Source organism: Astatotilapia calliptera, chromosome 7 (assembly GCF_964374335.1).
Source record: "Astatotilapia calliptera chromosome 7, fAstCal68.1, whole genome shotgun sequence".
Classification (NCBI taxonomy): domain Eukaryota; kingdom Metazoa; phylum Chordata; class Actinopteri; order Cichliformes; family Cichlidae; genus Astatotilapia; species Astatotilapia calliptera.
In genome coordinates this window covers 41,446,745-41,579,168 of record NC_137428.1, presented here as the reverse complement: position 1 = coordinate 41,579,168, position 132,424 = coordinate 41,446,745, and the positions used below count along the sequence as shown (strand labels likewise).

General features: G+C 42.9%; 9 protein-coding genes and 1 long non-coding RNA gene across 12 annotated transcripts in view; 3 read left to right on the top strand and 7 right to left on the bottom strand.

The window, feature by feature from the left end:
• Positions 1-5,015: 5,015 nt before the first annotated feature.
• LOC113026326 (cytochrome c oxidase subunit 5B, mitochondrial-like) lies at positions 5,016-7,733 on the bottom strand. Its single transcript, XM_026174984.2, has 4 exons — positions 7,561-7,733; positions 6,201-6,271; positions 5,548-5,647; positions 5,016-5,373 (listed from the first exon to the last, which is right to left on the bottom strand). Exons 1-4 carry the CDS (start codon positions 7,655-7,657, stop codon positions 5,261-5,263), a joined length of 381 nt encoding a protein of 126 aa, XP_026030769.2. The 5' UTR covers positions 7,658-7,733; the 3' UTR covers positions 5,016-5,260.
• Positions 7,734-18,030: 10,297 nt separating this feature from the next.
• Positions 18,031-20,525, bottom strand: cox5ba (cytochrome c oxidase subunit 5Ba). The gene is made up of 4 exons (XM_026174990.2): positions 20,288-20,525; positions 19,413-19,483; positions 18,696-18,795; positions 18,031-18,519 (listed from the first exon to the last, which is right to left on the bottom strand). Exons 1-4 carry the CDS (start codon positions 20,382-20,384, stop codon positions 18,407-18,409), a joined length of 381 nt encoding a protein of 126 aa, XP_026030775.1. The 5' UTR covers positions 20,385-20,525; the 3' UTR covers positions 18,031-18,406.
• Positions 20,526-21,245: 720 nt separating this feature from the next.
• Positions 21,246-34,101, bottom strand: LOC113026324 (drebrin-like protein B). Its single transcript, XM_026174980.2, has 15 exons — positions 33,894-34,101; positions 33,764-33,819; positions 32,533-32,645; positions 31,911-31,985; positions 31,698-31,841; positions 31,383-31,460; positions 31,139-31,290; positions 31,015-31,069; positions 30,327-30,392; positions 29,774-29,879; positions 29,499-29,699; positions 29,006-29,068; positions 27,818-27,912; positions 22,410-22,479; positions 21,246-21,530 (listed from the first exon to the last, which is right to left on the bottom strand). Exons 1-15 carry the CDS (start codon positions 33,974-33,976, stop codon positions 21,394-21,396), a joined length of 1,494 nt encoding a protein of 497 aa, XP_026030765.2. The 5' UTR covers positions 33,977-34,101; the 3' UTR covers positions 21,246-21,393.
• A 600-nt stretch (positions 34,102-34,701) lies between these two features.
• On the bottom strand, positions 34,702-44,075 carry dusp11 (dual specificity phosphatase 11 (RNA/RNP complex 1-interacting)). Of its 2 annotated transcripts, none has more exons than XM_080303673.1 (9): positions 43,781-44,075; positions 43,114-43,189; positions 42,892-43,023; positions 42,473-42,596; positions 41,957-42,011; positions 41,826-41,878; positions 37,895-37,970; positions 36,568-36,699; positions 34,702-35,391 (listed from the first exon to the last, which is right to left on the bottom strand). In XM_080303673.1, exons 1-9 carry the CDS (start codon positions 43,816-43,818, stop codon positions 35,040-35,042), a joined length of 1,038 nt encoding a protein of 345 aa, XP_080159799.1. In that variant the 5' UTR covers positions 43,819-44,075; the 3' UTR covers positions 34,702-35,039. The 2 variants fall into 2 exon arrangements, with proteins under 2 accessions (XP_080159799.1, XP_080159800.1); XM_080303674.1 differs by having other exon boundaries at positions 43,584-44,039.
• Positions 44,076-45,776: 1,701 nt separating this feature from the next.
• Positions 45,777-51,432, top strand: LOC145429722 (uncharacterized). Its single transcript, XR_013910006.1, has 3 exons — positions 45,777-45,809; positions 46,661-46,723; positions 51,293-51,432. It is a non-coding gene; the product is annotated as an uncharacterized LOC145429722 (long non-coding RNA).
• Positions 51,433-51,490: 58 nt separating this feature from the next.
• Positions 51,491-53,945, top strand: LOC113027423 (caspase-3-like). The gene is made up of 4 exons (XM_026177038.2): positions 51,491-51,779; positions 52,414-52,577; positions 52,688-52,814; positions 53,475-53,945. Exons 1-4 carry the CDS (start codon positions 51,563-51,565, stop codon positions 53,786-53,788), a joined length of 822 nt encoding a protein of 273 aa, XP_026032823.1. The 5' UTR covers positions 51,491-51,562; the 3' UTR covers positions 53,789-53,945.
• Positions 53,946-55,441: 1,496 nt separating this feature from the next.
• Positions 55,442-63,914, bottom strand: LOC113027424 (caspase-3-like). The gene is made up of 4 exons (XM_026177040.2): positions 63,471-63,914; positions 59,188-59,351; positions 58,957-59,077; positions 55,442-55,817 (listed from the first exon to the last, which is right to left on the bottom strand). Exons 1-4 carry the CDS (start codon positions 63,664-63,666, stop codon positions 55,573-55,575), a joined length of 726 nt encoding a protein of 241 aa, XP_026032825.2. The 5' UTR covers positions 63,667-63,914; the 3' UTR covers positions 55,442-55,572.
• A 4,269-nt stretch (positions 63,915-68,183) lies between these two features.
• On the bottom strand, positions 68,184-80,679 carry LOC113026196 (transcription factor 7-like 1-A). 2 transcript variants are annotated; one of them, XM_026174698.2, is made up of 12 exons: positions 79,820-80,679; positions 79,660-79,729; positions 78,382-78,521; positions 72,809-72,886; positions 72,028-72,145; positions 71,862-71,943; positions 71,150-71,224; positions 70,290-70,433; positions 70,023-70,188; positions 69,205-69,312; positions 69,082-69,130; positions 68,184-69,001 (listed from the first exon to the last, which is right to left on the bottom strand). In XM_026174698.2, the coding sequence occupies exons 1-12, from the start codon at positions 79,994-79,996 to the stop codon at positions 68,469-68,471; spliced, it is 1,740 nt and encodes a 579-aa protein (XP_026030483.1). In that variant the 5' UTR covers positions 79,997-80,679; the 3' UTR covers positions 68,184-68,468. The 2 variants fall into 2 exon arrangements, with proteins under 2 accessions (XP_026030483.1, XP_026030481.1); XM_026174696.2 differs by having other exon boundaries at positions 71,862-71,946; positions 79,820-80,137.
• Positions 80,680-101,857: 21,178 nt separating this feature from the next.
• On the top strand, positions 101,858-109,265 carry atp6v1b2 (ATPase H+ transporting V1 subunit B2). The gene is made up of 14 exons (XM_026174695.2): positions 101,858-102,066; positions 102,801-102,856; positions 103,064-103,162; positions 103,246-103,339; positions 103,452-103,529; positions 104,572-104,711; positions 104,824-104,925; positions 105,063-105,160; positions 105,563-105,686; positions 105,768-105,918; positions 106,011-106,093; positions 106,246-106,350; positions 106,430-106,559; positions 108,516-109,265. Exons 1-14 carry the CDS (start codon positions 101,901-101,903, stop codon positions 108,650-108,652), a joined length of 1,563 nt encoding a protein of 520 aa, XP_026030480.1. The 5' UTR covers positions 101,858-101,900; the 3' UTR covers positions 108,653-109,265.
• A 20,114-nt stretch (positions 109,266-129,379) lies between these two features.
• The window catches only part of LOC145430112 (uncharacterized), a 6,649-nt gene continuing 3,604 nt past the window's right edge, over positions 129,380-132,424 (bottom strand). The window contains exons 10-11 of the mRNA XM_080304515.1: positions 132,381-132,424; positions 129,380-132,294 (exon numbers count right to left, since the gene is read on the bottom strand). The exon at positions 132,381-132,424 is cut by the window's right edge and continues 84 nt beyond it. Of these exons, the coding sequence (XP_080160641.1) occupies positions 131,977-132,294; positions 132,381-132,424 (362 nt within the window). The 3' untranslated portion in view covers positions 129,380-131,976. The remainder of the gene's footprint in view (positions 132,295-132,380) is intronic.

Here is a 132,424-nt window from a genome sequence, read left to right as displayed (position 1 = left end):
TTTACAGGTGAAAATAGAGCAAAAGGACCGCTGAGTGTTTGACTTTATTTATTTTCTGCTGTGATTTACTTGCATCTATTTGAAAGAGTGACTGTAAACACACACACACACACACAAAAATGTATTTTATGTGCTGGAATGTGCAGAAAATAGGTTTAAATATTAAACAAATTTCTTCCAGTCAGGGAATGGTGCATATAATTAAATTTTTGCTTGATGCATAAAGTTAAAAGATTAAAACTAATAAAACAAGTTTTAAAAAGAGACTTTTCCATTTGATTACATTTTGTATGATGGATTATGCAGAAAAAGTAGAATTGGGCTGAAAGATCTATCACTTTATCACCTCTTCAGGTTGTAAATCGTGTTTTTAAAAAGTAACTAAGTAATTAATTACTTTACTCAGTAAAGTAACAGGATTACTTTTTTGGGAAGTAATCAGTAATTTGTTACTGATTAGTTTTTTCAAGTAACTTGACCAACACTGGAGAGTACAGATGGTTTGAAAGAGGAGTGAAAGAAGCCATCTATGTCCACTGTGAGCGACCATCTTTGAACAGAGGCGCTGGTTTACGACACCAACTCTCTGCCATCTATAATCCAGTTTTGAGATCCCTTCCCAGACCCCTTAACACCCACTCACACCCTGGGCCATCTGACCTCAGGAAATCACATGATAGGGTGGGGCCAGGTTTCACAATGAGCTCACCAGAAACCCTGGCTGATTGTGACCCACACCAGTTTTCACGCCTTGGCTCATGTGACTAGGTAGAGGATCAATCAGGGGGTCCTTTTGTCCCTCTTTGGGGGGTTACTCCCACAGGGACTCTCCACCATTTGACCCTCGAACTGAAGAAGCTTCTCGGATGAGAGGTGAAACGTCTTCAAGCAACTTAAAGAAGTCCAGACGCTTTTCTCTCCAAGCTCCTTAGATTAAAGCGCACAGTGCCTCAGAGTCTCACATGTGTGGTATGGTGAGGTAGAACTCATTAAAAAAAATCTTGGAGGCAGCCTTTGAAGTAGCTGACCAAGTGTCACAAGCTGTAAAAGACAAAGAGAGACAAACAGAAATTTTGTCTTGTTTTATAGACATCACTCTTTACCTGGCAAGACAGGGTATGCCTTTCAGGGGAGATGATGAGACCTTGTCAAGTCAAAATCAAGGAAATTTCTCAGAGTTAGTTGAGTTGTTCAGCAAGTATGGCAGTGTAATTAAATTACACCTTAATGCCATAAAAGAGCGACAGGGAGCTGGAAAAAGACCTCTCGTTTCGCTTCTCTCTAACAGAAGTCAGAACAAAGTCAGAATCAAAGTTTTGGCCACATCAGTAAGACGTGTCATCCAAGCAGAAATGCAATAATCTGAAGATTGACAACATCTGGGGTCAAGGTTATGATGGGGCTGTCAGACACTAGGTGAGCCTGCAGAGAAGCTGCCCTCAAGACAATGAGGAAGATCCTCCCAGCTGAAATACTACAGCAAGATCCTCCAGACTCTTCAGCAGGTGATGCAATGATCCTTCTCAAAAGCATCAGTTTTGAATTCATCCTGTGTCTGGAGATCACCTGTCCCATCTTCCAAGTGACTGCTACTGCATCTGATGCATTGCAGAAGAAAGACTTTGACCTGGCTGCAGCATACAAGATTGTTGATGATGTTTTGCAGAGCCTGGAACACAGTAAAACAGAGGAAGAGTTTGAGAAAATTTATGAACAGGCTAGAGAGAAGACGGCATCAGTGGGTCTGGACACTCCATCTGAGGTCCCTGGACAAGCTCGGAGGAGGAAAGTGCCAGCAAAGTTTAAGTTTGCTGCCACAACAGCTACTGCTGATGACCATGCTTTCACAACTCCCCAAGCATACTACTGTTTTAAAGAGTTCTGTGTTTTTGTTGACACAATGACACAGGAGCTTCTGAGACATGTTAGGAGGAGGAGATAATTCCACATGGGAAATCTTGAATGCCTTGCATACCCTGACAGTCCCAGAGAACTGGAAAAAAAACACCAGTCAGTGTGGCATCCATTCTTTCAGTGGTCAAAGAAAACAATGACATCTGATCTTCCCCAACATGACTGAGCTGCTGAAGACATATGGAACACTCCTGGTGTCCACAGCAACTGGGGAGCATTCTTTCTCAAAACTAAAACTAGTTAAAAACAAACTGCACCCTTTGCTCAGAGGAGAGGTTGTCAGACCTTCTTTCATTGGCAGTTGAGAAGGATGTTCCAGTCAACCACAGTGATGTCATTGACATTTTTTGGGACATGGCAAACAGAAAGTTACTGTTATCATTTGGGACAGGACATGAAAAGCATCTTATTTCTTCCTGCTCTTTCCAAAACATACCCTGTGTTTGTTTTTGTTTTCTGATTAATAAAATGTTTGATTTATCCTCCTGTTGGTTTATTTTCTTTACTGTTGTATTGTTAATTTTAATATTTGAAAGAAAGAAAGAAAGAAAGAAAGAAAGAAAGAAAGAAAGAAAGAAAGAAAGAAAGAAAGAAAGAAAGAAAGAAAGAAAGAAAGAAAGAAAGAAAGAAAGAAGATTTTACGGTTCTACAATCTAATCCTTCCCATGGTAAAGTTGATGGTGTGATGTTCTGTGCTCTGTGATGTTTAGAAGGTGTTAACAGGACTCACACACTGTATGTATATATTTTTTTAAATACATGTTCATCCTACCATGACCACCCCTGTCTTTTGTACTACTAATATTCTGGTTTCAGTTTATTTCCCAGTTTTTAAAAAAAAAATCTGTTGCCTTATGGTTCCAAGCATTGTCATCAGAATCAGAATCAGAAAGGGTTTTATTGCCAAATGTCATCAATCTTTTTACATTTTATTTTTTATCTCAAAGCACTTGTTTACTTAACTACCTATGGACCTTTTAATGTCTAGTTTCCTGTGAACTTTAAAGCTTCACCTGAAATCTGCCTGAGCTCTCAGGAGCCAACATGGAGGACGAGATCTCCTGAACTGAGCTCCTCACTGTGGAACTGCTGTATTACCAACATTTATGCCTGCTCTACCACATCAGGCATTTAATGTGTTCCTCCACATTCATCCCACAGCTCCAGGTGTTACCTGTATGCTCTTCTTGACCTCATCTCACTTGTATCATCCTCTCAGACTCGAGTCAGGAGGCTGACACGCCTCTGATCCATTAATCAATTAGGAAATGAAATGAAAACTCATTGAAAAGTAAAATACCCAGAATCACTGAGCGAGGGAGCACAGCATCGAGGGCAGAGGGACACTCACAGCAGATATACGTGCACCGAAAAAGAGGACCAGGACGACAGTTGACATGAATCCAGGAAAGAAACACAGGAAGTAAAAGAAAAACTTGTCACCAAAATAAAAGGGGAAGAGCTGACACACACCAACACAGCAGCTTTGCTCTTACAGAAATGGAGATCATCGTTAACAAAGTTCTGAGTGAGCTCCTTGGGCTCTTTCAGTCCCTTTCAGCTCCTTTTCTTATTCGTGTGCAGCTCTGAGCGGAAACTAAAGGAAGCAAAGCAGGGGTCACATGATGCGTGCTTTAAAAAGCTGTGATGCCAGTTTTAAGAAACTGTGTGAACCATTTCACGGCATCTATCTATGAAGCTACACTACTGTCACAGGAAGCTGCAGACAGCTGTTTCCTCCTGTGGTGGCGGGGTGACTTCACCTGTGACAAGACTCGCCAGTGACTGCGCTGACGTCTCAGACCAAACAGACCTTTCACCTCCTCGCCTCACGCCAGCAGGCTCCTTAATCCACTTCATCACTACTGTGAACTGGTCTCAGTGTCTTCATCGCATCATGTACGAAACACTTTAGATTCTATTAGCAAGAAGCGCCCCCTGCTGCCAGAGGCTCAGCAGTGACTACAGACTTTTGAGATTACATTTCAATTACATTTAATCAATCTATAAACTATATTTAATCTATAATCCATCTATAATCTGTACTTTATCCATCTACAATGCATATCACCTGTAAGAAAATGATCAGCAACACAGTAAATCAGATGATCAACACAAACTGTAAATAATCTATAATTTCAAAGTTCATCCTAAACTTCATTAATCCCACTGAGCAGTTTTGAATGATTCTGATAAAATTGTTTGTGATCTGGCTTCCATCATCTGAGGTCTCCAGTTCATGTGACATAAATAAGTCATATTACCTCTGACCTCTCTGTCAGGTTCAACAGATTGATCTGAAGGTCAGAGTGATGCTGATGCTGTTTAAAACGGTTTCTTGATGGATGCCTTGTCAACATTTAGGAAATTATATACTGGTATAAGGGGATTATGAATGTCTGATTATGGTGATGTCGTATCTGACCTCTCTTTTACATTTCACATCTGCCTCTCTGGCAAGTTGTCCCCAGCATGCACGACATCTTTCAGAAGTCTTTTTCAGAAATACACTGCAGATTGATCTAATCATCATCCATGTTGTCATTACACATCACCGTGTGATCAAACATTTCTGATTCCTACTTCACTACAAACCTTCTACACTACATTTCGATAAGATAATAATAGAGCGAGCTGAACACTGAAGGTTTATGCTCTCACTGCTTCATGTTCACTCAGTTTTTCATTTTCAAGTTAACCCTTTATTTAAAAGACTCATTTACTAATCCCAGCTGAGCTGGAATAAACTAAATTCAAATTTTGATGTAAACAGTCTGATGTATTCTAGTTTTATGTACATCATATTTAGCACCAATAACTTTCATTTTCTTCATTTCTTGATATATTCAGGAGCTGTGGTCCAAAAATAAAACGCTAACACTGTAATTAACCTGTGTGTAATATGACACATTCATTAATGTGATAACACAGAAACAACCAGAGACGTCTGTTAATATTTCAATTGTATAAATAAACTAGGAGCTGACAGTGAATACAGATACACTTCATTCTTTCATCCTCAGTTTGCTATTCTGATGCTGGGTGAGAACTTCACAGCTACACTTCCACGTTCAGGTGGAACAGATGACACAGACAGCGTGTTGACAGGAAGTTAAAGTTTATTGCTGCTCCTGGGAGGTGGGAGGAGTGTAACGTGTGCAGTACAATTGTGTGTGTAAACTGACTGAATGGAAATGTCTGAAGAAACTCTTTGTTCCCCGAACGTGTCTGATCCCGAGTACATGTAACGTGTAAGCAACGACTGATGAGGTCAGCAGGTATGTCAAGTAGAAGAAGGTGGGAAGCAGACAGCGCCGCTTCCTCTGCAGGAGGAAGAGGAGGCAGGTCAGTGGGGGAGCTCATGGGGAACCAGCTTGTAGTGGGCGCCGCAGGACGGGCAGCGCTGGGCCTCACCCTCATGGAGCCAGAACCAGACCACGGCTGTGTTGTCCTCCTCACCTGCACACAGGAAACTGGGTGAGAACCCTAACCTGCAGCTCACATGCATGCTCAGGTTTCCCAGTGAAGAATAAGCCCCACCCCCTTTAAGCCCGGTGGCGAGTTTAACCCTCGTCTGAGAAAGCTGCCGCTGCTCACATACGCGCTTTCACACAGGAAACAACAACAACTCACACACGCATCCCACAATCCTCTTGTTCGTGATGGAGGGAACCAGGTGGGGGTCGGCCTTGGAGCCTGCATAGTGCTTTGGCTTCATCATGTTGAAGGGGTCCTACAGGAGGGGGAGGAGTCAGATGAGTCAGGGCGTGACAGTATTCAACATCACCTCAAAGTTTATCTTTCATCATCTTCATGTGCAGGAGGAGGACAGCTTAGGCTACGTTCACACTGCAGGTCTTAATGCTCAATTCTGTTTTTTTGGTCAAATCCGATTTTTTTGGCTGCTCGTTCACACTACAAATAAAATGTGACAGCAAACGCGCTCTAGTGTGAACCCTCAAAGCGGCCCACATGCGCAAAAGAAGAGGTCACACACAACGCGCTCTGTATAGACCCAGACCCAACAGTACTGTTTGACTGATGGCCGTTAATATAAAGACCTGTTTCGGACTTTACGTTTCCCAAATTTTCTTTAAGTCATACAGTTGTTTTGTTATTTACATATGGCCTAATAATTATCCTTATTGCTGTTTAAGAGAGGAGCTGTACTTCAAAGGATAGCTGCAGATTTCTGTCAGAATCTGATGCCTGCAGTGTGAACGTAGCCTGAGATACCCCAGAGACCCGTCAGGTCAAACGGGGCTGAATGAACTCAACGATCTTACCTCGCCATGCTTCATGGCCTTCATGATGACTTTCTCCAGCCCTGTGGCCTGCTCTTCATCAGTGGGAATCCCTGTGAACACAAAATCAGCTTTCATCTTCACCTCATCTTCATTCATACACATAAACCAATACTTTGTTTAAAAGAAAAACAGGATTTTTTTTTTTTTAAAAATGTTTACATTTACGTCGTTTCACAAGATACTGACAAAAATGAGAAAGAAAGCATCAAACGTTCCTCACAGCGTGCCAAGAAAACCATTAATGGCTGGTGGAGAAAATTCAGATTATACTTTACTTATGAGGAAAAATTCAAAGTTTAAATGTTTCTGTTTTATTTTATTTAGAAAATAATAACATACTTTATTGTTCATTTTGATCTGAGTTTACAGTAAGCTCATGCTGCTGCATACACACAGCTGGGAAAACACATGGCTGTCTGCAGACTTCATGCTCTGAAACACAATGACTTCTTTAAACATCTTGATGCATGCTCAATCATCCAGTTAAGTAAATTCCCAAAGTTTGATTCTGTTCATCTGGACGTAGCGTTTTCAGTGGGAGAAACGTTTAGTCACTCATCCAAGTGCATTTGCATAATGACCGTTTCAGTCATTATGCAAATGCACTGTTTATAAGACTGGGGAAACCTGCACTCAGCTGAGACTGAAGAAGTCACTTGGACGAGTGACGAAGCGTTTCTCCCACTGACAACGCTACGTCCAGATGAACAGAATCAAACTTTGGGGACTTCTTTAAACATTTAATTTAAGCCAGTCTGAGCTCTTCTCGTCCTGTTCATGTCTTCTTTACATTTCATATTTAGAGATTCTGTCTTCGGTGAAAGTTTACTTTGTTTTTTGGTCATTTATTAAAATCATCACAGAGCAGATTTTTTCCGAATAAAAGATCAATCAATAATCAACCAGATTAGATAATTATAACCAGAGAAAATATTCATTACTATCCGAAAGCAGTAATGTAATCGATTAACCGAGCGTTTTGTGTAATTGAATAACTGACTAATAATTAACTGTTAAATTGAACTCTGACCTCCCGAAGCTAACAAACTGCTAACGCTGCTAAGCTATTAACAGCCAATTGTCTTATTTCCGGTGTTCCGTCCTTTAAAGTGTGCCGATCTGAACATGGGTTTATTAAAATCTACTGATTGGACCGTTTAATCGTTTTAAAATGAGCCGATCCATCATTTATATTTGTTCTGAATGAAATCTTGTCTAAGCGGCGCTGTCACCGGGACAGGAAGCGATTGGCGTTCTCAGTCTTCCCCGCGGATTAAACCCTCTCTAAGCCGCCTGTTCCCGCCGAGTTCCAGGTGTTCTGTGCCGGCTTGGAGCTCACCTCCTGCTGCCATGCTGCGGCTCAGAGCGGGGGTCCGGACGGAGCGGCAAGCCGCCGCGGCTCTGACGGCGGAGCGGAGCAGTAACCTTGCAGCCATTTCTCCTTCTTCAGCGATTACTTAGGTCGATCGGTGATGACGTCATATTTGTGGACAGGTTCTTCTTCTTCTTTGTTTATTGGCAGCTTTGAGGTGCACTAGCGCCAACTGTGGATCTCCAGATTCAGGAGGTTACAATATGTGACATCAGCATCAGTTCATAATGTGACGTGTGAATGAAAACAAACGCTGTTGTGACAGTGATGTACACAGTCTTGTTGGTATATATGTATGATTTCTATACATTTTACATCAGATGAAAACTTTAGTTGTAAGATCCAGATTATTTATTAAAAGCTAGACATTTTAAATGAGAATAAGAAAGAAAAGTATTTCTTGTGCCCCCCTTTCCCTGTTAATATCCTACCTGGCCCCCCTGGGAAAACTTTGCTAGACCCGCCCCTGCACAGTTACCAGCTGTCAGCTACTTAGAAAAGGATCCTGGTGTTATTTGTTTCTCAGAAACAGTTCATAACTTCCCTTCAACTCATTCATGTCACCTCAAAGGTAAACCTGTTTGTCCATCACCTGTTCAACTCTGATGATCCAGTAAGGACATCTCCGGGTTTCATCTTCATGTTTCCCTCTCACCACATATCCAAACCGATATCATGACCAGCAGTTTTACAGCTGTGGCTCCAGCAAACATCAGTTGATACTAGAAATTAATATTAAATAACTTCTAACAACAGCTGATCAAGCTTAAACGTATCGGATTGCAATACCCTACAATGGATAGTAAGAACTGCTGAGAAGATGAACGGAACCACTGTTCCCTCCATCACAGACACTTATTGCACCCGCTGCATCCGCAAACGGTTGATCTGATATCCTCGTGTTGGTGTTGTTCCCAGATCATCATACTAAATGTTGTTCCAGGATCAACATTGCAAGTGACCAATCAGATGTTGTGACGTCATACTTTTGCGACTTCGGGAAAAACCGGCGTAAAACAAAAAACTGTACTTAAGCTGCGTGAAACCGCCTCTGTCCGCCGATCAACGGACCCTGACCCTAACCCTAACCGTAACCCTTTAATAAACAGTAAGCAGAATTGATGTTGTCCTTGCAACATTGGAATTTCATAAATGCACGAATGGCTTGGCGCGCAAAAGAATAACGTCACAACAATGTGATTGGTCACTTGCAATGTTGAACCTGGAACAACATTTTCATGATGGTCTGGGAACAACACCAACACGAGGATATCAGATCATCCATCCGCAAACCCACCAGCATTGTGGAGGACCCCACGCACTCCTCACACACACTCTTCAGGCAGCAGGGCAGTCGGGCCCTCACTGCCAGACTGCAAAACAGTGTCTTCTACCAAGCCGCCAGACTTGGTAGACAGAGGCAGAGCCAGACATTTGAAACACCCGGGGCTTAGCCCTAAAGGGTAGTATGCATGTGGGATTTTTTTTTTTTTTGGGCGGGGGGGGGGGGGGGGGGGGGTGGGTTAGAAATGACTGAGATCAATAGGCTCTGTTTTGAGTTTTGTTCAAAGAAGAATGACTTCATATAGGAAAGAAATATATCACATATGCAGGACACCTTAAACTAGGTTTTTAATTAAGCAGCAAGGCAGAACAAAGTTGGGCTGTATCAAGACACGAGGACTAAACCCCAATTCAACCAGACCCAGAACTGATCTGGAATTAAAACAGGACTACAACAGTTCAAACTCAGGACTACTGAGGACTTAACCAAGACAGAACCAGAATCAGAACTAGATGATAGCACTAAAAATCATCATAGACCTGCACTACACTTATTGTTTAATTCTACCAAAGTCCACTATTTAGATTCAGAAAAGTTTATATAATTATTTAGCCTTGTTGTGCAAACAAGCCTGCATAACTTAATAAATATAGAATTTGAAAAATAACAAACCTAAAAAGAAACACTAGGTACCAGATACATGAGGACCTATGATACGGTGATACTTTTGGTAAACAACCATTTGACTAACATGTGTGTCTCACCTGCTCTTGTTCCATCTCTACTAACCTATCAGAAGCTTCTTCAGCTCAGAATGGAATCATCCGGAGTTTTCTTATTAATTAACAATAAACTTAGTGTATATGTGATCCTAAATTTGATGAAAGTGATAATAAATAGACAGCTCTCTCTTTATTCTGACATTTAACTAATTCAAAAGATATTTCAATATTTATTTAACCAAAACAAAACAAGTTTACTCTAAATTGATGTTGTACAGTAAAAAAATGTTCTTGTGTTTTCCATAAAGTGTGTGTAAATATCTGGTTTAAACTTTGAATATACTGCTGTGTAAATGCTGTTAAAATGTTCTGTGTAGATTTCATGATGTAGATGACTGATTTATAATAAGTTAGTTACATAATTTCATGAATATATATAGTTTGTGTTGAAATGTCTTTATTTGAAATGTACATGTGTAAAGTGTAAGAGCTAGTGTCTCGTGAGAATACCCTTAACGAGAGTACACGAGACTCTTCATGGACTGCGAGGGAGCAGATGTCTCTCATGAAGCGATTTTAAGCTAAAAGTTTGCTAAAAGAAAAGGCAATACAAGGACTTAAGGACGTCTTTTCAGGACAAGCAGCCAACGAGGTATTTGTCATTTGAGAAATGTTTTTTATTTGTGTTTGGACTTAATATGTGTACTGTAAAGTTGCTAATTGGTTTGTACTGTTCGCTCGTGACCAGTTCTCACGGCGTATCGGCGTACTGGTGATGGTGAAGCTGAGGAGAGAAGGTCCAAGTAATAAACGCCCATTTCAAAGAACCGACCTGTGTCTGTGTTGTCATGAAGAGAGCTACATGCTGTGTATTGAACTTCCTCTTGTTTTGCATAGAAATATACTGAACAACATACAAAGCACAATATATAAAATACTACCAGAGTTTTTTCTTTGAAAGAAGCTCCTTATGTCCATTCTTGTATATCAGTGCATTACTGAAACCGATTTATTTAGCCGTGGAGGGAAACAACTGAAAATATGAAATAAACACACGTAAGCTAAGACTCTCTAAAGAAACAGCATTGTTGTTGTTCGGCTTTTCATTTCGCCATTTGTTGATTCACTCGAAGAGCAAGTAATGTAATATGGGTCAAGTGATCAGTTTGACATCAATCTTTCGTGATACACCGTCATATTTACATTATTTCTACAGTACGAATGACTTGCTTTGGTACCTGCTCGAACTTCAGTTCTCCTCTGTCTGCCTGGCTGCGCTTCTCCAACAGCGCACTCGCAGGCAGCAGCTGCCCCGCCCCGTCTGAGCTCAGATCATACCAATATTAGGGGGGATTTACGCACAGTTGTAAATTCCCACAGTGTGCTCTATGTGCTTTTTTCAGGTCGGGTTGTTGAACTGCATAAGCAGGGTCTCTCGCAGCACGCCATCGCTGCTGAGGTGATACACAGTAAGACAGTCATTTGGAATTTCTTAAATGATCCTGAGTGTTACTGAACAAAAAAGTCAAGTGGAAGACCAAAATAATTTCACCAGCACTGAGCTCCAGTTGGCTGTCAGTCAAGAAACTGGGTGATCCTCGACTCAAATTAAGGCCGTTACTGGTGCCAACTGCAGCCCCATAACCACCAGACAGCAAGCTAAGACCGAAGAGCTTGAAAAACAAAAATCGTCTTCAAGACCTCTTCTCCAAGAGAGGACCAAACATTGGACAATATAAGTGTGATGATCTGGGGTGCTTTTACCTTCAGTGGAACAATGGAGCAGGGAGGTGCAGGGCCGTCAAATGGCCGCTGGCTATGTCCAAGTGTTGCAGAGAGCATCCCTCATGACTGAGGGTCTGAGGGATCCAGTCGTCATCTGTGTGGTGACGACTGGATTTTTCAACAGGACAACACTACAGTCTACAATGCCTGCAGGACAAGGGACTTCTGCCAGGTGAATAATATCACTCTTTTGGACCATCCTGCATGTTCTAAATCCAATTGAGAACTTTTGTGGATGGATAGGGAAGGGAAGTTTACAAAAATGGACAACAGTTCCAGATAGTAGGTACCCCTCGTGCGACCGTCTTCACCACCTCATAAAAACTTTTGTATCAAGCATGCCGCAACAAATTTTTGAAGTGATCAACAATAATGGTGGAGCTACTCATTACTGAGTTGATGTTTGGAACGTTGAATTGTATTTTGGGGGGTTTACAGGTTTCTTTGGAGGTGTGGTCTTAAAAATTTGATCAGCTGTAAAACAGCCTGTTTCAATTTATTTCAATAAACTGTATGCTGAAAAAAATGTTTTGTCTCACTCCCATTTCTTCTTGTTGCATGTTGAAGTTCTACTTGAAACCTTGTTAAGATCCAACAGGTGTCCCTGCAGGTTTTAGATCTCACCCTGGGTCAACGCACCTGAATCACATGATTAGTTCTTTACCAGGTCTCTGGAGAACTTCAAGACATGTTAGCTGTGTCCCAATTCAGGGTCTGCACGCTTGAAGTACTGATTTCAAGTCACCGCCACGCGACGACGGCTGTCCCAATTCGAAGTGTACTTCAAATGCATACTCCAAATGCGCCGTCGATTTCCCTCAAATTGAGTTTTGAAATTTACATTTATGTATGTGGAATTTCCCTAATAAGATGGTGCGGCCGAAGAGTGAACTGTGAAACGTACTGAATATGACGTCACTTATTTATGTGCGAAGGTTTAATAATTAAAGTCAGTCATATATCCACAAACACAACAAGCTGAAAGTCAGTGATATATGTATATGTGTGTGTATATATGGTTGATCTGATATCCTTGTGTTGATGTTGTTCCCAGATCATCACACTAAATGTTGTTCCAGGATCAACATTGCAAGTGACCAATCAGAATGTTGTGACGTCATACTTTTGCAACTTTGGGAAAAAGCGGCATAAACTGTTCTAAAGCTGCGTGAAACCGCCTCTGTCCACCGATCAACGGACCCTGACCCTAACCCTAACCGTAACCCTTTAATAAACAGTAAGCAGAATTGATATTGTCCTTGCAACATTGGAATTTCATAAATGCACGAATGGCTTGGCGCGCAAAAGAATAACGTCACAACAATGTGATTGGTCACTTGCAATGTTGATCCTGGAACAACATTTTCATGATGGTCTGGGAACAACACCAACACGAGGATATCAGATCATCCGTGTATATATATATATATATACACTCTAAACCAAGGCACAATGTACATTTCAATTCCTTTAATTTTAAATATGTTTATATTGTCTATCCTGTAAAATAGTCAGATATCTATTCATATTAATGTACAGAATTCACCTGCTTGCTGCTACTACTGCACATTCACCCAGTGTATATACTGTATGTATGTATATATATATATCTATAATGTTCTTCCTCTACACCCCCCCCAATTTTTGCACATGTCGAGGAGCGTGTCAGGCTACATTTCACTGTGTGTCATACTTGTATGACTATGCATGTGACAAATAAAGAACCTTGAACCTTGAACCTTGAACCTTGAGCAGGGTATCTGATCACGGGCAGGGTGTACGTGTTGATGGCCCGGATCTTGTTCTTACCATTCAGCTGACTCCTCAGGACTTGCCTGACCCTCTGCAGGTACTTGGTGGTTGCAGCTTTTCTAGTGGCCTCTTCATTGTTCCCATTCGCCTGCGGGATCCCCAGGTACTTGTAACTGTCCTCTATGTCTGCAATGTTGCCTTCTGGTAGTTCAATCCCCTCAGTTCTGACTACCTTCCCTCTCTTTGTTACCATCCGACTACACTTCTCCAGTCCAAACGACATTCCAGGGTTCAGGCCTATGCAGAACAGCAGTGGGGACAGAGCATCTCCTTGGTAGATCCCGCACTTGATGGTGACTTGATGGTGACTTGTGCAGCTGGATATATATATATATATATATATATATATATATATATCATAATAATCTGACAATACTATGATATTGGCCATATTATATTTACATTATCAAAGTGAGATGATTTTAGTCTCATGAACAACGTTAACTAATTGTTATTTACTAACTAATCTTAAATGACTGTTCAGCACAGAAATGAAGCCCAACAATCATGTTTACAGTCCCGTGGTCTCAGCCTCAGATACTCAACTAATCAAAGTGATGTCATGAATGACCAATAAAACATTTTTCTCCTTCATTTCTGTCAAACAAAGCTGTATGTAACGTGTCTCGCGGTTAGTATCATGGTTGCTAGGCAACCTGAACAGCGCGACGAAGCGTATACTGTCCCATTTCACAAGCCTCTCACTTCCGCACTTCTCGTACTTATAGTACGTAGTACGCGTAGTGCGCGTACTTCAAGCGTGCAGACCCTGAATTGGGACACAGCCGTTGAGAAGGTAATTTATCCATTTAAATCAGCTGTGATGGATCAAGGACACATCTAAAACCAAATATCAGAGAATAAATGTCAAAAAGCTTTTCTGTTCACTGAAAACTGATAAGACAGGATAATATTCAAAGAACTTTGTAAATATTCATACATCCATGTTCTTCACCTCTTCTCCAGCTGAGCTCTTCAGAGTTTCCACTATGGAAATAAGATGACTGTTATGAATTCTCTATGATGCTCACTGCATGTCCAGCATCATGCTCTTCATTTTTACATGTTTAACCTGTGATATGTGATGGGATGAAATAAATCATACACACACCTGTTGTTTTCTCCTCTCTCCCTCCTGCCTCTGTTCCTTTTATTTGCTGAAAAAATGTAAAAGAATTCAGGCTAAACAGAAATATTTAATTCACTTTTATTTATATATCACAAAACCACAACAACAGTCACCTCAAGGTGCTTTATACTGTAAGGTAAAGACTGTACAATAATACACAGAAAACCCAACAATCATATGACCCCCTATGAGCAAGCACTTGAACAGCTACAGTGGGAAGTCCCTATTAACAGGAATAAACCTCCAGCAGAACCAAGTGCAGCTGCGACTGGTTGGTAGTGAGGGGAGGAAGACAGGACAAAGACATGCTCTGGAAGGGAGCCAGAGATTAATAATAACTAATGATTAAATGCAGAGAGGTGTCTAAACAACAGTGAGTGAAGAACAAACACTCCCAGTGCATTATGGGAATCACCCAGCAGCCTACACCTATTGCAGCATAACTAAGGGAGGATTCAGGGTCACCTGGTCCAGCCCTAACTATATGCTTTATGAAAAAGTAAAGTTTGAAGTCTAATCTTAAAAGTAGAGATAGTGTCTGTCTCCTGAATCCAAACTGGAAGCTGGTTCCACAGAAGAGGGGCCTGAAAACTGAAGGCTCTGCCTCCCATTCTACTTTTAAATACTCTAGGAACAACAAGTAAGGCTGCAGTCTGAGAGTGAAGTGCTCTAATGGGGCAATGTGGTACTATAAGGTCTGTGTTTAAACGTTAAACCCCTCACACTAAAAGGTCAAAGGTCATCAGTGTGTTCAGGCAGGCCTGATGAAGAGCTCATGAACATCACTGATCAGTTTTCTGACCTGTCAGTCAGCTGCATTTTAGAGAACCAGTGTGAACCTCAGTCACCACTCGCAACAAGTGTGCTTGTTAACCGCTTTAACTGTTGATCAGTACAGCTTTCCAACTGTCTCCATATCACACAGCACAGGAAAGGCGTGAAGAAGCTGCAGCTGGCATGCCAGCCTCCCTGGAATTGCCCCTCAAGACTGCTGATCCAGACTACACCTCCACCACCGCCAGACATGTTTGCATCAGTAGCTCTGAACATCCACCATCAGTGACATCATCCACACAGGTGGAGCTTCAGTTTTTAATATTTCCGTGTTTTAATCCGTGTTGTATGAAGCACATGGGTGGGGGGGACACACAGAATTTCAGTGTGTTTTGAAATTACAGTGTGATGATGTCACATCATTAGGGGCAGGGATAGCTCAGTAGGTAAAGTGGTCGCCCCATGATCGGAAGGTCGGCGGTTCGAATCCACTTAACGGCTACCCTGAGGTACCCCTGAGCAAGGTACCGTCCCTACACACTGCTCCCCGGGCGCCTGCTTAGTGGGCTGCCCACTGCTTCACTGAGTGAATGGGTCAAATGCAGAGAAAAACAAGTAATTTCCCCATGGGGATCAATAAAGTATCCATTATTATTATTATTAAAGATAGACTCGCAGGAATAACATGGCCACATTTTTACAGGAAGAAAAGAAATAATTATGTAAGTGCAGGGCGTATGTGAGGTTATAATGATGGAGGCAAGTCTGACTGAATCTTCCACAATCACCATCACTGTTACCTTTCAAAAGGCATGTACAGCAAAGTAAAGCACCTGGAAGTTGGGCCAGGTTAATCCACTGATATGGCCCACACCCTGAAAAACACAGCTTACTTATGAAGTAATATCTAAAAGCTGTGTTTCTGTAAACATGCTGAAACTATGCACTGCTTAAATATACTTAGTGTAATGATGAATTTCCTGTGTAACCTGACTGCTCACCTCCTTATTCTAGTATTAAGTATTTGTAGGTAAATATGATTACACAGTTACTTAATATAAAATAAGTTTCTTATTTAATCAGAGGAATTAGGCCTTCAGTCATGTGCTGCATTATATAGTGTGACCTTGTTTTTCAGGCTCAGTGGGACGTACCGGACGTACACTGCAGTCCCGTCATCTCAGCGTCATCACTGCCACACGCTGCCGTTCTGGTCATTATTATGACAGCATGTCGATTACAAACAGCTGCTGCTACTGTATCCGTGACATCATAAATATGGTAACACGTAGACATTGAGGGCTAGCAGGAGGGACTATGTGCTTACCTGCTGCTCTCTGGCAGGTAGCTCCATGCCCTCCTGGGTTTTAAATGCACCTTAGAACACACATGCATCAACACTACAATGAGCGGGTGGAGGGAGGTTTGGAGTCTTCTCTCACCCCCGTTCTCTGCGGCCTGCTGGAGCGGGGGGGCTAGGAGGAGGAGTTGGCCGTCCGACTGCGGTCTGGAGTGTGGAGCCTTCCTGCTGCTGCGGAGTCGGGGCGGTCTGCCTCTCCCCAGCGCAGGGAAAAGGGTAACACCACCTGGGTCTGGGTGCAGTTCCCCCCTCCAGGGGCAAGGGTACCTAGACCCGGTTTGTAGAGTACGCTTGGAGAGTGTGATCGTGTGTACAGCGTCTCTTTATGTCTGTCTCCACGTTGGTTGAGTGTGCATAAGTGCATATGAGAGCATGAGGGTGGGAATGGATGTTTGTATCTGTGTGTGCCTGTATGTCTGTGTCTATATGTCAGGTTGGGTGTCAGGCGCCACCTCTCTGGGGACATCTCAGGCCCTCCAAGGTTTGGAGGCCTATCTCCCCCTACCACCACTTCCCCTGCCAGTGGCGGACCCCCTCAGACATCGGTGCGTTGGTGGTTCTTTGTGTCCTGGGATGGGCCTCCGGGTACACACCGGCTCACTCCTTGACGGCCGCTTATCAGGGCCTGGAGCCTGGGGCTCGCTCGGGCCACTTCGGAGGTGGGGTGCCCCCGGCCTCTCGGCCTGGGGCTCGGCCACTCAGGCACGGCTGGCTGCCGGCGGAGCTCACGGGCGCGTCACTGCAACTCCCCCTGGCTTCTGCTCCGCGGCTGCTGAGTGAGCCCTCATCTGGGACTCTCCTCAGCTCTTTCTGGGACAGTGGCGCAGCTGCCCCTCTGTTGGTCTTCCTTGGTCTCTTGTGTTCTGGGGGCCTCTGGATGTCTGGAGTTTTGATCTCCTCCATACCTGCTTCATGCCCTGGAGGACGGGGCTGTGGCCCCCCCACACCCTCTAGCAGATCATTACATGAAGGAACCTTTTAAAAACAAAAAACAAGCACGTCCATGCTCACAGGTGTACACACGGGTGATCACACCCACAAACTACACCCTTTTTGGCTCCTACCTCAAAGCCCACTGTGTTCTGTTGATCTTATGTGCTGCACAATAATGTTTAATATTTAGTATTTACTGTCATATTCCCATATATCATTGTGATGTTGTTTATTCTATTACTCTTGTTTTCTTCTGCTTGTTTTCTTTTTTCTTTCTCAGCAGGTGATCCAGGTGATCGATATATGCATTTTTTTCTCTGCCCGTTCTGTTGGTTTTTGTCTTTTGCCCCTCTCCCCCGTCCCTCTTCTCAGCTGTTTCTCTTTCCCTCTTTCTTTCTCCCCTTCTTTCTTCCATTCAAGTCTGTCCCGTATTCAGCAAGTGAAAATAAAATAAACAATAAAAGGTGAATCAAATGGACCATTATGGCAAGGCTGGGCTGGTCAATTTGGTAAAGTAAATCCGTTGGGCATCTTTCTTTGCCTTTAGACAACAATTCTGATGGCAAAAGAGCCAAACGGGACAGGCGCAAAATAAATAAATAAATAAATATGGTAATAAAAAGACTGAGTCAGCTGATTCAGGATAAACAGATCTTTATTGTTAAAGGAACAGTTCACTCAAACTACAAGAACAAGTCTAGAAGTTCGATGTAAAACACATTAATCATGGTTAACTATGAAAAACAGGAAGAAGACTCAGAGACGCACACAAACAGGAAGTTACGTTTATTGCTGCTCCTGGGAGGTGGGAGGAGTGTAACGTGTGCAGTACAATTGTGTGTGTAAACTGACTGAATGGAAATGTCTGAAGAAACTCTTTGTTCCCCGAACGTGTTTGATCCCGAGTACATGTAACGTGTAAGCAATGACTGATGAGGTCAGCAGGTATGTCAAGTAGGAGACAGCGAGAAGCGGACAGTGCCGCTTGCTCCGCAGGAGGAGGTGGTGGTGAGTCAATGGGGGAGTTCGTGGGGAACCAGTTTGTAGTGGGAGCCGCAAGATGGACAGCGCTGGGCCTCACCCTCGTGGAGCCAGAACCAGACCACGGCCGTGTTGTCCTCCTCACCTGCACACAGGAAACTGGGTGAGAGCGGTGCCACCTGTACGTCACACGCACGCTCAGGTTTCCCCAGTGAGGATTATGCCCCGCCCATCTTTGAGCCTGGGGCAAAGTTTAACCCTCGCCTGAGAAAGCCGTGGCCGACACTCACACACGCTTACAAACAGGAAACAACAACTCACACACGCATCCCACAATCCTTTTGTTCGTGATGGAGGGAACCAGGTGGGGGTCAGCCTTGGAGCCTGCATAGTGCTTTGGCTTCATCATGTTGAAGGGGTCCTACAGGAGGGGGAGGAGTCAGGTGAGTCGGGGCGTGACAGTATTCAACATCAGTTTCATTTCAAAATTCATTGTTCATCAAGAACGATTCACACGACTCAGAGGCTGACCTCAGATCAGCTGAGGCTGAGCTGCAGACAGAATAATTTATATTAATATTTGAAAATGAGCCGAGCAGCGAATATACCACAAAATAATTATTAATCATTAATAAAAAGGCAAAACATAGAAAACTAATGTTAATCAAATAACTGCTATATGAAAATAAACAAATAATCGAGAATACATTAACAAATATTAATACAAACTTAAACAAGCCCAAAAATACTAAAAATAAATATTATGAGTAACAAAATCAGTAACTACTCAAAATAAAAATGTTTTATAGTTTTGCTGAAATATGTCGACACACCGACAGCTTGAGTCTTCTCGTTTCTCCTCAGATTTGATGTTTAATGATTTTAATCTTGATTTAATTTCTGGTCTGTGTGAAATAGTGTTAAGATGAATCCACATCACGCTCTTCTTTTTCTACTGCTGTTTTTTTTTTTTAAAAACACTATGTTTTTCATGTTTCTGGAGCACATGATGTCAGAATTCCTGTGTGTCGGTCTTACCTCGCCCTGTTTCATGGCCTTCATGATGACCTTTTCCAGCCCGGTGGCCTGCTCCTCATCAGTGGGAATCCCTGTGAACAGCACAGTGTGATTAAGAGCTTCAAAGCAAACACTGTTCATCAGAACTGGCTAATGTGTGGACTCCCTGTGGGTCACATGACTACAGTACACGTTATTACAGGTTCTTATGACCTCAGTGAGTTGCTGAGTTTGTGAAACCTAAAGCAGCACGGGTTTCTCTCACAGACATGAAAACATCTCAGTGTAAAACTGAAATGTTTGATCTGATGTTTTCATTCACGTCACTCTGATTCACTTCATTGATCATCGTCAGTCATGGTCACACACAGCAACTTAAAAATGCATTGATCACTGCCTTTAGCTGTTCCAGACTACATACAAATTATTCAGGTTTCTGGGAAACTCTGCAAGTTAAAATGCTATGTTTATCGATACCATTACAATCTTACTGATCACTTCGATCGGCAAACCAGACCAATGACAACTTCCGTTACTCTCTCATGTGTTTAATCTTCATACCGACGAGACGTTCAAGGACCTTCATGGAGAAGGTTAAAATATGACACGTTAATTGTTTCAGATATAAAATATATTTTAGGTTTTAAATCTCACCGTATTGACCGTCGTGATTACTAAATTCTGATATATTAAGACTTTTTAAATCTACAAGTCAAACAATCAGCCAACACACGGTTTTTAATAAATCGCAGGATATTAACATGAAGTCTGATCCGAGAGGAGCCGTCACCAGGACAGGAAGCGCTCGGCGTCCTCCGACCTCCCCGCGGATTAGACCCTCTCTAAGCCGCCTGTTCCGGTGGGTTCCGGGTGTTCTGTGCCGGCTCGTGGCTCACCTCCTGCCGCCATGCCGCGGCTCAGAGCGGGGGTCCGGGCGGAGCGGCAGGCTGCCGCGGCTCTAACGGCGGAGCGGAGCAGTAACCTTGCAGCCATTTCTCCTTCTTCACTGTCAGGGAGGCCGGGCGCACGGAAATGACGTCAGAGCAGCAGCGTGCTGCTTTAAAAAACAAACAAACAAACTTTATTCAGCACAAATAAAGTAACAAGGAAACAGCTGGTCGTGGACAGATGGCAAACATGGCAGTTTGTCTTGAAACAACAATGATCATCTCCACATTTCAACTTTATTCTCAAAACACTTGACTTTTCTTTTCTTAATGTGGCCCTGATACTCCTTCCTACAGTACAGTCTGCTCAAATCAGGTAATAAAACACAAGACAGATATTATGAAACATGACAACATTAAAACTAAGGACGGACATTAAAAAAACAATACATGAATATTGTAATAAATATAAAATAATATAATAAACTTAATTAACATTGACATAGATATTTAAAAGAGGTACGGAAATAAAATAATTAAAAAACCAGGGAACTGAAGAACTTTTCTGACAAAGACAGTTTTTATATTTGAAACTCTGCTGACTGGAGAGCAGTTTTTCCCCACATTTTCAGAGACTCCAAACTATCTGGACAAATTAACTTTTTTTTTTTTTTTTTTTTTTAATATAAGAACTGTTTTGTAAGAAAGTCAGTGACTGCCTGAAGAACACAGGAGCATCACCATATGCTGTGTGTCCTCCTTGAGATGCTCTGCAGGCCCCCTCTGAGGTCCATAGTCCCAGTCTCGGCTGAAATGCCACCTGTTCACTGAGGCATTTGAGTTTTGTGCGTAAAGCAACCTTGAGTTTATTAAAAGGCTCTATATGAACCTAATTTATACTTCTTATTAATTACGGTAGTAAGACTGGCCAAATAGGACAAAAGAAAAATAAGAGCAATATCCAAACTGCACTTGAAAATGACTGTATTTATTGTTTACTGGTTTTTACAAAGGTTTATTAATTCAGTGATACTGAACAAGTTAATGTGAGTAAAATATCCATCTGAAACACCCACAGCTTTATTAAAATTAACAGGACAATGAGCCAATGACAACTAGATAAGCTCCACATAGTTAGCCGGGAACATGCCGTATTCCCCATCAGGTCCAACACCTCTCCACCAACCCTCATCCAGCATTTCTATCTGAGTAATAATGTCATCGGGGTCAAAGGTGATCTCAGTGTCATCCGCTGTGAGGAAGAGAGAAAACTCAGTTAAACTAAAGGTTTATCTAGAAACACCTTTCAAGAGTTTCAAGTTTAAAATTACAAGCATTTAAAAAAAAGAAATGAAAGAAACTGTTCTGTATACTCGACTTTAGATCTGTATGTAAAACAACAACATTTCAGTGTTTCATCAGGTAAATGTGATAAATAATAACCAAACTGGATGGCTTACTGCACTGTTGAGGTACAACAGCTCTTTCCAAATGTAAGACCACTGCAAGCTTATTTTACAGCCAATAAAAAGCATTATCCTGTTTTTACAGATTTGATTTACAGATTTGATCTTCTTGATTCATTTATTGAGATTCATCCTTCTTTAACAGCTTTTCCCCTGTGACAGTCAATGGTTCATTTAAACACTTTTCCTCAATTGAAGAATACAGAATACATTTTGGTCAAATATTTGCAGGTAAATTTATAAAAAAATGTGGAAACTCAACTAGTTAAGCATTTAATCATTAATATTCAATAACTGATAATTATTTGATAATCAAACCAAATAAATGGATAAATAAAAACATGTCATTTACTGTGAATGATCTGCTGTACCTTCACAGGCCACTAGAGGCCCCAGTGCAAACTCAATTACAATAATGTTGTTGTGATATCACAGAAGTCTTATTTTCATGATATCAGTATGGTGAACAACACTCTGGACTCTTTCCAATTTCATTCAGACATGTTAGACCACAAGACACGATGGTCCTCAGTAGTCACAGAGAAGATGGCAGACCCCACAACTACCAAAAACATGAGTGAGTGTGTGTGTGTGTGTGTGTGTGTGTGTGTGTGTGTGTGTGTGTGTGTGTGTGTGTGTGTGTGCGCGCGCGCGCGCGTACGTACCGGCCTGGTAGTCGTACAGAGCTCTGGCACAGATACCTTGTCCACTGCCATCCCAATTAATACCATCAGCCTGAAATTCAAAAACAGCTAATTAACATTTAAACAGTATTTTAAATCATTTCATTCAATAACTTTTTACTCAAACACTGGAGGACCAAATCTGCCAGAAGAGATTAAATAAATACATGAATCACCTCAATAAATACACTCAACAAAAATATAAACGCAACACCTTTGTTACTGCTCCCATTCCCCATGGGATGGACGTAGAGACCTAAAATTCATTCCAGATACACAATATAACCATCCCTCCCAAACAGTGGTCACAAATCAGTCCAAATGTGTGGTAGTGGGCACATCTGCTATATTGAGATAATCCATCCCACCTCACAGGTGTGCCACATCAGGATGCTGATCTGACATCATGAGTAGTGCACAGGTGTACCTCAGACTGCCCACAACAAAAGGCCACCCTGGAATGTGCAGTTTTGTCTCACAGCAAAATGCCACAGATGCCACAAGCAATGAGGGAGCGTGCAATTGGCATGCTGACAGCAGGAATGTCAACCAGATCTGTCGCCCGTGCATTGAATGTTCATTTCTCAACCATAAGCCGTCTCCACAGGCGTTTCAGAGAATATGGCAGCACATCCAACCGGCCTCACAACCGCAGACCTCGTGTAACCACACCAGCCCAGGACCTCCACATCCAGCAGGTTCACCTCCAAGATCGTCTGAGACCAGCCACCCAGACAGCTGCTGGAACAATTGGTTTGCACAACAAAACAATTTCTGCACAAACTGTCAGAAACCGTCTCAGGGACGCTCAACTGCATGCCCGTCGTCCTCATCGGGGTCTTGACCTGACTCCAGCTCGTCGCCGTAACAGACTTGTGTGGGCAAATGCTCACATTCGATGGCGTCTGGCACGTTGGAGAGGTGTGCGCTTCACGGATGAATCATGGTTCACATTGTTCAGGGCAGATGGCAGCTGAGAATGTCCCAGTTCTTGCATGGCCAGCATACTCACCGGACATGTCACCCATTGAGCATGTTCGGGATGTGCTTGACCGGCGTATACGACAGTGTGTACCAGTTCCCACGAATATCCAACAACCTCGCACAGCCATTGAAGTGGAGTGGACCAACATTCCACAGGCCACAATTGACAATCTGATAGACTCCATGCGACGATGTGTTGCACTGCATGAGGCAAATGGTGGTCACACCAGATACTGACCGGTTCTGGGTCCCCAGACCCCCAATAGCGCAAAAAACTGCACATTCCAGGGTGGCCTTTTGTTGTGGGCAGTCTGAGGTACACCTGTGCACTACTCATGATGTCAGATCAGCATCCTGATGTGGCACACCTGTGAGGTGGGATGGATTATCTCAATATAGCAGATGTGCCCACTACCACACATTTGGACTGATTTGTGACCACTGTTTGGGAGGGATGGTTATATTGTGTATCTGGAATGAATTTTAGGTCTCTACGTCCATCCCATGGGGAATGGGAGCAGTAACAAAGGTGTTGCGTTTATATTTTTGTTGAGTGTAGGTCTACAAATATAGGTATTCATTAACTTAGAAGCCAAGAACTTACAGTGGTTTGCAAAAGTATTCGACCCCCTTGAACTTTTCCACATTTTGTCACATTACAGCCACAAACATGAATCAATTTTATTGGAATTCCACGTGAAAGACCAACACAAAGTGGTGTACACGTGAGAAGTGGAACAAAAATCATACATGATTCCAAACATCTTTTACAAATAAATAACTGCAAAGTGGGGTGTGCGTAATTATTCAGCCCCCTGAGTCGATACTTTGTAGAACCACCTTTTGCTACAATTACAGCTGCCAGTCTCTACCAGCTGGTAGAGCTGGTATGTCTCTACCAGCTTTGCACATCTACAGACTGAAATCCTTGCCCATTCTTCTTTGCAAAACAGCTCCAGCTCAGTCAGATTAGATGGACAGCGTTTGTGAACAGCAGTTTTCAGATCTTGCCACAGGTTCTCGATTGGATTTAGATCTGGACTTTGACTGGGCCATTCTAACACATGGATATGTTTTGTTTTAAACCATTCCATTGTTGCCCTGGCTTTATGTTTAGGGTCGTTGTCCTGCTGGAAGGTGAACCTCTGCCCCAGTCTCAAGTCTTTTGCAGACAGGTTTTCTTCCAAGATTGCCCTGTATTTGGCTCCATCCATCTTCCCATCAACTCTGACCAGCTTCCCTGTCCCTGCTGAAGAGAAGCACCCCCAGAGCATGATGCTGCCACCACCATATTTGACAGTGGGGATGGTGTGTTCAGAGTGATGTGCAGTGTTAGTTTTCTGGCACACATAGCGTTTTGTATTTTGGGCAAAAAGTTCCATTTTGGTCTCATCTGACCAGAGCACCTTCTTCCACATGTTTGCTGTGTCCCCCACATGGCTTGTGGCAAACTGCAAACGGGACTTCTTATGGTTTTCTGTTAACAATGGCTTTCTTCTTGCCACTCTTCCATAAAGGCCAACTTTGTGCAGTGCACGACTAATAGTTGTCCTATGGACAGATTCCCCCACCTGAGCTGTAGATCTCTGCAGCTCGTCCAGAGTCACCATGGGCCTCTTGGCTGCATTTCTGATCAGCGCTCTCCTTGTTCGGCCTGTGAGTTTAGGTGGACGGCCTTGTCTTGGTAGGTTTACAGTTGTGCCGTACTCCTTCCATTTCTGAACGATTGCTTGAACAGTGCTCCGTGGGATGTTCAAGGCTTGGGAAATCTTTCTGTAGCCTAAGCCTGCTTTACATTTCTCAATAACTTTATCCCTGACCTGTCTGGTGTGTTCTTTGGACTTCATGGTGTTGTTGCTCCCAATATTCTCTTAGACAACCTCTGAGGCCGTCACAGAGCAGTTGTATTTGTACTGACATTAGATCACACACAGGTGCACTCTATTTAGTCATTAGCACTCATCAGGCAATGTCTATGGGCAACTGACTGCACTCAGACCAAAGGGGGCTGAATAATTACGCACACCCCACTTTTCAGTTATTTATTTGTAAGAAATGTTTAGAATCATGTAGAGATGGCACGATACCACTTTTTTATGTCCGATACCGATACCGATATCATAAATTTGGATATCTGCCGATACCGATATGAATCCGATATAGTGTTTTTTAATCAACAAAACTGTTTTTTAAAATATCTTGCTGCATTTTGCAAGTCTGCAAGTTCATACTCAAGTTTAAAACAACAACTACACTAAAGCTATTCTGTTATACCTGTATACAAAAAAAATATTTCATAGTTCAGCAATACTGATCAATCTAATAAACTTAAACCTACACCATCCTCCCTATTCTGGTATTTTAAAGAGTACTTAGCGTAAATATTAAGCAACCTAACTAATAGGGTTCCAACTCCCAGCAACAACAAAAATAAATAAATAAAAAATAGGGAACCACCCCTCACGCGCCACCTCATGATGCTTAATCGACGTAATCAACCTTAATTTGATGCAGTGTGAAAAAAAATGCACAGAAATCAATTATTTTTCAAGAAATATTAAATAGATTCAACATCTTTCTTCAACAAAATTGCAGACTGCACAGATGGTACTTTCCCAAAGGAAAAAGTACTATAGCTTACTAGGGTATATATATTAGACTTAATAGTTACTATATACAGTAATTGACTTCTATTCATTTTACATCAAATTAAAACTTTGTGTGTCAGATAATTATTTATTAAAAGCTAGACATTTTAAATGAGAATAAGAAAGAAAAGTATGTCTTTGTGCCCCCTTTTCCCTGTTCATGCCCTATCGGCCCCCCTGGCTAAACTTTGCTAGATCCGCCCCTGCACAGTTACCAGCGTCAGCTACGTAGAAAAAGATCCTGGTGTAGAAAGTAATATTAAATAAATTCTAACAACAGCTTATCAAGCTTAAACGTTCTGCTGTTGTTCAGCCGCTGGTTTCCTCTTTCTGGTGCAAAGTGGGCCAAAAAACAAAGACGGACTCGCGACAGAAAAGCCGATCAGCTGATCATTTAAGCAGTTTCACGATTGAAGTAGCAGCCGGAGAGCGAGAGGCAGTCGCTCGTTAAGCTTAACGCAGGAATGCTTTACAAACATTCAGAGATGGACTTACACACTTGCTTTACTTCTCTCGGGGATAACTTTGTTGGAGATGAAATGCCAGGTTGCTAGCGAAGCTCCAAATGCTATCCAGACCACCGACAGGTCCCGCATGCCACAGCCGCTCTATCACGTGATGCATACTGCTCCGACATGCTAACGTTCTGAGGTGAGTTACGGCGTGTTGCAAGTTTTGTGAGGTGCTTTCGTGATATTTAATGGATCGGATTACATTTTTTATTTTTCTCCGATATCCGATCCAGTCATTTAGGTCAGTATCGGACCGATACCGATACGTAATATCGGATCGGTCCATCTCTAGAATCATGTATAATTTTCATTCCACTTCTCACGTGTACACCACTTTGTATTGGTCTTTCACGTGGAATTCCAATAAAATTGATTCAGGTTTGTGGCTGTAATGTGACAAAATGTGGAAAAGTTCAAGGGGGCCAAATACTTTTGCAAGCCACTGTATGTGTATTTTATTTCATGACAAATATGAGCTCATTCTGAATCTAATGGTACCAATATATCTGAAAAAAGTTGGAATGAGAAAACAAACGTCTGGAAAAGTAAACAGAAACAGCTGGAAGAGTATTTATTTAAACAGTGCTTCACTGGAAATTCAGAATTATTTCTTATGCTAAATGAAACATTTTCTGATTGAGGCATGGTCACAGTATGTTTCCCATTTCAAGGTTCTTTTTTTGCCATTTGTGCATAAAACTAGCAGTCAAGGCACACTGGAATTCTTGTGCAGAGCACTTTCAGTCATAGTAAGCAAATTTTAGGGATTTTGCATTATTTTACAAAACACAATCCTGTTTATGATTTCTTTGGTTGAGGTGGGACACATTAAAAGGAATGACTGAAGGTTCAATCTTGGTGTCAGGGTTAAACATAGAATTAGATGCTGTGGTTTAGGTTAGTGTTTTGCTATGATTAAACTTGGGTATAACATCTTCAGAAAATGATCAGAACAAACACGCCTCCCCCTGTATCAGTTTATTCTAACAGAGAACAAATTTTAGCCAAAGTCTGAGATCTAGTCATCCAAACAACCTCAAACTCAGCACTGCACTTACTCGAGACCACAGAGATACACCCACTAAGTCTCAGGTCTATTGGTCAGTTTTTGAGTCAGACACATTTCTCAAACTGTTAGTAAGACGTTAAGGGAGGAATCAGAATCAAAATACGTTGTTAATTTCTAAGGAAAATATTTACTGGGAGTGTTGTACATGTAAATGTACTTATGATGAAGAGGACTTACTGCTGGTGCATGCTGGGAAACGTTTTGATACAGGTCCTCGTTACCCCAGGCTGAATGCGGTGCCATGTATGGATCATCTTGAGCTGGACTTCCCTCTGCACATTATAAAAATCACAAGTTTTAAATACCAGAGATGAAAAAGTGTTCTTTGTTTTCCAGGACAGCGAGAAAAGACACAAAAGTACCAACAGGATAAAGTATTAATACTCCAATTCCAGGAAAAGTACTAAGTATCACCACACTACAACCCTCAAAAAACAGAAGTTACAGAAATGTTACTATGAATTATGTTACATAGTCTGAGATTCTGATATAGCCAGTGAACAAATCTATCTATCTAACCAGCGCTGTGCTACAATCGTGGTGTAACAGCTTTACAAACATGAAGGCCAACGAAACAAAAACCAAGCTGTGAGCTGTAAACATGATGGAGCAAACACAGAATAACCACAAATTATTTCAGCTAACGTCCATCATTTGCTGCTGCAAACTCAAAAATTCACTGACTCGCCAACTCTGACAGTGACTCTTACTCAATATGTAAAATAGTTCAAATTAATTAATTTTATTAACCAAAAAATTTGAAAATATAGCAAAGTTTAAACTTTAAACTGCTAAGTTTCCAGTATTTAACATATTTAATTACTTTTGTTTTTTCGTCTTTAATGTTTCAAACGTAAAAGCACCACTGAGGAAAAATTCATTAGTATTCACTTCACAGTGTTATAGATTTAATTTAAAATGGATAAAAGTGACATTTTCAACTCTAATGTTTTCTAATGTGGTTTCAGATTGTTTTAGGTTTATTTTGTTTGCTTTATTATTATTGAGATGTCTGTTATTTTTAAATTTACTGAACATTAGATTCATTGACTAATTAATTGAATTAAATTGATATGGTGTTGTTCTGCAGCTATTTGTAATTCATGTGTTTAAATCTCAGCTGCAGTTATAAGACTAAGAAAACTCTGAAATGTAGCATACTAGAAGTATAAAGTATTGTGTAAATGTACTCGGAGTGATTTTTGTGGGTGTTGATGTTAGTGACAAACTGATCATCATATAAAATATGGTCTTATAGGAAGAAAAAGATTAAAAAAAAACCTAATTCAAACGACTCTGATTATTGATAAATGATCAAAATTGCACAAAACAAAAGTTTAAATGAAATGACGTTAAAGTTCACACCTTGTGCAGCTTCATCTTCATCAAAATCATCTGACCACTCGTCTTCGTCACCATAACCAGCGTCTGTGTTTGCAGGAGGGACGTCTTACTTCATGTCATACACACAACACGCGGGTATTTCACAGTTCAGGTCACTAATCAGTTAAATTAATACATAAAAAAAGGTTTCCAGACTCAACTTTTTCAGCTGATTCAGCATATCCAAAGAAAATATCAGTGTTATGTGAACACAAGTTTTCTACTCATCACACAAATCCACTCCTAAATTTGAAAGTATTTTTAACAAAGCTTAACATTTAAAAATAAAAAGCCACCTTGGTTCTGACTGGCTAACTTCTGGACGCCTGCTGAAGGCCAGCAGTTTTGTGAGAACTGTGAGAACAACAGTTACTCCACAAAACTTACTTTATTTTTTATTTCTGTTCTACACCAAAGAACTGTGGTTCCTTCTGGGAACCTCCTGCAGTTGAAAAGCTGCCTCAATATGTCTCACCTGCAGGCTGCACAGGTGAGTGTGACCTCTCTGGTGCTGTAGTGGAGGCAGGTGCAGCATGTGAGACAGGCAGCACAGGTGAAGCAGATGTAATCAGAGACAGGGGGGTCACTGCTGGAGGAGAGGATGGTGGAAACCGAGGCTGAACCGGGACGTCTCGCTCAAACGATTTCTGCGATAGAAACGGACTCTGCAGCCTCCCTGCAGGGGGAAACTTTAAGGTGAACCACCATCATCATCATCATCCTCATCATTATCATCATCGTGTTTCTTACCGGGTCTGGAGGCAGCAGGTGTGTCGCCAGCATCAAAGCTCTGCTCCTTCTGCTTGAAGATGTCTCTGGGATTAAACGCTCTCTGAGAAATCAGAGATTTCGCCTCCTGTGAATAAAACTGGGTGACATTAAAGTAAAGAGGCAGGATCCTACACTTCTCTCAATGCAACTCTTCAGCCTTTGTAATTCAGCTCTTCCTGTTCATTTCAATTTGGCTTACAGTAAAAAAATGTAAAGGCTTACAGGCTGTAGAACTAAACATGTGAAGCAGACTACAGTTCCCATGATACGTCTTGGTGGGCAACATCCAATCACAGAGCCAAACAAATGTGAACAAATCACCAAGAAAATCCTCATTTCTCTAGTTTTAACATCTGCTCAGAGCCATCCACCCAGCTGATCAAAAATGAAACTGGAATAACAAAAAAGTTAAACCTGTGTGATCATTTTTTTTATGTTTCTGATGCTGTGTGAAAATAAATAATGAACATTTAGAGGGAGAAACAGGAGCAGATATTACGTTACAAGAATTTATGGTCAAAATTGCGCTCACGTTAGCTTTCTGCACCGAGGCAGCAGCGGAAATTCCCGTCATCTTCATGTTCTCCAGCTGCTCATTCTGAAACACAGAAATTATTCATACATGACGTTAAATATAATTTTAACATCACACAACACAGACTTCCCTGCCTCAGTGATTTGCCAAAAGGATTTAAAATCAAGTTTCAATAAAGAAATGACTCATAATCCAGTATTTTTTACTTTCTTAATATGTTTTTTTATTTATTTATGAATTAAATACACAAGTTAGCTCATCCTTTAAAAGTTAAAAACATCTTTCTCTTACCCTCAAAATCAATTAATTAACTAATATCTATGTCATTATTATTGGGTAATTTAAAACATGTTACCCTTTCCATTATTTCCTGTTTATTTACTTTTCATTATCTGAAATAGTTTTCAGTTTAATAACTTCTTTTATGTTTGCTTTTATGTTTGAATTTATTCATGTGTACTTCAGGATTTTTGCCCCTTTATATTTCTGTTTATTTATGTTTATAACTTTTTTTAAAAGGGGTTAAATAGTAATGTTGAATATTGTTTTTTATATTGTTTGTGATCAAATAAACTGTTGTTTTCCAAATTTGATTTATTTTTAATCTATCAGGAGCAGTAATGTGATGCTGGCTGGGCTCATAAACTCAACCGAATCAGGATCAGTGAGCTGAAGCTGAGCTCACCCGACGCTGCTGTTCCTGCTCTCGCTCCTCGTCCTCCCGCTGCTTCTGCCGGAGCCTGAAACACAAAATACTTGAAGTGTCTTCATGAGTTTCTGTGATTTTGTGTTTTGTGTGTCTGACTCACTTCTCCTGTTCGATCTGCTGAGCTCTCTCTCTCGCTATCCTCTCCCTCTCCTTCGACTGTCTCTCCTCCATGTCCCTCCTCTCCCTCTCCGCCTCCTGCCTCTCCTGTTCCACTCGAATGCTTTCCTCCTTTTGACGCATTTCTTCATCCCGCTGAAGGAGAAGAAGAAGAAATAGAGAGTCGTGTGACTTTGCTGACTGAAACCTGTGGTACAATCTTGGAGGACTCGGAGTTGAAACCGAACCTGAGCTTTGACCCAGAAGTCGTCCTTGTTGATTTGTTGGATTTCCTCGACAGCATTGACTTTGCGGTACACAGAACCCTGACGAGAGAAAAGGCTCAGGGATTATAACAGAAATGTCCTGTTTTTCTTCTTTGTGCGCAACCCTGATTATTTATTCTTTATTTCAGCATTCTCTCTCTGTAGACAGAAGTGTTTGAGCTGAAGAAGATCTACATTAATGTTCATGCAGGGGTAGGAGTGCACTGTGAGATGAAATATTGGCTTATTGGATGGTAAAACGAGGCTGTGCTGCCGATTCAGGCGGCGTGATCTCACCACGGGTCCTCTGGGAACGTCTCTGTACTCCTGCGTTTGCTTGTGGAAGTTAAAGTTAGCGCCGGACGCTTTGGCCACTTTGGCCAAGATGGTCTCTGGGTCCACGTCGTCCTCCGCACGGGCGTTTACAGTCACATGGGCTCCCTGTGATGTCACACATGTTAATGATGCAGCTCTTCACACACATTAACAGGAAAAAGAGGCCAGACTCACCTTCAGGAAACCTGCTATGGTGCTCACGTGATTGGCACACTGTCCTTTCCGAGAGTCCTTCACACCTTCACCTGTCTTAGAAAACAAAAATCATCCATTCAATCCTGTGAATATGGCATCCTTCTATCACTCGACACTCATAGAAAGTAAAGTCTGCAGAGCTCTCTACAGGATCTCAGAACTGGATATGGACTGTTTAGCCTCGCAGACTCTGCCAGACTTTAGGAGGAAGTCGGAGGGCTAGTTTCCATCTAACGATGACATGCCATGTTCTGACTGTAGGATCGAAGATGGAGTGAAGTGGGCATATAACGATGACCTACTCGGTGGCTAGGCTAATATGAACACATCAGCAGGCTGAAGATGGAGGATGGGGGTTTAAAAAAAGTACATGTTGAGGGGCTTCCTGTCATGTGACTGGAAGATGCTGAAACCAGCCAAACTTCACTCCAGAGGTCTGAGATGATCCGTCCACAGCATGAGATCACTTATTAATGGTCTGGATTACTCACTGTGAAAAAGTCCTGAGCTTCACATCCACACTGAAATCTTCAGATATTTGTGGTTTTCAGAAAAAAGAAAAACTTCAGGAAAAAAAGCTTTGAGTTAAAGTTGGTCTTACCCAGTTTATGAGGATGTATTTGGGCAGTCCAGAGTTCGGGTCCCTGACTCGACAGAAAGCGTACATCACCTTCCCGCTGTTCAGCTCCTCCACCATCTCCTCCAACCCTCCATCTACACAAAACACAAAGGAGAACATGATCTCATTTAGATCAGACCGCAGACACCTGAAGGCCAGACTGGAGATCAGAAGGTTATGAGGGTGGCTTACGCTGGTGTTTCTGCGCGCACGTCCTGTGTAACACATAAAGAGGTCAAGTGCTGCACGAAAAACCCTCCACAGCTTGTTTGAGACGTTCCTCTGACACTCTTAATGCCGGTGATGTCATTGCATCATTTCTCAGCTGCACAAACCAGTTTGGAGCGCTGAGCAACTTTTTCTTTCTTTCCCACCTGAGAGCAGCACATTCTTATCTGTGTGCTTCAACACACCAGCTGTACCAGCGTTCACAGACCTGAGCCCAGTGGTTTTCTTTGCTTTCACTTGCAGCCTCTGCTCCATTCTGCTGAAACTTATTGGTACATCACAAGATGTAGCCGTGGCTCAGCTGTGGAAGCTGAATGCTTGTAATAACCACGCTGTTAATGTTTGCTTCATATTTAATAATAAGTTTTAAGTGTATTAGGGCAAACACCACTCTGCATGTGGTCGGTATGCTCCTGGATTTTAACATGAAACCCTCAGAAACAGAAAACACTCTGGGAGCAGACCAGAGGAGTCAAACATAAGGCCTGGGGGCCAGAATCAGCCCAGTAAAGCCTTCATTCCGGCCCCCAGGAGGAGATAAATGTTTTTTGCTGCTGACGCTAGAAATGTCTGTTTTTACAGTTGGTCCAAACAAAAGGACATTTTCTGTGATGAACACAACTTTGTTTTATACTTTCGGACAGTCTGGATGAGTGTATTTCTTACAGTCATGATGATCATCACGTGGAAAAAGCTGAACTTGGTTGTCTTACATTAGGAAGTCTTAGGGTTTACATGTGCACAGAGGGACAGACTGCAGCACTGCTGAAAAAAGTCAACCTGAGGTCAAGAAACAGGGTGGAGTGCAAGAACACCTCAAACATCTCCTCAGGTCCAAAAACAGCAGGAAACCAGCAGAGAGAAGAGTCAGAGAGGAAGGACAGCAAAGAACACAGGACCTGACCTTCAAAATAAAACAGGAAGTGAGGGGAAATCCACAGGAAATAAATTCGGAGGGATCAAAAGTTTGGATCCAAGTACTTACCTCCTTTCTGTGCCACTCGGAGGTTGTTGGTGTTTCCTTCGTAGGTGAACAGTGCCCTGAAACAGACAGACAGGTGTGGGTGTGCAGCAGATGTAGGTGTGGACAGACACACAGGTGAACTTTATCTCACCAGTCTGTGTTAGACTTGCCGCTCACCACCTCCTCGTAGGCGGCCATCAGCGCGGCTCCATTCTTGCTCAGATTAACAGACATGTTCCTCCACAGCACGGCAGCAACGACCCAGCAGTACTGTGGCAAACCTCCCACAGGCACCAACTCAGCTCAGGTCTGAGGAGACTAACCGGGCGGGTCGAAGGACCCAAACCTGACTGACCGCATTCTCCCCAGGTGACTCCTCCCACCTACACACCTGTGCTCAGCAGCAACAGGACACAGGTGAGTGTATCATGTGACCCTCTGCAGCAGGGAGTGTGTGTGTGTGTGTTACAGTGAACAGGGTGTGATCTGTGTTATTGTTGGCTTATTAGGGGCGGAGCTTGCCATACCTGCTCACCTGAGTTTCTGTTTTGTTTTTTTACAGAAAGGAAAAAAACTTGAAAACCTTCAAAAAGCACAAAAACAAGTGAAACCAGAAGGAACGTGATAAATGTTCTTCAAAAAAACCCAAACAAACCCACTGCTCCGTCTTTCTGTTTCTATAGCCTCACCCGTACGACCCCTCCCACCTCAGAGGCAGACAGCAGGTTAACGAGACTATGAAAGCCACGATCAATGGAGCTCTGACACCAGTATTCACCATGGCAACAGGTAAACACCGAGCAGCTCCTCGTTTGAATCGGGTGGCATTTATCTCACAAACAGGAGACTGAAGACAGAAACGTGGACGACTGTCCACAGTTCAGTGAGCTCACAGACGCCCGACAGAGCGCTCAAGTCACACCACTTCATACCAGTTTATAATTTACTGACACACAACATTTTCAGCTTTCATTTAATAAAACAAGCACACAAACAACATGTTTCATTTTCTTCTTATTCACTCATGAAAACATGAAACTTTAAATCACTCTCCACTCTTCACCTTGAACTCTGACCTTCAGACATGTGGCACACACACACGCACATCAAATGTCAGTCTTGGAAGCTAGAGCGAGGTTATCAAAGTAATAATGACGACATTTGAACTGCGCTGTGATTGGCTGAAGTGGACTTCAGCAGCGTTAATTTTAATTCCTGTTTAAATATTCTCATTCAAACACTAACATCCTTAAAAGGCCACATCACCTCAGTCCATTCTTCTTCTATCAAATAAAATCTAGTGGTCGTATCCGCTTGCTCTGCCTCCCCGTATGTGTCTGCTGTCGCTGTGTCTCATTTGTGGCCCCGCCCACTCTTCCTCAGGCACTCCATAGCCTTCAGCAGTCCAGCGTGGTGAGTAGCGAGGGAGGATCGGAGGAGGAGGAGTTCTCCACGTGTCCAGCGTTGTGGCGCCTGGCCTCCACTGAGGGTTCCCCACACGGCTATCCTCCAAGTGTGGCGGTCTCCTCCACTGATTATCCGCCTGAGGACGTGTCCATCGATACGGGTTGAGCGATGGTGGAGGAGGGGGGAGAAAGTCACCCTGAGGAGGGCGGTGATGAAGGTGGACGTTCCCTTGTCGTGGAGGTCTTTTTTCATTTGAAAAAAAAAGAAAATATTTTTATTCATATTTTTAAATATATGGAAAATTGATAATTTTTTTGTTTTATTTAAGAATACACACACACACACACACACACACACACACACACACAAGATTATATTTCAATCATTTAACCCTTTAAGACCTACCATAGAACCAAGTCCGCCAGAGCTAATATTATATTTTTACATGTTGTAGTGCCATTTTTGGGAACATTTCAAGTTGATATACATCAATACAACCATTATAGCCCAAATTTCAATAATATGTATGCATTAAGTGCATAGTAATTACATAAATTGCAGAAAAGTGCAATAAACTACAAAAAAATTAAAATCGTTTTTGTTTTTTTAACATATATTTCTAGTTAGAGAAATTTAAGAGGCTTATCCCTCAAAACTGTAAATACAAAAAAGTTGCACAAAATAGTTTCCACCACAGGAAATTTATTTTAAGTGTCTTCATAGTTTTATTTTTGAAATACACCAATTTTTATATACTGCAGGAAAAACGAAAATAAATATTATAGTGTAAATTTGCAAAAAAAACAAAACACCATATGCATCAAAATAAACTATTTCCAGCAGTGTAATATGAGTCCTAAGCATCCCAGAAACGATACAGAAAGTCATAAAGTCAAACACAACTTTTAAAAACACCAGTATAGGCTCATGAGGCCCTGATGGTAAAAAAACTACATTTCCGCAAAATGACGTCACGTCCGGTTTCGGGCAGGTCATGGCGGACATGCGATAGTTCGCGCTGATGGACGTAGGTAGTGTTATGAACAGCTGATCGGATCGGCAAAGCGTGTTTCTGGAATATTATGTTTTTGTTGCTGCAAGTGCTTTTTATGCAGTCTTTGCAAAGCTATATGTGGAAGGAAACTGTGACCTAGATGTAAGTACGACTCCTCCGGTTTCATATGCAAAAAACATTTACTGCGCTAGCTCACGTGGTTGCAGTGCTACAAGGATTTAAAAATAGTTACGCAAAACGGAGGATGCCCGCTTCGACCGGCTTTAAAGGGTTAAAAAACTTTATTCACTTCTGTAATGAGTGAATTTGAAAGCAGCAGGATGTAATGATGATTCTCTGACGTTTATTAAACTTGGTTCCTTCCTTCTATGACTGATGAACATATTCAGGTGTGTCGTCCTACCTGTGGTGCCGGGACTTTTGAGCGTGTTCGCGCCTCTTCTGATCGCAGTCATCGCTTGGCAAGCTGGAAAGCGGGCGATGAACAGCTTGACCTCTCATTGGCTCCTGCTCCACCTCCTCCATCCCTTCGTTACTGTGACAATGGACCAGAAAGAGTCAGGAACCAATCAGAGCGCAGCAGTTAGTCGGCATGACGACTCAGAGCAAGACGAAAATGACAACTGTAAATACAATTTCTAAAGGCGAGCTTAGACTGTGGTTAAAAATATATCAGATATGTATTTCTAATATTTTATTTGTACTGTAATAAATAACCAAATAAAATTGAAGAATATTCGTTTTTCCTCAAAAGAAACTTTCACAAACATTTTGAGTATGGAAATGTGTTGATTGTTCTTTGATGAATAATTTGAGATATTTACATTTTTAAATGTTTTTGTCGTGTTTTAGTATTTTTTCTCTTCATTTTTAATATTTTTATTATTTCATAGCATCCATCCATCCATTCACTTCCGCTTATCCTTTTCAGGGTCGCGGGGGGCGCTGGAGCCTATCCCAGCTGTCATAGGGACAGAGGCGGGGTACACCCTGGACAGGTCGCCACTCTGTCACAGGGCCAACACACAGGGACAGACAACCATTCATGCTCACACTCACTCCCACATTCACTCCTATGGGCAATTTAGATTTTTCAATTAACCTATCCCCACTAACTGCATGTCTTTGGACTGTGGGAAGAAGCCGGAGTACCCGGAGGGAACCCATGCAAACGCATAGCAGTTAAACACAAATATTTTAAAATATTCTATGAAAACTTCTGCACCATTTAAATATTTTGAATTCATTCTGATTATGAAAACACATGAAGGGAATTTATGTTGATATTTTACAACATTTTAAACTTCCTTTAACCCTTATATTCATAATTTATACTGTAAAACAGTCCAAGTCCAACTTTTTTTGCGCCCTGTACCAGTTTATGTCCGACAATATTTTCACGGATTGGCCTTTAAGGTGTCGCAGACAAATACAACAAAATGAAACTAGTACTGGTATTAAAAAAAAAAAAGATTTATTCGTAACAGACGGGAAAAGACCCAGAGAAACCGAGTTAACGATAAAAACAACTTAAAAAATAACGATAAAGACCCCCAAAAATCCCAAAAAAACATACATTTCACACCCGAGCCTCAACTCTCGCGGCCTGGTACCAAACGCCTCATGGACCAGACCAGTTGAAATATTTTTGTCTTTAGGATATTTCTAAAGAGTCTATCTGTTGATTTTGAATAATTCGTGTGGGTGCAGTGAGTGGGGGGGAGCCTCACCTCCTCCTGCGCCCGTGCTGCAGGTCATGCAGGTAGTTCTGCCTCTCGATGGCGTGACCGCGGGACAAGTTAAACACTGCAGAGAGAGACGATGCTTACACATGCTTCACACGTGAAATATGAACAGTGTTGGGAAGGTTACTCTTCAAATGTATTTCACTACAGATTACAGGATACATGGCCCAAAATGTATTTTGTAACGTATTCAGTTACGTTACTCAATGAGAGTAACGTATTCTGAATACTTTAGATTACTTAATATATTATTATGCTTTTTTACAACTACATGAATGTACTATTGTTGTGTGATTTATTACTATTACTGAAGGTTAGTCGCCATACCAATACCGACTAGATTTTTAAATCTTAATACAAAATGAGTAACAGTAGGTGGACATTAGGTAAGGCTGCACTTTTTGCAGCGATCTCGTAAAACTATTCCACGCGTATATAAAACAGGTCCGTGGCTCCGAACCGTAGTAAAGGGACCTCTGGCTAATACGTCGGGTTCGTGTCGGGCTCGTAGCCGAAAAATAGCTTTACCGTATTTCCCGGACTACAAAGCACACCTGAATATTAGCCGCACAAGCTAAAATCAGGGGAAAATCCTGTTTTGTACATACATTAGCCGCACCTGACTAAAAGCCGCAGGTGTTTCAATGTTGACTTATCATATGTAAGAGAATATGCACAAAGGGAATTGTCAGGAAAGAGACGGCTGTTTGGAGACACACCCCTTTTATTAATATTTTGAAAAACAAGTTATGGTACATATTTGCATAACTTTTTAGGTATATGTACAAGTAGCGGTAATTACAAGTACGAAACATGTACTGTGCTTCATAAATGAGTAACAAATGTAGTACATAACAATAACCTACAGCACACCAGAAAAATAGACTCAGGTGCAGTGACATGGCTTTAACAAGAAGAAAAGTCAGTCATTCACCATCTTCCTGCGCACTAAAACCACCAAAGTCCTCTTCTCCAGTGTCGGATACAAACAGGCTCAGGATGGCTTCGTCATCCACTCTCAGCTTCTTTCCTTCGTTGTCACTTTCAAAACCAAAGAAATCCTCGTTGTCAGTGTCAGTGTCGGAGTCGAACACCCTCTGAAGGGCCGTGGCGGTGTCCTCCTCTCCATCATGCAGCAGTCCAGCCCTTCGAAATCCGTTGGTGATCGTGGATGTTTTCACACTTTTCCACGCTGTCAGAATCCACCGGTGGAGTTGAGCATAACTTGCTTTTCGCAAGTTTATCGCCGCTCGTCATCCACGACTCCCGCTGAACGCGTAGCGTTAATTTGAAGTTTGTTTTTCGCGTTACTTGTATGGCACTATGTTGCCTGGCGGATGGACACGTGACCAACATACCACTCTTGAACCCCGATCCTTCCGCCAGGCAACGTAGTGGCGTACAACAGCGGAACAAACAAAACAAATCGTCTTACGATATGGCAAAAATCATGGACAATCCATAGAAAAGCTGCACCTGACTAAAAGCCGCAGGGTTCAAAGCTTGTGCAAAAAGTAGCGGCTTATAGCCCGACAATAACGGTACTTTGTTGTCTGGGTCAACTTTGCTAGCGAGAGACAGAGAGAGGCGTTGAAAGGCTGCTCCAACGGAACTTATTGTTTCGGAGGAAAACACGAGCACAGCGTACAGTCGAGTCGAGTCCACAGCCTCTCTGTGTGAGGATCTAAACGTATTCTACGCTAGATTCGACACAGCGAACACCATGAGACCGGACAGTGTGCGCACCGCGGATGACGTCAGTGCGCACACTGTGTCTGAGGAGGATGTGCGGAAGTGCTTCAGGAAGGTGAACGCACGCAAAGCTACTGGTCCGGACGGGATTCCCGGCCGCGTCCTCAGGTCATGCGCGGCTCAGCTGGCTGGAGTGTTCACACACATCTTCAACCTTTCCCTCTCTCTGTCTGTAGTCCCAGCCTGCTTCAAAATGGCCACCGTCGTCCCTGTACCCAAATCCTCCACCATCTCCTCATTGAACGACTGGCGACCTGTAGCCCTGACCCCCATCGTAAGCAAATGCTTCGAGAAGCTGGTCAGGGACTTCATCTGCTCTGCACTACCCGACTCACTGGACCCTCTACAGTTTGCATACCGCCACAACAGGTCCACTGATGATGCCATAGCCCTGACACTACACACTGCCCTGTCACACCTGGAGAAGAGAGACACGTATGTGAGAATGCTGTTTGTAGATTACAGCTCAGCATTCAATACCATCGTTCCCTCGAAGCTGGACAGGAAACTGCAGGATCTAGGACTGAGCAGCTCCCTCTGCAGCTGGATCCTTAGCTTCCTGTCTGACAGACGCCAGGTGGTCAGACTGGGCAGCATCACCTCATCCCCCCTCACACTGAACACTGGTGCTCCACAGGGGTGTGTACTGAGCCCTCTCCTGTACTCACTCTACACCTACGACTGCACAGCCACTAACAACTCCAACATCATTGTGAAGTTTGCGGACGACACTACAGTGGTGGGTCTTATCACCAATGGTGATGAGACGGCTTACAGGGAGGAGGTCAGCACCCTGACCCACTGGTGTCAAGACAACCATCTCACCCACAACGTCGCAAAGACAAAGGAGTTGATAGTGGACTTCCGGAGGTGCAGAGAAGTACACACCCCCATCACCATCAGCGGCGCTGCTGTGGAGAGAGTGAGCAGCTTCCGGTTCCTTGGTGTACATCTGGCTGAGGATCTTACGTGGTCAGTACACACAAACAAAACAGTGAAGAAGGCGCAGCAGCGCCTCTTCTTTCTCAGGAGACTGAAAAGATTCGGCATGAGCCCCCGCATCCTCAGGACCTTCTATCACTGTGCCATTGAGAGCATCCTCACTGGATGCATCACCACCTGGTATGGCAACAGCACCGCCTACAACTGCAAAGCTCTCCAGCGAGTAGTGCGGTGCTCTGAACGGATAATTGGAGGTGAGCTTCCCTCCCTCCAAGACATCTACAGGAAGCGCTGCCTGAGGAAAGCGGGGAGGATCATCAAGGACTCCAGTCACCCCAGCCATAAACTGTTCAGACTGCTTCCATCAGGAAGGAGGTTCTGCAGCATCCGGTCCCGTACCAGCAGACTGAGAGACAGCTTTTTCCATCAGGCCATCAGACTGCTGAACACGTCATAGACACCTCAGCTTCACTACTGGAACTTCAACATTATGCACTCCACACTGTATATAAATGCCACTTGTTTTGCACATATTCAACTCTGTATATTTTATTATTATTATTATTATTATTATTATTATTATTATTATTATATTTATTTATTTATTTATTTATTTTTTTTTACTATTTAATTTGTAAAAATGTGTATACACACACACACACACACACACACACACACACGTAGGAAAATATTTAGTATACACATCCAGAAATGCATACACTATTATATATTGTACATATATTTATTAGTTTCAGGTTGGCCATTCTTGTATTTTGCTCGTTTGTGTTGTTGTGTTTGCACATCTCTGTTGCTTGTGGGGCTCGCACACAAGAATTTCACTCGCATGTGCTGTGCCAGTGTGCCTGCACATGTGATGTGACAATAAAAGTGATTTGATTTGATTTGAGTCTTAACAGCTTACTTACAACTGGGCTCGTCAGGCACTCTTCTTGGCTGCGGTGGTTATTATTCTATTTACATGCTTCCAGCTCTCGTTTCTGGTGGGTCATTTGTTGAATAATAATTTTAAAAAATATTTCTTCACGTCATTATGCGGCTGCAAGTAGTGGTGACATGGGCCGTGAGATTGAGAAACAGGCATTTGAGCCTCTTAATGTACTCATGTACTCATATGTTGTATTTTAAATACGTAACGCCGATACATGTATTCCATTACTCCCCAACACTGAATATGAAACATGGACACAAGAAGCCGACTCACGCTGCACCGCCTCCCTGGGGTCCATCCCATCCACGTCAATCAGATACCTGCAGGTGACACGTAGCAGTTAGATCCCGCCCACACCCTTGAGTCCAGCCAACCAGCAGGCTTAAGTTTGTACATACCTGCAGATCAGGTACCCGGTACGGTTCAGGCCGTGGGTGCAGTGCACGCCGATCAGCTTATCTGCAGGAGACACAAGCCACAGTTAGAGCTCAGATCGCACTTCTTCTACTGTGGTTTCCTATTAAAGGACACAATGCCAATCGCACACGATCTCATTCATGCAAAGCCTAAAAGTCATGTGACCACAGCCAGCATGACGGGTTTGATTGAAGTAGGAAACCAGCAGCTCCTCGTCATGTGACTGCTTGAAATCTGACCAATCAGCTGCCTGCGAGCCTGAAGTCCCAGCAGACTTCCTCCTCCTCCTCATCGGAAGAGGAGGAGAGCTCCTGTGAGACAGCAGCTGATTAAAATGCTCAGAGCTGATTTTCTTCCCAAAAGTCCCCAAATCTAAAATCTGAGCAGCCTCATATCTGCAAAACATGGCAGTCATGCAGGAGCAGCAGAGCAGCAGGAGGTGAAGGAGGAGATCAGACTTAAACCTGTGTCAGCGAGGGAGGTTCACAGTAGCTTGCTCTCACCGTTCTCCTTATTCTCCCGCAGGAAGCTGCAGACGGCGCGTTTGAAGCTCAGGATGGTGTCATCACTGGGAACCTCGTGACCTCGCGTGAAGATCTTCACACACAGCAGGGACCTGGGAATGTCCTACACACACACACACACACACACACACACACACACACACACACACACACACTCAGTTTACTTTATCATCATCAGAAAGCTGCAGTTCCTCTAATGTCCAGATAAGGCTCTGAAAGAGAATGAACGCCTGGAGAAAATCCATCTTTTATATACATTCTGTGGGATAAGCAGTGCGTCTGTCTGTGTGTTCGTGTGTGTCTGTGGTCAGGTGGAATAATAGCAGCATAATCAATAACACTGATCAGTAAACACAGACTTGATCGATTTGTCTATAAATGCAAGATCTTGTGCTCACCTCGAGCCTGTAGTAACGTGTGGTGAAAGTGAGGTCGATGATCAGCCCAAGCTCCTCCTCCTCGCTGCTGACAGCATCTAGCAGCTCCCAGGGGCCAAACACATCAGAGTGCGGCAGCTGGCGGTTCAGAGACTGCACAGAAGAAGAAGAAGATGATGATCATGATCATGAGTGACGCTGAGCGAGGCATTTGTGGGGAGGAAGCTCAGATGACACACTGACCTGCTTCAGAGGAACTTTGAAGGCGATGAATCGAGTCCCGCTGAGGCGTTTTCCAACCGGCGAGTAATCGAGCCACCTGCAGGACACGAACAGTCAGTCAGCATTGTCATGGAAACCTGAAGATGCCCGATTCTTACTTCTACTGCCGTTACTCTCACCTGAGAGAGAACTTTCACATTAACATCTCAGTTTAAAGATACGGTTATAGATGTTCAAAGACGTTCCCAAAATAACAGTGAACTTCCATGTAGCTTTCCTGTAGCTCTTTTAAATAACTCTTTATTTACTTATTTCACACACAGCTGAATTTTTTAAAATAATCTTTAGAAATAATCCACTCGTGTTTCCTTTGCAGGCGTGGCTGCTTGATGATCACAGATTACACATGAACGCTCAGTGTAAAACCCTTTAAACGTCACATCGGTGACGTCATTATGATCATGCGCTAGATGTTTATTTTTTATATTTACCTGCGGGTCATTATTTGTTTACGTGTGTGATGATGTAATCGCGGTTACTCGTAAGACCGTGCGCTGGTCATGAGGTCACACAGCAGCAGACTGGAGGCTCTCAGGTTCATGAAGCTGTTATTAATAACCGTCTTTGTAATAAACCCCGGACTCTTAGTTATACCTGTGCATGCGCGGAGCTGTAGGCTGACACGCACCTGTCAGGTATGCCGTTCTTCTTCGCGGATCTGGACATGTCTCCACTGCTAGACGTTAGAAATAAAAGAGTAAAAGCTTGAACCCAGCGGAAGTCCGTCTCTGACCACGTGTCTCTGCCACGGCGACTCGGAGCCGGACCACAGCTCCTCCGCCGCTGTGTCGCTCCGCTCGGGGGTAAAAAGGCGGATTAGGTTATGCTGTGCTCTGGACGGTGTGCGGTGTCACGGAAAGTTGGAGCAGTGTCGCAGCACCAATACTGCCGGCGCACACGGATGACGCAATGACAGCCGCTCTGGCGCCTACCTGCCGCCAGACGTCGCACCTGAGAGACTAATCACAGACAGAGGATACGAAAAATAAATGATCTCAGATCAATCCAGGTTATTCCGGATGAAAACAATAAGATTTACTCTTTTAAAAAAGAAATGTGGAACAGCTGTTTTCAGAGGAATATTTCTAGTGCTTGTCCTTTGTTAACAAAGACGGAAATATTGTAATCTCAGAATAAATTTTGACACACTTCATCAGACAACATTATTAAAAATTATAGCAAATTCATTATACTTTTTGGAACATTATATTATATTATATTTTTACATTAATAAACATCTCATCCAGGAAAAAAAAACAAAAACAAAAAAACAAAAGCAAATAGTGGAAACAGGAGTTCTGATGTGATCTTTGTGGTTTTGAAGTAAAGACAGTGTTGAAACAGTTTCAGGCATTTATAGAAAATAAGCAGCAGTTATGGTTTAGTTTCCCGGATTAGTCTTTCCTAAAATCTGGTGTCTTAAAATTTTGGCTGAGGCGTCATTTTGACTCCTAAAAGTTTCTGATGATCATGTGCATCTATCAAAGTGTCACTGTGGTACACACCAGGGGCTATTGTAGGATCAGAGCTTTGGGGGTGCTGAGCACCCAGACGGCTTGTGAAATGGGACGGTCTAGCCTCCGTTGCGCTGCCCAGGTTGCCTAGCAACCATAACACTAACAACTGGAAACGTTTCATACAGCTTTATTTGACAGAAATGAAGGAGAAAATCTTTTGTTCGTGTGTTTGTTTGTTTCTACATGAGCTTTGATTTGATAAGTATCAGAGGCTGAGACCACGGGACTGTGAAATCATGATTATTGGGCTTCACTTCTGTACTGAACAGTCATTTAAGATTAGCTAGTAAATAACAATTAGCTGATGTTGTTCATGAGACTCAAAGTCATCTCACTTTGGTAATGTAAATATAATATGGCCAATATTAAAGTTATAATTTCAATCATTATTAGTTATTACAGCAGTAAATGAACTCTGTGTCAAATACTGAGCTTCAGTAAAGATTCAAGCTGCATTTGTTTATATTATTTATATTTTCTGTCACCTTAAATCTTCACTCAAAGACAGGTTTCTTTGACACTGTATATATATAACTGTGTTATATATATGAGAGACAAATATTGTTCTTTTAATATGTTGGCATTACTAAATTTGTCTCAGTGCTTACTTTAAATATCCATAAAATCATCACATTCTCTGTAAGATTAACGTCAACTATTGAACCAAATTAGTACAAACATCGCTAATGTCACATAACTTTGCCGACATGTGGCTAACAGTAATGTTTTAATGTTCTTCGTTATTAAACATTCACACATAAATAAGTGACATAATATTCAGTACTTACTTTTAAAAGTTTACTCTTCGGCTGCCCCTCTTCCGCCGTTTTTTTTCCGGCAAAACTATCCACACCAGGGGCGATTTTAGCCCATTTTTGGGGTTGCTTCAGCATCTCCAAAAATGAATCAAAGCACCCCCAAAGATTTCTTACTTTTTTTGACAATATTTGCTGTTTGTGTGACACACTGCTAAAAATATAAAAAGCATACAGTACGTAATTGAGATGGAACATTTTAACAACAAAAGTATGTATAAACCCCCCCCCCCCCCCCCTCCCAAAATGGTTTGTTCCAGCTCTGGCTCTGGCTCTAGCGCCGTTGCTGCCAGAGCGATGGTGGCTGAGACGCAGCGGAGCAGAGGTGTGAGTGCCTGGCTTAAAACAGGACATATTAGCTGCATTTAACCTTCTGTTACTCTTTATATAGTTGGTAGGAGTCAGACCATGTTTCTTTTTACTGAAAAACATTACACCAGGTAACCAGGGTGTAAAAAAACTTGTTTTCCAGCGATGTTTGCTACCCGACAATTTGTCCTACACTGCAGTAAAATCAGTGACATTTGAAAACCTAAAACTTAAAATTGTCCGTAGCCTGCTGTTGTTACCACTGTCCTGTTTTAAATCGATACTAACTAGCTAACTGACCGAATTTCCATTAACCTTAGAACTCCTGTTGTGTGTGTGTGTGTGTGTGTGTGTGTGTGCGTGCGTGCGTGCGTGCGTGTGTGTTTTGGGACCACCCTGGGGCGCACACATGTCAGTGCGCCCCAGGGTGGCTGTGACTACAATGTAGCTTGCCAGCACCAGTGTGTGAATGTGTGGATGACTGGATGCGTAAAGCGCTTTGGGGTCCTTAGGGACTAGTAAAGCGCTATACAAATACAGGCCATTTACCATTTTTTTTGTACAGAGAGACAGCCAGGTTCATAATGGATATAAGGAAGTTGTTTTTGTTTTTTGTTTTGTTTTTTTTTAAAAGGAGCCACATTCAGGTAAAAGTGTAAAATCAAACGATCCGTCAATCAAGAATAATGTTGGATCAGTGTTTCAATATTTATATCTTTTATTAGATATTCATGTGGTTTGGTTATTTTCCTTTTGGTTGAAAGTAGACTGAGAGAGGACTTTGTGTTAGCGATTTTAATAGTATTTTTTCATATTAATGTAATTTATCATCTAACTGAATACAATCTATTTGTGTATGATTGTCAGTCCAAAGAGGGAGAGAGGAAAGAGGAGAACGTGAGGAGAAAGTACAAGGTCAGGAAGAACCAGGTAAGAAAACAGACAGGGAACAGTGACAGGCAAAACAGAAACTGTTAAACTGACAAAGAGAAAAAACCAGATTTTACTCAAACAATCTGGAAGTTGTGTCCTCCCTATATTAAAGCTGCTGTACAGAATCTGCAAAACAAACTGGGTTGAAACATTTGACCCTCTTTAACAACATTCCAATATAACATTATCATTGATTGGGGAGATTAAAATTAATGATATATTTTTATGTGGTTCAACCACAACTCTACTAAAACCTCAGCCAGTAATAGGTAGGCCAACTTTTGGACTGTCCAGTTGTCTGTATGACTGCTGCAGTATGTGCGCCACATTTGCGCACTATCAGAAAGAGCCAAACGGCCCTGGTGGAGTGAGGAGCTGTAAAGAGAAGTGCTCTGTTTCTAAAAATGTTAAACTTTTTACAGTGTGTACCACCTGAAAGTACCACTATGAAAGCATGAAACCCATAAATCTTACAACACAAAATTTGTATTATTAAATTAGATTTTTATTTGTAATAATTTATTCTGTTTTGGGAGTGTTTTTTTATGTATATGTATTATATTATACATACACATTAAAAGTGAATCTCTGTCCAAACAATGCACTCAGTTTACTTTTTACTCACTATGAGCATCACTCATTATTTTCCCCCAGTAATGAAGGTTAGGATATGTTTTCTTTTTTATTCCAATCCATTCTTCTTTTGCAGCATTTAAATAACCTTGATCAGATTTGATGGTTTTGTTACAGACTTTTCAGAAAAGTTTTTTGCTTTTCTTTCACAAATATGGGGATTAAATTGTGTTAAAATGTACAAAACAGTGATGTCATGTTTTGAGACGAGGACCCAGGGACAGAGAGACTTGATGAATTTAAGAATCTTATGATTTATCTTGCCTGGCTGGGCAGCTCTCTGGGTGAAGAGCTCTAATCCTAGAATCGCCCCTGGTTAAGCGACTGGAAAAGAAAAATTTAATTTAATATATTTATTTATGTTTTTTTGTTCATTATTTGTTTGTATAATTGAAGACTGTTAAATGAAATTAATGAGTGGATTAATCCCAGATTATCCCAGATTAAGAAATTACATCATCAAAGCAGTGAAACATAATAACACATGCATAACAAATAATAAAGGAATTCAAGGATCAATAAAAAATGGAAACAATAAAACTACCTGAATAAATGAGTAAATAAAGAAATATTATAAAATAAATAAATACTTGAATAAATGAATGATAAAACGTTATAAATGTAATACAAATAATTGCAAATATGTAAATAAAGCAAATCAAGATATGAATCTTTTTCTTCTTCTTCCAAGTGCTTCCTTTAGGTGGTGCCACAGTGGATCATCTGCCTCCATCAATCCTTTCTGTTTGATTTATTTTGCCTGAAACAAATATTTAAATAAAATCAGAATAACAAATAGATGGTTAAATTGATACATTTAAATATCTAAGGATTCCCAGAGTGTGGACCAAAGGTGCTGCAGGTGGGCTGCAGTAATAACTGAAGGTCATTGTAGTATTAATCATTTATCGCCAGCAGCGTGTGATTTTTATGTCATTTTAAATAAAAAATGTGTAATCACTGTGACAGAATTAAGATCTTTGATTGGGTCATAAATGTGTGGGACAGCAGCATTCTTGACTTTAGGAATGAGTGATCTAATTAAATAGTGAGGAATAGACAAATAGATAGAGGCCATGATGGAGGGGTCAATCAAATTAGATGTGTGGATGTTGGAGGATGAGATTCCCACAGAGGATCAGTTTGGAAATCAAGGCGGGAATTAAAAGAAAGACATACAGAGAGAAAGAAGGAAGAAGAAGACATAGACTGAATATCTACAGAAATTAAACAATAAATAATTTTTTACTTAAATATTTTGGAGGGATATGCAAATGTCTATTTTTTAAATTATTTGTAAGGACTACATTTTGTATTTATAAATGATCAACTTCTTGTTTTTTCTACTGAATTAATGTTTTTTTCTGTTGTGTGTGGGAGCAGCCGACCTCATCGAGAATTTCCTTTGGGATGAAGTCTGATGAATTAAAATGAAATAAAGACGGGTGTTCGTGCACATATGTGAGCGTGTTCAAGGATTCCTGGAATGCTTTGATTTGTTTACGTGTTATTTTTTATGGACACCTTGTTCCCGTGTGCGGCAGGAAAAGCAGGTTTCCTCTGAGGCATGAGATGCTGATAGGTCAGGCGTGTGACCTGTGATCAAAGTTTACGAGCAGCTGACAGATGAGTGTGACTACAGCAGACAGCACAGCGCAAACAGCTACGTTCCTCACTCACTTCAATCTCTGCAGCAGTCAACCTTGTCCAGACTCCACCACATTACATCTGCATGAGTCAGTCTGTTCTTTATTTATAGAGTGTGTCTCATTACATGCAAACTCAACAAGCTTAAAAAATTAAATCATTGTTTTAATATAGTGCAAAATGACAACAACAGTCACATCAAGGTGCTTTACACTGTAAGCTAGAGACCCTACAACAATACAGAGAAAACCTATCAATCACACAACCCCCTGTGAGCAAGACTTTGGTGACAGTGGGAAGGAAAAAAATCCCTTTAAAGTGGAATAAACCTCTGGGAGAACCAGACTCAGAGAGGACTCTGCTGTAACTGGGGGTGAGGGGAGGAAGACAGGACAAAGACGCAGAACATAAAACCAAAAACCCCTTGTTATCTCGTAGGGACACTTTAACTTCCCCTCAGTTCATCTGCTGCCTGAAACATGAAGCTCAGATAGTCAGCAGTCAGTCAGTCCCGTCAGACACCCATAGACACTTCTTGACCGTGTTTGTGCTGCTGGAGCATTTTTAATGACTTCATCTGACCAATAATATGTCCGCTAGGGCTATGACCAAAATCTCATATCCTGATATAAAACATTTATCATCCCGACAATGATATATATGACAAAAATGTTAAATTTTCTTTAAATTCTGTGAATCCCGGGCAATTCAACTTGTGTGAAGTGTTTTCAGGTGGGCATCATGCACCCGGAGTTGAGTGTATCGACCGATGCGTGAAACAATGCATTTTTAGACATAGGTTGTAACGGCTCCAATTTTCTTTGTGATTATTTATTGCACGGGGAAAAGCCTGTTGTAACGTTTGAGTCTAAGGTTTATTTTCAGCACCAGACGGCTGTGTTTTGCTTCTCATCCATAAACTCTCCATACTCTTTCACATGATTCTTGCGTAGTGTCAGGGTTCTCGGTCGGTTCGACCCAGCATTTTGAGTTTATCATGTTTTGGTTTATTTTTGAATGATCGTTTTGTTACTCTTGTGCTTTGTTGATTATTATTAGAATTCTATCTTTCTGTTTATTTGTTTTCAAGGATTTGTTGTCTCATGTATAGTTTGAGTTCCATGTGTTATTTTCTGTCTGCCTCTCAGTGTTGAGTCTGTGTCTTTGTGTAGTGATTTCGTGTTTCCTGTTTTATTGTGAAGGTCTGCGTCTCATGTGAGTGTATTCAGTTTTACCTCCCTTGTCTCGTCTCGTTAATTACTTCCAGCTGTGTCCCCCACCTGTGTGTAATCGCCCTGTGTTTCTCTGAGTGTATTTAAGTTGTGTATTCTGTTGTAATAGTTGCTGGTCCGTCTGGCCATCCACCGTGTTTCATCTGTGTGTTCTCCCTGCTGTCCATCGTCATTTACCTCTACCAATCCTCCTTCATGTTTGTGTTCATGTTCAGTAGATTAGTTCTTTCCAGTATAGTTTAGCTTAATCTCTGTTTGCCATTTTTTCCCCTGTGCTTTGTGTTTCAATAAACTGCCTTCACATCTTCACGAGTGCCTGCAATTGGATCCTCCTTTATTTTTCCCCACACAGCTCATCTCACTCGCCGTGACACATAGGTGGTAGAAGAGGTTTGCCGTGTTTGAGTCTGAGGTGGGGACCAGTTTCATGCATAATTTGCATAGTACAGTTTTCTGGTCCGTGTCAGACTTTTCATAACCAAACCATGTCAATGCTACAGAGGGAGCCCCTCGTTTAGAAATAAGGTCCTCGATTTGTTTTGAATGGTCCTTCTGCTTGTCATCATTTCAGTTTATTATTTTTTATAAATCTCAACAGGATCTTCAGCTTCATTGTGAAAGGTTTATGTGGAAAACAAACAAATGGAAGGCGGAGCCACACAGTGGGTTTACCATCATTGTTGCTAACGACAACGCGTAAAAACAGTTGCGTAGTGTGGTTATTTTAAATATAAGAGAAAGAGAGAACTTAATATAGCCACTACAGGGACCTGATTTTAAACCATCTGTCTGGAGTTTTCAGGATCACTGAAAGATTCAGACGACCAAACAAACCCCACAGCCAGTGAAGTAGAATAAGGCAGAATAAAGTGGAAACACTCACTTTTATTTAGGTTTTTACTCACAGGGGTGGCAAAAGTCTTGCTTGGAGTGAAACAAACTTTATTTGTAAAGATGACAAACACAAACTTCACATTTTTAGTAAAGTGTTTTTATTAAAATCAAAAATCATAAAAGGCTTTAAAAACTCCTCAATTGTTTTCTGTTACTGCAGGAAAATGTTTGTGTGCCGTGAAATGATGACATGTCATCCGTGAGTGGAACACACCTGGATATCTGGCACAGCGAGAAAAAACATGAAGTTGTGTAAGACTTGAGCACATAAGGCTGATAAGGCAGCAGAGGAAGTTCCAGGTAAGGTAAAGAGGTGTGGTCACACCTTTACAGCTCAGGGGCTCTTAAAGTACTTTCAGTGCAGAGCCAGGAGCTTAAATCTGACAGACACTCACAGAGACAGAGCTCAGCGGACCTCAGCTACATCACCATGTCCCAGCAGAGACGACCAGTGGGTGGGAAGGCTGAGGTGAACCGGGCAGTGGTGGTGTCCGTGGCCGAGTTTTACCCCGGGGTGAAGATGGGGAACAGGGCCGGAGCCAAGAGGGATGCCAAGAGGCTCCACAGTACCCTCAGCAGGCGGGGCTTTAAGGTGGAGTTGCACAGCGACCTGAGCGGCGCCGAAATCTACGAGCTGTTTGAGAAAGGTAACCAATCGCATCACCCCGAAAAGCCCACTTCCAACAATAAAAACAGGACGCAAAACATTCTAACTTTATTTAAACACAGCACAGAGACAAAATATTTAAATTGAGAGAGCTTTCAGCCAAGAACTCATTCATTTAAAAAAACAGCTGATGTCACAGAAACTCAGAGGGGGCGGGGCATCAGTGCCCACAGCAGGGCCTGCGTCTGTGAGCCCAGATAAGGAAACATTTGCAGCTCCATCTCCCTGACAGACACGCAGCTTTAACATTACAGTCTCTGTGACACACACACAGACACACCTCTGTTCTATTTACAGGTAAAGGTGAGGCTTACACTGCCCTGACACTCATTGGTGACATGCCAGCGCTGACTGATACATTTGTAATTATATAACATGTGAGGATGTGATTATATGAGTGTGTTTTACAGTGATGGTGATTAAACACTGTTACAACTGATTTCCACTCATAGATCAAACATAGGTCATAAAGTTTCATTAGTTTGAATCTTCTGCGTGTGAACGTAAACACAGGCTGGCATACCTGCTGCCATGTATCCAGTGGTATGGCTGCTGTGAGAATGCTGACTGAGGGTCACTGACAGCACTACTGTCTGTTTGTGTCTGTTCTGCAGAGAGCAGGCGGCCCGTGAAGGACTGCTTCCTGGCTGTCTTGTCGTCTCACGGGGAGGAGGACTGCGTATTCGGAGCCGACGGCAAACCCGTCCGGCTGTCTCGGATCTTCGCATATTTTGACAACGAGTGCATGGAGAATAAGGCCAAAGTGTTCCTCATACAGGTAGGTGGCAGAAGGGCGAGGACAACATGAGTTTAGGTCGTGTCGAGGGAATCAAATGATCTGTTTTCTTCTGTGATGCTGAGGTCATCCTCTTGATGCTGTCTCTGCAGGCGTGTCGCGGAGACGCTCTGGATGATGGAGTGGAGGTGGACTCGGCCGGTGACGCCACCGACTGCAGCTTCTCCCTCCACCTCTCAGTTCCTGTAGATACAGCTGTGATGTATGCCACGCCCCCAGGTAAACACCAAGCCTTCAACAGACCACCACCACTACCCTCTAAACCTCCTCAGCGGCCACTCAGACCTCCTAAACTACCCTTCAAACCTCCTGACAGGCAGCATAACCATTTTATCCATCCCTAGAACCTCCACAGTTACCGTGAAACATAGAACTTAAACCATCTTTATGACAACTGCAACACTTGCAATATGATCACATCTCTTCAGGGACTTTTAAGACCTACCAAAGGACTTCTAAACCTCCTTAGTAACCAGAGAAATCTTCTATACTACCCATTAACCTCCTCTATGACTACTGAAATCATTTTAACTGTTCATGGAATCTCCTCACCTGCCACAAAAGTGCCCAACTACCTGTAGACTCTCCCCAATTACTGCAGACCTCTAACTTCCTCTGAGGCCCGCATACCTTTCCAGCTGATCCTGGAGAACCTCCTTCATGACGCACAAACACATTAAAAAAAAAACCTCAGAGTTTTTTTGGTTGGCAGAAACCTTTATATGATGGTTGATACAACAACACAAGTCCGACTCCGGATACTAATAAATCGTGATTTTCTTTCTCAGTTATGTCCTCAGGAGCTCTCAGAATTCTTCAGAGGTTGTACGTGTTTAACCATGTCAGATTTCTCTGTTTACCTCCTCCTCTCTCCATCAGGTTACGGAGCCTTCATGAGCCCGCTTGGATCCGTCTTCCTTCAGACGTTCTGCACTTTGTTGGAGGACGAGGCCCATCAGAACCTGGAGCTGACTCGCCTGATGACCCGCCTCTCCCACAGGGTGGCCTACACCTTCCAGGCCAAAGGTCGTGAGCTGGGCGGGAAGAAAGAGATGCCGTGCTTCCTGACACGACTGACCAGAGAGGTGTTCCTGTCCTCAGAGTCAGAGAGAGCCGGAAAAGCAGAGGGAATCTCAGCCACATTACTGGTTGGTACTGAGAGCACCAGAACACGGACACCTTCCATCAGTTAGACCAAATCACGGCAGAGCACATGGAGGAATGGAAATGATCTTGTTTTTGTGTGGTGTCGTTCTAAAACTGTGTGAAGAAAATGTTTAGCATGTCCTGTACATATGTATATATGCACTTTATTATTTATCTGCAAATACACAATGTTTGATACAGTCACGGGTCTGCTTGGTCTATTTCCTGAACATCTGTCAGTAACAGGCGTAAATCATCATGCCTGACCAGGTAAACGTGTTTATAGGACGATGCAGACATCGTAAACACACTGGAGCCTGAGCTGGAAACCCTGCACGTTCTTTTTTACAGAGCGGTTGGTGAGATGCAGGGGTAACTTCTGCGAGGCTCATTAATGCTGAATATATCTGCAGGTCAGGGAAGCTCTTTCTGACATCTGAAAACATCTGGACTCTGTGAAGCAGAAACAGGTCAGGAGAGCTGAAAAGCATGAGAGTTTGATCTGCCGTCTGTAGCTCTGCACTGACCTGCGGATGATTTTGTGGAGAGGTCTGTGAACTTGCTCTGTCTTTCCAAGCTTGTGACGTTAGAGAACGAGGATGATGATGTTTGTTTCACGCCTTCAGATTTTAATCATGTGGTCAGAATAAACTCAGTTTGTGACAGGAGCTTCTTTTTTTTACCTTTGTGAATGTAACACTGGAACTATTTTGCTTCTAGAGCACCACTGAATATCCATGTAACGTGTCTAAGCTGTGAATGAAGAGGGTGTAGTGATGTGATGGAGCAGTTGTGGGGAAGTGAAACAGCTGAGTTCTGGGAAATGTCGTGCTGTGTGTCAGACATGAATCATAAATGTGTTGCAGGTACTAAACTGAAAGTAGATGAAGGAAGGCCTCAGGACAAAACCGCTCCCACACCTCTGTGAGCGTAAACTTCCCGACCTGCTGACTGCTCATTCCACGTCACATGATCTGCTTTATTACATATTCAGTGATAACAGGTGTGGACTCTGTAAGTTCTGGTTCACGTCCAGACAGGAAGTACTCAAACCCAGACAGACTGACTTTATGTGATCCCACACGTGTCTCTGTATGAACACACACCTGCTGACTCAAGGAGATGACTCAGAAACATCTCCACCTAAGATTCTCACAACTCCTGTAAGAGGACAAAATATGTGAAATGTAAATCCAGCCTGACCCTGCAGGTTGATTGGTCACCTGTTAACAGATGTAAAGTTCAAACCCTCACCTGGTTTCTGGTTTAAATGCTTAAACATGTGACTCATCCACAGCTGTACCTTCACACTGCTGATGAAGAGGTTAAAACTTTTAAATTACTGTTTATACCGACCTGTTAGACTCACATATGCAGTAAATCTTACATTTTATTGTTAAACATGTGACGGTGTTCTTCAGACTGACACTTTAGTTTAGGAATAATCTTTTTCTTCAACCAACAATTCAAGATTTATTTGTAATGTCTCAATACAGGAGTAGAAATTTTTAAGCACTATAAAAGATTTCTGCACCTACTCCAAATTACTGTTTTTTATTATTAAAAACTACCTGCTGTTAATTTCTGATACTCAGTTATTTGTTCATATTCAGATGTATTTATCAAAGGAAAAATAAATGCAGATATAAAAATGTGTGACTACGTGGATAATGAGTGAATAAGTGAAGAAATAACCTTCATAAATGAGAAAATAAGCTCCAGTTTATTGCAGTCGCATTAAAGTGGATCAATGAACAGCTGAAGTTTGTGAAACTTCTCAAAAAATGGTGACACAACATCTTCAAGAACTTTAGGAAAACCTTTCCCAGGATCAGAGATCTTCTCTCTCTGACTCTGAGGACAGGAACACCTCTCTGGTCAGTCGTGTCAGGAAGCACGGCATCTCTTTCTTCCCGCCCAGCTCACGACCTTTGGCCTGGAAGGTGTAGGCCACCCTGTGGGAGAGGCGGGTCATCAGGCGAGTCAGCTCCAGGTTCTGATGGGCCTCGTCCTCCAACAAAGTGCAGAACGTCTGAAGGAAGACGGATCCAAGCGGGCTCATGAAGGCTCCGTAACCTGATGGAGAGAGGAGGAGGTAAACAGAGATACTGGTCTGTGGACCGTGGTGAAAAATCTGCAGATTATTGATTCAGACAAATGTCACCACCAGGTGTCAAAAATGAAGAGGTTCTGTGGTCTCTTCAAAGGTGTTAGAGTTTTCAGAGAGGGTTCTGTAGGATTTGGACAACACTACTAAAACACTACTTGAGTTGTCAGGAAAAGGTTCTAGAGGTCCTCACAAAGTTGTAGGACTCACTGAGGAAGTTGCACTGGTATTTTAAGTTTAAGGGATCCTGGAGAAAGGGAGCCTTGAGATTAGACTGGTCAGTGAGAAGGTTCAAGGTTCTCTGGTAGGCTGGTTATGGCCAGAGAGATTTAAACAGCTGTTTGAAAAGTGAACTTAATATTTAGGATGAAGAAGGTCACCTAGATTCAGTTAAGAATGTGCAGTGGTCATTACAGAGGTTCAAGGGCTTTGTAGTCATTGTGGAGCCTCTAAGCGTAGTTCACGAGGTTTCAGTTGTCAATAAAATGTTTGAGGGGTCTTTAGGATGCTGTAGCAGTCACTGGGGAAGTTTTATGATCACAAAAAAGGTTCAACAGATTCTTTAGAAGATAGAGGTCTGCAGTAATTGGGGAGAGTCTACAGGTAGTTGGGCACTTTTGTGGCAGGTGAGGAGATTCCATGAACAGTTAAAATGATTTCAGTAGTCATAGAGGAGGTTAATGGGTAGCAGGGGCGATTCTAGGATTAGAGCTTTGGAGGTGCTGAGCACCCAGAGAGCTGCCCAGCCAGGCAAGATAAATCATAAGATTCTTAAATTCATCAAGTCTCTCTGTCCCTGGGTCCTCGTCTCAAAACATGACATCACTGTTTTGTACATTTTAACACAATTTAATCCCCATATATGTGAAAGAAAAGCAAAAAACTTTTCTGAAAAGTCTGTAACAAAACCATCAAATCTGATCAAGGTTATTTAAATGCTGCAAAAGAAGAATGGATTGGAATAAAAAAGAAAACATATCCTAACCTTCATTACTGGGGGAAAATAATGAGTGATGCTCATAGTGAGTAAAAAGTAAACTGAGTGCATTGTTTGGACAGAGATTCACTTTTAATGTGTATGTATAATATAATACATATACATAAAAAACACTCCCAAAACAGAATAAATTATTACAAATAAAAATCTAATTTAATAATACAAATTTTGTGTTGTAAGATTTATGGGTTTCATGCTTTCATAGTGGTACTTTCAGGTGGTACACACTGTAAAAAGTTTAACATTTTTAGAAACAGAGCACTTCTCTTTACAGCTCCTCACTCCACCAGGGCCGTTTGGCTCTTTCTGATAGTGCGCAAATGTGGCGCACGTACTGCGGCAGTCATACAGACAACTGGACAGTCCAAAAGTTGGCCTACCTATTACTGGCTGAGGTTTTAGTAGAGTTGTGGTTGAACCACATAAAAATATATTATTAATTTTAATCTCCCCAATCAATGATAATGTTATATTGGAATGTTGTTAAAGAGGGTCAAATGTTTCAACCCAGTTTGTTTTGCAGATTCTGTACAGCAGCTTTAATATAGGGAGGACACAACTTCCAGATTGTTTGAGTAAAATCTGGTTTTTTCTCTTTGTCAGTTTAACAGTTTCTGTTTTGCCTGTCACTGTTCCCTGTCTGTTTTCTTACCTGGTTCTTCCTGACCTTGTACTTTCTCCTCACGTTCTCCTCTTTCCTCTCTCCCTCTTTGGACTGACAATCATACACAAATAGATTGTATTCAGTTAGATGATAAATTACATTAATATGAAAAAATACTATTAAAATCGCTAACACAAAGTCCTCTCTCAGTCTACTTTCAACCAAAAGGAAAATAACCAAACCACATGAATATCTAATAAAAGATATAAATATTGAAACACTGATCCAACATTATTCTTGATTGACGGATCGTTTGATTTTACACTTTTACCTGAATGTGGCTCCTTTTTAAAAAAAACAAAACAAAAAACAAAAACAACTTCCTTATATCCATTATGAACCTGGCTGTCTCTCTGTACAAAAAAAATGGTAAATGGCCTGTATTTGTATAGCGCTTTACTAGTCCCTAAGGACCCCAAAGCGCTTTAGGCATCCAGTCATCCACACATTCACACACTGGTGCTGGCAAGCTACATTGTAGTCACAGCCACCCTGGGGCGCACTGACATGTGTGCGCCCCAGGGTGGTCCCAAAACACACACGCACGCACGCACGCACACACACACACACACACACACACAACAGGAGTTCTAAGGTTAATGGGCATTCGGTCAGTTAGCTAGTTAGTATCGATTTAAAACAGGACAGTGGTAACAACAGCAGGCTACGGACAATTTTAAGTTTTAGGTTTTCAAATGTCACTGATTTTACTGCAGTGTAGGACAAATTGTAGGGTAGCAAACATCGCTGGAAAACAAGTTTTTTTACACCCTGGTTACCTGGTGTAATGTTTTTCAGTAAAAAGAAACATGGTCTGACTCCTACCAACTATATAAAGAGTAACAGAAGGTTAAATGCAGCTAATATGTCCTGTTTTAAGCCAGGCACTCACACCTCTGCTCCGCTGCGTCTCAGCCACCATCGCTCTGGCAGCAACGGCGCTAGAGCCAGAACAGGGGAGAGCTGGAACAAACCATTTTGGGAGGGGGGGGGGGGTTTATACATACTTTTGTTGTTAAAATGTTCCATCTCAATTACGTACTGTATGCTTTTTATATTTTTAGCAGTGTGTCACACAAACAGCAAATATTGTCAAAAAAGTAAGAAATCTTTGGGGGTGCTTTGATTTGTGACATCTAAAATCTTTGGGGGGCTAAAATCGCCCCTGATGGGTAGTATAGAAGATTTCTCTGGTTACTAAGGAGGTTTAGAAGTCCTTTGGTAGGTCTTAAAAGTCCCTGAAGAGATGTGATCATATTGCAAGTGTTGCAGTTGTCATAAAGATGGTTTAATTTCTATGTTTCACGGTAACTGTGGAGGTTCTAGGGATGGATAAAATGGTTATGCTGCCTGTCAGGAGGTTTGAAGGGTAGTTTAGGAGGTCTGAGTGGCCGCTGAGGAGGTTTAGAGGGTAGTGGTGGTGGTCTGTTGAAGGCTTGGTGTTTACCTGGGGGCGTGGCATACATGGCATACATCACAACTGAGAGGTGGAGGGAGAAGCTGCAGTCGGTGGCGTCACCGGCCGAGTCCACCTCCACTCCATCATCCAGAGCGTCTCCGCGACACGCCTGCAGAGACAGCATCAAGAGGATGACCTCAGCATCACAGAAGAAAACAGATCATTTGATTCCCTCGACACGACCTAAACTCATGTTGTCCTCGCCCTTCTGCCACCTACCTGTATGAGGAACACTTTGGCCTTATTCTCCATGCACTCGTTGTCAAAATATGCGAAGATCCGAGACAGCCGGACGGGTTTGCCGTCGGCTCCGAACACGCAGTCCTCCTCCCCGTGAGACGACAAGACAGCCAGGAAGCAGTCCTTCACGGGCCGCCTGCTCTCTGCAGAACAGACACAAACAGTTGTGCCGTCAGCAGAGATGGGCAGTAACTCGTTACTGTAATCCGATTACTTTTTCGAGTAACGAGTAAAGTAAGGGATTACTATTGCAAAAAAGATAATTAGATTACTGTTACTTTCCCATAAGTACGCTGCATTACTGCGTTAATAAAACCGTGATTTATTTGCGAGAGTGTCTCATGACAATGACGTAAGTGCGACGTTCGTGGCAACAGCTGTGTGCAGATCAACAATGGATCATATAACGAGTGCAGGAGAGAGTATGAGCGTGCAGCGTTTAAAGCGTGGAAGTACTGACCTTACTTTGAGTTTGATTCCGTAATAAGTGACAAAAACATTAGCGTCTGTTGTGTGTGGGAAGAAAAGTTCTTTTTACAGCGAAAAAACCCCTAAATGTCCGAGCAAGCACCAAATACGCTGCTGCTGGAATCTGAAATTCACAGAGAAACTCCCAGATCCTTCCACTGACATGATGGCTGCGGCACACCTGCACCAGGGCAAACCTCCGCCTGCCCCACTTCTGCTATATAGGTTAAAATAGAGCAACAGGACCGCTGAGACTTTGATTTTATTTATTTTCTTCTGTGTTTTACTTGCATCTATTTGAAAGAGTGAGTGTAAACACAAAAAATATTTTATTTTATGTGCTGGAATGTGCAGACAATAGGTTTAAATGTTAAACAAATTTCTTCCAGTCAGAGAATGTTGCATATAATTTAATGTTTGCTTGATGCATAAAGTTAAAAGATTAAAACTGATAAAACAAGTATTAAAAAGAGACTTTTTCATTTGATTACATTTTGTATGATGGATTATGCAGAAAAAGTAGAAATGGGCTGAAAGATCTATCGCTTTATCACCTATTTAGGGGATAAATCATGTTTTAAAAAGTAACTAAGTAACTAATTACTTTTGAAAATAAGTAATCAGTAAAGTAACTGGATTACTTTTTTCGGGAAGTAACCAGTAATTAGTTACTGATTACTTTTTTCAAGTAACTTGACCAACTTTGGCCGTCAGTGACCCTCAGTCAGCATTCTCACAGCAGCCATAACACTGGATACAGTGGGGCAAAAAGTATTTAGTCAGCCACCGATTGTGCAAGTTCCCCCACCTAAAATGATGACAGAGGTCAGTAATTTGCACCAGAGGTACACTTCAACTGTGAGAGACAGAATGTGGAAAAAAAAATCCATGAATTCACATGGTAGGATTTGTAAAGAATTTATTCGTAAATCAGGGTGGAAAATAAGTATTTGGTCAATAACAAAAATACAACTCAATACTTTGTAACATAACCTTTGTTGGCAATAACAGAGGTCAAACGTTTACTATAGGTCTTTACCAGGTTTGCACACACAGTAGCTGGTATTTTGGCCCATTCCTCCATGCAGATCTTCTCGAGAGCAGTGATGTTTTGGGGCTGTCGCCGAGCAACACGGACTTTCAACTCCCGCCACAGATTTTCTATGGGGTTGAGGTCTGGAGACTGGCTAGGCCACTCCAGGACTTTCAAATGCTTCTTACGGAGCCACTCCTTTGTTGCCCGGGCGGTGTGTTTTGGATCATTGTCATGTTGGAAGACCCAGCCTCGTTTCATCTTCAAAGTTCTCACTGATGGAAGGAGGTTTTGGCTCAAAATCTCACGATACATGGCCCCATTCATCCTGTCCTTAACACGGATCAGTCGTCCTGTCCCCTTGGCAGAAAAACAGCCCCATAGCATGATGTTTCCACCCCCATGCTTCACAGTAGGTATGGTGTTCTTGGGATGCAACTCAGTATTCTTCTTCCTCCAAACACGACGAGTTGAGTTTATACCAAAAAGTTCTACTTTGGTTTCATCTGACCACATGACATTCTCCCAATCCTCTGCTGTATCATCCATGTGCTCTCTGGCAAACTTCAGACGGGCCTGGACATGCACTGGCTTCAGCAGCGGAACACGTCTGGCACTGGGATTTGATTCCCTGCCGTTGTAGTGTGTTACTGATGGTGACCTTTGTTACTTTGGTCCCAGCTCTCTGCAGGTCATTCACCAGGTCCCCCCGTGTGGTTCTGGGATCTTTGCTCACCGTTCTCATGATCATTTTGACCCCACGGGATGAGATCTTGCGTGGAGCCCCAGATCGAGGGAGATTATCAGTGGTCTTGTATGTCTTCCATTTTCTGATGATTGCTCCCACAGTTGATTTTTTCACACCAAGCTGCTTGCCTATTGTAGATTCACTCTTCCCAGTCTGGTGCAGGTCTACAATACTTTTCCTGGTGTCCTTCGAAAGCTCTTTGGTCTTGGCCATGGCGGAGTTTGGAGTCTGACTGTTTGAGGCTGTGGACAGGTGTCTTTTATACAGATGATGAGTTCAAACAGGTGCCATTCATACAGGTAACGAGTGGGGGACAGAAAAGCTTCTTACAGAAGAAGTTACAGGTCTGTGACAGCCAGAGATTTTCCTTGTTTGAGGTGACCAAATACTTATTTTCCACCCTAATTTACGAATAAATTCTTTACAAATCCTACCATGTGGATTCATGGATTTTTTTTCACATTCTGTCTCTCACAGTTGAAGTGTACCTCTGGTGCAAATTACTGACCTCTGTCATCATTTTAAGTGGGGGAACTTGCACAATCGGTGGCTGACTAAATACTTTTTTGCCCCACTGTACATGGCAGCAGGTATGCACGTGCTCAATGCACATGCGCCTCGTCTGCAGAGTGGTTACTCATGAGAAACAGGAACACTGAAGCAAAAGCCAGCCTGTCTTTATTTTTTATTACCATCTAATAAGTTGTTAGTAATTAAATAGGTGTTACACTGCAGTTCCTCTGACATCCAGCAGAGGCAGCAGGGAGTCTGTCCCCATGTTCTTCCATGTTAAAACTAGTAAACATCTTTACAGTCTGATACACAAACTGTTTGGTCTCTCTGCATAATTTCTTAACCCATACCTGTTTAAACTGGATTAAGGCTTAAAGTGTGCATTATTAGGGCCGTGGCCTCTTTGACAAACAGGTGGATGGTGACACAGGTGGCTGTTGCTGCTAGCTATCTGCTAGCTTCACCTCAGCTAACTGAAGTGCAAAAGCAGCCCAGCATAGCCAGGCTTTCTCTGTTTTAGCTGGATTAAATCCAGTCTGAGTTGACCGGCATCACGATGGTGGTTACTGGTTAAGGCATGCATGATGTGACTCTGCGCAAAGCAAACATTATCAGTGGTGAAAGAGCTCTGAAGATTATAAAAATACAGCACCAAATACAGAGCTGGTGCTACTATAAGATCAGTGATTAGATACTTTATTGATCCCACATGGGAAATTGTTAAATGAGCCAACACACCTGGGCTACGTGACCAGTAGTCAGTCATGTGATCGTTCAGATAAGATAAACTTACGATGAACTTTTGTTTTGATGTTGGAGCGAATAAATGACGCACCTCGCCTGTCCTGTGAGAAGCAGGTTCTAGCCTGGAGCTGCTGAATGGCACAGTGAGCTGCTCACAGACACTCTACAGTCAGCTGATCATTCACCTCATCACGCTATGATTCAATTTGCCCTCCGGCCTGCAGCTGTTTGGGTCTTTAATATGTAATAATAGAAATAATATACAACATGGAAGCATCCATCAGTATATTCTTCTTCTTTCTTTAATGTATTAGAGCTAATCGGCACTCGTCTCATGGTGCTCAGAGCTGAAAGTCAATAAATCCATAAATCCATAGAGCAATACATAAATGTCCAGAGCTCGCTGTTCCAGAGTCAGATGCAGGTTTGCACACCTAAGCTGCGCTGTCACAGAGAAAAGAGGCTTTTTCCTTTAGACCGCTGCTGCCGTGAACTTTAACCTTTGACCTGATGGCATGCAGGGACAATAAGCATCTGACTGAGATGACTTTGCTGGGAAGTTTGTACGTGTGCAAGCTGCAGACCTGCTCAGAGCTCTGCATTTACACAGGCGGTCTCACCTGCTGATCAGCAGCACCTGGTTACCTGTGAGATGAGTGAGGCTGGACATGTTCACGCCCACCTGCACATGAGCCCATGCCCGCTGCAGGTGATTTATCCTTCAAACCACACATGATGCTTCCATGGAAATGTTACCTTGCACAAACAGCTCGTAGATTTCGTCACCGCTCAGGTCGCTGTGCAGCTCCACCTCGAAGCCTCGCCTGCTGAGGGTGCCGTGAAGCCTCTTGGCGTCTTTCTGGGCTCCGGCCCTGTCCCCCAGACTCACGCCGGGGTCAAACTGGGCCACGGACACTACCACAGCCCGGTTACTCCCTGCTCTGGCATCCATCACGCATCTGTTAGCTCTCCACCTGCAGCAGATGTGAAGGTTCAACCCCGCCTTCTGGCACACCTGACAGTGTGGTGGACTGCCCTGGACAGGTGTTGCACAACTATGTTTTTTCCTTTCCTGCAGGTAACACTGGTCACGATGCCCTCAGCTGTTTGAGTTTCACAATGAGTCAACACTCACCTGCAGACCATAAATCCAGCAGTTTGACAGCAGTGACGTGGCCCAGCACACTGCTAGGAATCAGCAACAACTGCAGGTCAAAGGTCAAGATGTGTCCTTCGGCCTGTGAGCAGCTCAGCTCACACATGAAAGGCGTGAGCTGAGTGCCTTTGATGTGTGAGATGAGAATAGCAGATTAGATGTGTTTCACTGTAATCTGAGATTAGCAGAAATGAAAATCTCAGTACAATTTATCATCTCTCCCCAGAGATTTATGATATTATAAACTTTAAATTAAACTTTAATATAAACTTTAATCCAAATTTTAAGGGTTTTTTTTTAATCACTGACTGATAAACAATGGTTTAATTTTTAACAGTTTTATCATCTAAGACAAAAAATTAAAAAACAGCAATTTTTCTGTATTCTTACACTGAACTGACAGTTTATTCTTTTTGGAAATGTGCATAAACTGCCATAAATCACTGGGACACAGTCAGGTTTTTTAAGTGATTTTTACTTTTATTTACTTAAAAAAAAAATTTTATGAAATCTTTAATCTTAGAAAGTATCTGGGGTTATTTCTTGATACAATACTCAACAAAAGACTCAAAAACAACACAAACTTCCACAAATCTACTACAAACTGGAACTGGGAACAACATGCTTTTTTGCACTTTTTGCATCTTGCACGTGTCTTCGTCCTGTTTTGTCTACAATATCCTGAACATAACTTTGTATTGTCTCTGTCCAGTCTTTGTGTATTGTTCATAGATATAGTTCGTAATAGTACCTTTTTAGCTCCTAATTTTACCTCAAAATAAAATTATTTTTATTTGTAATTTCTGGTTTTATATCTCTTCGAGGTATACTTCTTATATAATTATAATGAACGAGGGGGCTTGGGGTGAAACGGCATTTTGGTATGCTGTATATTGTGTATATTGTTGTACTGACAATAAAGACCTTAAATCTTGAATCTACATGCCATATCAGTGGGAGAAATGTTTCATCATTATCCAGGTGACTTCTTCAGTCTCAGCTAACTGCAGATTTCCAACCTTATAAACAGGACATCTGCATAATGACTGAAACTAGCACACTAACAATATGAGGTCAATTTATGATCATTCATATGCAAATTGTCATGACCATTGTTACAAAATCAATTCTTTTTTATTCCTCGAGGCATCCAGAGACAGCACCGGACTCAGTAGTCATTTTCACAAAACCTTTATTCATCTTCATTCATCTTCATTTAAGCATCTTCTAGAAGGGGAGACGTGCAAGGCTGGTGTCCCTCTGCAGATCTTCCACTCCTTTGTTTGTTACAGTCAGCTTTATAGAAGCGACCCCATGGTGTGTTGCAAACTCTGTGTTTGTGTGCGTATGCATGAGCACGTGAGTGCCTGTGTGTGCACGTATCCGTATGTCTATGTAAGTGCACGTAAGTGAATGTGTGCGCGTACCTGTGTGTATGTGTGAGTGTAACAGTTTAAGCACTGTGTGTGTGTGTCTCTGTGTACATGACATCCTGCCGGTCATAAAAGTAATCTCACCCAAGCTACACCAAATTCCTCTACACAACATAGAAAACAGAGTTAACATATTTCAAACACTGAGACCCCCACTCTGCATCCACTGGGCCAGTGGCCTCTTGTTGTCTTACATTTACAGATCATGTGGAGAGTTTCCTGCAAACCTACTTCTAAGTTATAACAATTATGAGTTTTTATTAAAGGTACAAGCATCAGCATCAGCAACCCCCAACTGTAGCTTCCTGTCTCCTTTTATGACAGCAGACCTCCAGTGTTAATAAATTTATTTCCCTCTAAACAATTACACACACTCTCAGGCCTAAAGCTAAGCCAAACTGAAACACGGACAAATCCTTCCCTATTCCTCTGATCTAAGCAAATTTAAAACATTATATTGTAATAATGATTTTTTTTGTACTCACACCATTGATCATTGGTCATGAGTACATTCACAGAGAGTTGGCTGCAATCACAGCATTGTAAGAAAAATGAACCCTTAGGCCCCCTTCTCGGTTCAGAGATGGTCTTTTCCTTGAAAGAAAAAGTGAAAGTCAGTTTCAGTCTAGCAGAATCAGGTTTACTGCTATCAGGACGTCTTTGATCTCTCACCAGGACGTCTGCACATCTTTGTTCTCCATGATCTACGGCACCCTCCAGAGGTCAGGTGATGGAAGAGCTTCATTAACTTACATTAAGGCCTCAAGACCTTACCCCCTCAGCTCTCCATGATTGTGCTTCGGGTGGAGGCCTCTTGCTGTTTAAATCAACCTCTTCCTCCCCGTTGTTGTCAAGTGTAGCTAATATGGGGTTTCCTGTCCATGATCACAGGGTTTTTACCTGACAGCATGAAACAGCATGAAGCGGCTGATGTACCTTCAGCTGTGTGAATTGTGTTCAGTGTTCAGGCCCAGATTAGAGTCAAGGTCTTTCCTTCGAGCTCCTCTGCCGGGTCTTTGTCGGAACAGGGTGACACAGGAAACTCTTACCTGCTCAGAGAGCACTGGGCACCTTCCAGAGCACAACTGCACCTAAAACGGCAGAAACTCAAACCTCTGAAATATTTGGTGAGTGGTGTTCATGTAATGGTCCAGCAGCGGCTCTGAGTTTGGAGGAAATGTAATGAACAAGTTTATCATGGTTGGTTTCAGTCCAGCAGGTTCAGGTATTCATGACTGGACTCCTGGTTGAGCTTTTGAATCTGGAAGTGCTGTGCAACACTGCAAACATTGGTATTGATCCAATACCAAGCAAACTAAGAGCAGTATTTCTGGTTCTAATACTTTTAACCAGCTGATGTAGGGGAGAGCAGTGTGTCATTATTTATGAGCTTTTTTTCTTTTACATTTGCCAAATTCTGAACACATTTTAATTAACACTAAACAACGACAGCATTGTGATTTTTACTACTTATGATGATTAGTTAACAGTTTTCTTACATATTGATGCTGTGTGTTTTGTAGAGCTGGGGTGTAAATGTGCCCATTTTTAAAGGCCAGCGTCTGTTGTTTAAATGTGCTAAAGACTGTAAACGACTGACGTTTATTCTTTCATAAAAAGATTAAAACATTAATTTAACACAGCTCAGTGGAATACAGTGTGGTTGGGTTAATTGGTGATTCTAAATGCATGTAGGTGTGAATGTAAGTGATTGGTTCACGCCCCACCCCCATGACCATGACCTGCAGAAGACAATGTAGGTATGGGTGGGCGGTGGGATACATACTGGACTTTGAGAAACAAAGCATGGATCCGATACTGGCACCAGTGTTGGTATCGATATGCTGCCCACCTCTAACCAAACACGGATTTTCAGGAATCTTACCTTCAGGAAGGGTCCATGTTTTTCCTTACAACCTCACGGAGAGGAGCCACACTTCTAAAGAACATTCAGGACCTTTTTTACCTTCCTGTGAACGCAGTTACAGATATGTTAATGTTTTAATGACTTTAATCTCAGAACACAGCAGAGCTCTTTAAATTTGAGTTTCTGTACAGATTATAATTTTACAAGGAAAACTTGGATCATCTCTACACATTATCCAAGGTTTTAACTTTTGATGACTTTAATCTACCTTTTTTGTCACCTGCCACACTTTAACAGCCACTGTTAAAATGTGGCACAGATTATTGGGGCCCCCTCACCGTTACTTCCTGAGAGAGTCGCCCTTTTTTGTGATAAATTTCTGTATTTAAATGTTGGATTTTCCAAGTATATTTTCTTTTGCTGAGTGTTTCTCAAAACCTTTTTCCTAAATCTTTCCAAGACATTAACGTCAGTGGAATCAAGGCTATGACCACATGTACACGAGTTTATTATTTTTCCCAAATTAGTTTTGGAAAATGTTTTTGTCCTCATAAAACCAAAACAAAAAAATAACCTCAAGGTCTGTGGAGCTGGACAGAGCAGTAGGTGGTGACATAACGATATCCAACAAATAATTCAGCTTGATCCAAAAACACGGCACAGAGGCCAAGTTTTCTTTTTCCTTCGTCTACACATAAAACACTGAAACTCTGGAAGCAACAAAGAAAAAGCCTGCGTGTAGTAAAGTACCGTGTATGTGTGCACCTTTATTTTTCTTGTTTAGTCTCAGAGATGAAGCTCGTTTTCTTTATAATTCATGACGTCAATGTCGGACATTATCTAGGCTTGATTCTTTCAAAATATTCCTGACTCTGATTCCATAGGGACTCGGATAATCTGCTGCAAACAGTAAACGAGATAAAAACAATGGGGCGTGATGTTTCGATGATGATCTTTGACCCCAGAGTCAGAGCCTGTCGGACGCTGCACACAGAGAGCTCTGAAACTTCAGGTGAGAGCTGAGTGAAGGTTTATTGACAAAGAGGAGGAAACAGGAAATCTGTTTACACTCAAAACTACCAGGTAAAAAAAGCATGTTAAACAAACTAAGCCCCGCCCCCTCACCGTTACTTCCTGAAAAAGTGTAAAAATAGTTCCTTGGAGTCCGAGGTGCAGTCAAATATTGACCAATTACACGTCCTTTTATTCTCGTACAAACATGACACGGATAGAAAAGAGCATAAAAAACAGTGGCGGTAAAAACGAGGTCAGAATTTATATTTTTCTCACGCCGTTCGTCACGGCTGATTGGTTCTTCGGAGCTGCTGAGTTAAGGCACCGTGAGAGCTCGAAGAGGTAGGAGGCGGGGCCAGGAAAGGCTGAGAGCGTAGAGGAGGGGGCCGTTGTGGAGGGGACGAGGCGGTGTTGGAGGAGGGCGTGGAGGGGCCCGTGGTGATGGTGGCGCGGTTCAGGGACAGTGGTGGCCGCTGGGGCTTGGTGGTAAGGGAGAGCGGCTGCAGCTGCTCGGGGTACGGTGACGTGTGCCCACTGAAGGACGACGAGTGTGTGTGCTCCGTGTGCGTCGGCGCCGGGGCAGCGGGCGAGGCCAGCGACGTGGTGGGAGTCGCGGGAGAGTCCAAGGAGGAGGCGGGGCTCGCCTGTGACAGGTGTGTGTGTGTCAGGTGAGAGACGGTGTGCGGCTGCGTCAGGTGATGGCGCGCGTGTGCAGTCTGTGTGTGCGGTGGAGGCGGCGGTGGGTCCTCGGCTCCCACGGAGACACGAGGCCTCTTCAGCTGCGGGGGGAAGTTGTCTGACGGTGCCGCCGCGGCAACTGAGGAGCAGACGCACAAAAGTGACATCATTGTGACATTTTCTACATCGTCACAAAGAAAACAGCAAACATTGCCTCACCTTCGAGCTTCATCTCCATCCTCGCCCTCTTCCTCTTCTTCTTCTTCCCCTGCAGGAAACGAGCCGTGAGCACGTCAGCTGACACGAACATGTGACACATGATCACGCGACTTTCATACTCACATAGTTGTCTCTGGCCGACCAGCCGGGGTAAAGCTTGGAGTGCAGGAGCCTCTCTTGGCGTGCCAGCTCGTAGTATTTGGCCTGCTCGTCCTTCGTCAGTGAGTGCCACTGAGGATGGAAAAAACACAGCACACACGTGAAAAATGACGAATCCACGAACACGGAAAACAAACAAACAAACAACCCACCAATCAGATTCAATCTAAACTTATTTATATATACTTATATTTATTTACAGCCCTGCAGGACTCGGCCACAGTGAGGAGGAAGAACCCTCTTTTAACAGGAAGTAGGATCAAGAAGGGACAATCTACCTCATCACATGACTTTACCATTATTTTAGCTGTGATGAAATGATTTCATCATAACTTTGAATGTTTGATGATTCAGAGAATCTTACAACTTTCCTTTATGTAATTTTGATAAAGTTAAAATCTCAAACATGAAACTGATTTGATCCTTTCTGAACTTCAGTTTCTTCAATTCATCCCGACGGCTTTATGACGCTACACCTGACATCACTTTCTCCATAATGTCACTAAGAGTGACCTCTGACCTCCAACTTTCTGTCCAAATGACAACTTAATTATTAAAATGTATTTTATTCATAATTGTCTTGATTTATGAATCAAGAATAAAAACTTGATTTATTCTGAAAACATCACAGCTGTCAATCATTTTACATTTTAAATGTGAAATAAATGTAAATATGAAAACATGAATATTTGAACATGAATATGTGAATAAAATGTGTCTGGAACGTTAAAATGCGTAAAGACATTAGACTAAAAATTAAGCTCCGCCCCCTGGTGCAGTACCCTCTGTCCGAGGATCTGGTTGATGGACGAGCTCTCCTTCACTTTGCACATGGCGACCACTTTGGGCCGCTCCTCCCTCATGTACAGCATAAAGGCGTTCAGCGGCTTCTTGATGTGCAGCTTTTTGTCCTCGTCGCCCTCGCGCTTTGTTTCAGGCGTCGCCTTCCTGTGGGGACACAGGCGTGAGACGGGTGAGTGTAACCTTGGTGACAAAATGGGTGGGAGGAGCAGCTGCTGGAATTAAACTGTGAGGCCATTTATTTTTACCTTGGCTGAACGCTGCTGGCCCCGCCTTCGTCGCAGCTATCACTTTCAGGCTCCTGCTTGACTCTGGTGCGGACGATGGCGGGGTGGGGGACGGACAACTGAGGGGTGGGCACCAAGCGAGGAGAGAAGCTGCTCGACACCAGACTGAACAGAACAGGGAAAGGTTAAATACTACTGGATCATTAACAAAGCAACAATTCAAGGAGTGCTGCTACGTCCCATATCTGAGCATGTACTAATAAAAGCGTCACACAGACAGAATGGTTTATGAATGGTATACAGTTGGTATATTGTTGAATTCCAACAGTGAAATAAAGCACGCAGAATAGAAAATGAGACGACAACAAAGAAAATGCTATTTTCCATTAACTTTCATGCTGAACTGAGGAAATATGAACCACATATTTTGAATACCACAAAAAACAAGAAACTGCATTAAATATGGACATGTTTATTTTAACACCTACTTTGCCCTGAAGAGTCCAGGATAATATATGTTAATTAAATCAGCTTGAGCTATAACACTTTCAACAATGTGAGAAAACTGGCCTGGCTCACCTGTTTTTAAAATATGAATCTGGATTTTTTTTCTTTAGGTTTTGTTTTATTTTGTTTATTTGTCATTTTAACAAAATAAACCCACAATAATCCAAACTGACTCGAAATGTAAAGCTTTTACTTTGCTAACACAACATCGTGATCCCTCAAGGTGTCCTGAAGCCTGAGGAGTAATACGAGGAACTCTGACATGAGGCGATAAGGTGCGAGGATCACGCTTCACTTCAGCCGCAGTGAGCAGGTGGAGCTGATTCAAAATACACATGAGCATCAAAACGGCGTGTTTAGTCTCGGTCACTTACCTCGACATGGAGGCGTTCATGGCGAGTGCTGCCGGCGAGAAGCCCCCGGCCATGGGGTACATATGCTGGCCCTGCCTGCAGACAGAAACACGAGCAGATGTGAGGACTTCTTGTTAGCTGACAGCCGTGTAACGTGTGCAGAAACCTCTCGCCAGCCCCACGACTGGATCTGCCGATGAGGACGGCCGAGGAGGTGGGCGTGTCCCCTCAGTGTTTAAGGCCGGGGCTTTTCCTGGAAGCATTGCTCTGATTCTCCAGCTTTTACCAGTTTTAGGTAAACACGAGCCTGTGTTATTCAGCAGCTGATTGTACAGGTACGGCAGGTTTCACATGAATCGTCGTGATGCCGTGTTTTTATGACTTCCTGGTCGGTGGGAGTCTTCAGGTTGAACTGGATCAACAAACAGAAAGTTCAGCTCCTCGCACTCGCTCTGTCGCTTCCTCATTCATAACTGTGCCAGAAGAGCTCAGCTCTGATTGGCTGAAAGGGTCACTGCAGAGCATCAGTGATCCATGTCAGCAGTGGTACTTCAGTACATTTCCTCTGTGCTTCCATGTGACTGAGTTTTTTTCTCTGCCCTCAGAAACAGCATCATTGTTTCCTCTGAGGGCTGTGATGTAATTGTGAGATTACCATGGAAACCCTGAACCGTGTGTGTGTGTGTGTGTGTATGTGTGTGTTTGTGTGTGTGTGTGTGTGTGTGGTACTCACAGCCATCCCAGAGGGTGTGGGATCTGAGGCATGGCTCCGGGGGAGACCGGGTAGCAGGAGGCGTGAGGAGACCGGGACACCCCTGCTGCAGAGACAACTCAGCTTCATGCTTCAGCTTCACCATCATGCCCACAGGATTAAAGATGGAGGCAGGGATGCCGCTTACCTGCTTCAGGAGAGAAGCCAGGTGAGGTCCTCGGTGGGGAGAAGGCCTCGGGGCTATAGGACAGCAGTGGGTGGAGGTGGGACACGTGGGGATGCTGCACTATCGGCACACTGCTGGACTGCAAATGGACAGAGACAGCAGCTAAGAGGCAAAGATGAATATGAGATTATAATCTCAGGGTTCTGGATTATTGTATCAGAGGAAGGACAGATTATTTTCTTATAAACAGCTCTTCGTGTTACTGATGCTTCTGGGCGACTCCCCGACCCAGGCCTTGGTCTGACTCTACCTGTGACATTACTGTAATACTGCTATGTGAGGGTGACTCAGTAACAGGGAAGCAGTTAGCGGGATTAGCGCAGAGCTGGAAGAACAGAATGATCGGATTAAAGCTTTCTGACGGCTCTTCTGTATGCAGATCCACCAGGATATCATTAAAACTGCAACATCAGAAGAATGAAACTCAAAGAAGTGAAGAAGAGATGGATGAAATGGCTGTGTTTGTCCACCAGAGGGCGCACTACAACTACAAAGGCCGAGCAGCTGATCGGGGCAGTAAATAAATAAGTGCACTCTCCATAAGAGGCTGTGCACATCGCCCTGATTTACAGCGTGGTGATGGTGAGGATGAGAAGGAGCACAGTCCGGCTTGTTTTAACCTCACATGTTGAATCAGTGACTATCTCCATGACAACATGATAAACTGGAGAAACATCATCCTCCACCTCCCTGAGAACCAATCAGGACGGAGCTGATGTTAGTTTCATCTCTAAGCTCTTACCAGGTGTGAGGGAGTCGCTGTGTCTCTGACGGATGCTCTTCCTGGGACGTCGAGCAGCGGCCACTGAAAGGGCAGGTACTGTGGAGACACACACACACACACACACACACACACACACACGTTGGTCATGATTTCTCTGCAATATTTACCAGTAATCCCAGCACTGACACAAATCTGGATGAAGGGATTAAAGCCCGAAGGAAATCATCTTCCTCAGCCTAATAAAGTCTTTGCTGAAGGCCACGTCTGAGTTTCCTCCCAGCAGGTCGGACTAATCCACAGAACGCCCACAGGAGCAGCCTCCGGCCTCAAACTCACCGTGAAATGTAAACTCATCACCGAGGTCGCCCATCTTATGAAAACGAAGCAAACTTATTGGTGGAGGAACTGAAAGGTCAGACTTTTGCAGACTTTAGCTAAGCTGGCTGAGCACCGCGTGTTCCAGCAGCTCTGTCATAACTGACCAAACTCCATCAATGCTGGAACGAAAGCTGCTCAGACACGTTTCACCTAAGCCTCGTCTGAGCAACGCCACACAGGGAGAACCCGACACTCCCACTTCTGTTTTCATCCAAGTGAAGCTTCAACACGTGTGTCCAAGAACACGTTCACAGATCAGGTTCATGTCTGCAGGAGAACAGCTCACAGGAAGTCATATTACACCATCTGGACACCTCGTTTCCTCACATCAGGATGAACAAACTCACTGCTGCAGCGGCACCAAAGTGTGTGTGTGTCCGGGCTCTGAACACACACGGTGCATCTTTACTTTAACAGCTGCACTGAAGCACTCTGACCCACCTGGATGTTCAGGTGAATGCTGATAATGTGCAGTGATGGAGGTGATGGTGTGACCTGTCCAGGTGTGTTGATCTGAAGCTCTGTGTGTCAGTGTTGCAGGAAACACTGACACCAAGATGAGACAACGCACTTTGTGACGCATGTTTACATTCCTGCACACCAGAAACACCAACACAGGGCCACACCCACTGATGAATGGACCAATGACCTGGCTTACACAGGAGGAAGAAGAGGGACAGATTAGATCTAAACCAAAGTTGTTCTGACCCCACCCCTTCCACAAACTCACACCCCCATCCCCCTCACTTTATCAAATGTAAACAGACCCCAGGTGCTCAGTCCTCCAATCAGCTGTGATCCCTGACCCTTAACCACAGGACCACTGTGACTGATGTGCCTTCTGGACTGCAGTGACATCACCACCAAGCACCTGAGCAGGTGAGCGGTACGTGCTCAAAGTCCACAAAACACCATGAACCACCAATAAGAACACAGCTCTTATCTGCTCCCACGCTCTGTAACAAGCATGTAAACACACACACACACACACACACTGCAGTGAGATGACTTCCTTTGCATCGTCTCACTTTCCGCCTCGCTTGTTTACACAGAGCGGTGCAACACCTAGTGGTAGGCAGTGTCATAACATAACAGGAAGTTACTGAGTAGGACTTTCTGTTGCAGACTAGCCAGAGCAGTAGAGTCTGAACATCTCCATGACTTGCTGCGATCTCCGGGTAGAAGAATGACGGCAGCTTCCTTCCAGAGTCCAACCTCAGGGTTACCGAGGCACTCCAAAATAAACAAAGCAGACCCCTCCCCCTCTCAGGGAAGTAGTGCTGCGTAACCCTGAGTGAAAAAGAGGCGTGCTGATGGTGGCAGGATGCCCTGGGTGGATTCAGAAGCGTTGGCTCACGGCGCACAGCAGACATGTTTGGCCTGACTTACGTCCACAGCTCAGCTGCGTCAGTTGCTTAGTCATCCAGCTGCTTTTAGGGTCCTGAAGATGCTCCACCTCAACCTGCAATTCCAGCCTGAATGGAGCTCCTTTCTGTAGGTCTCTGGGGGTCCACCTACACCGTGCTGTGGGATGGAGGAGGCAGTGATTGTGGTCGAGGTGGTTTTCGCTGTCCAGCTGTTGGAGGTTATTCTGGAGCGATGATTGGCTGAAGCAGAACCATGGTGCTGTGGTCTTTTCTTATGGATGTAATGGCCTTCGTTTCCTGGAGGGCGAGGTTGGGAGGAGCAGTCCACCCTGACTGCTGATCTGAGTCTGGGAGGTGAAGACACCTATCAAGCTGCTGCCTTGTCTTCCTGTTCTGGTCCTGATGGTCCGGGTTCTGCCTCGGGATCAGATGAAGGAGACGCCTTCAGTTTGATGATGTCAGAGCGTGTGTCATGAACCATCAGTCTGACCCAGATCTGCAGCGAGCAGCAAGAACTTCCTGTTTCCTCCACGTTTGGGAATAAACTGTTTCTGTTCTGTGTACAGGAACACAGTGAAGAAAGCAGAACTGTGTGTATGTGACTGTGTGTGACTGTGCGTTAGTGTGTGTGTCCCTCTGTGTGTGAGGGTGTTTAAACAGGTTGTCCTCCTGGTATTTTAAGACTCTGCAGACAATATGAAGGAAAACAAAGGAGCTGTGGGTCTGTCTGGCCTGCTGAGAGGGACCAACTTTAACTAAACACACACACACACACACACACACACACACACACACGGCCGGCTTTATCAACAACCTTTTAAAGCCCAGCCCCCTCGGTCCTCCTGCTTCCATTCACTACAGCTCAGGTGTGACTGACTGCAAGCCATCTCAGCCAATCAGTCAGATGCTGATTACAGCACTGCAAACAGACGAGAAGCTCTGTGTGTAAAATAAGAATCACCAACACTTCACCAGCGTGTCCCCACAGGTCTGAGATTCAACTCAAAACAGAGACACTGAAAACAGCACATCAGACTGGTTAAACTGGTTCAAGTTGGGATTAAATCCAAAGCTCACACAAAAATATAGATATAATAAAAATATAATCATCGTGTTGTTTTCTGTTCTGCAGAGGCTTCTATGCAGACATTCAGACACCACCCCACAGAGCAGGTGGAGAACCAGCTGTAACCTCAGGCTAAAAGATTAAAGTCGGAAAGCTGCAGTTCCTCTGACGGCCAGCAGGCGTGGCCCACACTGAAATGTCCAACTTTGGGAGAAATGATTGGTCACTTGGATGAGTGACTGAAAATTCATGTGTAGATGAACACATTCACTTTTTTGGGACTGGCTGACTGAACATCATCAAGACAGTACAGCAGACATGAACATGCTTCCAAACCTGCTCTCCTGTCACGTGTTTATAAATCCATCCATCCTCTTCTGCTTATCCGGGACCAGTTGCGTGGGCAGCAGCACAACAGCACAAGCAGAGAAAGCCCAGACCTCCCTCTCCCCAGCCACCTCCTCCAGCTTGTCCGGGAGAACACCAAGGCGTTCCCAGGCCAGCTGAGAGATATAATCTCTCCAGCGTGTCCTGTGTCTGCCAGGTGGTGTTTATAAATCACCAGTTTAAACACCAATGATGATGTCACAGTGCCCCATCAATCTTTTGTATACAGTCTATGCACTAACCTGCAAAGGGCCTGAGTGTGTGGGCAGCTTTAAATGGAGATATTCGCATGTATCAACATGCACGTGTTACCAAAAAACAGGACTGACACGCTCAAATTACCCCACACACACACACACACACACACACACACACACACACACACACACACACACCTTCTTTCAGATCCTTGAAGCTAGTGTATTTGCAGTGTCTATGTATGCAGTGTGTGTGTGTGTGTGTGTGTGTGTGTGTGCGCGCGCACATGCGCATGTTTGCAGTGCCCGATTAATGACAGCCTCTGACCCGCCCTCAGACTGCCAGGCACACCTCCTCCTCCTGCTCCTCCAAAACACTGAGGCTACGTCCACACTAATGCGTTTTTGTTTGAAAACGCATCGTTTTCTCCCCGTTTCGGCCTCCTGTCCACACTGAGACGGCGTTTTCCTCAAGGAAAAATGCAGCGTTTTGAAAACGCTCTCGAAAACGCATACATTTCAAAACGGAGCTGTCCAGTCGCAGTGTGGACACTGGAAAACGCAGACTTTCTAAAACGATGACGCATTTTAGTCATGTGACCAACTAAACAAAGATAGCGGAGGGCATTATACAGCAGTTGCTTTGATTGCTCTCAATTTTGACAGCCCTAAAAAAAGATTAATATCAGTTTGTACATGCTCCAGGTAGCTTTTCTTCAAATTCTTTAATTCTCACTCACTTTTGCGAATGCGCAGGACTGGAACATAAGCGTTTTGGGCCGTTTCAATGTGGACGCACAACTTTGTGAAAACGACTGAAAACGCAAGTGTAGACGCGGAGCGTTTTCAGACGAAAACGCTGTTTTCAAATCTATCTGTGCTAGTGTGGACGTAGCCTGAGAGGGGTGCAGGAGGTCTGAACTGTGAGCAGAGCAGAGATACCTGTGCTCTTTCACACCTGAGCAGCATCACCAGACTGCAGGTGTGGCTCGTACCCGACACCTGGACCCGGCTCTGGTCTTTCAGCAGCTGCATAAAGGCTTCCTTTGCTGTCTTGTGTAATCTCAACAATGAACATAACCCACTTTTGGTTATCACACATGTAAAATAATTTGAAGAGAAATTACAAAAATGAAATTTTTCTGAACCTGAAATCCACTGCGGAGTCAGTTTTATCCTGATGCTCTTTTCTCAGTGTTTCTGTCAAAAGACGTTTCAGTAGCCGGAGGCTGAACTGCGACTTAGCTAACCAGCTCTCGGGTAATGATAACAATAACAAACCCACCTGAGAGCTTTCAGACTTTAAACACACAGGAGAAGGAAAGAAACCCCAGACCTGGGTTCCTGGGAATACTCGGCTGTAAAACTGACATGAAATGTGGCCTCAGGGGGGAAATGATTTATTTGTGACAACCTCAGGGAGTGGCACCAATCATCCTCCACCTCTGGTGCCAGGATAACAACTGGACAACTCTGCCCTCCCAACACAGTGGTCCCTAAAACAGCATCCATCTTTCCTCCAGTCTGTCATATCGACTCTTTTTAAACCGCATCACAAACTTCCAGATCAGGCTGAACAACCGTAAAACCACCTTCTCGTCATCATCCACTTTGCTCTGTAACCACGGTTTGCTTTAAGCCCCGCCTCTACCCAAGAGCAGCATTCAGATCAGAGCCCCTCACCGTCACACTGCATTAACCTCTAATCCCAGCTCGCCAACCCCAAGCTACAGCAGCTAATCTGCAGCTCGTCACTGAGCTCGACCTGCCCAACCACACACGCGCGCGCACACACACGCTCGTGCACGCAGCCTTCAGGTGAGTCAGCGTGATTTTCGTCTCTGCTGCGGCCTTCTGTCGTGTTAAAGTGTGTCACGTGAATGGCTTCATGTGCATGAGCGTGACTGAGCTGTACCAACTGTAAGTACACATCTAAAAATAAATCACCTAAAAAAGTAAATAAATAAATAAACAAATAAATAAAAATGCTCAAATTGATAAAAATATAAAATATTTGAAAAACAGAAAATCTATTTAAAAAATTCAATAATAAAATTTAAAATTCTATAGATAACATTTTATGTTTTTCAGATAGCATTGACAAAAATCTAAAAAAAAAAAATGTAATTAAAATCTGAATGAAAATGAAAAATGAAAGCCAAATGAAAAAACACTTTCAGCATCTCTGTGTCTTACCGTTCGGGCACCTGCCGTCAGGGCTCCATTGGCGAGGTACGGGCTGCAGAGGTTCCCGAGGTCAGGGAACATGAAGAACGGGTACCCGACGTAGGGCGAGGGCTGGAGGACGCCTCCATCACGCTGCTGCTTCCTCAGAGCTGAGAAATAGATAAAAAGGATCAACAGTGCACGCTGACCTGAGACCAGTTCAAGTTCAGGCTCACATTCAGTTCAGCTTTTACAGCCCAAGACCTGAATCAGATTATTAATCAGCTGCATCTCCAGTGAAACCCTCATTCTGATTAAGATCAGGAATTTATGATGCCAAACACCCTCTGACTTCACCGCACTGCTGGAAGCAGGAAGCTTACACGTGTAAGCACAAAAATGTCGGCTAAAATAAATCAATACCAAAAACAAAATTTAAATCAAGCTAATGAAAAATTTATTTTAAGTAATTTATCATTACTAAAATATCTAATTAAAATAAATAAAGTGTTCTAAAAGAGCCAATGAGAGAGATATAAAATACTGAATATTTGTAGCAAAAATTTAAACCCCCCCAAAATGATTAATATTTAAAAAAATAAACAAACATTATATGACAGAAATATGCATGAGAAATAATATTAATATTTAAATATAAAACAATAATTTTAATTAATATTAATATTTATTATTTTGTATATATTACATTAAATTTAATATATAATGTTACATTCCAAATGTACTTAAATGTCTAAAAGACATGAAACACACTCAATATAATTAAAATAAGATTCCAACAAAGTCAGGAGCAAATACATGAAGACAAGTCAAGTTGTCCAAGAAATTACATTAACCCAATAAAATTTTCTAAAACAATTAAAACAGTCAAAATATTTGCAATGAACTAAAATATATAGCAAATAAACATAATAAGTGTTTGTAAATATAACTGCTAATAGCTCTCTGAGACACCCAGAAATATTTATATAAATAATGTAAACATAAATGTGGCATTATCCTTTAAATGCAGAAAAAATGTGCTTAAAATATTAATAAGAAAGGTCAGACATGTTTACAAATACAGAAACATGGGTGTAAAATAGGGCTAGAAATAAAACAAATCTAAATGACAATAGAGGATTATGTCAATAAAGTACCCAGAAACACCTGGACTCTTACAGGTGTGTCTCTTGGAGGTTTCACCTGGTCTCAGGTACACAGAGCTCCGTGTCCAGGTGTTCTGCTGCTGGAGACCATCTCCCTCCCAGCGGGCTCATAAACTTCATAAAGCAGCACTGTGGCTCTTACCTTCCTCGCTCAGCTGGCTCTGCCTGCCCCTGCTCACCACACCTGGACGGGGCTCGGGGCGCCGGTCTGCCTGCACAGAGGAGCACACGGGGAGGGTAAACACAGCGCCGATAGCCCGCTGGGGTCCCGGCTGCCCCGCTGTGGCCCCGCTTTGACTCACCTCTGAGTCCGAGCTGCTGTTGGTCTCTGACTCGTTGACCAGGGAGGACTTGACGTCGTCCAGATCTCGCTCGGCGGACACGTTGCGCTTCTCCTCCTGCTCACCTTCGTCTTTGAAGGCGATGAGCTCGTCGCTGGCTCCCAGGTCGTCGCCGTCCTCCCGGCTCAGCTGCGGCATGGCTGGACGCTAACGACGGCTAACACTAGAAGCGACTTAAGGGCTAACTCGCAGTTAGTACACAAAAGTCCCGGAACACCGAAGCCCTCTCCCAGGAAAGTAGTTAGCTAAGGTCAACTGTGCGGGACCTCCTCAAAGTCAGCGTTAACGCCAACTTAACGGCTTTTTCTATCCGTTTAAACCGTTAAATAAACAGAAAACTCCCCCAACAGCTAGCTTACATGCTAGCTAGCTCCGTGCGGCGTTCACGGACACTTCAGCTTCAGGCGTCGAATTCCTGAGGAGCGCGGTCCTCCTTCAGCCGAGCTCCTCCAAGAAAAACCTCCTTACAAAAGCAAAGTCTCAGCCACAGATGCTTCAATGATTTTAAAACACCCCGTCCCACTAAACATGAAACTAGAATTTTAAATCCTTCACGGACGGACCGTCGACATCTTAATAAGCAAGCCCGAAAAGTTCATGTCCCCCCTGTGTGCAGTTACTGCTCCAGCGGAGAAAGTGGAAGGCCTGCCCACGGTGATCCCTGCATCGTTAGTCCGCTCTGAAACGTGCATAATTCCGCACACCGCTGCGGTTTTACTCTGCTCGTTTCCGCATATCGCGCAGTTTGCTGATTCAAGACGATCACTGGAGGCGTGGGAACGGAGACGGGCTGCACTCAAGTGGAGTGGAAGGAAAAGACTGCGGGGGTGGAGGCTGGAGGAGCAGGAGACCTGCACTGGCCCCGGATCAGTTCACCGGAGCCGGGTGCACGGGGCCGCGGGCTGAGCTGATCCTGGATCAGGCACAACAGGTTGATCCTATCTGCGCGCAGAGGAGGAGGAGTTCACACGGAGAAAAGGAGACTTTCAGAGTTTAAAGGAGCAGTTCGACACTTTGTGCCCTCACGGACTGAAACGGGACACACTTCCACCGCAGATGCCGAGCACAGACCCCGGGCCTCAAATTCCGCACTCTGCAGCTCCTCCAGTGGCCAGCAGGGGCGCCAGCGGCGGGTCAGCCCCCATACACTCCCGTGTTAACGTGTCCGACATTTACAGCAGAAATAAACGCGTTTACAGCAAACATACATATACACACACACTTGTTTTCATATCATAACCCCAATACTAAGACCACATTTTGAGTCTCAAAAATATATTTTTCTTGTTTGTCTGCCAATATTCACTAACTACTACCTAAGTAGTAGCAAAACTGTAAAAAATGGGATGTAAACTGGAAATAGAGAAAGTTCACCTTCAAAGTAAAAGTCAGGGTTGCAGTTAACATCTTTCATAAGGCAAAACTTTTATGTTGAAGTCTCCATATCCACTTTATGTCCCGCTCAGGTAGTAGTTTGATTTTGATTTTGATTTTGATTTTGAATTTGATTGATTAGCATTCAAATATCTCAGTGAAGACAGAACAAAGATCTACCACAAAGCACGAAAGCATGAGACAAGGCTAATCAAAAGGTAGTGATTATTTGCGGACAAAAACTACAAACATTTAATACTACAGACACAGGCGGCTGTGGCTGCTAGCTGTCTGCTGTCTTCATCTCAGCAGGTATCTGTATAAACAATATTGGGAGCAGACTTTCCAGAGAGTCTGAAATCCGGGTTGGATGAGTGAAAGTCTGTTAATTAGAGCTGTACCTGTCCAAATGTCGCCCCCACATATATAAAAGTGTTATGAGCCCAGCGGGAGCTCTTGGATGGTCTGTTAGTACAGTAACTTCACAGCAGCCATTTTATTGGCCTCATGATGTCATTAAAAATGCTCCAAAAGGCTCCGAGAGCCACAAACATGGTCCAGAGGTCCAGTTAGCAGACAGCTAGCAGCTAGAGCCACCTGTGTCACCATCAACCTGCCAAAGGGGCCACGGCTGTAGTAATGCAAACTTTAAGCCTTAATCCAATTTAAACAGGTGAGTGTAGGAATAATAAATTGGTGAATGGCGCAAGTTGTATAAATGCTTTAAAATTAGGAGTCTATTGGGACGGACTCACTGCTGTCTCTGCTGGACGGAAGAGGAGCTGCAGCTCACAGGTCTCTGTTTCAGTGGGATCGTGTGGATCTGGCTCTGGATTGGAGGAAACGAGGTAAAAACAGCTGGCACACCGATACCGTCTGTCCGGTATCAGTTTCTGCTGCACATGAGCACAGTGATGGGTTGTGGTTCTAGAAGGCAGAACCGTTTTGGCCCGAGCGCTGCGCGTGTGTTTGTGAAACGTTGGGATGCGTTTAGGGCCGGTTTGGAGCTTCGGGTTTGATGGGAAAAAGAAAATAAGCTATCATCAGCAGAGCCGGGCTGAGGAGCTGATTATTGTTTCCAGCCTGTCTGTCTGTGCTGATGAAGCAGAGCAGGAGGCATGTACTATCCCCTCCCAAAAAACTGAACACACTCATTACTGCCCACTCACAGTTCTGCTGTGCTCCCTGTGGAGAGCAGCATGGTGGCCCCACTGCCCCCACCCCTTCCCCTCCCCCTCTGTCTTTTTGTTTGTTTTTTCCTCATTTTCTAGGCTCTCTTTGTCCCCCCTCCTCGCACCATGCAGATTACGGTCATGCATGTTGAGATTACAGCAGCTCTCTGCAGAGGAAGTCTGAGGACCAAGCAGAGACACACTGAGTATGTGAGTGATACAGAGGCCTCACAGAGACTACCTTCACGTTAATGACAGGCTGCCTCTGTTAAATCAGCTCTCATTAAAGACAAAGAGCCTGTTTCCATCATAAACACATCCCTGAGTCTGGACACACACACACACACACACACACACACACACACACACACACACACACACACACACACACACACACACACACACACACACACACACACACACACACACACACACTGAGGAGACTTAACAATGCATGCTGGGATTCTTCTCTTCTTTAAATAGTTTAAACTCCCAAACAGGACTCTGAACCACACATATCCCTCCGTCTGCATCCTTCTGACTACAGGCGAATCGCTCAAAATTCCCGACTTTGACTGGACACGTTAGTACTGTGTGATGTTAACCACGAGCAGAGTGTTGAATACTGAGTTCAGTGTGTGTTCAGGAGTCCCAGTGAGGCTGCAGTGATCCAAACACTCAGCTTATCACAGAGATGCTCAGCATGTAAAATTACCTGTAGTAGTGAAACCATACATTTAATGTTGGCTTGTATACATTCAGTTTATATGAAGCATGCATGCATAAATTAATAATCTATGACTTTGCATTTCACTCAGAATTTTTGCTTCTTGTTTGAAGGTGCAGAATAATGCAAAGAAGAATTATTTTGAACTGTGAATCATGCAAAGCTGAGCAGCTCCTGTTGTTTTTGATTTCATCTTTTTCTTAATCACTGGATTATTATAATAATAATTTTATCACTTAGAACACACACAAGCAGACACTCACTCACTCACACACACACACACACACACACACGCAGGCAGCCACTCACACACACACACACACACACACACACACACACACACACACACACACACACACACACACACACACACACAGCTGGTCCTGAGCCTGTTGACAGAATCACACCGATTCATCGAATGTTCAATAAATAATCGATAAATATTTAAGAGTCCTTGTGTGTGTGTGTGTATTAAAGCTGTGCTTGTGAGGATATGCTAACACAGTAGTGAACATGTGTTCATCATCTAACATAACTCAGATTAAGCCTCTCGTCCTCACTGAGTGAGCCTGCTTGTGCCAGAGGAAGTGGCTGCTTTCTCAGAGCGCAGCTCGTTATTGAGCGTCTCTCGGCCACACTTCACCCTCCTTCACACACAGCACACACTCCACTTCCTTGGAAACAAAAGAGGGATTTCCTCCTCACCGAGACGCTCTGGAAGCTCAGCACACACCCACGACCGTGTAGAGTTAGACATATGTGTCTGGTCCCGGTCCTCGGGGTCACCGGGTTCACGACGCGGGCTGCAGTGGGAGGCAGCCTCTGTGGTTACGACTGAGCGGCGGTATGCGGGCCTGGAGAGCCCTGGGGAGCCTCGCTGTGATCCTCCTGCTGATGCACAGCTGTTCGAGTTTCAGCTGCTACAGCCAAACAGGCCCAGGAATCAGACCTGAACCCTTACAGGGCTTCAGGTCCGTAACCCCGCTTCCTGCTGATGAAAGCAGACACCCCGGTGTATCCTCCCCCCTTCAGATGTGCTCATGCTCTCTGACTTCTTCCTCAGAGAAAGAAGACTCTGAAAGTGTTGGAGCTTAGTGAGGACATGCAGTGAAGGAAGTGTCTGCTGCTATTTCAAACTAAAGCTCTCAATCAGATCCACAGATGATGGATCCTAACAGGCTGAAAACATCTGCTGAGGTTTCTCACTCAAACTCATTGTTTTACCAGCTGCAGCTTTCAGCAGAGAGCCCAAAAACTCCAGATTACAGATTACTCTGACAAACAGAGCTGAAGTTTAACTCAACCACAAGACAAACCAGCAGCTTCAGAGAGCAGCCCACAGCTGGAAGGCACAGCTGTTAGGAGAGGGAGAGGCTCTGCGCACATGCAGCTCATGGTTTCCGTTTGTGAGTGGCGGCCAATCAAAAGAAAGTTGAGTTTAAGAGGGTGGAGTCTAAACAGCTTGTTTTAAACCAGAGCTACACCAAGAGCCAGAATGAGAGATTTGAGGTGTGCATGATTCACAGGTGCTCTGTGAGAGAGTCTGGAGCTGTGCACTTTAATCTGACAGTCACTTTAAATAAAAGAATAAAACTTTCCAGACATTTGAGGTCAAATGTGGAAGCAGCACATTTTGACTTTTACTGAAAGCCAGAAAAAGAACAGCGTGGAGTGTCATGATACAAACCCACAAATAAAGCTAAAGGTTTCTCACACAGAGATGAGCTCATCCTGATGGTGCTCTGAGGACAAATGTTAAATTTGGGAAGTCTGAGTGTGCATGTGGGTGAAAATACAGAAGTGAAACTGAAAAAGGTCAAAGCCATTGAATTTGGTATTGCAAATATGTTTTCCTAAACCTCAAGCAGCCACAGCGTTCATCACTGACAGCAGAATGCATGTTTGCTCTCAGGCTCCTCAGGGCAGCTTTGCATGATCACAGCTCAAAATAATTCTTTTTTATGTGATCCTGGGCCTCAGTGCAGCCTGTCTTACACTAGCTGTTTTAGCTCCTCCCCCTATCTTTTGACTGGCTCCCCCTCACAAACAGAGGGTTGGACTGCAGGTGGGGCTTCATGGCCGTGAGCATGTCACAATAAGTGAAGCAGCATTGATCCAGGAGAAGAAAACGAGAGAGAAAGTTTCTATGGAAGTTTTCTGCAGAAGGTTTCCAGCAGGGCAGAACCTCTGTAACCTCTGAGCTCCTCACATACTGCCGAGATGGTGGCCAAGACAGACACAACCGCAGAGCTCTATCTTCAGCTGTGATGTCACTTCTGGTGTTTGTGAGGCCGCTGGCATAAAGCAGGTGTAGCAGGTGAGGGGAAACCTCACTTTATATAGGGATATCCTGTCTGTGTGACATCATACTGAGCCAAGAGTTGAAAAAAACACCTGAACCCTGAGTGTCTGCCTCGCAGGGAGCAGATTAAAAACAGCTAGGGAACATCAACACGTGGAGATTTAGCTTCATCCTATTTATTACACAGCTCTTTAAATTCACAGCTGTGGGCTTTGACATTTTTCCAAAGTTTAAGTCTAAACATCTACTCCTCCTCCCTCGGACTCAGGGGGTAAGTGGGCTCCCGTTCCCTCTGTCAGCCGTCTGCAGATTAAACTGCAGCAGATTGAGGACGTCTGGCAGAGCTCAGGTGAGTTTATCAGCTCATCTGTGAGTGTTTGTGCTGCTCTGAGCTCGTCACAGCCCAGAAACAGAGGAATCGTAACAGCCGAACTCCAGCCGTTTCATCACCCCCTGACTAATTTACTGTGAAAGTCAGAAACTTCCTCTCTGAGGGTTTCTCTAAGTGGCTGCATGGAAGCCTCAGACACCACGCTGAGCAGCATTTGTGTGTGTGCGCGCGCGTGTATGAAGTGTCTGAGAAATGATGTCATCGACAGCGGGGCGCAGAGGAGGAAACAGCTGCCAGTTGAGTCTGCAGCTGGAGCTCTTTCTTTCCTCCGTTCTGCTGGACCCCAGATCAGGCTCCCCAGTGACTGCAGCCATGCTGAAGGTCAGAGTTCAGGGTTGAAGCACATAACTTTTAAATGACAGATGCAGTGAGCTCAACTCTCAGTGACTTCTCTCCTGACTCCACTCACTGGTTTTGGAAGTATCTTTGAGCCTTGGTGTTAGCGTTCTGCCCAGAAACAAGCTCATTCTTGTTTGTGGAGGTGTTCACATGAGAATCTGCACCCACAGACCTGCTGATCAATCACATCCGATCACAGTCCTCAAATTTAACAGCACACCAAAGCTGGAGCTAAGCCAGCTTGGAGGCTCTGATAGTGCAGTTAACAGGACAGCAGCCATATCGTCGTGACTGTGTTGGCCTCCAGGCCGTTAATGTTTGAAGGTTTGCTGTCAGGTGTTCATTGTTTTCAAGGCCAATATTCACTCTAGAAAAAAAGAGCATTTAAAAAAAAAGCCTGTCAGCATGAAAAGAAAGCTGACTCCTACTCAGGAGCTTGTTTTAGACAGAGGATCATAAAGAACGATTATTCTCGACTCTAAATCATGTAAAGCTTCTCCAGTGAGGTCCAAGAATCAGAATCAGTCAGCTAGTTTAATAAATGTTGACAGCAAACTTTTGTCTAAAATATTGTCCAGCAGACTAGAGAATTATATACCTAAGCTTATTAAGGCAGATCAGACGGGCTTTATCAAGAATAGAGAATCAATTACAAACATGAGAAAATTACTGAATATTATAGAACACTCCAATGTAACCAAAACACAAGGACTTGTTGTATCACTTGATGCGGAAAAAGCTTTTGACCGCGTTGAGTGGACTTATATGTTTGCTTTAATGGAGAAATATGGCTTGGGCAAGGGGTTTATAGACATGATCAGATTGTTATATGTCACCCCAAGAGCATGTCTTGTAGTTAATGGTATTAAATCATCAGAATTCTGTTTACAGAGATCAACAAGACAGGGGGACCCGATTTCCCCATTAATTTTCGCTTTAGTAATTGAACCACTGGCTGAGGCCATTAGAAATAATCAAAGTATATCTGGATACCTAATTCAAGGATTTGAATTTAAAATGTTACTATACGCAGACGATGTTCTGCTGTTTGTCACCAATCCCCAGGATTCTATACCCTCTGTATTATCTATTACAGAAACTTTTGGATATTTGTCCGGGTATAAGGTTAATATGACCAAAACTATTGCTATGCCACTGGGAAATTTGCCTATGACATGCAACATCCCATTTACCTGGTCGGGTTCTTGATTTAAGTACTTGGGGATACACATTTCACCTAATATAAAAAGTGTATTGAAACAGTGTCAAACAAGATTTTTCTAGATGGATGGATCTCCTGGTCTCCTGGATGGGGAGAATAAATTAAATTAAAATGAATGTGTTGCCACGGCTTTTATATCCTTTACAAATGCTCCCGATAACTCTTACCAAAAAAATTGTAAAAGAAATTGAAAAAGATCTGTCAAGGTTTATTTGGAGGGGAAAACGTTACAGCTGCCCAAAGATAAAGGGGGTCTTGCCTTTCCTAACATTTTGCTGTATAACTGGTCATGTCATAGTAGAGTTATACATGAATGGATCCACGCATATCTAAAAGAGACAGAGAACCCCCTAGAAGCCTGGACATGTTCGCCATTTAATCTCCTAAGCGAACTAGTGAGTAAATATATTAAAAAACATAACAAAGTAATGATTGATACTTACTTAAAAACATGGCGTGATATGAACAAATACATTGAAAGTAATCCTATACTGAGTTATTTAACACCTTTTATAAATAATCGGCACTTTACACCAGGAATGAAAAGTGCAGTATTTCAGAGATGGTTTGGTGCAGGAATACATGTGGTGGGCAATGTTCCCTCTAATTTTTCATGTGTCTGAGCGAACACACAAACTCCCTGAGCGGTCTCCTGGACCACTGTGAGCAACAGCAGACGTGTGCACTGTGGTCACGCCGGCATCTAATCCATCCAAGTTACATGGTTTATTAAAATAATCAAATTACAGCCTTTACACTTATGTTAGACTACTTTTAATTAACTGCCTTAGCCCACTTACAATGAAAATGTAGGAAAAAAATCTATTCATTGACCTGTGTAGGATGTTAACACTATTGGAAGTAAAAATAACTTGAACTCCAATTTTGAAAACATAACTTTCTTTTTAAAAAAAGCTTTGACTGGTATTATGAGTCTGTGGTCTGGGAGAGAGTCCTGTAGCTCTCTGTCTGCAAAATATAGTATATAATCACCAAAGCTGGGCAATTAATTATATAGTTACTTCAAAAAAAAAGTGACTCAGTTTGGCAAACAACAAAGTTTTTTTGCAGCTATTTTTTTAAATGCAGCCAAGGCGTTTTTAAATAAACATTTCAAACTATTTACAGAACAATCAGCTGTTCTGCATCAAATTTGATGCCACACAAATTATTTGTGCCACTCCAAAAAATCATTTCTGTCCACTATGAGATAAAGGAGAACAACAGCCTGATACCTGCAGGCCTGGCAACAGGAGATGTATCACTCCTGTAACACCTGTAACATTCAGCAGTCGCCTCATTGTTCTGACACACACAACAAAACTACACTACACACTAACTACACAAGATTTGCGCTAAACGTCTCAAATCTCTCACATCTCAAAGCTTCCCCCCGTTTCTTAACAACTAGATGCCACGTTGCCATATCATTTTTTGATTGGTCGACATGGTACTTTTTTGGACGAATAGGAAAGGGAGAGGGGGTGGAGTTTGTTTTTGCTCACAGGCTTTCGAGCTTTTTTTTCTTATAAAACGCAGTTTTTACCGTTTCTCCCCGCAGTAAATATAAACAACGACAGTATTCAGGAAGAAAACCAAACATTGCAGATATTTTTATCATAACTCTGGTTTTACGTGGCCTATCAACACAATTTAAAAACTGGTATAAAGTCCACACTTTTTCCGTCAATTGTTCCGTCTGTCCTGCTCACATCTCCAATGGTTGTACACGTTGTCATTAATGTGGCTTCACTCCACATCAGCCGCTTTGCTAGCTAAAACACCGGCGTCGGCACATAAGGACGCTGTCATAGCCTGTCAACGACGTTGATTAGCTGCGTATATACGAATGTTAATCGCGTGATTGGCTGAACTATGGGATAAGGTGGCATCGTTCTAATCCCATACGGGAGCAGCCAGTCACTCACTGACTAACACTGCAAAACAGAATTGTTTTGTATTAAAAAGTATTAATTTTAATTTCAATTCAGGTTAGATTTTTTTGTGCGCAACACAGATTTTCTGTGTGCAGAGACCGTGCCAGCAGTGCGCAGCTTAGAGGGAACATTGGTGGTGGGTGATCTGTTTAATGGGAATGTTTGTATGTCTTTTGAGCAGGTCCAAAAAAAATATGGAATACATCAAATTAATTTTTTTTTTTGCATTTTTGAAGGCTCGTCACCTAATTACTTCAAATTTTGATACTTTGCACAATACAATGCAACTAGGACCCATGGAAAATTTCTTTTTAACTTAAATGCAGATAATAGAACTATAAGACAGTTTCACAATACACTACAAGGTTATAACAAACATAATATTGGAAAACTTATTAGGAGTTGGGAGGGTGACCTCCAGTGTCATTGTGATGATCTTGCCTGGAGTGAGTACATACAATCTGTGCATTCTTTATTTCTTAGTAACAGATTTAAAGAAACACAATATAACATTTTACATAGACAGTATAGAACGCCTATTTTTCTGGATAAAATTGATCCGAGCAGGTCAGCACAATGTACTAAATGTAAATCTGTGGCAGGGTCCTACTTGCACTGTCTTTGGACTTGCTCAAAAATTTAAAAATTCTGTCTCTGTGTAACAAAAGAATTAAAAGGTATATTTAGAAGCAGAATACAAAAAGATCCAGCTCAGTATTTATTGGGGCTGCCAATTCTGAACAAATTTCCAGATAAAAACAAATATAAACTTTTATGTAAATTATTGTTTTTGGCTGGGAGGTGGCTGGGGAGAGGGAGGTCTGGGCCTCTTTGCTTAGGCTGCTGCCCCCACGACCCGGCCTCGGATAAAGCGGATGAAGATGGATGGATGGATTGTTTTGGCAAGAAAATGTATTGTTTTCAATTGGATTAATGAAAAACCACCAACAATAACTCAGTGGTATAAAGAAATCTTTTGAGTTTTACCAATGGAAAGACTGAGTGCAAAATTAAGTGGCAATGATGATATTTTTTTGGATATATGGCGCCTGCTATTGGATTACTTACCTGATGATCTGAAGAAAACCATAGTGAGAGGGGCAGCCCCACTCCAATGGCGGGTTGAGTCTGTCAGGACAAATGTGTAATGCGTGGTAGACCGAATTATCTATACTGTATTAGTTTTCTGTTTACATGTCTCAGACTGCTTATTGTGTTTTTTTTTCTCTTTTTGTTGTTGTTGTGGTAGTTGTTTTTTTTCTATTTTGTATAAAGGAAAAAATATATACAAATATGATATAAAAAAAAGAAAAGAATCGATCAGCTGTGAGTACAGCAAGGTTTCATTTGGCTCTCTTAGAGGACATTTCCCATGAGACAGGGCTTCAGGTCCTGGGACTCCCACAGAAACCCAGGACAGCTCACTGGTTCCCAGCTGGGGCTCATGAACAGTTTAGTAATGCCTCACCGCAGCTTCAACAGGTGATAACAGCTCCGTTTTCACAGGCCAACCCACCGCACTAACATGCTATCCTAAATGATCCACAAAGTTTAAACTGGGCACAGAGGAAGTGAGCGCTGAGGCCATCATGTGATCTAACATGAACACACTGATCCCGGCAATGTGACGGCCCAGCAGGCGCTTCTCTGAGGAATGAATGAATGATTGATGGACTGAAGACCAACCTGCCCCTGGGGCAATGAGCTGCCACCCCCATCACTGCATCCTGTCCTATCCCCGCCTGCCTCTTCTGCTCCTCTCTGGAGTCAGACATACACTCAGCAGCCTTCCTCACACCTCTGCTCTTCAGGTATCACGACCCATCATCTGGAAGAAGTCTTGATCCTAAGCAAAGCTGATAAAAAGCTGATAAAAAGCAACCAGGGAAGAGTTTTGAGGAGCTCGAAGTAAAGACGAGACCCTCGTCCAACACGGGAGTCCATACTTTAGGACCTCGTGAAGGAGTTAAAAAGAGTGCTTATCTCAAAGTTCAGCTCCTCTTCTCAAACTTTGACAAGTGCAGCAGCTCTAATCTGAGTGCTGTGCTAAACAATGAATGAGCCAGGCTTAAAGCTGGTTTTAATATCACATCAGGTTTAAAGCAGGGTTTAATATTATATCAGGCTTAAAGCTAGGTTTAAATCTGATATAAAGGATTAAAGGGGGCAAGTTTGGATTGAGTCTCAGGATGTTCCTCAGCAGCAGATATGAAGAGACAGGTCTGATATTTGTAACATAAAGCTAATGTTCTCAGCTGTCTTTGGGACAGTGAAGAACCTGCAGTTCCTGTGACATCCAGCAGAGGCAGCAGCGAGTTAGCCCCATGCTACAACTTTACAGCAGAAATAAACATGTTTACAGCCTGATACACAAACTGATTGGTCCCTGTGGTTAATTTAAACCTTCATAACACCTTTATGGGGGAAGGAGGTTTCTATAACTCACCTGTTTCCATTATTAGGGGCGTGGCCTCTGTGACTGACAGGTGGATGATTACCTAGGTGGCTGCAGCTGCTAGCTGTCTGCTAGCTTCACCTGAACTGGACCTGTGGACCGTGTTTGTGCTCTCGGAGCCTTTTGGAGCATTTTTAATTACATCATATGACCAATAAAAATGGCTGCTGTGAGGTTACTGGATTAACACACCGTCCAATAAGGCAAAGCTTCAGATTTGCTGAGTGAAACCTGAGAGTTTTGATTGGATGTCACTAATTAGCAGGTATCTGTGAGTGTGAGAGATGCTTGCTGAAAGTGAAAGCGGCGAGCCGGTGTTTATTTCTGAACATAGTTCACAGATTTGTGACCTGAGATAGTTTTAACGCTCTTAGTGTCCAATCAGAGCACAGGAAGAGGAACAAACCACAACAACCTATTTGTGTGGACTCAGCAGCTTTGTAATGAAGACGAGGAGGAACACAGTGCTGCATGCAGCTGAGCGTGTTATTGACCTTGTGCTTCAGAGATGTCACATGACGCCTCTGTGAGGTCATGCATCATCTGACGTGTTCTTGTCCTTCTAACTCCTCTGATGAGAGCCTGTCCAGCTGCCGGTCAATCCAGCTAATGAGCATAAAGTTGTCCATCATTTGACCTCTGACCCTGCAGTATCGCTGCAGAGTCTGACAGGACAGATTCTCCTGCTGCACTTCCTGCAGAGCTCCATCTACACATGAATCACTCCAGGCGCTGTCACAGCACTGAAACATTTAACACATGATAATCACATCTGGATCCGCTTTAATGAAACAGGAGGACAAACGTGTTCTCAGCATGGTTTCAGTGACTTCAAGAGTCTGGGAGTCCTTCTGTTCATGCTGTGATTATTGTTCCGCATACTCACATGATGATGTTATTTTCATTGATACATTCAAAAACAGGAATTCACCATGCTGAACAGACCAATCACAGCAGCTGCAGCTCCTTTGGCCTGACGTGTCACGGCATTCCCAGGAGGTAAAAGATCAGATTACAGTTTTCATGCTGAAGCATAAATCCTCCGTGAGCATCAGGGACAGTTTATGGCTCTGCGGGATTTAGTGACCACGAAGGAGATGACCACAAAGAAACTGAACCAGTGGTTTATTCTAAGAATACTCATTTTTCACACATGAGGACACTGAAAAACATGAAGCAGTAAATCTGAGAGAAACTAAACTGAAATATGTAAAATTAAATGTTTATTTATGAGGCTCTAGTCTTTTTCTCCAATTGATCTCTCTGAGTTAACTTCAGTAATTACTTGACTCAAAGAAGTGCTGCCATTAATTAATGCTTCAATCTTAAATATGATCAACCTCTCTCTAATAATCGGCTACGTACTACAGGCCTTCAAGCTGGCTGTAGTTACTTAAAAAGCCATCTGTAGCTAATTACAGGCCATTCTCTCACCTTCCTTTCATATCAAAAATTCTTGAAAGAGTAGCTGTCAAACAGCTAACAGATCATCTGCAGATGCAATTCAAGGACACACAAAGAGGAGGAAATCTCTGCTCATGTGCTCACCACACTATTACAGATGGCGTACTCACACTTCCGGGTTATTCTTACATGTTGGTGAAGTCACAGATGGAAGTACAGTGAGGGCTAAAAGTATTGGAACAGTAAACCGATTACACGGAGACCCGCAGACTTTCTCATTTGAAGAGTGTCAGTCAGGTTTCAGAGCTCATCACAGCACAGAAACAGCTTTAGGTTAAGGTTAAAGGTTAAAACTGATCTTCTTATGGCCTCTGACAGTGGACTCATCTCTGTGCTTGTCCCGCTAGACCTCAGTGCAGCGTTCGATACTGTCGACCATAATATTCTATTAGAATGATTAGAGCGTGCTGTAGGTGCTAGGACCAATTCTGTTTACATTATACATGCTTCCCTTAGGCAGTATCATCAGAAGGTCTAGCACACATTTCACTGCTATGCTTATGACACCCAACTTTATCTATCCATGAAGCCAGATAACACACACCAATTAGTTAAACTGCAGGAAAGTTTTAAAGACCTGGATGACCTCTAATTTTCTGCTTCTAAATTGAGATAAAACTGAGGTTATTGTACTCGGCCCTGAAAATCTTAGAAATATGGCATCTAACCAGATTCTTACTCTGGATGGCATTACCTTGGCCTCCAGTAACACTGTGAGGAACCTTGGAGTCATTTTTGACCAGGACATGTCCTTCAACGCACATATTAAACAAATATGTAAGACTGCGTTCTTCCATTTGCACAACATCTCTAAGGTTAGAAATATCCTGTCTCAGAGTGACGCTGAAAAACTAGTTCATGCATTTATTACTTCCAGGCTGGACGACTGTAATTCATTATTATCAGGATGTCCAAAAACTCCCTGAAAAACCTTCAGTTAATCCAAAATGCTGCAGCAAGAGTCCTGACAGGGACTAGAAAGAGAGAGCATATTTCTCCTGTATTGGCTTCCCTTCATTGGCTTCCTGTTAAATCCAGAATTGAATTCAAAATCCTGCTCCTCACATACAAGGTCTTAAATAATCAGGCCCCATCTTATCTTAATGACCTTGTAGTACCATATCACCCTATTAGAGCACTTCGCTCTCGCTCTGCAGGCTTACTTGTTGTTCCTAGAGTATTTAAAAGTAGAATGGGAGGCAGAGCCTTCAGTTTTCAGGCCCCTCTTCTGTGGAACCAGCTTCCAGTTTGGATTCAGGAGACATACACTATCTCTACTTTTAAGATTACTTTTTGTTAAATCATATAGTCAGGGCTGGATAAGGTGACCCTGAATCCTCCCTTAGTTATGCTGCAATAGTTGTAGGCTGCTGGGGGATTCCCATGATGCACTGGGTATTTCTTTTTCAGTCACCTTTCTCACTCACTATGTATTAACAGACCTCTCTGCATTGAATCATATCTGTTATTAACCTCTGTCTCTCTTACACAGCATGTGTTTTATCCTGTCTTCCTTCTTTCACCCCAACGGGTCGCAGCAGATGGCCGCCCCTCCCTGAGCCTGGTTCTGCCGGAGGTTTCTTCCTGTTAAAAGGGAGTTTTTTCTATCCACCGTCACCAGAGTACTTGCTCTAAGGGGGTCATATGATTGTTGTGTTTTTGTCTGTATGTATTATTGTAGGGCCTACCTTACAATATAAAGTGCCTTGAGGCGTCTGTTGTTGTGATTTGGTGCTAAATAAATAAAATTGAATTGAATTGAAATTGAACTGAATTTGTCCAAATAATCAATCATTAAGAAAAATGTGCTCACATTAAACTGAACATTTAGTACTCATCTAATTCGATTAAATTTAATGTTTTACAAAATTTGAACATTAAAAAGGTTCAAATTTGGACTCGAGTCAATTTCATGTTTCCTTCAGTCAGACTGAAAAACGTTTAAGCGCGTCGTTTTTCATCCCTAAGCACACGCTGTGAGCGGGCTGTGCGAGCCAGACTCAGACACAGCAGGCTGAAGTTAGCTGGGATTATTCACCTTGCAGTCAGACTCTGCCCCACGATGTCAGCACCACTGTGCTGTCACACACAGGAAACACTCTTACATACTCTGACCGCCTGCCCCAGGAGACCCATATACACCCGCCACCTAAAATAGTCCACGGCAGCTGCGCGTCTGGTCTGTTCACCACACACTGAAAAAAATATGTTGTTGGATTTACTTAATTCAATGGTGGACATTTGTTGCACACAGATGTTTTGCTTTGGCAGCAACTTAAACAATTGAGTTAAATTAACACAATTTATTCATGTTCAATAAACCTGTGCAATTTGTGTTGATAAAATGTGACTTAAACATGTTTTGATGAAGTAATTTGAGCTCTTGAAATATTTTAATCCTTCACAATTTTCTCACTTTATCCCAACACCATTCAATAACTTTTACCCAATACTACTTGGTCCCTTAAATACTACATGTTATCTTCAAATTACATTTTGCTATTATATTCTAGTATCAAATACACAATTTTCAAATGGAGGCCTTATAACAGATTATATTGTTCTCTTCCAAGATGGTTGCTGGCATCCACCAGTAACCTTTCAAAACAAAATGTCTAATTTCACTGCATTGACAGTAGGTAAAGAATTAAACTGACATTACTCCACTACTGAATCTATATAAACCAACAGTTAAATAATGTCAGTTCTTCCGTGTTCTCTGGAATCAATCACAGCAAAGAAATTAGACTCTTTCTTTTGAAAAATGTTGGGAAAGAACAATACAAAACATTCTATTTAAGGCCTCTGACGTCAAGATTCAGTTAAACAACAATTATAACTAAACAATTTGAGGTAATGTTAGTTTCCATTAACATTAAATTAGGTTACTGAATTGGCAAACACCTTCCTATTAACATTACCCATTTTACCCCAATAACTAAAGAAATTAGCACTTGCAGGTCAAAACCTTTATTCAAGAGATGCAAAAATAACATTGATACAGTGACTGTCAAAAATTACGGCACTGATCATACTGTGACATCTTGGTTCAAAACAGCAAGCTTAGAAATATTCAACGTTCCTTACTTCAACTGAATGAAACTGAAAATACCATTTCACACGGCCCATATGGGATATTTAGACTGCATAACTGTTCATGCTACATCTCTTCACTAGTAAAAGAAAGAAAAAATACAAAGAGAAATTTAAAAATGCTGCCAAACAGACAGAGAACTTGTACAGAGCAAAAGGAAAAACAAACAACAACAACAACAAAAAAACGGCTCGTCCTCATGGCAGTTGCAGTGTATATAAAAATGAACCCTGCGATCTGTTCCTGGAATTGAGCTTCAAAAATGCAGCAGAACAAGTGTGAGATTTAAATGTCCTCTCACCTAGAGCTGGTCACCTCACATGCATAACAGTGAGCTTCGTTGCAGGAGCAGTTTTGTCTTAGTTGTGAGCTTTTCTTGAGAGCTGAGTTGCTTCCAACTCCATTACCACCCTTTGAATCACCTCAAAAGTGTAGCAGAGTTGTGATGGGTAACTCATATTGAAGGAATAAAAAAGGTCCAAACAGCATGGCTACTGCAAAGGTCACGTTATCCAGATCTTGAAGAACTACTATACCCTCGATGATGATGCCAACGTCAGAAAAGTCATTGCCTGGTGCACCCTCTGGAGACAGATGTTCATTGTGGTTTTCTCAATCTGTGCAGTGGCCTCAGTCAAGTCCTGGTTAAAAACAAAACATTTCTTTAAGATTCCTTTTTAAACTCATCTCTTTTGAATCTACCAGTTCTAATGTTAGAGTAATTTAAACCAATGCAAGCAACATAGTAAATAGCTATAGCCAAAGAGTGGCCTGCCATGCTGCCATTCATGGTCTAACAGAGTTTCTAAGAGAGGGTGAAAAACATAATTTCAAATGCTTTACATTAGTTTTTCTTAGAAAGACACCGGCCCATCAGAAATCCAGGTTTTGTCACTCAGAAGATGTTAGAATTTAGACTTTCAGCCCCACAATTTGGTTAGCTGTTGGTCTTTTTTTTTTTTCAAACAAAAGCTAATGTAAATATTGGTGGGATTTTCCTTTGTTCACTAGAATGACAAATTTAAAGTTTTTTCACACTGATGTGACCCCTAATACAGGGGTGGGGCCTCAAGGGCCGGCGGCTGAGTTCACTACCAGGCCTCATGTGAACTTCAAATTATTAAAGAGGACTACTGGTCCTAACTGGTCCAATGAGGATCAAGTGGATAACTAAATGCATTTTTAAATGTTGCAAAGCCACAATCTACTCATAAAACACTCACCATGAACTCCTGCACCAAGATGTTGCAATTGTCTTTCACACAGATGCGGAGCACTTTGACTCCCTTTGAGCATTAATGTCATCCTAAAGTATTATAACAAAGAAAACAGAGATTTGTGAACTTTTCAGTAGCACAGAAGAAAATGATCCCAGACCAAAACTTAAACCAGTCAACATGCAACACCAGCATCTACAAAGCAATATCAAAAGTTCCTGTTTGACATCAACTTTATGGATATATAGTTTCCAGAACATTTATTTTTTTAAAAAGATCAATTTTTCTCAGTGGGCCAGTAAATGCATGACGAAAATTATGGCATCCTTTCGGTGGAATCAGTACTCACAGGTAATAGTTGACTGTTTCAATGGATGCAGCATAAAAATCTTTTACTGACCTAATGCAATACATATACACTTTGTAGTTAAAGAATTTTAAAGTTCTTACTGTCATCATGGCAGCTACATCCTTTAGCTTTGTGCCCTGTTCCCCCAAACACTTTCAGCAGACTGTCAGAGAGAAACTCTGCTCCGTCAGAAACCTTGACTGTAAAGGCATGGTTGGGATGCACTGGAATGCTGCATTTCATCTGAAATGACATAAAATTATTTTGAAATAACAGCAGGCACTGTGCTTGGTTAATAATCAGTAATGTTTTGTTGAATAAAAACTGTGTTTCCAGATCTTATGGGATTAAAAAAATGTTTATTTCTGATTTGCAACCCAAGAACCCACAAGTTACAACCTCATTTTAGTTCAAGTGTGCATTAATGTGAGTCCAGTAATCACCTTTCTGACAATACATACAGGTATAAGTTAAACCTATGGCAGATTTTGGATTTCTCAGTTGTATTAATAGGGCGGTCTATTTGAGTATGCATGCACCTAATAATTATAAAAAACCTATTATAATTAAGTTACAGAAACCTTAAGCGAAAATAGAATATACTTTCTTACCATAACACCTTGAACCCACAATCCATCAGCTGACTCCTGGTGAAATGCAGAATAGATGTGGTCTCTCAATGTGCATCAACAAAAACAAAAACAAAAACAAAAGGACAGCAGGTGAGGGCAGGAGGGGTAGGGATGTAAGCTAGCATAATGCCGCTGATGATATTAGCTAAAGCTGTTCAATGTCCAAAATCTCACTAACACCACGGTGCAGTAAATACACAATGTAACTGAAGAGTCAGTTGACAAATCTATTCACACAGAAAACCAAATTATGTTATGAGTGCCTCGTAATTAGGTTTAATGTGATATTACGGCTCTTGTGCCAAAGACAAATTCAGATGAGAAAGCGCCAATTCTTTGATAACAGATAAAACAGCAAATAAGCTAACGGCTCTTTTTTAGCATGTTACATGGCGGCACTTTAGACGTTTAACTACATTTGGCTGAAATATGGTAAATATTAATTCAAAAAATCAAGACATACCAAAAAACGTAGAGTTGGCTGCTCGACTTGACTGAGATGGATGCATTTTTTAAACCACGATCCAAAGCCCGCGAGATGAAATCACGCGTGGTTTCACGAGATTTAACGTTGCTATCTTATTGACTTACTTCACCTGAACATGATATAAACAATTTAATACACCCTTTCTGCATATCATGTAGTTTTTACACTATATAGTTACATTTATCTTTAAAACATGAGGCAATTGTGTTAAATACATGCAAGATGCTTACATAAATCCAAGAGATGGCCAGTCCCTTTTTTTCAGTGCAGAGCAGTTTTTCAGGAAGTGACATCAGACATGTTTCAGGCGTTCAGAGGATACGCTGGGTTCTGAGCTCAGAGACGCAGACACAGCGCAGGAAATGTTGAAGTTGATGGTTTGATTCCCACAGCAACAGGGCAAGACATCAGGTTACATCACTGATGCTCCAGCTCCCCCTGGTGGCCAAACATGTGCATAAACAGTCAGTTCCATGACATCTGTGGCTGTAGCACCTGAACAGGTAGAAGAAATCTCTGCATCTGTCTGTGAAGAAGAAAGCTGTCAGCGTGTGCGAAACATTTATTGTGTCCCACTTTGAATAAACTCATTTAATAATTTGTTGCGTAATAATCCATCTGTCTGATGGAGAAATGTCTGTCTGTGTGATCATGTTAAAATTCTGAGTGAAGACTGTAAAACTGGACAAAACGTAGTTTAGGCTAACTTTTAAAGCAGGGTGAGACAGTCTGAAGCTGTTCTGAGGGCAAAGTTTCCATCCACTCATCAACATCAGGGTCACTTTGGGCTTTTAATGATTTCTTTGAGTGGCTATGTTTCCAGGTTGGAATGATTGTCCAACATCTTTACTGACTTTAAAGAACAAGTTTGACTTTATTTGGGATTTTCAAAATAAAGTTCACAATTCAGTTTTATCGATATATTTAGCATGAAATCACAGCAGCAGTCACCTGAAGGCACTTTATATGAGCAAGCGCTTTGGTGACAGTGGGAAAGAACACCCTTTTCAACAGGAAGGGAATTAGGCTCAGCTCCGACTGGTTGGGAGTGAGGGGAGGAAGACAGGACAAAGATAATTGTTTAGTTTCATGGCACAGAGCTAGCTTTTAACCAGAGTCCACAAACTTTCCACAGGGTTGAGGTCGGAGCTTTGAGAAGAACTTTCCAGAAGCTTAATGTTATCCTGCTTTATCCAAAACCAGTTCGGATGTGCGTTTGGGATCATTGTTCTGCTGGAACACAGTGGGGGTGTCCAAATGGTAAATGCTCTGTATTTGTATAGCGCTTTACTTGGTCCTAAGGACCCCAAAGCGCTTTACACTATACACAGTCATCCACCCATTCACACACTGGTGCTGGCAAGCTACAGTGTAGCCACAGACGCCCTCGGCCCCACTGACAGAGGCGAGGCTGCCGGACACTGGCGCCACCGGGCCCTCCGACCACCACCAGTAGGCAACGGGTGAAGTGTCTTGGCCAAGGGGACACAACGACCGAGACTGTCGGAGCTCGAACCGGCAACCTTCCAATTACAAGACGAACGCCCAACTCTTGAGCCACGATCGCCCCAAATTCATAGTCTAGCCTTCAGTTTTTGTGTCTTGGTAGAGTTTAATAAAAACTCAGCTGCCTGCTCCTTGCTATGTAAAATATAACAGGACACTGGCGTAAATTCTCGATCATGTCACACTTCTGTTTAATCAGTTTTCTGTTTGACATTTATTCAGCTGTGTGAAAACTATAACTATAATCTCAGCCAAACTGATTTACTCACGAACAAATAAAACAGAAAAAAGCCAAACAAAAACATTTTCAAATTATCTAAGTGACTTATGTATCATGTTTAACCTGAGTAGCGAAAGACCGCGGGGATGGTGGCTGAAAACAATAGTTCACTGTTCTCACCCCGGCTAGCTATTGAGCGGGTGGGTAACAGATGTCTCAGAAAAAGTCTGAGGACTTTTGCAAATATGTGATGGCTTGATAAACCAAGCAGATATTTGAAATTTACACACCTACATTCTCGCCTTAAAAGTTTATTTTGTAACCCAGAAAAAGTAATAAGAGCAAAATTAAAACTAAGTAACTGCCACCATTGTTGGAAACTGGAATTGGCTGGGCTGTGCTGTGAATTCTGGGATATGGTGGGCCAGCAAGGATACACCCGACCCATCCTTCAAATCTGGGGAAAAGGAGGACGCATTTGTTGGCCGCATTTGGAGGAGTCTATGAATTTGGACAGCCTTCGTCACGTCGCTGTAACATAATCGGCCTACAAATGTAGTCTCAGGAGGATGCAGCCTATGAATTTGGACACCCTTAGTGTCCAAGTTTCAAACATCTAGCTGTTGATTTGAGGTGAAGTTGATGAATTTGAAGGCAGTCCTCCTCCTTCATTATTCAAGCCACTGACTGCGAAACAGCCCAGAGCATGATGCTACCAACACCATGCTTCAGTGCTCTTCGGTTTGGAAGCCTCACCTTTACTCCTCCAAATATACCTCTTATCATCGTGTCTTATAAATTCATACATTTATATGTATTCTAATTATAACATTATTGTTTTTATTCTAATGAGAAGTTTAGATAAAAAGTGCAATATTATTACAAAAATAATTTATTGACAAAAAGCTCAGTTAAATGTAATATTTTCAAACATCAGCTTTTCTTTTATTCATTCACATTGTTATATAATAATAATAATAATAATAATAATAATAATAATAATAATAATAATAATAATAATAATAATAATAATAATGTTGTTTTAGCATCACTGAGGTTCCATAGACACATTCCTCGGCGTCCTTTCTGATGCAGCTGAAGTTTCGTGCGCATGCGCCGCTGCTGTCACGACTCGGACGCCGCTGCGGGGAAACATGGCGATGAAGGCGCTCAGAGGGATGGTGAACGGGGCGATGAGCGAGCTGTCCTCGGCCGTCAGCGGGAGCAGAGCCCCGGCCGCCGCTCCTACCTCCGCCACCGCTGCCGCCCGGGAACATGTGATGGCCGTCAAACGGGATTACATCTCCCAGCCGCGCCTCAGTGAGTCCCACCACCACCACCATCATTATCATCATCATCATTATCAGGCAGACTGAGGTCCGCAGCAGGAGGAGGAGGATGAGGGTTAATGGAATAAACCAGGCGATGATGGAGGCTGAAAAAAACTCTCAGGTGCTGGCGTTGTAATCTCTTACTTTTGTCGGCTTGTAAATTACATGCTGAGCATTAAAAATGTTCCTGACAGCTCACCTATATATCTGTTTCTGCACTCTTTCACAGCAGTTCACAGTCACAGTTCAGAATAATGCTCCTGTGTCTGATCCTGGGCCTCCTCTCTGTCACATCACATAGACCTGAGAGGAGCACAGACGCGATAAACGGAGTGTTTAGAGCAGGATTAAAGTGTTAGCGATGAGGCTCACCTGCACAGGTGAACATGTGCGAGCTCATTACACCCGTTCTTTCAGTGTGATGTGATTTAAAGTGAGAGGGAAACGCTCTTCAGAGGCTCGTGTTGAACAGAAACTTTTTTATTCATATTTAGGTTCTGCACACTGCAGAGTCTCTAAGGCTCGTATCTCCCGTCAGACTGTGGTTCATGTGACTTCCAGCAGGTGGAGACTTTGAGCTTATAAAAGAAGATTTCACATGTTGGAGAAACGGTGCTGTCATGTGGAGATCTGCAGCTGTGCAGCGCTCCACCTGTGCTCCACCTGTGCTCCACCTGTGCTCCACCCACGCTGTACTGACTTGTGCTGTTTTTGTCTCCTCAGCCTACAAAACAGTGTCTGGAGTCAACGGGCCGCTGGTGATCCTGGACCAGGTTAAGGTAAGAGGAAAACCTCCTCAGCTGTTTGTCTCAGCGTCCTCTTTACTAAGCGTCTCTCAATAAAACCAGCAGATCCTGCAGTCGGAGCGTCCTCACACCACGTTTAAATCCGTTTATGTAGTTTCCCTCAAATAAATGGTGAACTGTGCTATGTTTTCTGACACGTGTATAGTGGAGGTTGGTAACTCTCGTGGTCTCCCTTCACAGTTCCCAAGGTACGCCGAGATCGTCCACCTCACGCTGCCGGATGGAACCAGGAGGAGCGGCCAGGTGCTGGAAGTCACCGGCTCCAAAGCTGTGGTGCAGGTATTCACATCAGTCTGACACAATGTGGGCACTTCCAGAAGGACCCCGATGAACTGTTTCCTCCTCCGCTCTGCCTTCTGCAGGTGTTTGAGGGGACTGCAGGCATCGATGCCAAGAAGACCAGCTGCGAGTTCACAGGTGACATATTACGGACGCCGGTCTCAGAGGACATGCTGGGTACGTCACGTGACAGAATGAGGTTCACAAAGGTCCTCATGAATCCCCGTCCGCTGTTGAATGTGTGATGAGGTCCTCAGATGTGTGCTGAGGCGTGTTTTTGTGTTTGCAGGTCGTGTGTTTAACGGGTCGGGTAAACCCATCGACCGAGGACCCGCTGTCCTGGCCGAAGACTTCCTGGACATCATGGGTATGTCTCTGCTTCGAGGAGACTTGCCATGATCTGATTGGTGCAGCAGTCTGATGCAAACATCTGAAACAGGCAGTAAAGTTTCTTCGACTTGTTCGGAGGAAAAATGTCAGAAATGAGAGAAAACACAGCAGATTTAACCTGATCTCAGTTTTAATGTTTTATAGAGACACACGTGGTCAAAATCAGGCTCTGTCTGTATGTTTGACTCGCAGTCACAGTAACGCCCACCTTCTCATTAATACCTCACCTCAGTGTGGAACATGTGGTTACACACTGACGTCACTCAGGGTTCGAGCTGGGCTTGATCGCGTGGACTCACATGCAGTTCAGGTCAAAGAACGACCCACAGAATCAAAAGTTTGGAGGTTTAATCGGAGAAAAGTCAGATTTCAGAAGGAGGGAAACGATAAACAGCTTTCTATGAGTTTTTAAGTAAAATGTGATTAGAATAAATTTAAAGGATGTGTTTTAGGACGTAGAGTTGTGGGCAGAGTCTCTTGTGCTGTGGGTCATGATGAGTTTATTTTTAGGAACTTTATTTCGCTAAACCGTGGCTCAGGGGGTTGGGAATCGCATCTGTAACCGGAAGGTGGCCGGTTCGATCCCTGGGCTCTCTGTCCTGGTCGTTGTGTCCCTGGGCAAGACACTTTACCCTACTTGCCTACTGGTGTTGGCCAGAGGGGCCGATGGCGCGATATGGCAGCCTCGCTTCTGTCAGTCTGCCCCAGGGCAGCTGTGGCTACAACTGTAGCTTGCCTCCACCAGTGTATGAATGTGAGAGTGAATGAATAGTGGTATTGTAAAGCGCTTTGGGTGCCTTGAAAAGCGCTATATAAATCCAATCCATTATAATTGTAGTTTTGAAATAGAAAAATACATTCAGTTTTCAGCTTTCATGTTGACTTCCTCGAGTCCTCATAAACTGCACCTGTGAATCTCCGTGTACTTGTCTCTGACTTCTTGGAGTTGTTATTATCTGCTGCAGTGGATCACGTGTTCAGTTCCTTCATACATGTGTTTGTAACCACGTTCTCCTCAGGACAGCCCATAAACCCTCAGTGCCGCATTTACCCTGAGGAGATGATCCAGACTGGCATCTCTGCCATCGATGGCATGAACAGCATCGCCAGAGGGCAGAAAATCCCCATTTTCTCTGCTGCCGGGCTGCCGCACAACGAGGTACTCGCACCCTACTCCGAGAGGGGGCAGGGTCGGTAAACACATCACCTCCTCTTCATTATTGTGATGTAATGACTGAAAAGGAAATCAGATCCCTCTTCTTCTGTCTCAGATTGCAGCTCAGATCTGCCGGCAGGCCGGTTTGGTGAAGAAGTCAAAGGACGTGATGGACTACAGCGAGGACAACTTTGCCATTGTTTTTGCCGCCATGGGGGTGAGTTCTTCAGATGCTTCCTCATCAGAAGCCTCTGAATATGAGAGCAAGTTTATTGATGTCTTAAAGCTGCCCCACACACTCAGCACCTGCAAACTCCCACTCACAGAGCTCAGTGATCTACTCTCCGCCCTCAGGTGAACATGGAGACAGCCAGGTTCTTCAAGTCGGACTTCGAGGAGAACGGCTCCATGGACAATGTCTGCTTGTTCCTCAACCTGGCCAATGACCCGACGTAGGACAAAACATTAAGAACAAAGCTCACACACACACACACACACACACACACACACACACACACACACACACACACACACACACACACACACACACACACACACACACACACACACACACACACACATTTGCATACACACACAGACAAACAGACAGAGCTGAAGGCAGATTTCCAGGTGTTTCATAGATGATGTCAGATTTGCTGTATGGGCCGTGGGAGCGGGTCAAGTGTTTGGGGGTTCACCTTCAGGCGCTCAAACAGCAGTTTTGTAACGTTGCAGGAACACACAGGTGTGCTCTGCAGGTCGAGCTGTGTTCTTCTAAGAGTTAGTGATGGCTGAGGCTAACCTGCACCGGGGGTCGGCCCACATTCACAGATTATCGGGCCATTGTGTTGCAGAATCGAGCGGATCATCACCCCCCGCTTGGCACTGACGGCGGCCGAGTACTTGGCCTATCAGTGTGAGAAGCACGTGCTTGTCATCCTCACCGATATGAGCTCGTACGCAGAGGCGCTCAGAGAGGTCAGCTGCTCTTTCACTCTCACTTACCGTAACAGGAAACTGGAAACTGGAAATGATCATGTGATTGCTCCCCGCCGCCAGGTGTCCGCAGCCAGAGAGGAAGTGCCAGGACGCCGAGGTTTCCCCGGATACATGTACACCGACCTGGCAACCATCTATGAGAGAGCCGGCAGGGTTGAGGGACGCAGCGGCTCCATCACCCAGATCCCCATCCTCACCATGCCCAACGACGGTACACACACATACTCAGACACACACGTGCTCATCTCACATACAAAGGATTGGAATTTTGTGGATTTCACAGCAAGTTCTCATCTCTCGCAGACATCACCCATCCCATCCCTGACCTGACCGGGTACATCACTGAGGGACAGATCTACGTGGACAGACAGCTTCACAACAGACAGGTAACAAAGCTCCGCCTTCAGACGTCACCTGTGGAGCTCTGAGCTCTGTAGCCGGCCTCAGGTAGAGGAATGCCAGGCTCTGTCAGTCAACCTGGCATACGCCATAGCCATCAGGTGACCCTGACCTGTCCTCCCCGTCTTCCTCCACTCAGATCTATCCTCCCATCAATGTGCTTCCGTCTCTCTCCCGTCTCATGAAGTCCGCCATCGGGGAGGGAATGACCCGCAGAGACCACTCTGACGTCTCCAACCAGCTCGTACGTATACACCTGCTCCAGGCTGCACGCTCCTGTCTTCCTGCTTAATCTAAGTGTGTGTGTGTCTGTGTGTGTGCAGTATGCCTGTTATGCTATAGGGAAGGATGTCCAGGCCATGAAGGCAGTGGTGGGAGAGGAGGCTCTGACGGCCGATGATCTGCTGTACCTGGAGTTCCTCACCAAGTTTGAGAAAAACTTCATCTCTCAAGGTGCCATTGGACTCTTTGTTTGCTTGTTTGTTCACCTTTATGTAACTACGTTGAACAGATCCAGCTTTCTTTGGAAAGCTGGTTAGGATTTATTAATTGCTTTAATCAAAATCAAATCAAATCAAATCAAAATTTATTTATATAGCACATATTAAAACAACAGTGTTGACCATAGTGCTTCACAGTCAATAAAAACATGAGACAGTTAAAACAAACAATAAAAGAGGACAACAAACAATAGGTAACAACACAACAAGCTAAAACAGCCAACTAGTTAGAATCAAAAGCCAAAGTAAAACGATACGTTTTAAGATGTGATTTAAAAGACTGGATAGACTCGGCAGTACGAATATGAACAGGGAGGTTATTCCAAAGTCTGGGTGCCACGGTTGCCAAGGCCCGGTCGCCTCTCGACTTCATTCGAGACCTAGGTTGTGCTAGGAGCCTGTGGTTGGATGATCTAAGTGCTCTGTTGGGATTGTATGAATGGAGTAAATCAGAAAGATAACTGGGCGCAAAATTATTCAAAATATTAAAAGTGAACAAAAGAATTTTAAAATCTATGAGATATTTAACAGGGAGCCAATGTAATTTGGCTAAAATTGGAGTTATGCGTTCATGAATTCTCGTACCTGTTAAAAGATGCGCAGCTGCATTTTGAATTAACTGGAGCCGGCAAAGAGAAGAGTGTTGGAGGCCTGAGTAGAGGGAGTTACAGTAGTCCAATCTGGATGTGATAAATGCGTGGATAAGCTTTTCAAGGTCCTTTAAAGGAAAGAACGGCTTTGCTTTGGAAATCTGACGCAACTGGTAAAAGCTGTTTTTTACCACAGTGGAGACCTGTTTCTCGAGTTTAAAAGAGCCATCCAGGAACACTCCGAGGTTTCTTACAGTGGACGAAAGATGGCTAGCGAGAGGGCCTAGGGCATCAGCTAACTGGTCTAGTGATTTTGGTCTTCGTTCAATGTAAGAAAATTATGTGATAAACAAATTTTAACTTCATGCAAACAGTTGAACAGAGGTTGCAAAGAAGCAGTCACATCGGATTTCAAAGGTAAATAAATCTGGATATCATCGGCATAACAGTGAAAGGAGATGTTGTATTTACTAAAAATTAATCCCAAGGGCAACATGTACAAAGAGAAAAGAGCAGGACCGAGCACGGACCCTTGAGGCACACCACAATAAATAGGGGCAGAAGCCGAGAAGTGTTGCTGTAGTTAGTGAGACCATTAGGGTCAAGATTTTGCTTTTTCATAATAGGTTGCACAACAGCATGCTTAAAGACAGACGGTACACAACCTGATGACAATGATGCATTCAGCAGAGATAAGATACAAGGACCAATAACATGTAAAGCTTCCTTAAAGAAACGAGAAGGAAGAATATCATGCGGGGAACCAGAGATTTTGAGATGATCAATTATATCTTTTAAAGCAGAATAAGACACTGGCTCAAACTGTTGAAAGACAGTCAAGCATTCAGAAGCTGGAACTGGGTCTAAAACTGATGATGAATGAGATGGATGAGAAGCCCTTAGAGCTGAGATTTTATCAGAGAAATACTTTAAGAATTTATCACAAAGAGCAGGGGAAGCATCCCTATAAGTGGTAGTGCGAGGGTTTATCACAGAATTAAAAGTATTAAAAAGTGCTCGGGGGTTGTGGCTATTAGTCATAATAATGCTAGACAAAAAGGCAGATTTGGCAGCTTTAACAGACTTTTGATACTTAAATAAACTTTAATAAATCCTAACTCCCAGTCAGAGATGACAGGTACGATGATGATGGTTATCAGCTTTCTCTGTTAACCCGGGTTATCTGCTTCAGGCTCTGAGTGCCCTCACATTAGGAGGAGCATTTCACGGGTCATGTGACTCTTTGTCCACCCGATACCCACATCAAACTGCTGTGATGTCAGACACTGGTGTTCACCTGTCCCTGTGTTTGTGTTTAGGTGCCTATGAGAATCGCAGCGTGTTTGAGACTCTGGACATTGGCTGGCAGCTCATGAGGATCTTCCCCAAAGAGATGCTTAAGAGGATCCCCCAGAGCACACTGGCCGAGTTCTACCCCCGAGAGGCCAAACACTAACTAGACACACACACAGACACACACACACTGCTTCCTGCCCTCGCTGTGTTCGTACAGTGTAGTGATGTGATGCTGTGACGTTCTCACACTCATGACCTTCATGTCCTGCTTCCACTCAGAGAGGAAGGAGACGAGGAGGAGGAGCCTGCACATCAGCGTGTTCATGATGATGATGATTTGCACTCTGTGGTCAGTTTAACGTCAGAGGTTATTTTATGAGGACCTGCAGAACTTCAGCAGAGACAGATGTTGAATCCAGATGTTCTGTCGTGCTCATTTCATGCCGCATTAGAAATGCTGATGTCTTCTGATCAAGGTCAAAATAATAATTCAAACACATCCAAAGAAAAGTGTAAATTCCATTTTTATTGTGTCTTTAAATCAGGTGTGAGGTTCTGTGCGTTCTGTGCGGTTCTTGTGGTTCCTTTAGATTCAGTGTACTCTTTTTTTTTTTTTTTTTTCTCATGCCAAAAGCTTGATGTGACGATGAATGTGTGTGTTCTTTGTAGGCACTGCGTGCTCATTGGTGGATGTACAAACTGCATGCATCGCCGCTGAATGTTTCCTGTTGGTGCCTGAAGTGCAGTCTGAAATAAAAGCTGCTGTGTCATCATTCCTGAGTGGTCGTGTGTTTAATGCCGTGTATGAACACAGCTGTGGGTTAACATGAAGGAGTCTGAGCAGCAAGGAGGTCGTGGTGGATGGACGGCTGGAGCACGGGATGGTGTGACATGGAAACACCTACACCCTCTTAAAAACATCCTTAAACTCATGAATCTTCTTCCAGAAAACTCCTCTCACTACATATGTGTGTGTATCCACACAAACGCAGCTCAGCTCAACCACCGGGTGAGCACAGGTAGCTGGGAGGAAGTTTACACGAGGACAGCCCAGTGCTGCTACCAGCTGCTCCCCAGGTGAGTCTGTTTCCCACATACCTGCGTCAGCTGCAGCCAGAGTGAGAGCAGGATGGGCTACAGGTGTGCTTTATAACCCAGTACACTAAGTGAATTATAGTTCAGTCTGCTGAGACACCTGAGTCACCTTTCCTGTGGATGCGTCACTCATGGGTCCACACAGCTGCACATTATTAATGCTGCAGATTCACAGAAATCTGTAAAGTGCATGAAAACACAAAGGGCATAGCAGCAGCTCAGAGCCCAGACCTCCACCAAAACAGAGCTCCATCAACATCCATCAAACTGTTTTTACATCTTACTGATGAACTGAAGCTCCTGAGACTCATTACATCACTTATTCACTAATAAATATCCATCAGTGAGCTCACAATAAGTCACAATAAGTTACCTAGGGAGCGACAGGTGAACTCCTTTAATTAAAGGAGTCCAACAGATGCTTGAACCTGTTATTGGAAGTGTCTGGGAAAGTTATGAATCCACAAAAGTTAATTTATCTCTCTTAATGAATGAGAATCACCTGCTGTGTTGCTTATTTCATTATAATTTAGGATTTTATCAAAGCGCCCAGATGGTTTGTTGAACTTAAACCTCAGTCTCAGCACAGCCTGAACAGGAACTTTATGCTTTGCACTGCTTGAAGCTGCCGTGGAGGACTGTGTGGGGAACAGCTGGAGCTTCATGCAGAGCTCTGTGAGCACGCGCACGACAAACACACAGCTTGAAGTGCAGGAACAAAAGTGCTGCAAAATTGTAAAAGAGTCAGAGCAGAAGATTCCAGTTAAAGCCTAAAAAAATCCACACCGAGTCCCCGTGGACGCCGACCAGCTACAGGAGAGGTCGATGACGTCACGGCAGCAAACACCCACGTTAAAAACAGTGACAGACACGAATCAACTGCTGGTGCTCCACTCAGTCCCTGCAGTTCTTCAGGGGTCCACAGGGAGGTGCTGTTGGCCTGTACGTGATCCTCCAGTATCACTGCCTGCATCCCTCTGAGAGCATCACCTTAAACCACCACAAGCTGCTGCTGCTTCTGACCACACTGCACTTCCTGTGGTGAAGAAACAGGCGTCCTAACTGACCAATCACAGCACATTACAGCACACATGCTGACATTTGTCCGAATGGGGAAATATGCAGGCGAGAGAGAGCAGTGACTGTATTTTCCACGTTCAGCATGGAGAGAAAGTAATATACACAGACTGTATATAAAATACGGCACTGTGACATCACCAATCAGTTAGCACTTTAACTGCTGTGTGTTGGGGTTAGGAAGCTGGATATGATGGTTAACAGACCTCAACAACGTCAGACTTCAGAGGAGGCGCCCCCTGATGGTCATTAGAAAACATTTCAGGCACCTGGAAGCTACCTACATATACATATCTTTCATATACAGTCTATAGTGGCCATCTCTTGGCCCTGCCCCTTTAGTATATTTAAATCTAAGTCAATCATCCTTCTTGTCCTCGGTCTCCATCTTTCTCCATCCTCCTGCAGCCAGACAAAGAGTGGTTTGTGTTTTCCTCCCACACCTGTGCGCTCTCTCAGCTCTCACAGGACAAACAGTCATTAACATCAACATGATGGCAACCATTGTTCCTGCGTTAGTTCCTGTGAGTGGCTTTAAGGCTTTTATAAAAACATCTTTGTCTTTTTTTTTTTCACCTGAAGTTTCCTGCTGCTCTGCTCCATCTCCTTGTTTTATATGTTTACCACCAAATCAGTGAGAAATAATCATGTCTTTAGAAGTTTGGGAATTTAAAATCAGCTTGTGTGTTTGTAGGCGTGTTTGTGGCCCTGCAGGTCTGCAGATGTCCAGGAGGACAGCCTGAGCAGAGGGTTAGAGGGTAGGGTTTTTTCTTTATGCAGACTCACACGTGCCTTTGCATGACCGCTGCATATCTTCAGTTTCCCATCCTCCAGGCACAAACCAGCTTTGTTCTGATGAAAGGAACTCGCTGTTATCTTCTGTTACTTCACATGCTTTGATTTAACAGAATAATCAAACTGAGGGCTAGAGGAGGAAGTGCAGGCGGGGGGTGGGGGGTGGGAGGGCAGAGGCTGGAGAAACTGCACGATCTGATATCCTCGTGTTGATGTTGTTCCCAGCTCATCATACTAGATGTTGTTCCAGGATCAACAAGTGACCAATCAGAATGTTGTGACGTCATACTTTTGCGACTCCTGGAAAAACCGCCTTAAAACAAAAAACTGTACTTAAGCTGCGAGAAACCGCTTCTGTCCGCCGATCAACGGACCCTGACCCTAACCCTAACCGTAACCCTTTAATAAACGAACTGATATTGTCCTTGCAACATTGGAATTTCATAAATGCACAAATGGCTTGGCGCGCAAAAGAATAACGTCAGAACAATGTGATTGGTCACTTGCAATGTTGAACCTGGAACAACATTTTCATGATGATCTGGGAACAACACCAACACGACGATATCGGATCATCCACTAATACATACAGCAGGTCTGGGGCTCACTGATCCACAACACTTTTGTTTCTCTGTGTGAAACTCAAAAGTGTCTTTAGTATTTTTATCTGACTCTGAACCATATCAAATATCCAGATATTTTACCACAGTTAAAGTACTTATACTTCAATGCACTTTTAACAAGTAAGTCATAAAAAAGTTATATCCTCCTACAGGTGTTATGAAGGTTTAAATTATCCACAGAGACCAAACAGTTTGTTTATCAGGCTGTAAACATGTTTATTTCTGCTGTAAAGATTTAAAATGTAGTCTATGGGCACTGACTCCCTGCCGTTTAACGTGTGCTCTGTATTTTCACAGAGACATAAATGCAGCGCTGACAGAGATGACATTTTGTGTCTCTGCCTGCAGTTATTTGCATGTCTCTTTGTCAAAGCGAAGACTCGACTGACCTCAGGGACGAGGAAGCCGGCCTGTTAAAATGTCAGCCCAAAGACTCAGGCTTATTTACATGCAGCTCCCCGTGGGACTAAGCTGACACCTCCCAGTGCCGCAGACAGACGGGAAATCCTCTCCTTGTTATTTACTTATGAATTATGGAGGGAGGATGTTTTTATAACTCACCTGTTTAAATTGCATTAATGCTTAGAGGTTGCATCATTAGGGGCGTGCCTTCTGTGACTGACAGGTGGATGCTGACACAGGCAGCTGTTGCTGCTAGCTGTCTGCTAGCTTCACCTGAACTGGACCTCTGGAGCGTTTTGGAGCATCTTTTAAATGACGTCATGTGACCAGCACTATGGCTGCTGTGAGGTTACTGTACTAACAGAGCGTTTTGACCTGTGTGCTTACACCAGGCAGGATAGTTTCTTCTCTATTTAGCCTGAAGAGTGTGGGACGGTCTCCACTCAGCCTCATCTGACATGACCTCAGAGAAAGGGGGCAGCGTTTCTGGGGGTCTGTTTGTTCTTTGCATGGTGGGGTTTGAACTTCCTGTGTGGATGCAGTAATGAGCTGCGATGGTTTTCAAAAGCATTTCTGAGCACCTGCAGTGATTTCCAGCACAGAATGAGGCCTGCTTGTAATCCTGGTGCTTTTAACAAAACTGGGTTTATTATTTTTCCACTACAATATCAGATTTTGCTACAAGAGTTCCTGTTTAAATTACCACATTTTTATTAAAGTGCTTCATGGTTTCAGTTTGACTCTCCTCTCCTCTTCTCTTCTCTTCTCTTCTGCTGTTGACATGAATTTAAATGGACAAGTGTGAGGCTGTGATGTTGATGGATGGTGGCAGGTATGTGGCATCTCTGTCTCTGCACACTGCTCTGATTGCTCACAGTGACTGGTAACCCTGCCACCCTGTCACTGTGTGTGTGTGTATGTGTGTCTGTACGTGTGTGTGTCTGTACGTGTGTGTGTCAGTGTGTGTGTGGCGGCGGTGTTGGAGGGTCGGGCGTCTCCTCAGAGCATCTCTGTGCTTCGTGGTGCCCTCGGCTGAGTGTTTTACTGACCGCAGCAGTTTATGGAAACTTTAACACAAAAAACACAACAAAGGATGTTTGCAGATCAGATACAAATGACTTTTCATGACACTTCTTCAGCCGCGAGACAAAAAGCTGCTTTCGGCCGCTCTGTTATTCACTAGAGATCCCCACGGCAGGGGTGTGTATTCGATTTACACCACTTGAGATCATTGTCTCCTCCTGGGATCAAACAGGAATCTCTGGCACTTTACACAACAGCAGTAATAACAGAAATAAACCAATGACTGATTTAAAAATGAATCCATGATGATTATTGATGTCAACAAAATCACTAAATAAAAATCACTAATAGGAAAGACAGTTTCTTCTCTGTTTTATAGGCTTTATATCCAAAGCATGATCCGCTCAATCACCCACCCACCGGTTTCTGGACATCAGTGTTTTGGAGATGTGAGTGCTGGGTAAGGCTGGCTGTTAAAGCACACTTTGCTACTTTCATGTAACTAAACCCTGTTTGGGCCACACAGCATGTGTAAGGGGGGAGGGGTGAACAGAGTATTCACATGGTGATGTCACAGTGGGACGGTGGGACTGGAGAGGCGGGGCCTTTCTCAATATGCGTACTTGTGCGTACTTGCGTTCTTGTGTACTCGTGATACGTCATCAGTCGGAGACCAAGTACTGTTCCAATTCAAAGTACGCATCAAGCCGAGAACGTGAAAAAGTCCCGGATGTGTTCTCGCTCCGCCCGTTTTATTTAGCATGCATCAGTGGTAACTTGTGTGGACTTGGTACAGCTAAATATCCCAGAATGCATTTCGTCCAAAACCCAAACGCGGCAATGATGGAGGAGCGCGGCTAAAAACTTTTAAATATTACTCTTTCTGGGTCACAAAATAAACTTTTAAGTTATTTTCAAGCGAGAATGTAGCTGTGTAAACTTCAAATATCTGCTCGATTTATCAAGATATCATATATTTCCAAACGCGCTCCGACGTTTTTGGAGACGTCTGTGACCCGCCAGCTCCATAGCAGACAGCGAGGTCGAGGATCATTAGAGCCGGCGAGAACAGCGGACTCTCGGCACATCGTTTTCAACCCCCCCGCGGTCTTTTCGCTACTCAGGTTAAACAAACCCCAAACCCCAGCAGCTGTCTATTGTACTAAAATAAAAATAAAAAGCGTTCTAACATCTCACCTGCTTGTTTTTATTAAGGTATGTACATGTATGTACATGTACACTATTTTTATTAATAAAGATTTCACTACTGAGGTTAAACATGATATATAAGTAACTTAGATCACTTCTAAATGTTAATGTTTGGTTTATTTCAGTGTTTTATTTGTTCCTGAGTAAATTATGGAACGCCAGGACTGCCATAATGAATTAATTAAATACACCATTAAATAATTAATTAAATGTGGCAATAATTAATTAAAATTGGAATTAATTAATTAAATAAATAGTTATGACACATGTAATTAATTAATTATTGACACATTTAATTAATTATTTATGTATTTCACATTTTAATTAATTATTGACACATTTAATTAATTAATTATTGACACATTTAATTAATTATTTATGTATTTCACATTTTAATTAATTATTGACACATTTAATTAATTATTGACACATTTAATTAATTATTTAATGATATATTTATTTATTTCATTTTGGCAGTCCTGACGCCTGGCTCTCATCATGAAATAATTTTATCTGTCAGCCTCACCCATCAAACTCAGGGGGCGGGGTTAACGCTGCCCATGCAGCTTCTCTAACATTTGATTGGTTGCCGTGCAAAGTAAGTCAAAACAGGTCGATCCTAGATAATCGATTGCTTGTGTAGACTTGGGGCAGCCAGTTATCCCAGAATGCAGATCAAATCACAGGCCGTTTTTCTGTCACCAGCTACACTTTTAACAGTGTTTTAGCCGCGAATGTCGCGCCGTATGTCTGGTCAGGTTGTCAACATAGAACATGTTTGCAAAAGTGCTCAGATGTTTTCAGAGATTTCACTAGCTCTGCTAACAGTTAGCATGCAGAGCGCACAGAGGGGGTACATTAACCGGTTTGTTTACATATTCCACTCTCCGTGTTCCACATGTTGCATTCGCAGATTCTCATTTTCACCGAACGATCGTCTCTTTCCGCCTGGTCTTGTGTCTCTGTGCTTCTGTAACATAAAGAACGAGCTGACATTTTTCTCACGAAACCAGCGATCAGCTCAGCAGACCCTCAGTTTACCTGCATGCATCCTCCTCCTCATCTGTCAGCTGTTTAACACCTGCTGCTAATTCAAGAAACACGCCTAGTTACCTGGTGATAGTCACAGTTTAACTGCACAAGATAAGTAAATATAGTATTTTCCCCGAGCGCAGAGCTGCTGGAGCTTGTTTCCTTACAGAGCACTTTATAGGCGAACAGCTTCATCAGCGGCTGATGTCCAATCACCGGCACACAGCTTTCAAACCTCAGCTGAGTTTTAGCTCTCAGTGGTTAAACGCTGGACTTCATTCACTCAGGTTCTGTCTGTCGGGTCACGTTTACTTCGCTGTTTTATTTACAACTGAGCAAATCGGTTTGGCTGAGGTTAAAGTTACGTTTCATAACTGCATAGTTTCACAGACGTTTAATGGTTCACTGGCACATGTGTTAGACTGAACTATCATCTAAATATCATCTGTTTTTTAATAGTTATTCAACTGTATTCTAAGCACCAGCTGTCTGTTAGAATGTGATTTTTTTTCTCTCTCTGTTGGCAGAGGTATAAAAATGCGCAGGAAAATCTGACGTGCATGGCGAACTTCACCGACGATATTTAGGGAGGAATAAACACACATCAAACATAAATGAACCATTTGTCTGTCTCCATAATTGAGAGCATTTTCTCTTCTTATGTCAACACTCTCTCTCTCTCTTTTTTTTTTTTTTTTTTGCTTTTTCGGTCATGTTATGTTTACCTGTCAAAGGCTTGTTACAAACTATGAAACACATTGTGCAGACTTCTGGATGTTAGAAGAAAACGAATACTGCTCATGAATGAGACTAAAGGCAGGAAGGTGTCCTTTAAAACTAAACATGTTAATAGGACCTCCCTGTTTATATCATAGTTTATGATATAGCACGTGTATTTCAGTAATAGCCTGCTGAGGCCACTATACGTGCTGGCCTCATATCAAATGTGAAGGCAGACTGAGTCTATGTTTGACGTTTGTTTATATCTAATCTTCCTTTTCAAACATTTAAACAGCAGCGAGTCTGCAGCTGAGGGAATACAAATTCAAATTGTCGGAACAGGTTTGCTCGTTTCTTGGATTCATTTGGTGATTTATTAAATGTATAACTGTGTGGTGGGGCGTGGTCTGCGGTGCCGTGCAGGGAGGGCGGACGCACCTGCACGGCATCCTTAATCACGCCCGCCTAGTTAAAAACACGGGGACTGAGGGGTTTGGGGGTGTTGTGGTGTGGTGAGATGTAAATAAAGATGACTCTGAACGTTGCTCCGTGGTCCCGCCGTGTCTTATTCACGCCACATTGGTGCCGAAACCCAGGAGGCAGCACGGCGGGTCCATATCGGAGCCAGGGAATGGAGGAGCTGGCCCAGAGGGTGGCCGAAATGGCGGCCGCCCAGCGGGAGCAGGCGGCGGAGGTGCGTCGCCAGCAGGAAGAGCTGCAGGACCAGTCCGAGCGGCACCTGGAAAGGATTGGGGAGCTGGCGGCGCTGCTCTGGGCCTGGGCGCCACCCCCACAGGTGTGTCCCGAGGACAGTGAAGCGGTGGAGGAGCCGCGTGAGGCACCTCAGCAGCCGGAGGTGGCAGACGAGGCGCGCGGGGATCTGCGCCTGCCGGAGGAGGGGGAACAGCCAGGTGAAGGGCTGCTCCTGCCGGGAGTGGTGGATGAGCCGCTCCAACCGGAGGCGGCAGACGAGGTGCGCGAGGGTCTGCGCCGGTTGGAGAAAGAGGAGCTGCACGAGGGGCTGCTCGAGCCGGGAGTGGCGGCGGAGGGAGCAGTAGTGACGGAGGAGTCGCGCTATGGGCTGCTCCAGCAGGGAGCGACAGCGGTGACTGAGGGGCCGCGCAAGGAGCTGGAGGTCCCAGTGCCAGGGGAGCTTGCTCGAGTGGAACTGGCGAGCGAGGCGGGCGCCACGCTTGAGATCGCCGTGCTCGCCAGACCGGCCTCACCACCACCAGAGGCCTGTACACGCCACACCTCTGCCCAGCCACCTGTGAGCTGGGGCTCACGCTTGTGCCGGCCGCGCCGGGTGCACCTGTCACGTGTCCGACTTCCGAACCAGCTTTGCCTGCGCCGCTGGATTCGCGGGCGGCCGCCTGAACTCGCACCTCCCCGTCGCTTGGCCGGGGCCTGGGGGTGCCAGCTGTCCGGGCTGACTCCCTCTCCCACTGGCGGTGGGGGAGTAGGTTCGGCCGGATGGCTCCCCGGCCTCAATCGGGCGATGGGGGTATGTGGTGGGGCGTGGTCTGCGGTGCCGTGCAGGGAGGGCGGACGCACCTGCACGGCATCCTTAATCACGCCCGCCTAGTTAAAAACACGGGGACTGAGGGGTTTGGGGGTGTTGTGGTGTGGTGAGATGTAAATAAAGATGACTCTGAACGTTGCTTCGTGGTCCCGCCGTGTCTTATTCACGCCACAAACTGTTATTCTAATCTGCTGCTGAGTCTCTTATACACTTTTCTTTATGCTGTATATTTTCACGTCTCTGGAATAGTTGGCAGTTAGATAGTCAGCTGGGAAACTTTGTGTTAACTCATGGAGCTGAGGATATCGTGGATATGCTGACCTCGCTGCGTGGTGTACAGAGCGAGGTCAGCATGATTAATATTCACAATAAAAATATTAGCCGAACATCATGAAGTCTGTATGTGTTTCATAGTGTCGAACAACCTTCGTACAGTTAAAGCCAGCAGTTACTACATGACGGAAACACCAACGTTATCTCTTTTATGTGTTTATACACAGGTCATGCTGATTACTGAACAAAAACCCAAAGATCAGATGTTAAACAGATTTATTTGCTCTCTCTCCTCCTTAAACATGTTTTTAATGTTAGTTATAATTCAGAATTGGCGACTGAAACACGTAGGACACATAAGAACATCAGGAAATAAAACACCGATAAATATAACCTCAGTAAAAGAAGTCAGCGGGGGTTACTACAGCTGTGTACCGGGGCCTGCGCTTTGTCGGTGGGATTGCTTGCGAGGCAAGCGGGTCTATCCCACGCTTTGCCGTGAGACTGGGACGACATCTCCGAAATCATCGAAACACTTTTGCAAAGAGGCTGTATCTTGACAAACCGACCAGACACATGAAGATTAAACCACTACATTCTCGGCTAAAAAAATATTAAAACGGTATTTGGTAACACACAAACAGGGTTTTTCAAAGCTCAGTTCTGTTAGCTTCCACATGCCGGGTGTGTGCTAGAAACAATGGCCACCAGGCCAAAGCAATGGTTTTGACTCGATCAGCGTTAACCCCGCCCCCTGAGTTTGATGGGTGAGGCTGACAGATAAAATTATTTCATGATGAGAGCCAGGCGTCAGGACTGCCAAAATGAAATAAATAAATATATCATTAAATAATTAATTAAATGTGTCAATAATTAATTAAATGTGTCAATAATTAATTAAAATGTGAAATACATAAATAATTAATTAAATATGTCAATAATTAATTAATTAAATGTGTCAATAATTAATTAAAACGTGAAATACATAAATAATTAATTAAATGTGTCAATAATTAATTAATTACATATATCATAACTATTTATTTAATTAATTAATTCCAATTTTAATTAATTATTGCCACATTTAATTAATTATTTAATGGTGTATTTAATTAATTCATTATGGCAGTCCTGGCGTTCCATAGTAAATCGGTTTGCCTGTGATTAAAGTTAAGCTTCATAACATATTACTCACAGTTAAATTAAGAGGGGACGGAAGTAAAAACTCCGGACCTGTGACATCATCAAGTACGCTGGTGTTCCAGTTGTACAAATCACGAGTCCGTGCTCGCGTACTTGACCCCCGTCACCTGCGAGGCCTCTGTTGTTCAATCTGAGCTTGTCGCAGATGCACAAACAAAGAATTTTTTTTTCTGAACAGAAACGCAGCCTCAAAGAGGAAAGTGGATTCAAACTTCATTGTGAACAGGATGTCAGTGAATGCATCAGGCAGTAAACTGACACTGACTGCAGTGAAACCACCCTGTTAATCTTCAGGAGCATCACTCTGACTTCTCTTTGTTAGCCCGTCTGATAAATGTCTGCAGCACTCCCACCCGGCCGCCTCAGCGTGTTTATTCTGATGTATTTCTGTGTGTGTGTGTGTGTGTTTGTGTCAATAAGCAGTCTAAAGGGTAGATAAACACACGCTTCCTGCACGGGGGGGGGGGGGGGGGGGGAATTATTCATGAGCTGTCACTGTGTATTCCCCACCACACACACACACGTATAATTGAAATAACGATGTGAAATGAAAATACCTGTGCATGCTCTCTCTCTCTCTCTCTCTCTCTCTCTCTCTCTCTCACACACACACACACACACACACACACACACACACACACACACACACACACACACACACACACACACACAGAGAGAGTAGTAAACAGAGTTTACTGGCTGATCTTCTGCTCATGATTGTTGAGCTGCAGTAATAGCAGCATAATGTGGTCCAATCAGTGTATGGCATCTGTCTGTCACTCCTTCACTCCTCTGTCAGTTTAAGGATGTAACAGGAAAGAGCAGGTATTTTTTATTATTCCAACAATCTTATAAGAGTTGGTAATTGTTTCACAAGTTAAAAGCTCGCCACATCTGTGAAATGTGAAAAGTGCTCACTGCAGAGAATAAAGAGCCTGAAGAACTCGACCGCTGCAGAATTTCTGCCAGACTTGAAACATGAAAAGTATGATAATCACAGACCTGCCACCATGAGTTTCACTGATGTCGCAGTCTGAAGCTTCAGCATTAGCATTTTCAACAGTCTGTTAGTACAGTAACCTCGTAGCAGCCATGTTATTGGTCACATGAAGTCATTAAAAATGCTCCAAAAGGCTCCAACAGGACAAACATGGTCCAGAGGCCCAGTTCAGGTGAAACTAGCAGCTGCAACCATCTGTGTCATCATCCACCTATCAGTCTGAGAGGCCACACCCTTAATAATGCAAACTGTTTTCAGACCTGCAGGTTGCTGCAGTGCTCCACTGCTTCCACTCTGCTGCAACCCTGTTGCTGTTCAGCTTGGATAAATGGGATTTGAACCCAATGAAGATTAAAGAATAAAAAAAAGGGACACCTCAAAGAGTAGAAACAGCTCAGATGACGTCAGTAGTTGTCACGAAGCTTTCAGAGCGTTTCCATGGGAACAAATCCTACCGCACCTCCTGTCAGAGTCCATACGTTTAACCAGAATGCCGTGTTTTTCTTCACTATGCATTAGGCTGATGATCTGAAGTGGGAGTGTGTGTAAGTTATTAACCTGCACTCAAGGCCAGGCACTTCAGAGGAATCCCCCCTCACGGTGAAGTGTCGGGATTTTAAAAACAGCACTTCACATCAGATATCGGTCTGAGATTACAGAACAGAACAAAAAAAACATTTCAGACTACTTTTCTGCTCCATCACTTGATTTCAGAGGAAAATGCTGCAGAGCATTTATGGTTTACGGCATATTTGATGAGTTTAAATAACTCATCATGATGTGCTGCTACAGACTATCTTAACTGAGATTAATGCGACTGGAATGGCTCATTTAGAATAAGAAGTACTTTTAGTGTTTACTGGCAGCTTCATATCAGGAGCAGCTGTTCCCAAACTTTAATCTTCTGTGGCTTGTTATGATGTTGGTTAAAAGCTTGACAGTCACTTCTTTATTTCTGTTCTTTTGTCCTTTTCACAGGATAAAAAGGAGGTGAGGGTGAAAATCGATCAGGAAATTTGGCTTTTCCCACAGCTGTCAATAATTTAGAGTTTAGGAGCGACCTTAGCTTATTGCATCTTAGCTTAAGGAGGATTCTATTGTACTATTCTTAGTTAGCGTATTGTCTGTCTTGTCTTAATGTTGGTCTAAAATGGAGCACTGTAACAAAAAATAATTTCCCCCAGGGATCAATAAAGTATTCTGATTCTGATTCTGATTCTGATTCAGTGTCAAATGGAAGAATGCAGTCCTATATTTTTTTTAATATGTTCATTGAAGGACAGAAATGACTCCAAGATTCCTTACATTGTTACTGGTAATGCCATCCAGAGTAAGAATCTGGTTAGATACCATATTTCTAAGATTTCCAGGGCCGAGTACAATAACCTCAGTTTTATCTGAATTTAGAAGCAGAAAATTAGAGGCCATCCAGGTCTTTGTGCCTTTGAGAAATTCCTGCACTTTAACTGATTGGTGTGTGCTATCTGGCCTCATAGATAGAGAAATTTGTGTGTCATCTGCATAGCAGTGAAAGTGTATGCTATGTCTTCTAATGAACTGCCAAAGAGAAGCAGAATTGGTCCTAGCACTGACCCCAGTGGAACTTTTACATGAACAAACTGACGTCTGTTGCACAGTTACGATTCTTTCATATCTGGTCGAAGTGTAGATGTTGATGTTTTCATGTAGAATCCAGGTCCAGTTAGACTGTCTCTTACAGTGCGAGAAATATCAATCAGGTGTTTATTATTTAATGGATGAATTACATACGTGTTTCTTTCTAATGTGGTTAGAGTAGGGGTAGGCAACTCCAGGCCTCGAGTGCCGGTGTCCTGCAGGTTTTAGATCGCACCCTGGGTTAACACACCTGAATCAAATGATTAGTTCATTACCAGGCCTCTGCTGGAGAACTTCAAGAAATGCTGAGGAGTCATTTAGCCCTTTAAATCAGCTGTGATGGATCAAGTCAAGTCAAGTCAAGTCAAGTTTATTTATAGAGCACATTTAAAAACAACCAAGGCTGACCAAAGTGCTGTACAGTAAATACAGATAAAAATACAATAGAACACAATTTCGTAAAACACCTCGCGGATCAAATAAAAAATAAATAAACAAATAAATTAAACCTTTCTAAAAGCCAATGAAAAGAGGTGAGTTTTAAGAGCAGTTTTAAAAGTTTCTAGGCTTTTGGAGAATCTGACGTGAGGAGGTAAACTGTTCCACAGTCTGGGTGCAGCCACAGCAAACGCCCTCTCTCCCTTTGTCTTTAATTTATACCTGGGAACATCTAAAAGCATCAGATCGGCTGACCTCAAAGATCTCCTGGGGCGATAAGTACTAAGGAGTTCTGACAGGTAAGAAGGTGCAGTGCCATTTAAAACCTTAAAAGCCAGCAGTAAGATTTTAAAATCAATCCTAAAAGCAACTGGGAGCCAGTGGAGAGAGCAGAGAACCGGAGTGATGTGGTCTCTTTTTTTTGAACCGGTCAACAGGCAAGCGGCAGCGTTCTGCACCAGTTGAAGGCGATGTAGACAGGAACGATCTAGGCCAGCATAGAGGGAATTACAGTAGTCCAGCCGTGAAGTAATAAAAGCATGGACCACTCTTTCTAGATCGTTCCTGCAAAGGTAAGACTTGACTTTGGCTAAAATCCGTAAATGATAAAAAGATCCCTTAACTACAGAGCTGATTTGTTTGGACGCATCTAAAACCTCCAGGACACCGGCACTCGAGGCCTGGAGTTGCCTACCCCTGGGTTAGAGCATGGTTGCAAACAGCTACATGACAGCTTCTTACAGTATAAAGTGCATTCAGGTGATTTGGGACTATAAATCTATCTGTGCTGACATACAGCTAATAAATGAGAATATGAATAAGAAGACAGGAAACAAAGAGAGGAAAGAACAAAAAATGAAATGAGTACATGAGATGAGTGAACAAGGATAGGAATGGAGCACTGGAACCTAGGAAAGCAAACAAGTAGCCTTCAAGAAATAAGGAAAAGAAACAAGGCGAGGAACAGAGGAAAAACATGAGAATAGAAAGAAGTACTGGAAAGAAAAAAGAAATGGTGGTAGTAGTACAAAGGAAGCCAGGATAGAAAAGGAATAAGCAAAAGAAATCAGGGTAACAAATGAGGAGGGGAAAGAAGTCAAATATAGGAAAGGAGAAAAGAAAAGGAAATAAGGTGAAGGAGAAAGAAGATAGGAATAAAATCAGGACAGGAGAAGAGAGAGCTTGTCCTGATTCATTGAGGGATCTTTGATATTACACTGCTCGACCCGCCTCCCTCTGCTCCTCACTCGCCTCTTTCCTGTCAGTTTGTTCAGCTAACGAACTCTCGTTTGCATTTGGTACCCGAGGACACGGGCCTGTAACAAACAATAACGAGCAGCACTTTCAGGAAGACATCTACTGTGATGAAATCTACTCCCCACTGCTGCGGAATCCATTATTGTAAATTTAAATGTTATTAGGAAATAATCAGACAAGAGAGAGTTTTCAGGAAACGCTGTTACATGTTCAGTTTCTATGTCATATGTTAAAGCAAGATCTAGATTAAAGTGGTGGGTGGGTTCTTTACATTTTGAGAGAAGCCAATTGAGTCTAATAACAGATTAAATGCCGTGTTGAGGCTGTCATTTTTAGCATCTACATGGATGTTAAAATCACCCATAATAATTATTTCATCAGAGTTGAGCACTAAATCATATAAAAGGTCTGAGAAATCAGACAGAAACTCTGTGTAAGGCCCAGCTGACTGATAGATGATAACAAATAAGACTGTTTTTTAAAATTTCCAGCTAGGGTGGACAAGGCTAAGCATCAGGCTTTCAAATGAATTAAAAGTCTGTCTTGGTCTCTGGTTGATTAATAAACTGGAGTGGAAGATTGCTGCCACACCCGCTCCTCTGCCTGTGCTTTGAGGATTCTGACAGTAGTTTAAACGAATCAGTATCGTGTTGCTGCTGTAACCTTGTTTCAATAAGGCAGAGCACATTTGTTTGTTGATCAATTTTTACAATTTTCCAAAGTTTTAAATTTCCCTCAATTTTGCCTGCTCTGGCTCCTGGAAGACAATTGACTATGGAGTTTGATACCCTGCGGATGTGGTGAAAGTGGTGAAAAACACTTGGAGACAGATGAATGGGTTGGTAATGTACTGGGATGTACAGGGGTATGGTTAGCTACGGGTTTTTCGAAGGTGTGAAGCAGACTCTCCAATTCAGTTATCCCAGCCTCCAGAGCTGCAAATAGGCTAAATTTATTACAAGCACCATTGCTGCTAAAGGAGGCAGAGGGTTAACTTAACACCTGTCACAATGAGCAGGAAAGTGCAAGAGGGACAGGTGAAGAGGCCATGCTGCTAGTGAGTTAACTATGAGCTAAGCTAACCTAAGCTAGCGAATCCCTAAAGACGCAGAGGGAATACTGTGAATATAATTAGCGAGGGAATCAACAGATAATGTGCTTTGGATAAAGCATGTGAAGATTATACTACAGGGAGTGCAGAATTATTAGGCAAATGAGTATTTTGTCCACATCATCCTCTTCATGCATGTTGTCTTACTCCAAGCTGTATAGGCTCGAAAGCCTACTACCAATTAAGCATATTAGGTGATGTGCATCTCTGTAATGAGAAGGGGTGTGGTCTAATGACATCAACACCCTATATCAGGTGTGCATAATTATTAGGCAACGTCCTTTCCTTTGGCAAAATGGGTCAAAAGAAGGACTTGACAGGCTCAGAAAAGTCAAAAATAGTGAGATATCTTGCAGAGGGATGCAGCAGTCTCAAAATTGCAAAGCTTCTGAAGCGTGATCATCGAACAATCAAGCGTTTCATTCAAAATAGTCAACAGGGTCGCAAGAAGCGTGTGGAAAAACCAAGGCGCCAAATAACTGCCCATGAACTGAGAAAAGTCAAGCGTGCAGCTGCCAAGATGCCACTTGCCACCAGTTTGGCCATATTTCAGAGCTGCAACATCACTGGAGTGCCCAAAAGCACAAGGTGTGCAATACTCAGAGACATGGCCAAGGTAAGAAAGGCTGAAAGACGACCACCACTGAACAAGATACACAAGCTGAAACGTCAAGACTGGGCCAAGAAATATCTCAAGACTGGTTTTTCTAAGGTTTTATGGACTGATGAAATGAGAGTGAGTCTTGATGGGCCAGATGGATGGGCCCGTGGCTGGATTGGTAAAGGGCAGAGAGCTCCAGTCCGACTCAGACGCCAGCAAGGTGGAGGTGGAGTACTGGTTTGGGCTGGTATCATCAAAGATGAGCTTGTGGGGCCTTTTCAGGTCGAGGATGGAGTCAAGCTCAACTCCCAGTCCTACTGCCAGTTTCTGGAAGACACCGTCTTCAAGCAGTGGTACAGGAAGAAGTCTGCATCCTTCAAGAAAAACGTGATTTTCATGCAGGACAATGCTCCATCACACGCGTCCAAGTACTCCACAGCGTGGCTGGCAAGAAAGGGTATAAAAGAAGAAAAACTAATGACATGGCCACCTTGTTCACCTGATCTGAACCCCATTGAGAACCTGTGGTCCATCATCAAATGTGAGATTTACAAGGAGGGAAAACAGTACACCTCTCTGAACAGTGTCTGGGAGGCTGTGGTTGCTGCTGCACGCAATGTTGATGGTGAACAGATCAAAACACTGACAGAATCCATGGATGGCAGGCTTTTGAGTGTCCTTGCAAAGAAAGGTGGCTATATTGGTCGCTGATTTGTTTTTGTTTTGTTTTTGAATGTCAGAAATGTATATTTGTGAATGTGGAGATGTTATATTGGTGTCACTGGTAAAAATAAATAATTGAAATGGGTATATATTTGTTTTTTGTTAAGTTGCCTAATAATTATGCACAGTAATAGTCACCTGCACACACAGATATCCCCCTAAAATAGCTAAAACTAAAAACAAACTAAAAACTACTTCCAAAAACATTCAGCTTTGATATTAATGAGTTTTTTGGGTTCATTGAGAACATGGTTGTTGTTCAGTAATAAAATTATTCCTCAAAAATACAACTTGCCTAATAATTCTGCACTCCCTGTATGAAACTAGAGAATACATTTCCTGAAGAAAATGTAATGTGAATGCTAACAGCTGAATGGTTTGAGTTGAATTTTTATAATTGTTTAATTTTGTACACTGGTGTGTATATTAAATACGCCGAATCATTCACCTGAAAGACAAAGTGAAGAACTGTTGAAAGTTAAAGTTCACACAGCAGAAGAAATTTCAAAGTTGGATAGTAGCTGAACATCTTTAAATATACATTAGAAAAAATTGACTAATGACAAAAGAAAATTTAGAATCAGCAAAAAAATCTGAATGGATATTGAAAGCTCATATTCTTTATATCACTTGAAGAGTGGAATTAAGTATTTTAAATATCTAAACTCAAGAATCTCAAATGAAAAATCTGAATATTTGCTGTGTGTGTGAGTGTTTGTGTGTGTGCTACAGTATCAGTGAGTAAGTGGCATAAAGAGAAAGAGGGGAACTGGCATCAAATGAGCAGGTAAAATAGTTTTTAATCTTTAACTGTTTGATTTTTTTTTTTTTGAGACTAACTGTGTGATAGTGGGGAGATAAACTATACAGATTAAAAATAGGGACATGAAATTAGGCTAGATGAGTTGAAATGTGGGAGAATCCACTAGACATGTAAAGTTTCAGTTCTAATCATCCTGTCACAAAAGATGATTCTAAAAGTCATCAACTGACTCCAATTGCTGAGATTTGACAAATGCGCCAATTTGCCTCAGTGCACCCGTTTAAAAACTGCTGACTAAATCCAAGACCGTAACTCCTATGAAAATACTTGTTCTGTACAACAATGTGTTTTTCATGTTCCTGGTGTCAAAAATGTGGTCACAGGGGCAACCAACCTAAGTCGTGTGTGTCTCCTCCCAGGATCAAACCTGGAAGATTTCACTTGTTAGCCGAGTGTGTTGATTTCTGGAGATGGCTACACGTTGACAAAAAAACACCAGCCCATCCAGATGTTCGCTGGGCTAGCATGGGTCTATTCTAATAAGTATTCAGCTCCGGGTCACAGAGGAAAACTGAGGATGAAACTGCATTTGTTTGGTACTGCCATGTTGTCTTCATATATAGGAAGCACTGACCTTTGATATGTGTCAGGTCCAACCTCCAGATTCAACCTTAATATGAAGCAAAGAGCACAGCCAGCCTATCCTTTCAGAGACACCTGAATCAGTCCTGATGATGTTCTGGCACACTGTGAGGCGTTTCTGTTTTTCCTCACTGATAGATTACAGCTGCACATACATCCAAACTGACAGCTATCATCAGTATCACTCCACTGTTCCCACTGCTGGTCTCAGAAGCTGAATTATTTCTGAAGTCCTGTGACAGACGCAGTAATAATTTATGTCGTCTGCATGCTGTGAAAACATCATTTATGAAAACTAATGGATAGAAGATGCTGAAGGCACTAAGGGAACTGAACAAAACTCTAAAGGTTTTTTAAAAATTTTTTTATGTTTATTTCTGCTGTAAAGTTGGACATTTAACATGTGACTCTATCGGGGACCGACTCAATGCTGGAGCCCCTGGTGGTTGTAAGAGGAACCGCAGGTGCTTGTGCATCAGTGCCAGTTTACTTTCTCCTTCCTCTGTTACTCTGTATGGTTTGGTCATTTGTCACCTATCTGCATGCAGCAACAGAAAAACATACACACTCACTGCATTTACTAACCTGCAACACTGCATTTACTAAGCTTACATTAAGGGTTTTTTGAAAGGACCCTGAGATATGCCAGTGCATCTGCTCAGCTGTTTAAAAGAATATCAGTGAGGCAGAAAAAGTAGAGCTGTGGGTCTGTAGATATTTCACTGTCTGTAATAACAGTGGGAAGGTCGAAATGAAGCCTAAATTCTCCATCCTGCTCAAATTTCCTTATTCTCTATTCACGGAGTGATCTCACTGTCTTTCCCCACAGGTCTGTAGGATTTTTGCATTTCCTGTGTGTCTGTGAGAGAGAGATCCAGCAGGGGAATGTGGGTGATGCTTGGCCTTAGCGTGAACCACAAGGGACCAAGTGCAGCATTTCTATGAGCAGGATTGTCAGAAGCTGTCAAAGAGCTCTGTGAGCAGGTGATGTGTGGAATATAAAGGAGACCCGCTGAGGGCCGGGAGCAAGGACAGAAAACAAGGACAGGAAACAGGAAATGGAAGCAAACTATCAGAGGAAGAAAGAGGGGACAAGAAGAGAAAGAGAAACTGAGATTATACCAGAGGGTCTGCTGTGAAGCAATTTATACATGTCCATTATCAACTGGCTTTAAAAAAAACCCTAAATCCCCAGCCAGAGATGGTGGGTGTCCTTCAACGAGGCAGTTCCTCTGACGTCCACACAGTAAAAATCGGAGTGTTAAAATAACACTTAAAGAGTTAAATTTAACACTGGTCCCGAGTCTATTTGGTCCCATTCGGAATTGGTGTTAAATCAACTCTTTCTATAGTGTTAAAATTTTAGAGTAAAATTAACTCTAAATAGAGTAAAAATTTAACACTGAGTAACACCGCAGAGTGTTAAATGAACCTAACACTACTAGTAGTGTCATATTATTTACTCTAACATAGTGATAAATTAACTCTATTTGAGTAAAATTCCACTGATTTCTAACACTGAATTGAGTTATTTCAAGTTAACACTGGGGGTTCAAATAACTCTGATGAGAGTTGATGTTACTCTATACTGTGTTATTCATACACTTTTTCTTGTGAAAAATTAGCTCTCATAGAGTAAAATTTTAAATTAATTTTACACCAAGTAGTGTTACTAAAACTCTTCCTCTTCCAGCATGAAAACCTGGTTTCTACTAATGCTTTAAAATATAAAACAAGTAAGCAAAAACCACAACTAGATAATACGTTTAACGGCTTTATTTTGATGTCAGGCTCAAAATATTAAAACATCTCATGTAGTGTACATAAAACACTACACACACAAAAACAGTCATAAAACACTTTAAAACAATGAATTTAGTTCGGCATAAAATGACAATATGGAACCACATACAGGGAGGAATCAGAAGTGCCATACTTCATTTGAAGATCAAATGGTTTGAAGTAACACAGCTCTTTTATGTTCAACACCTTCAGCACCATATTGGGGTGCATTCTGACCTTAAATGCATGATAATGGTCATCAAAACACAGGGTTTCCATCAGTTTTCCACAGAGCAATGCAATGTCATCTTTCACAACAATACATTTGATCTTATAAAACACTGGAATCTCAGACACTACCTCTGTACAGATGATAAAGTCAGGGCGGTACTCTGTACCATGATGTTTTATCCACTTAGCTGAAAAAACACTGGTAGACAACGCAGCTCCAAATTTTAAAGCAATTTCTGGACCTTCTTTCAGCTCTCCAAGTGTCACCATCTTTCCTGGTCCTAAAGCTAATCTTTCGAGGCTAAAAGACTCCCAATACATGGCCATACAACTTTGGTGTTTCTTGGCCAATGTCATTGTAATGTTTTTAAAGCTTTTTAATTGCTTCTTAAAGAAGTTATGTTTGGCTTCGTAACGCATGCACCACATGTGCAGAATTGGGCCAATATTTCGTATACTGCGAGGGTAATGTATCATGAAGTGATGCTTTGGTAGGAGACTGAGTGTAGGAAATAACTGCTTAAAGAGCTGATGATGATCAATAATTAAATGTTTGAGGTAGATGGTCATACCTTCTGACAGCACTGGTGAAAACACAATATTGACAATTTGTAGAAGCAGAAGTAGAAGATGCCAGTAGCTATCACCCACCTGTACCAAATCGCCAAACATCAAAGGTACATTACGCAATAAGCACCAAGATTGAATTGCATTTAGTCCTAAATCATTACTGCCATCAAACAACTTTACCCTTGGTGGGCGATTTCGCTGCTGATTGAAGCCATAGTCAAAGGCATGTATTCTACCAGCAAGTTGTTCAGCACTTAGGAAGTTCTCCTGAATGTACTGCAGCACAAGTTTCACCTCTAACTGAGCAACTCCCTCCAAAATGTCATGCATGATATCTACAGAAAAATTGTTGGCTGTGTTGAAATATTTAAGTGAATTCAAGAGACAAGTGCGTTTCACACCACATACATGAGGTAGCGTAGGATCTCTTTGTACACTTTCACAGTGCTGCTTATGCATATCAAGAGTTCTTAGTGCAACACCAGAATCATCTTCACAGAACACACTTTGAAAACAATCCTTCTCAAGCAGACAAAAACGACAACAATATCGAGCTGCAAATGACTCCACGAACCCAAACAGACTATGCAAGCCAAGATTGTCCCCAGTGACCTGGATTACAGTGCCATGAACCAAGTGTTTAAACATGGGAAGTTTCAGTCCCTCTGTCTCAAGAACTTTCAGATCATTGACAAGTGGCTCAAGGATTGAATTAAAGCCATAACGCTTTGAGTCTTGTGCATGAAAAAGAGCACACAAATGAATATTGACCAACAACGAATTAAAGATTGGAGGAAAATTCCTTAGTGTAAAGTATATTGCACCTAATTTATGTACACCCTTTTTAGAGCCCAGGGGATTTGCAGTTTCAAAGTCATCATAAAACAGTTGAATTTGTAAGGCATCTTTTTCTGCAGAAAATAGGGGACATCTTTTAACATAGGCAGCATCGATTAAGTCTGCATACACACCTTCTCTGGACATATTCCTCGACTTGAACATGTCGACAACATGGTGGTTTTGAAAGATAGTTTTCAGTGTTTCCAAAATAGGAACATATGCAAACCTATCGGTTACAATGACTTGATCAAAAGTCCCTGTGATCTTGTTTCTTCTACTGTCAAATCTTGTGCCAAGCACCATTTCAACAGGTTCAACAGTTGCCCATTTTTGTTTAAAGTGCCTATTTCGTTTAGCTTCTGAATTTAACAGTGTGAATGGGTTTTCAAAGTTTTTGAATGACTGCTCTAATTTCTTTTTACTTGAAGTGTCCTGTGAAGGTAAGCTCTGTAAAGCTGCATCTTTAGCCTGAGTATGAATCTCAAAAAACACTTCCTCCATTGAGGAGACAAAACTATTCACAGTAGATTGGCTTAATCCAGCTGCCCTGAGCTGTGCAACAGTAGAGGCACACATATCCAAAGTGCTCTTATTTGAACTTTTCAACATTTCAGATGTTGTGGGTGTTTCTTCTACATTAGTTGACACCACCTGCCCTGTAGTGATAACTTCTTTAATTGCCACATCAGGCTGTAAATTAACATCAGTGTCAGCCTGTTGGTCGAAATAGTTAAGGTGTTTGGTATTTAAATGTTTTCTAAAACCTGAAAAAGTGCCAAACACACAGCCACAGTCACGCTGGGCACATTTAAGGCGAAGATTTCTTCCGGGTAAGTAACCATGGACTAACCGTAAATGCCTAACAAGCATGTTTGAACCAGTAAACTCAGCCTGACAGACAAAACACTTCATGATGGAGAATTAACCTTCAAGCCCTAACGAAGCAACCTTGTCCTTATTTCAGCAACTCTGGGACTTTCTTTGATTTTGCCAACATCTATATTGTACACAGTGGTTTGGATGAATGTGTACATGTTGTGAAGCATGGTGTTGTAAGATGTGCCAAACACAAAATGTGCTTTAAACAGTTCATCAAAAGCACCAAGTGAAGAGGTAGACTTGCATGGTATGGCATTCTTGTCAAGAATAATGAAGAACTGGTGGATGTCATGCTTTTTCACCCCAACAGCCAGGAGGTAGGGTTGAGTGCTGGTAGTGATGGCATCAAGGTGCTCTTGGATATTTGTTCCAGTCTGAAAAGACAAATACAGACAGGCAATAAGAATCAAGTGTTTCTTAAACTGGTAATTCATACCATAAAAATAGAAAAGAAACAAACCTTCTTGAAGACCACAAGATGCCTTTCTGCTTGAGAAGCTGACA

Coding starts and splice junctions, on each gene's coding strand:
- dusp11 (XM_080303673.1), bottom strand. CDS start 43,818: ATGTCCAGATCCGCGAAGAAGAACGGCATACCTGACAG. Junction 43,190..43,780: donor AAGAACGGCATACCTGACAG/GTGCGTGTCAGC, acceptor CGTGTCCTGCAG/GTGGCTCGATTACTCGCCGG. Junction 37,971..41,825: donor CCCCAGGGAGGCGGTGCAGC/GTGAGTCGGCTT, acceptor CTCTCTCTGCAG/TGTTTAACTTGTCCCGCGGT.
- cox5ba (XM_026174990.2), bottom strand. CDS start 20,384: ATGGCTGCAAGGTTACTGCTCCGCTCCGCCGTTAGAGCCGCGGCAGCC. Junction 19,484..20,287: donor CCGCGGCATGGCGGCAGGAG/GTGAGCCACGAG, acceptor TGCTGTTCACAG/GGATTCCCACTGATGAGGAG. Junction 18,520..18,695: donor AAGGATTGTGGGATGCGTGT/GTGAGTTGTTGT, acceptor TCCTGTGTGCAG/GTGAGGAGGACAACACGGCC.
- LOC113027424 (XM_026177040.2), bottom strand. CDS start 63,666: ATGGATGCCAGAGCAGGGAGTAACCGGGCTGTGGTAGTGTCCGTGGCC. Junction 59,352..63,470: donor CTACGAGCTGTTTGTGCAAG/GTAACATTTCCA, acceptor TCTGTTCTGCAG/AGAGCAGGCGGCCCGTGAAG. Junction 55,818..58,956: donor CATGTATGCCACGCCCCCAG/GTAAACACCAAG, acceptor TCTCTCCATCAG/GTTACGGAGCCTTCATGAGC.
- LOC113027423 (XM_026177038.2), top strand. CDS start 51,563: ATGTCCCAGCAGAGACGACCAGTGGGTGGGAAGGCTGAGGTGAACCGG. Junction 51,780..52,413: donor CTACGAGCTGTTTGAGAAAG/GTAACCAATCGC, acceptor TCTGTTCTGCAG/AGAGCAGGCGGCCCGTGAAG. Junction 52,815..53,474: donor GATGTATGCCACGCCCCCAG/GTAAACACCAAG, acceptor TCTCTCCATCAG/GTTACGGAGCCTTCATGAGC.
- atp6v1b2 (XM_026174695.2), top strand. CDS start 101,901: ATGGCGATGAAGGCGCTCAGAGGGATGGTGAACGGGGCGATGAGCGAG. Junction 103,163..103,245: donor GCTCCAAAGCTGTGGTGCAG/GTATTCACATCA, acceptor TGCCTTCTGCAG/GTGTTTGAGGGGACTGCAGG. Junction 105,919..106,010: donor CCTCACCATGCCCAACGACG/GTACACACACAT, acceptor CATCTCTCGCAG/ACATCACCCATCCCATCCCT.
- LOC113026324 (XM_026174980.2), bottom strand. CDS start 33,976: ATGTCTGTTAATCTGAGCAAGAATGGAGCCGCGCTGATGGCCGCCTAC. Junction 31,986..32,532: donor AATACATCCTCATAAACTGG/GTAAGACCAACT, acceptor TTGTTTTCTAAG/ACAGGTGAAGGTGTGAAGGA. Junction 22,480..27,817: donor TTTCCCAGCATGCACCAGCA/GTAAGTCCTCTT, acceptor TTTGAATTTCAG/GCTGATGGTATTAATTGGGA.
- LOC113026196 (XM_026174696.2), bottom strand. CDS start 79,996: ATGCCGCAGCTGAGCCGGGAGGACGGCGACGACCTGGGAGCCAGCGAC. Junction 79,730..79,819: donor ACAGCAGCTCGGACTCAGAG/GTGAGTCAAAGC, acceptor TCCTCTGTGCAG/GCAGACCGGCGCCCCGAGCC. Junction 71,947..72,027: donor TGGCTTCTCTCCTGAAGCAG/GTAAGCGGCATC, acceptor TTGTCTCTGCAG/CAGGGGTGTCCCGGTCTCCT.
- LOC113026326 (XM_026174984.2), bottom strand. CDS start 7,657: ATGGCTGCAAGGTTACTGCTCCGCTCCGCCGTCAGAGCCGCGGCGGCT. Junction 6,272..7,560: donor CCGCAGCATGGCAGCAGGAG/GTGAGCTCCAAG, acceptor TTGTGTTCACAG/GGATTCCCACTGATGAAGAG. Junction 5,648..6,200: donor AGGCCATGAAGCATGGCGAG/GTAAGATCGTTG, acceptor CCCCTCCTGTAG/GACCCCTTCAACATGATGAA.